The sequence below is a fragment of the Mesoplodon densirostris genome, chromosome 6 (genome assembly GCF_025265405.1).
Source record: "Mesoplodon densirostris isolate mMesDen1 chromosome 6, mMesDen1 primary haplotype, whole genome shotgun sequence".
NCBI lineage: Eukaryota > Metazoa > Chordata > Mammalia > Artiodactyla > Ziphiidae > Mesoplodon > Mesoplodon densirostris.
Genome location: NC_082666.1, coordinates 38,037,612 through 38,181,790, shown reverse-complemented (window position 1 = coordinate 38,181,790; position 144,179 = coordinate 38,037,612). Strand labels below are relative to the sequence as shown.

General features: G+C 42.8%; 3 protein-coding genes and 1 pseudogene across 12 annotated transcripts; 1 reads left to right on the top strand and 3 right to left on the bottom strand.

Moving 5' to 3' along the window:
* The first annotated feature begins 48,994 nt into the window (after positions 1-48,994).
* LOC132491620 (3-hydroxyisobutyrate dehydrogenase, mitochondrial-like) lies at positions 48,995-53,275 on the top strand (annotated as a pseudogene).
* A 7,665-nt stretch (positions 53,276-60,940) lies between these two features.
* LOC132492149 (putative spermatogenesis-associated protein 31C1) lies at positions 60,941-118,940 on the bottom strand. Of its 10 annotated transcripts, none has more exons than XM_060101422.1 (6): positions 118,853-118,940; positions 78,910-79,033; positions 71,973-72,180; positions 63,710-63,767; positions 63,294-63,354; positions 60,941-63,067 (listed from the first exon to the last, which is right to left on the bottom strand). In XM_060101422.1, the coding sequence occupies exons 3-6, from the start codon at positions 72,093-72,095 to the stop codon at positions 61,048-61,050; spliced, it is 2,262 nt and encodes a 753-aa protein (XP_059957405.1). In that variant the 5' UTR covers positions 72,096-72,180; positions 78,910-79,033; positions 118,853-118,940; the 3' UTR covers positions 60,941-61,047. The 10 variants fall into 10 exon arrangements, 9 of the variants coding, with proteins under 9 accessions (XP_059957405.1, XP_059957404.1, XP_059957403.1 ...); XM_060101421.1 differs by having other exon boundaries at positions 118,842-118,928; XM_060101420.1 differs by lacking the exon at positions 118,853-118,940 and adding an exon at positions 118,138-118,226.
* LOC132492151 (transcription initiation factor TFIID subunit 7-like) lies at positions 108,965-110,744 on the bottom strand. Its single transcript, XM_060101428.1, has one exon. It carries the CDS (start codon positions 110,538-110,540, stop codon positions 109,491-109,493), a length of 1,050 nt encoding a protein of 349 aa, XP_059957411.1. The 5' UTR covers positions 110,541-110,744; the 3' UTR covers positions 108,965-109,490.
* LOC132491619 (proline-rich protein 36-like) lies at positions 111,015-119,624 on the bottom strand. Its single transcript, XM_060100474.1, has 5 exons — positions 119,431-119,624; positions 118,853-119,185; positions 117,885-118,522; positions 117,092-117,147; positions 111,015-111,227 (listed from the first exon to the last, which is right to left on the bottom strand). Exons 1-5 carry the CDS (start codon positions 119,622-119,624, stop codon positions 111,114-111,116), a joined length of 1,335 nt encoding a protein of 444 aa, XP_059956457.1. The 3' UTR covers positions 111,015-111,113.
* Positions 119,625-144,179: the final 24,555 nt, after the last annotated feature.

The following is a 144,179-nucleotide window of genomic DNA, read 5'->3' as shown; positions in this document are numbered from 1 at the left end:
GATGGTGCTCAGACTGTACTTTCTATCCAAAGGTATCTAAAGGCACTTTAGATGCAAAATGTTTAAAGCTGACCTTTGCTGCTGCCAAAATAGTAGCCACTGTGGGCAGTCTGCAAGATGGCATCTTAGGTTTCTGAGGAAGAAATTAGAATACACAAAGGGGGAAATAAGTGTATAATTACATAATGTAGATTTCATATTTAATTTTATGGGAAAAGCAATAATTAGTTGGCTTTTGGTTTTAAATGGAAATAGCCACTCATTGGGAAATAATTACTCTAATTTCAATTTATTTTACTTTAAATCATTCTGTGATGAAAGCAGTTACCAAAAAAGGTCTCCAGAATGGAAGGAGTGCCAAGTCAGAGGTATATAACATGTTTTAATTCTCTCGGAAGAATTTCTCTTTAATGGCTTGTTTTTCTTTCCTTCTTAAAAGAAAATTATCAAGGTACTTTCTGCCATCTTAAAACTAAGTTTTTAGTCAAATGAAATGGCTTTTCTGTTTTTGAAGATGTTGTGTGATGCTTTAATTTAGCTTCCCAGAAATGCAGATTGAAGACCTTTTATTAACTTAAAATATCTTAATTTCTAATGAAGATCAAACCCTCCTAAATTACCTGTAACTTAAATGGCATATTTATCATTTCTCTCTCAGTACCAGTGGATAACTTCTCCATCGGTGAAGGAACCATCCAAAGCTTCTAGACAGAAAAAGAGAACTATAATTTTGGAAAGTGGTCGAAAAGGAAAAGCTACTATTAGAATTGGTAACTCTTTCTTTTTTTTAATGCTACTAGAACTTATACCCCTTATATTTTCTGGTGTGCTAAAATTAAAACAGCTTTAATGGTTACTCCTTAACAGTTAATTACTTCCTTAACGGTTAGCTGTTAATATTATTTGTGGTTCTTATGGAACATACCTAGGATGTTCCTGACACATAGTGTTTAATATTTATTAGATATTAATTTTAATATGATAAAGCTCTTGAAGTGACAAAATCCATATCCAGATACGAGGTCACCTTTTCTCCCTTTCATGTGGGGTCCAGGCCTTAGGAAAGAGGGAAGCATGTGATGTGTCTGTTGACAACCCCAAAATAAAATAAAGTAGGCAGAGCCCTTGGCACTTTACAGATATGAATACCTTTTATTGTCATCAGAACCCTGTGAACAAACAATGTTTTACAGCAGCGCAGACAGGTTAGGGTCAGGTGCAGCGGGGAAGTGGGATCAGGCAGGATAAGAACATGGGGAGATTGGTGGGGGGGGGGGGGCTGGTTCCAGAGCCTTTAGTAAGGAAACAACAAAAATCACAGATGATAATGACTGTTTTTTCAAAATGCAGGAATCAGTGGAAAAACTAGAAATGATCATGTTCAGAATGTGATCAGTTGTGTCTAAGTATGTAGAAGTCAGTTACTTTCCCATAAGCCAGAAATAACACTGAAAAACAAGGAAAGATCCCATTTGCAATAGTCACAAAAATTAGTAAATATCTAGAAGTCAGTTCAGTGTTCTCCTGAAAAAGTTAGTGCAAAAGGATAGATGAAACATTTTAAACATATATGTTAACATTAATAAAATGTAATGTTAACATACGATCTATTAACATATAAAGCCACTGGCAGAAGGAAACAGAGATCGGAGGAAAAGTCCAGAAACAGGTCCCTGTTTACTTGAGAATTGTATTTTAACTTAGACAATTTTACAGTCTAACTTGACTTTTTGTCTAATTGATTGACTGAAGCATTGATAATTCATTTAAACAGAAATTAGATATTTGCATCACAGCATACACAAATTCTAGTCAGTTGAAAAGATGCAAATGCAACTAAATGCAAGAAGCAAATATAAAATACAGGAGAGAATTTCTGTGTAAGTGTAGGGAGTACAGAAGCCTTCCTAAGTAAGCCATAAAACTCAGAAGCCATAAAGTAAAAGATACTTAATTCCATGAAAATTTAAAACTTTTCTACAGTTCAAGACGTAAACAAAACAAAACGACAGACACAAAAGTTTGGTAGTGTATTAACATATAAAGGTTACTGTTGATGTAGAGAAGAACCCACAAATGAAAAAGAATAACCAAATTTTAAAAAGGCAGTGGGTGGTTTCTACCTGTATGAGCAAACAACTCAGAAGAAACACAGCTGGCTACTAGACAATTGAAGATGGGCCAACTTCTTTAGGAAATGCAGATTAAAACCATGGGATTTTCTTCCCCTCTGATGGACAGAAATTCTAAAGACTGATAACATCTGGTGTAGACGAGGGAGCAAACACACTTTGCCTATGTTAAGTATAATAAATGTGTTCAATTTTGGAGCGAGGTTTGCAGCGTCCATCAAAGTTCAAAACTCTCTTGCTCTTTGACCAAAGACTTTTACTTCTAGGCACCTGCCCTCTGCCAGTACTCTGCCTTGCACAGAAGTGTGCATAAAATCAGGCACCCGCAAGTCCAATGAGGGATATTTACTTACTGGGGAAAATCTAGAGACCACCCGGATGTCCTTCAGGAGGGGTCTGATGAAAGAAATTAGGATCCATCCGTGGTATGGAGGAACGTGTGTGTGGAGAACGGGGAAGGTCTGTGAGCAAACTGGGAAGATGACCTGATACGTCATGAGGTCAAAAGAAAAAAGAGCAGGTGTAGAAAAGAACATTTCTATGATTCCACTTAGAAACCCACAGTGTTTGTATTTGTAAATACTATATATGTATATATGTACATATGGAAACACGCATATATACACGTATACACATTTGTGTATCTGATCCTGAAAATGCACAAAAGACTGTTAATGGCAACCACGTCTATGGAAGGGAATAGATCTTTATATTTTTACTCTAGTTTTCCTAATCGTGTGCAAATTTAGAGTTAATTTTTTATTTAAAAGTTAGGCAGTCAGGAGAGCCCCAGTGACTCTTTCGTGGGCTTCTCTCACCTCAGGATGCACTGTTCGTGCCCTTCTTGTTTCTGGTTTGTCTTTTGGAGCAGACACCACTGAAACGAGCGTCTTGTCATCGCTTGCCAGCTGCTTGCGGTTTTCTGCGGTTTTCTTGCGCCCTACTAACCCTCACCACCTTTGTGAGATGCTGTTTCGCGCTGAGGTGGTGCCTTTCCCCTCACACACACCCCTCTGGTACCTTGGGAAGTCCCGGGGTTTCTCAGCGGGCATTCTAGAATACTCATCCCAGAGATGCAGTGGGTTTTTCAGCCACATGCATTTGGGGAAAACTCTGTTCCTGTATGAATTATCCTCTTGGGAGTTCACGATTCACCGGAGCTCTTGAGACGCTCTAGGAAGTTGACTCAAGAGGCATGGACATATATACACTACCAAACGTAAGGTAGATAGATAGTGGGAAGCAGCCGCAGAGCACAGGGAGATCAGCTCGGTGCTTTGTGAACGCCTGGAGGGGTGGGATGGGGAGGGTGGGAGGGAGGGAGATGCATGAGGGAAGGGATGTGGGAACAGATGTATATGTATGACTGATTCACTTTGTTATAAAGCAGAAACTAATAAAAAATATATATATATAAAAAAAAAGAAACCCATGTAGCCCTGTTAATTCAGGATTTCCAAAATTTCTATGACTGACTGTGTCACTGCTTTTCCAGTCACAACCATCCTTATCAGCTTCCGTCATAGACTCCCTGGGGAGCGCTGCTCAGACTCTGTCCTGGAAGCTTTGTAGTCCCAGGATTACCTGCTGCTTCCACACCCACCCGGCCCCCTGCTAGCGCTCTGTCAGCCTGGCACCTTCTCCCTGTCCCCAACTCATTCAGGCCACAGGCCCTGCCCCCACCGTGGGATTTAGTGATAACTCCTGGGAGTGGTGGCCCAGCACAGCCCACAGGGTTTAAAACACACAATTTGAGCCCATACTGGAACATGGGAAGATGATTTAAATCCAGATGTCTTATTTCATAATCCCCGTGTCTCTGAAAGTGGGAGAAACAGACTGGGAGGGCCCTATGTTTCAAGCAAAAGGGAGACTGTTTCTCTGTGGAAGTAAAGAACGGGCCCTCACAGTTAACAGGTAACGTAGGGGGTTTGTGCTGAGTCTATCATGTTGGGCCTGTTATACTCATTTATATGACCGTTGGGTCCCTATTGGCATTTGCATTTACTGCCCATGCTTGAAACTCCCCAGTGTCCCTGTCTTGGTCACGAGCCCTAATTCTGTTGACCTAGAAAGTTCTGTGTGGGAGCTTTCTAGCAGGCCTCTCCCCCAGTGTCCCCACCCTCCAGCCCCTGTGTCCTAGTGCTTTTTCTACAACGCAGAACTCCTTGTTGTGCAGACCTGATTCCTCCTCGTACTCCAGGATCCGATCGATCCAGTTCCCAGGAGAGCGTGTCTGCAGGGCCCTCTGCGGTCTGCAGTCCTGCCCCCAACCAGGCACCCAGCACCCCAGGTACTGCAGAGAACTTGCTGCGGTCCCCCGTGCCTTGGCAGAGACAGCTCTCTGCCAGATGCCCTTCCTTCGTCTCCCCCTGTCCTGACGCTTCCCACCTCCCTTTCTCTGAAACCTTCAACCTTCCCTTGGGCAGAGGTACTTGCTCAGCTCTGTGCTTCCACAGCGCTTGTCCTGTGGAATTTGAATTCCCTCCACAGCCATCTTGCTAGGTTGGGAGCAGCTGATTCCCCTTCATCTTTTTCTTCCTTCCCTCAGCCCCACAGCAGGGACACTCTCGGGCACCGTGCAAATTTAATCTTCAATTTCTAGTTGTTATGACATTGTTGCTGTCAGGATACCACCTACGGTCACAGTAGGATGAGTAAATGTGTGGGGGACGACTGTAAATACAGATTCTTTGTAAATCCTGGCTCTTAATTCTTCCCCCTTTTAATATTTTTCCCCTTAAATCACGTGTCCTTTTTGCTGCTCCAGCTCTATAATTGGACTGTCACCTGGGGAGCCTGAGGCAGCAGAATATCAAAGAGGGTAGACACTACATTTTTAACGTCAACGTCAACCAGGATACCTACTACCTGTGCAAAGGGGGGCCCAGAATTCAGGCTCAAAGCCTGTTACCAGATACTTGGTTTCCCTGCTTGCGTCTCTTCTGTCTGTCGACGTGCACTTGACTCCTATTTACTTTAACAGAAATTATGTGTGTGCCCTGAGGGGCAAGCATAGCTTTTAATGGGGGCTTCCTCACACTGCTTTTCTTTGCTGTTTACTTTTAATGAATCCCACCCTGTAGAAGTGGAAGAATAAAACAGGATGTGCTTGAGAAAATGGAGAGAGTTATTACATCTTTTCCTTGTAATCCAGAATAGCATGTCAGCTCTTCTTCTGTTTGTCTCCTTTGGTTGTCAGTGGAAGATAATTTTGGCTTGCTCATTTTCCAAATCAGAAACTGAAGTCCAATACTAACGTATACTAGATGAAACTTGACCCATTCGTTTTTGAGAGTCTGTATGAGCCCTGTGCAAGGTGCGGAGAATGAAAAGACAAATTTATTGACTTCAATCGATATTTACATAGCATTGAATGTGTTCCAGACGCTGTTGTAAATTCTATCAGTTATCTACTTTTGCATCACAGAACACTTCAAGACAGTGACTGAAAACCACAGCCATTTCTTTTGCTCAGGATTCTTTTCAGTCAGCAGGTGGGGCTGGGCTCAGTGGGGTGGTTTCTTCTGCTGGTCTCATCTGAGATCACTTATTCAACCAAAGTCATCTGGTGATCCACCTAGAGTCGAAATGGCCCCCCTCATCTGTCTGGCAGCTGGTGCTGGCTGTGGGCTGGGCCTGTTATTTCCAGCAGGCTAGCTTGGGCTTGCTTCCATGGCAGTGATGTTTTAAGAGGGCAGGTATAGAAGCCTCATGCCCCTTGAGGCCTCAGCTTGGAAGTTGCACAGCGTCACTCTTGTTGCAGTCTCTTGGTCAAAGCAAGTCCACAAGGCCAGCCCAGATTCAAAAGGTGTGGAGCACTAGACCCCACCTCTTGCTGGGAGGGCTGCAGAGAATTTGTGGCCATTTAGTCCTCACATCAGAGAGGCACAACAGAGAGATTTAGTAACTTGTTCAAGGTCACACAGCTTGGGACAATACAGTGTTTTAAGTGCTTTGAAAGCTGCTGCTCATTATTTTTAAATCTTACCGCCACTATTCGGACCAAATTATTTTTTTTCTCTGCAGCCTTGTAGAGAAAGGGTCATTCACATTGCTGCATGGCTGCCATGGGTTGGAAGCTTCCTATATGTTGTACCACTGAACTGTCATAACTAGTATGAAATGGAGATATTATTATTATTGCTAATATTCAGATGAGGAAACTGAGGCTCTTGGAAATTAAGTATGAGTCGTATAAGAGAATGTTAACTCACTGTTCCATATGCAAGAGTGGTCTCCCCAAGTAAATTATAAATGTCCTGGCATAGATCTTTTTTTAATCTCTTGTTTGCATCTGGAAAATGGTTTTTAAAACTTTTCTGTTGCTTTGTTAATGGCAGTTGCACATTGCAGAAAAATAGCTGGAAGAAAAAACATGTTTTTCATATGTCCAGTGGAGGCCCAGAATAGAAGCAAGATGAATATTCCATTCCGCATTGGCAACACCAAAGGAGATGATGCTTTAGAAAAAAGATTTCTCGACAAAGCTCTTGAACTCAATATGATCTCCCTGAAAGGGCATAGGTGGTGAGTACGTGTCCCATCCAGAAGCTTGTCAGAGAATTGATTTAGTTTTCAGACACTGAAGGAGACACATCTAGGAGCCTGCCCATCCTGGAGTAGCAGTTATTGTAACTAGTTGGGAAAGACCGTTTGTTACGGGCGTGCTCCTGCTGCTGCTTACAGGCCCCTTAGCACAATTCCACGGCCGAGAGCATGGGGTGGGTGCCACACCTTCTAGGGCTTTGGTCAAAATTTCCTTTGAAAATCTCTGCTCTGACAGCACAAAGGGTGCCATCCCATCTCTGGTGCAGCTGGCACAAGCCTGTTCAGTGTAAGAACAGACACTGTTGCTCCCCCAAACATCAGAGAGAGTAGTTAATTCTGTGAGCTCCATGGAAGATGTATGTTCTCACACATGAGAATAGCTGCCTGCTCCCTGCCCCCTGCACGGCAGGCTCATCGAAGAGTTGAGCTAACCTAGGTTACCTGTGAGCGTGACGGTCCTTCACTGCGTTGGAAAGGAATTTTCTAATGACTGAGATGTGTGACGCTCCTGGCCACCTGCGGGGGCTTTCAGGTGGGAGGTTGGACATGATGGCCTCAGGTGCCATGACTCTCGCAGGAGCTGGTGACGGGAAGGAGGGTCGTCCTGATGCCCAACCAGATGCTCCTGTTCTTAACGGCTGCATCGGTGACTCTTCTGGGTCCGTGGGAGGCATTCAGGCTTCTCTGTATAATGCTGTCACCATCGAAGATGTCAGAAGCTGGCAGCCTTCATGAAGCATTTTTTGGAGATGCACCAGCTATGAGCACATCCTTACCAATATACACTCTGCCCTTGAACAGTGTACAAAATTGAAAGTCACTTGGGCGTGGCTAAAAAAACTAAACAAACACAGTATTTTTTTCAAATGAACATACTTATGATAGATTTTCTTCTTTTTTTCAGAGAACAGCAAAGCATCCACAGCTATCCCAAGCTGTTGAAACTTAACCTTAATTCTGACTTGAACTGGAAGCTTTTAAAAAGTCTTCTTTTGCTTTTCTACCAAATTCCAGGTACTATTATCTTTGCTGCTACTTTTTCTGCCTAGATCTCATATTCAAATCTGCCTATGGGTTTAATTATATGCCAATTGCAGGTTATTATTTTTAGAGAAACACAGACACACAGCATGGAGGGTGGGTGGGGCCCTCTAGGTGCTGAATTTTGATCCTTTGCAAGATGACAGCAGTGGGGTCTTCTGGATTCTTTCTTTATACGGTTATTCTCATAAAGCGATAAAAGTGACTTACTATATGTTTATATAGCAAGGTCTGTTTTTACTGCCAAATAGTTTATATCTCTATGCATTTATATCTCTGTGCCTTTATATTTCTAATAATACGGTTCTTGTTGGTATATGTTGAGACTTTGAGAATTTGTTAGGATCCTTGACCTTGTGCATTAGAGTGTTAGGTTCTCAACAGTCGTGTGCCTCCCCTTCCCCCCACCTCCCTTTTTAAGCTGCTTCACAAGATTTGGAAGCTCCCTGATTCACTTTTACTTTCCTTTCAGTGGGTAGAAGATCGGTTGGTTGGTTGGTTGGTTGGTTGGTTTTGTTTTTCAGTTATGCTGTTAAACTAAAAATCTGTGTTAAATTCCCTTACTGTTTCTTCACGTGACTGTTCTCTTTCTGGTGTTTGACCAGTGATGCCGTGAGTTCGGGAAGATCTTTGCTGAAGAGTCTTTTCCCCTATTGTTCATCCATTGTCAGTGTTTTATGTTGACCGTGTGAAGGACATTAAAGTCCTAAAACATCTAAACCTTTGTCAATGAATTTCTTTACATGCTTTTTAGACAGACTGTTCTTTTAAAAACTTTATGCTGGGAAAACTTGAGTCTAAAAATAGCATCTGTGAAGGGTATTTTGTTCAAAAAGGTGTAAGACTTGACTCCTGTACATCCATGTTTTTAATGATTGAGCATACTGGTAGCTTTCCTTTGGCTTTTGGAATGGACAATATCAACAAACCACGTTACAACACAGCTCACGGTATAAAGTTCTATGAACTTTGTCCCACTTAGGCTGGAAACATGCCACTAGGACAGTTTTGAGCCATCTTTGTGTTTCGCTGGATTGTGTAATGAGGACTCTACTGATCTTTCGTCCCAGCTCTGCACCAATTAGTTGGGTTAGTTGGGTTTCCTGCTTAGGGCTAAGCCTTGCCAGTCTTGGTTGTCTTATCTGTGAAAAGGAGGATTGAAAGAACTCCCCCACTTATCTCAGGGATGTTTGAAGAGCTTAAAACAAGGGCTCAGTGCAGGATGTGACTGTTTAAACACAGTAAATGTTTCAACAGCAAAAGCCGGCCAGTCCATGGACACCATCCAAGTGTTCACATATAATAGTGCTCAGAGTCTATTTTGCCTACTTCCTCATCCATTCATATGATGGTTCCAAGTCCCTGTGGTTTGTACCAGCCCCAAATCTCTTGAATCTCCACTTATTTCCATTCCCATTGCCACAGCCAGCTCTGTCAGCCCTCAGCAGATCATTTCAGCAGCCTCATCTGCCCCCACCTACCCCTACCAGCACAACCAGTTGGACCATCACTTACCCTTCATGCTCCTCCTTGGTTCGTAAAAATCCCAGACTTCTGAGCCCAACGGTCACAGCTTTGTGGTGTCTGGTCTGGCTTCTTCTTTCTTGTGTTTCTGGTTCTTGGAATGTGGCGAGCATATATGCCCATGCTACGTCGGGTAAGCCTGGAGTTTCTGCCCCCACTCAGCAAGACTGACATTCCTTCAAGACACCTGCCAACCTCCTGACCTTGTTTGTGTCTCCTGCATTGGAAGGATGCACTTTTCCTTTGTTCTTATAAGCCTGACCCTTTTATCCCATCACAGCACCTCCATTCTGTGTTTTCCTGTGCTGAGGGTGTCTGCTTATGTGCCTCCCCCATCGGAGCAAGGAACAAGCCCTGTTTCTCCACCTCCATCACCTGGCATCCTGCCTTGCCCTTAGGAGGTGCTCAACGACTATCTGTTTAATGAATGGAAAAGCAGGGCTTCCTGAATTTCGCAAACAGCCTGCAGTAAAGGCAGAGGTACAATCTCACATACGTGGATGTTTTAATTTTTCAAAAGCTTACTATATAATTTCATTTTTAACTAAAATTTAAAATCTTGGAGGGCTCACAGACTCTTCTTTACATATGTGCGAAAGTGTTTGGAAAACGGTGAGCAACTGCATTCATACCAGGACAAAGGGTAGTCACTGTTGTCTGGAGCACAGATCGCTGGAAGATACTCATTGAACGAAAACCTTGACCTTTGAATGTCTCAAGTGAGTGAACGGACGCCAGTCTGCTGACCACGTGGAAAGAGGGGAAGGGGAGGTAAGGATGCAGGCCCCGGGTCTACAGGCTGCGGGAGCCACAACTGGCCAGTCTTTAAGGTTAAAAGCAAAGTGGGCAGACAGGTGTCTTTCAGGCCTTGGGAAATCTGTGTAAGCCTTGGTGGCCTCATGTTCCTTCAGATCCTCCGGAGTGTCCTCCTTCTTCTCACAAACTGTTTTTGTTTATTTTTCTCTTTCAAAATTGGACAACACATAATCATGTTAATACCACCTAAGTGAGAAAAAACAGATTTGCTCCCACGTTGCTTATGTTTACCTGCACACACTGCTTCATCCCCAGCACTGTGGCTCTGTTCTTTGCCTGCACAAGAAACAAAATTGTTCTGTTCTGCACTAGTCTGTTTATCTAAACATCTAATGCTGTCTCGTCACAACTTAGCAGATGCTGGAAGGTTTGGCAAGCCCTTAGGTGAAGTATGTGATGTAACAAATAATGAGTCCCTTTTTTCCCCTTTAGAGCTTAAGGAGCCACTAAGGCCCCGTGAAATGGACAAGACCCATTGATAGATGTCCAGCTCTGCCTAAGGCCCTTGCACGTCTGGCCTTGTATCACTCTGGGATTAATGTTTGTTGTGTCGTGTTCTTTGGATGGAAAATAAAATGAGTAAGAATTTTCTCACATTTGATCCGAATGAACATAATTAAAAAATGAAATGCTACTGCGTCTGCAAAGAAATCAATCACTTTAATTGCAAAGAAGATTCCTGCCTCTGTTAGTAATTGGGCTCTTGGTAATTTAGAATCAGAATCCATGACAGCTTGTGATGCATTGGCTCCTTTTGGGCTAAAGAAGGTAAGAAGTTCTAATTACTCCTGGATTATTCCAGAGTGGGTGGAAAAGCTTGATCCAAGAGATATTGGGAGATCTAGAAAAGCTAGCAGTGAGCAAAGATTCATTGAATTTCTTTTTAAGAATCTAAAGAATAAAACAGCTCATTTGTTGTGACAAAAACAAGAGCCTGTGGTGATTGAAATCCCAGAGCAAATTGGATTTTCTAAGAAAATAGGGAACTGGGCATATGAGAAAACGTTTACGTACCCAGAAGTCCTATAGTTAGGTTATAGAAATTGGCCTTGCTTACTTGTTAGCACATGAGAATACTGACAGCCTTGCGCCTCACTTGGGGAAAAGTATGGAATTCATACTTTGAGTGTTTAAATGTATAAGTAATTGACACTAAGTTGAAGGCAGTCCAAAATGTTTTATTCAAATGAAAGCATAATTTAAGTTAGTAGAAATGTACTCAGGTTCCTAATGAATGAATCTACTGACCCAATCCCTTTTGGTATCCTAGCCTTTGTTTCTCTTCAGATTGCCAACAATACCTGAAGAATAGGCTGGATTTTAGGTTGATGCATTTTATTTTGAATGGTGTGTGTTGATTTTATATATCTATATAGATGTAGATATATAGTTATAGGTATAATTTCAAACTTAAAGAAAAGTTGCAAGATTAGTACAAAGAACTCTTGTATGTGCTTTACCTAGATTCACCAATTATTAATATTTGGCTTTATTTGCTTTGGCATTCACTGTCTCTCCATATATACATGTTTTTTTCTCCTGAACCCCTTAAGGATAAGGAGACATTGTGCCCTTTTCCCTGGAAATAGTGATTACTTCCTAAGTGAAACAACATTTTCTTACCAAACCACAGCACAGTGGTCTAAGTCAGAAATTTAACATTGATACTGTTGACTGATCTACCATCCATATTCAAATTTTGCCACTTATTCCAGTAACATCCTTAATGGCTAATTTTTTCAGGCCAGGAACCAGTCTACAACCATGCATTGCACTTAGTTCTCATGTCACTTTGGTCTAAGTATGAAATAATTCTTCAACCTCTTTGTTCTTCATATTATTGAGAGTTTGTGACGAGTATAGGCTGGTTGTTGTGTAGAATGATCCTCATTCTGGGTTTGTCCTCTGTTTCCTCGTGGTTCTTTCATGTTATGTGCTTTGGCTGGGGTTCCACAGAGGTGACAGTGTGTCTCTCTGTAAATCCTTACAGGAGCCCCCTGATGGTCATCTGTCTCATTAGCATCTTGGTTAAGGTGGTGCCCACGAACTTTCTCCACTGTCAAGTTATTATTTGTCCCTTTGTAGTTAATAAGTAATTTATGGAGAGATATTTTGAGACTCAAAGTATTCTGTTCTTCATCAAACTTTTGAATTACATACTGGTTCATAGAACCAGTAATTCAGGTGGATTTATTTGATGAAGAAGGTGAAGTGATTCTTAATGCTTACTTTCCACTAGTAGTTTTACAAGCCACTCTTCTCTCTCCCAAAGGAAAAAAAATCCTAAAATATAAGCAGCGGAGCTGTGCAGAACAGTTCATTGACAAAAGGCAACTGTTGGAGGATATATATTCCAGGAGCTCTGAGAGTAACACACATATTTTGAGCATGTGAACAGTATGGGCAAGTGTGCTTTCTGGTGAATCAGGGAAGGAGGTAAAGAATCCCCTGATCAGGATATGGGGACCAACTTGCAGACTTTTCCTTCCCTGTCTAGTCAAGGTTGTTTATGTCTCAATAGTTGTAGAAGTACAGCCCTTTGGCCACACAGACCTTTAATCTAATAACCAGATCATGAACCACATAGCCTGATTATGCTTTAAAAGATGTGATATATATAACAACCTGAAGTTAAAGTTGCTTCTAATGACTCTAGCCCAGCAGAATAGCCCCCAAGAGAAAAGTAAAATCTTGGCTTCCATCTAGCCAGGTGAAAAGCTGTAGGCATCCCGAGAAATGAAACTTGAAATTGAAATGTAAGAAATGTAGGAAGTTACAGGTCATTCTGGGGGAAAAAAATTAATGATCTTATCCAGCAGAGTAAAAAGTGGCTAGAGGCTGAATCATTCTTCCCTGTTCCCTTCCCCCAGTTTAAAACCATAGGTTCTTTAGGTTGAAAGTCCAGGATTTGAAACAGAAATCTTTAGGAATTCTTAGGAAATGACAGGTGAGCAGGTTAATAACCTCACGTAGGAACAATTCTGCTGTAAAACACACCAGGGAAAATACTCCTGAATTTCTGATGAATTTAAATCTAGGGCAGTCTAACATATTTTCTAAAGAACTATGTTCAAATTAAGGCTCCAGCTGATGTTACCCAGTCGCCTCCCCCATTAAGCCATCTCCAGTTCTCCCAATGGCATATTGTTCAAGATATGGTGTCTTCCATGAGCAAGGTTCTTGTGGATACAGGGGCAAGATATGTCAGTTAGGATTTTGTTGGTCACAGTGCATAGAAACCTTGGTCCCAACTGGCTAAAGCAAAAAAATATATATATATTGGTTGATGTAACTGAACAGTCCAAACACAAGGGCCAGCCCAGATCTGGTTTACTCCAGAGGCCCATGTTGTGTATCCTTTGGAGCCACCTTTCTGGGACTCTGCATCTTTGTCCTCCTTCGTGTCATGCTTCATGATAACCACATTGGTGACATTGCCTCTTCAGAACAGGTCTGTAGCTCTGCTTTCCTCACCAGAGTGTCCAGCCTCACTCTGCTTGGGCTGCCTTAGGTCAGGTTCTCGTTCCTGTGCCAATGAGTAGGACCTGGAGGAAGGGACATGCTAACTGGCTGGAATACAACAGGACCCATCTTTGGAGCTGGGTAGGTGGCCAATCCCACGTAAACCATGTAGAAGCCTGTGCAGTTTGCCAGATAAGTTCTGCTTTTTGTTGCCCTTATGGAGCTTACAGCTTCATCAGGGAGGCAGACAAGCAAATAAGCAAATGGATACCAGATATGAAGTGAAAGAACAGAGCTGTGAGAGTAAATGTCAGGGAGACACAGTCCAGACGGCGAAATGGGAAGTGACATTTGAGTTGAGATCTGAATGGTTGAGCAGGAGTTAATCAAGAAAAGAGGTTAGGGGCTTCCCTGGTGGCGTAGTGGTTGAGAGTCCGCCTGCCGATGCAGGGGACACGGGTTCGTGCCCCGATCTGGGAAGATCCCACATGCCGCGGAGCGGCTGGGCCCGTGAGCCATGGCTGCTGAGCCTGCGCGTCCGGAGCCTGTGCTCCGCAATGGGAGAGGGCACAACAGTGAGAGGCCCGCGTACCACAAAAAAAAAAAAAAAAAAGAAAAGAAAAGAAAAGAGGTTAGGGAGAGACAAAAGCCACATGAGCATTTGGGGGAACATTTATCACTTTACTTTCTCTTAGGAGAGTTGGTGTGTGATGCTCAAAATATTGAACAACTAGTATGGTACCCAAAAGAGGGCCAAATTACAAGTGGCCAAAGGAGGATGACTCCAGGAAAGCACCACCTTGCCGTAGGTGGCCACAGATGAGTGGCCCACTGCTGGGGTCTGAGGCCCACAGGGCTAGGGCTGGGGCAGAGACTGTTAACCAACTAGGATGGAAGTAGTAGATAAGTATATAAATAACTGGTATGGCAGCAGAGGCGTGTACCTGGTGGATTTCAAGCCTGAGTGTACCCCCTTTTTTTCTGGGCCTCTTTCCACTGTTTACTGACCACCAAACCTCCCCATGCGATAGTCAATAGATGTTGACTAAACATATAGATGACTATATTGATAGCGTGGGAAAATTATCTACATTCATGCCTGATTGATATTGAGAGAAGATTTCGCCCCAAAGCAAATTAGCAAATGCTTCCCTAGATTCCGCAGAGCATCTCAGACATTGATTTTCAACTAGAGGCTTCTGGGATTTGAATCAGCATCTGCCTGAGGTTTGCAAGTTGAGGGGAATCTCAGCCTGGAGACACATGTTGATTCCACGTAAAGTGTGGGAAGCCCGCACGGAGTAATAAACTTACAGTTGTGTTCTTTTTGAACCATTTAATACTTATTGACTTAATGGGCACATTAAAAAAAATCATGAGATGAAGCATTAACGTCTTGATTCCTGTCTTTTCTTGAAGGGGGAGAAAATTTGGGCCTGCATTTCAGCATGGAGGTTTGTCTGCAGCCAGTAGAGGCTGCCTCTTTAGATGGTGTGCTCTAATTTGCCTTTCTTCCACCTTTCTCACTTTTTTCATATTTGTTACGTACTTGCCCTTGGGTACCGGGTCTGAAAATAGCAAGATTTCAGCTTTCTATTAGAAAACCATCGCGAGGTCAAAAGAGTACGATGATCCTTGGCATCACCCTTCTGGCCTTTTCCACTGTTTTAACCCCAGCAGCAGGAGCATAAACTTTCCAGCTGTGTGCAGGACTCAGAACTGAGCCAGAGCAATCCCCAAACCAGCTGAAGTTAGTCTGTTAGCTTTGTGCAGGCTGAAAGCTTTGCATAATCATTTCCAGTCATACCTTCTGGTCATTTCCCTTTAGTGTACAGTTTCCACCTCCAAGTTCTTCTCTTACACCCTGAGAGGCTGGCCCAGAACTAACCTAGGAGCCTCCACTTGGGTGAGTAATTGTCATTAGCCTCCCTTTAGTCTCTTAAGCATCTCTCCTGTTTAGGGCTGAAGTCTAGTTCTATACGATTTCAAGTAAAAACTCCCATCCACAAGTCACTGATCCATTCATCCAACCTTACCTAGTTAGTTAGCAAAATGGGGAATCGTATTGACAAGATCATTATCCTTAAGCGATTTGGAGCCTAGTAGGGAAATTAAAATGTCAACATGCAATTGTCATACTCTGGAACAAGTGCCTATCAGGTACGGTTGCAGATAAAATACAGGACACCCGGTTAAACTTGCATGGTTTATTTGTTAAATCTGATACCCCTACCACTGGGGAAAGTCTTGGGTGCAAGGGAACACAGGTGAGGAGGACCAGGGACGTCTTCCTAGAAGTACTGCCATTGAGGCCAACATGAGAGGGCTTAAGTCAGAAGAGGGTGCAGGATAGGGGAGGGCTCTGTGAAGACAGCGAATAGCACGTGTGAAGGCCCTGACTTGAGAGCCGCCCCAGGAAATTCAGGGGCCTGAGGTTCAGGATGTGGGAATGTGGAGGGTGGAGGAGTATGTCAGGGGAGGTGAGACTGGAGACGCGATGAAGCCCTGCCATGGAATGTGGACTGGATCCTAAGCACAACGGGCCAGCCATTGTAGGACTCGAAGCGGCAGAGTGACGTAAGATAGGCATCTGAGAAAAATCCTTCTGGCTGGAGTGTAGTGACTGATTAGAAGAGGGAGTCTGGAGACAGGAGAAGGCAGAGCGGTGCTTGCTGCAGTAACGATAGTGAGTGATGGCGGTGGCTGTGAGGAAGAGAGAGGAATGGATGAGCTCCTTAGAGGATGGATGGGTGGATGTGGGAGATGAGGGAAGAGAGAGGTCGTGCATGAAGATGGTTCCACTCAGTGGCACAGGAGAGGTAGGGAGCAGTGGGTACTGTGCTGCCATTGGCCTGTTTGCCTCAGACCGGCTCCCTGTCTTTCCACTGCTCTGCTCCGTGTCACAGGGCTGATCCTGCAAACCCCATCGCCCAGATTTCCTCGCCAACTCTTTTCTAGGTAGGTTCAGCCAGTGGAAAACATTGGCCAGAGGTTGGAGGGCCGGGGGATGGGAGAAGCCAACGTGTTTTTCCCTCGCCTTCCACTCTCTGTTCGGGCAGCTGCAGTAGGGTTGGTGGCCGCTTTGCTCTGAGTGGCTGCCCCAGGCACTTCACAGTGCTTAGTATGATAATCTCTAGGTCCATCCATGACGTTGCTGCAAATAGCATTATTTCATTCTTTTTATGGCTGAATAATATTCCATTGTATATATGTACCACATCTTCTTTATCCATTCATCCATCAGTCAACATTTAGGTAGCTTCCACATCTTGGCTATTGTAAATAGTACTACAATGAACATAAGGGTGCATGTATCTTTTCTTTCTTTCTTTTTCTTTCTTGCTTTTTTTTTTTTTTGTCACACAGCATGTGGGATCTTAGTTCCCTGGCCAGAGATGGAACCCATGCTCCCTGCACTGGAAGCACAGAGTCTTAACCACTGGACCACCAGGGAAATCCCAGGGGTGTACGTATATTTTTGAATTAGAGTTTTCTCTGGATCTATGCCCAGGAGTGGAATTGCGGGACCCTATGGCAGCTGTATCTGTTGTCTGCACGTCTCACATCAACCACCTGCACTCCAATCCTTGCTCTCAACGTCATCTTTGGGGAACCCAACCTGCGACAGGGACCTTGACAAGAAGAAATGGCTCAGGGAAAAGCTACCTGCACAGGGAGGAGATAGAGGCCATCGACCCTGGGGTGCGGCGGGGAGAGTGGGCACAGAGATTTGTCATTTCACCCCCGATACTCAGCCCTCCTGGCTGCCCCACTCTAGGTCACCTCGTGATACAGAGATGACCCAGTTAGAGTCCCTGCCTGTGCAGGAATCTAGGGGCACCAGCGGGTCTGAATAATATTAGTGCAGGGTCTCCCCCACAGCACTGGGGTTATTTGGGGCAGGTCACCCTCTGCTGGGGGCCCCTCCTGGGCACTGTGTGGGGTTCAGCAGCATCCCTGGCCCCACCTATTTGATTCCAGGGGCCCCTCCCCCCCCCGTTGTGACAACCACAGATTTTCCCCAGACATCACCGAAGAACTGGGTGAGGCGGGGGCAGGATGGCCCTGGGTGAGGACAGCTGTGTTGAAGCAACCAGCCTGTCCCAGGGCAAGGTCTGCCCCAATCCCGTCAGAGCCTGCATTTAGAACTGCCCCTTCCCTTTCCCAGCCCCCCTGCCCTGCAGTGGTCTCCGAGACATCATCCCTATGTAATAAATCACACCTTCTCAGTTTACTGTCCCCAGCACCTAGAAGAGTGTCTGATGTGTAGTAGATGCTTCATAAATACTTGCTGAATAAAGGAGCTGAATAAAGGGATGAGTGGATGAATGAATGAAGGTTACAATGGAAGGAGGGGGGAGATTCCCTTTCTGGCTCTCGGGGGTTGGGAGATCAAGTGAGAGATCCGTCCTAAATAGGCTGACTAGCCTTCTGGGGTTCCCCGGGAATGAGGGTTTCCCCACAGTTCCAGCGCTCAAACCTGAGCGGTCCTGGGCAAACTGGGGGCGGGTGTTGGTCACCCTATGTAAACACAGTAACAATTCCAACTGCAATAGCAATGGCCAAGGACCTCTAGGGTCTTATTGACCAGTCACAGTTCTTTACCTGGCAGGGAAAGTGGCACAGGAGGGAGGGAGGAGTTTAAGGAAGAACATCCCACACGACAACGTGTGCCAATGGCCCTGGGCCCAAGGTCACACCTGACCAGGGCTTGCTTTTTTTTTTTCTAATTTACTTTTTCCCACATGGATATGCAATTGTCCTAATGCCATTTATTGAAAACTCCTTAATTTCCCCGCTTTCTATCATATCAAGTTCTCATATATCTGTTTCTGGACCTTTATTCTATACCATAGAGCTATATGTCCCATCCTAGCACCACTAGGGCTGTTTCATCACTATAACTTTATTTTTTATTCATTTATTTTTTTGGCCGTGCCGTGCGGCATGTGGGATTTTATTTCCCTGACCAGGGATCGAACCCGCGCCCCCTGCAGTGGAAACTCGGAGTCTTAATCGCTGGACCTCCAGGGAAGTCCCCAGGGCTTGCTTTGACATCCATCGAATGGTGGTGGGTGGACACAGGGAGCAGCTGTCTGTGAGCCATCCTGTGTAGAAATGCAGGGTGGAGGGCAGGACAGCTGGAGCGGGAGGGGAAGAGGCGGAGAGAGGGAGGGCGGGCGAGAGACAGAGAGTTTCCGGAGACAACAGCTCTGGCCCTGTCCTAGGGCATGAAAGCTGAAAATAGCTCCTAGTGCCTGGAGTCTTGGAGCCACAGCCTGTGAGCCAGGGTGACTGGCTCTCCTCCCTGGTGTGTGTGTGTGGGGGGGCGGCTCTAGGCTTCTCAGGCTGGGAATGGGGTGCACGGAGCAGGGACGGAGTAGGGACCCTTCTATCTGGGACCTCGCGGGCCATCCTTAGCTCACAAAGCTGAGCCACTCCTGGCCCTATGAGTGGGGGGCTTATCCTCCCTGTCCTCTGGACTGCACCCTCTCACACACAACTTCCCCGTGTGTGCTCCCAGCAGCCAAGAGAATCTGTTTTTAAAAGATTTGGGGGAAGGGGGTAAACATACAAACAAGAGCAGAATGGATTCTTTTTCAGAATAGGAATGGCTCTATGTAACTCCACCCCCAGGGTAACCACAGTCCTGACCTCTAACACCCTTCACGAGTCAGCCTTGGTCTGGGCTTGCGGACCCATGGAAGCTTCCTCATCCCCTCCTTCAGACCCAGTCTCTCCCTCGGCGTCTTTGTGAGAAGCACCCAGGGAAGTGGGACTGCTAGGCTGTACTGCTGCTAGAACTCCACCTGGGCTCCACCAGGCTCCAGCCCCCCGTGCTGTGCACCTCTCTGACCCTGAGGCACCTCAACTGGTAGGAGCGGCATCACCTTCCCTCCCGGGACTTGTGATACTTAAGGCAGATACCGAAAAGACAAGCGTTTGGCTCCCTGGCTGGCAAAGGGCAGGTGCTCAATCGTCATAAGTGTCCGTATCAGTGAGGGTTCTGCAGACAAACAGAATCCATAGGGTTTATGTGTGTATATATACACACACACACGTACATATGTACATGCATACAAAAATATACAGCTGTGTATATATGCAGTATGCATACAGACATATACACATATAGTATATACAATACACACATACATATATACACACATATAAATTGCACAGTTTGTATATATACAGTATGTATACACACATATACAATACACACATACATATACACTATACATACACATAAAATGCATAGTTTATATATATACAGTATGTACACATACGTATAACATGCAATAGACACACCTAGGTACATATATATCATACATATATACACACATACAAAGATATTTAGGTGTGTATATATATATATATAGTATGCATACATATATAATATATGCAATATATACACGTACATATAGACACACATTTACACCTGCATATAAAAGCATGTAGCATAAAAATATATATGTACTGTATATATAAATTCATCATCTATATACATACATATATCATATATATAAGATATATACACATACATATACAAAATGTATACACACATACACACCTATATGTAAGTATGTGCATGTAAATACACATATAAATACATACACAAGTGTGTCTATACATAGTATATACATATATACATATAATACCTATACAACGTATACACATACAGGTATACAACATATATACACACCTATATATAAATATACACTGTATACATACATACATATAGTGTACATAGACTGTATATATACACACACCCATATATCAATATATGGTATGTGTATATATACAGCATGTTCACATTTATAATATGTATACTATATATATACACATACATACATGTATACAATATATACACACACATATATAGGCTTGTATGTATACTGTATATAGTACTTACACATATACTACAAACGCACACACATATAAACATATGTGTGTACATATATAATATGTATACACACATATACAAATTAATAGGCTTGTATATATTCAGTATTTTTACATATATAGTTTTGTTTTAAGGAGTTGACTTGTGACCGTGAGGCAGGCAAGTCAGGGCAGGACTCTGGGCTGGAGACACAGGGAAGAGCTGATGTCCCAAGGCCATTGGAGGAACAGTTCCCTCTTTCTAGGGAACCTCATTTTTCTCTCCAGTCCTTCAACTGATGGACGAGGCCCACCCACGCCACGGCATTGACAATCTCCTTTACGCAAAATGGACCAATTTCAGTGTTAATCTCTGCTGAAAAATACCTTCCTGGCCACATCTGGAATAATGTTTGTGGTTGCCAGGGCCCCACGCAGTGCGCACATGAGATTAACCATCCCCGTGGCGATGATGACACTTTATTTTCTCCCTTGAACATTGTCCCTACTATTCCAATTAAAATGGCAGTGCCATGAGGGCAGGGCATTTCCTTTTTTGCCAGTACTGAGCGTCCGCGGTCTGGTGCCTAGCATAGGCTAAATACACGGCATTTTTGTGAACAGAAGCCGGGATTCCGGCTGTCATATTTAATGAGTAATTATAGTCTTCTTATTGGGGGAGGGGGGGTGTCACGGTACGTCAAGGGCGGGAGTCGAACCCGCCACCCCAGGCCCCGAGAGCTCTCCTCGGGTCCCCACTTCGGGCCGGTGGGGGTGGCCGGGGGCAGCCGAAGACGTACGTGCGTGCGTGCGTGCGTGCGTGCGTGAGAGCGGGCGAGTCCACGGGGTGGGCCGCGCGCGCCGTGAGTGGTTCGCCCCGGGCCCCGGCTCACTGTGCTCGCCTCACGCCGGCCCGAGTTCGCAGCAGCGCTGGAGGCCCCGGACCTGTGACCACAAAGAGGGAGCCGGGGGCCGGACGGGAGCGCGGCGGCGGCGGCTGAGGCCCAGGCCAGGCCCCCTCCCCTCAGCCGCCCGCCTGCCCGTTTGCCCCGCCCCCGCTGGCGGCGCCGCGCCCCTTCCCCAACCGCCAGACTAGCACGGTGCGGGGGCGGCGCGCGAAGACGTGGGGGAGAAGCTGGAGCTGAGGCTGGAGTCGCTCGTGGGGGCCGAGCCCGCCGTCTGCCTGTGGCCGCTGCAGGTTTACGTAAGTGCCACCCGTCCCCTCCTCCCGGACCCCCGCCCCTCTTCCCCCACGGCGCGCGCTGAGCCCACCGAGAAACGGAGCGACTCGAGTCGCCAGAGCTTCTTTGGAGCCCCCCTTCCCGCCCCGCCGTGGTTCTCCGCGGCCATTTCCAGCCCCCGCGCGCAGGGTGGGCAGAGGGGAGCCGGCGCCGGCCGGGGGCGCAGACTCGGCCGCGGGGACCCCGCGCTTCCGAGGGGCGCCCGAGCCGGTCTGCGGTTGGCTCTGCAGGGCTGGGGACCCCGGTCCCCCCGGGCCTGGACTGCCGGCGGGCTTGCACTTCTGTACTTTAGGATCTGACATGTAGGGTTCTTTTTCCTGGTAGTTTATTCTTAGCGCTGTCAACGTGCTTAGGTTTTTTTTATTTTTGAAGGCACCCTTTCCTCCCTCTCCCCAGTTTTTTGTGTTTCTGTTTTGTTTTGTTTTGTTTTAGTTAGGCATTTTGTCCCTCTGATCTTGAGTGGGTGGGCTGGCAGGACACTTGGAGAGGAGGCGTTCTGTCCCCGATCTTGAGTGGCCTTTGGAAAATGACACGCCAAAGGGAAATTTACACAGAAGTCCGGTGATTCCAGAAATGCAGGGTGTCCGGCCAGGTGGGTGCCCGGCCTTTCGTCCCCCTGTGGGGGCGTGGTGCGCGTGTAGCTTGTCTCAGGGTTTATGCTTGGGCCCAGCAGCCCACCTTACGGAGGGAAAGCGGAGCGGGCGCCTTGGGCCGGCGCCTTTGGGGCGCCCTTTCGTGCGCTCAGCTTGCGGGGGACCGGCCTCCAGGCGACCCGGCGGGGAAGCCCGCGCGACCCGCCCCTCGCGCGGGCTCCGTGTGTGTCAATTTTGTGGAAACTGTGTCGCGGCCGGGGTCGGGGTCGGGACGCTGGGACCGCCTGGGAGCCGATGTTGACTCCGAGCCCCGGTTCTCCGCAGTTATCTGAGGTCCGAGGGTTTCCAGCCCTTCACTGCGCACTGGCGCTTTCTATTTTTGCCCTTCCTGTGCCTGGAGGCGCGGCTGAGCCTGGGCTCTGGTTTTTCCGGTTGGGTAACTCTGGGTGGCCCGGGTGGGCGGCCTGAGCAGCAGTGGGCAGGGCGGGGAGACATGCCAGGGGAGGGAAACTGAAAGTGGGGAGAACCTTCAGAACTCCAGCTGATCCACTTGCTTCGCCTCCCCACCCCTCTTACTGCACTTCTCATGCAGGGGATGGCTGGCCGGCACATTTTTCAAAATGTAGTAATTTGTGTGTCCTTAGTAGCCGTGAAGCATAGTTCACTTGTAGTGCACAGTTGTAGGAGTTTTGATCGCCATCAGGCGGCAGAGCAATCCTGTCATCCCATTTGCTGCCCTTTGGCGCCAGGGTGCCTCTAGCCTCTTGGCCACTTATCTCCTCTCTGTCCCTAAGGTTTTGGCTTTTCCAGAAAGTCAGATAAACGGAACAACAGCATGTAGCTTTTTGATTCTGGCTGCTTTGGCTCAGCAAAACCTATGCGAGATTCCTCCCGGGTTTGTTTTTTTGTTGTTGTTGTTTTAAATATTTATTTAGTTAGTTATTTACTTGGTTGTGCCGGGTCTTAGTTGCGGCACATGGGATCTTCATTGCCGCGTGCAGTATGTTTTTTTTTTTTTTTTTTTTTTTTTTCTGTACGCGGGCCTCTCACTGCTGTGGCCTCTCCCGTTGCGGAGCACAGGCTCCGGACACACAGGCTCCGCGGCCATGGCTCGCGGGCCCAGCCGCTCCGCGGCATGTGGGATCTTCCGGGATCGGGGCACGAACCCGTGTCCCCTGCATCGGCAGGCGAACTCTCAACCACTGCGCCACCAGGGAAGCCCCGCAGTATGTTTTAGTTGCGGCGTGGGGGATCTAGTTCCCTGAGCAGGGATGGACTCCGGGCCCCCTGCATTGGGAGTGTGGAGTCTTAGCCACTGAACCACCAGGGAAGTCCGTCATCCCTGTTGTTGCGGGTATGAGAAGCCACTCCTTTTTCTGGCTGTGTTGTATTCCATTTTCCGTTTGTCCATTCGTCTGCGGGTGGCAGGACTTGTGGGATGTTTCCACTTTTGAGGGGATCAGGAATAAAGCTGCTGTAAACATCCCAGGGCAGGTTTCCATGTGAACTTGGGTTTTTACCTCACTTGAGAAAATACTCAGGAGTGGGACTGGGGTCTGTGCTAAGTGTATGTTTAACAACTCTTCTGCATCTTAGAAATTGGTATTTTTGAATATTGGAGGAGTTTAGAAATCCACTGTGACCCAGCACCCAGGCACTTGAAACGAAGTTGGAAGTTCATCTGGAGATGGTCACGTTGTCCCCGTCACTGTCTTTTACTCGAGGCAGAGCAAGGCCACAGATGTGTAACCCTTGTAAGGAAGGCCTTGTGTGTCCAGGCTGTGGCAGGACCTGGCTTTCTGGTGGTGGGCGGTTCTGCAGTGGAGAGCGTCTTTCCCTTGCTGGCCGGACCTCGCTTGGCAGGGTGCGGGGTGTGCTGCCTGCCTGGCCGGGCGCTCTTTCTGCCGGTCAGCAGCCGTTCCTGGTGTGTCTGTCCTACTACCAGGCAGGCGGTCAGGGGCCCTAGTGACGTGCTCAGCGAGCCGCAGCCTTCCTAAAGTTTGCGGGTAATGTCTGCTACCCTCCCATTTCCCTGCTGAGGAATTTTGCTCTCTCATGGGAAGTGAGGGGGCAGTACTTTATAAGAGTTCATATTTTGTGATGACTCGATGCTGAATACATTAAGAAAATGGGCTCCTTCCAGAAGCTTAACTTCTCAGAAGGTCAGATTACGCATGTGACCTCACGTTTGAAATGAGTGAGCTTGTTTGTTCATTGATTCATTCATTCTGCAAGCACCTCCTGGATATTTACAGTGAGTGTTCCAGGGGGCGTGGAGGACAGTAGACAGTATTCTTTTCTTTTTTTTTTTATTTTTGAATTTTACTTTATTTTTTTATACAGCATGTTCTTATTAGTCATCAATTTTATACACATCAGTGTATACATGTCAATCCGACTCGCCCAGTTCAGCACACCACCATCCCCACCCCCCGGTGGCTTTCCTCCCTTGGTGTCCATACGTTTGTTCTCTACATCTGTGTCTCAACTTCTGCCCTGCAAACTGGTTCATCTGTTTGAGACAGCTTTGTACTTCCCGCTTCCAGGGGCTCTCGTGTGGGCGCTGCGAAGCGGGGTTTTAGATGGTGCAAGGTGGAGGGTGGGCACTAGAACCGGTGCCCATTGCCCGGGTATGCGTGCGCTAGATGGGGCGTGCGGCCTAGGACTCCTGCCGGCTCGGTGACCCCGGCCGAGTGCCTTAAAGCTCCTAGGTCTCAGTGTTCTCATCTGTAGCATGGGCTGAACAGGACTCACTCTCTCTGGAGGTTACAAGGTCGCACTGTGTTAATGCTTGTAGACCCTACAATGTAGAACACTTAGGACAGTTTGGAGCATCGTTAATTGTTCCACAGATGTTACCTGGTCTGTTGAACGACTTTGCCTGGTACTCGCCAAAGCGATTAGGAAATTGGTATATCCCAGCTTCATTTCCTTTCCATTAAAACAGGGCTCAGGAAAAAAAATTCTGTTTTTCAGTACTCGTATCATATAGTGGAAAGGGCACTGGTGTGAAGACAGCTTAGGATTTGAATTCCAGGGCTTATGCTGTCTGTGGCCTGGGCAGGTTACTTTTGAACTGCAATCCCCACACTTGTAAAATGACATTAAAAACCACTCTTTCTGTGGGTTCTTAGAATTAATTAAGCAGGTTATGTGTGTAAAGTATCCTGGCACTTGAATGAGTTGTCAGAACCAAGGGCTGCTGGAGACGATGCTTCTGCCCTAGGTAATCTCCCCTTCTACTGGGCGGCAGGTAGACACAAGCACAGTAGTCAGTGCTCTGGAAGAAGTGAGTTCTGGTGCTACAGAGCACAGAATCTTTTTTTAAAGTTAATTATTATTTTATATTGGAGGTTAGTTGATGTACAATGTTGTGTTAGTTTCAGGTGTACAGCAAAGTGGTTTAGTTATTCATATATCCATTCCTTTTCAGATTCTTTTCCCGTACAGTTTGTTACAGGATATGGAGTAGAGTTCCCTGTGCTATGCAGTAGGTCCTTGTTGATTATCTGTTTGATATAGAGTCGTGTGTCTATGTTAATCCCAAACTCCTAATGTATCCCTCCCCCCCATCTTTCCCCTTTGCAGAGCACAGAATCTTGGAAGGGAAAGTTCAGGGTAGGCTTCTTGGAGGAGGTGCCATCCTTTCTAAGGATATGTAGAAGCTCCTGGGGTGGCAGGAGAGAGCAGTGTGTGTTGAAGTTTGAGAAATATAGGAAAATATGGCAAAACTAATGTACAGGACTGGAACTCAGGGTTTGGGAAAGAAATGAGAGTTGATCCTGGAAACTTAGTGGGGCCCAAGAGATGGGGGCCTTGTTTGTCCTGTCAGAAGTTTGGATGTTTATCCTGAAGGCTGTGGGAAACCCTAAAGAACGGTGAGATGGACTTCTGGTTTAGAGACTCACTTGGACCTCCATGTGCAAGGCACTTGATTGGGTGCAGGGTGAATTGTAATCTAAGGTTTCCACTTAAGTTATAAAAGGTTGGACTGAATTTTGCAGATCTGAGAGAGAATGGGTGGGGCCTGGTGACCAGTTAGAAAAGGGAGGGCAGCAAGCGTGGGTGACAGTTTACAGCTGCATCTTTTTGAGAGATACAGAGCACAGTAGGAAGGTATTGGGGGTGGGGAGAGGATCTTACTTCATCTTCAGTGCTTTAGAGGGGCCTGGTAGACAGGTCTGGGCCCAAGGTTCAGATCTGGGCTTTTGGGGAGGAGAGGTGTTTGAAGGCATGGGAGAGACTTAGGTTACCCACAAGAAGATCCAAAGAATCATAGGTCTGAGGGCTTTTTAAGTGGGTATACTGAGGAAGTTTATAAACTGAAAGAAAGCAGCCAGCAGAGAAAGGGTGTGAAGATCTAGGAGAGGAAATGATTGTTCATTTGTTTTCAAAAAGCTGAATACTTATCATGTGCCTGGCCCTTTTCTAGGATCTGGGGTTCTCACCATGTGTTACCTCTTCTGCAAGGACAGTTCAACTCATTCCCTGGTGAAGAGAAGTCAGATTATTCTTTGCATCCCATTCAGGTGTAGGAACTGTTCTGTACCTCTGAAGGGACTTTACTTAACGAGAGTAATAAGTTAGAAATCAAAAGAAATTAGAGCTGGAAGGGACCTTAAAAGCCACTGTACTTAATTTTGCCTAATATTTTACATTGATTGTAAGAAAAATGCAGAGCCCATTCTCTTCAGAATTCCTTCACTGAACTTTCTTTATGACTTTCATCCAGTGGGTCTAGCTTGTAAATTTTGGCCTCCTCCTAAATTTGCTTCTTCATCCACATTACATTTTGCCCCGACTATGGTAGAAACTCCTGGGTGGTTTCGCGGCCCCTGGTCTCAGTTCCTCTAAGTTCATCTGCCTACTCGGGTTGAGTGATCTTCTGACATGACAAGATATGCCTAAAATAATGCTCCTAATGGCTTGCCCACACAGAGTTAGTGCATACTAGCCGCCCAGCGTGTGCTCTGCACAGAGGCCTGTAGTCTGAACTGTGCTTTGCCAAGCCTCCTGGGGCTCTTTGGCCCTGAGGAAGGGGAGCTTTTTGTGATCACTCTCTTTATCTAATTGGTCCTTCAGCTGCGGGGCGCCTTTTTCTAATCAGCGGAGGCACCCTTACTCAGCCAGTGGTAGCCCCAGGCCTCATCACTTGTGGGATACAAGCCATGCTCTCTCCCAGGCTTGCTTGGGCCAACATCTCTATTTTTATTTCTGTCTCTTCTCACACTTGGACCGCTGGTCTTTAGTCATCCCCACCTGCAGTATTTACAGAGCCCAGCAGGTGTCAGGCTTGAGTGTATTTGCACAGGTGCTCCCTGTGCAGTTAATGCACCTCCTACTCCAACTCTGCATAGCCTCATCTTTCTAGACTGTACTCCAGGGTTATCATGAAGCCGTCACTTAGATATAACTTTTGGCCTCCATAGGCACTTCTGTGCTTTATGTCATGTGATTGAAATTTTGACTTTATAGATCTTCCTCCTTAATAAGGCTTTAAGGACAGGAGTCATTTCTAATCCTTAGCACAGAGCAGATGCTTTTTAAAGGTGATAAAATGTATGGTTTAAATGACTCATTTTACAATAATTTTGCTTTAGCTTCTGATAGAAATAAAGTTTCCAGATGTTGTGTTCCTGCAATAAGAAATAAAGATGTGACCTTCCAGTTGTGTAAAGCTCATCAATGCTGTGTAAGTGCGTCAGGTGCGCTAAGGAACGTGGAGCCAAGTGGTCTAGTTGTGAGAGAGAGAGACTTAACTATGTTAACAAAGGTAAGCCTTCATTGTGTCCTGCCAACATTTGACAGTTGCTTTTGGGCAAACTAAATTTATAAAATTTTAAACTGTTCCTCCCCTTTAAAGGGATTGAATATTTGGCCACTTTGGTGCACCTGTGTCTTGTGAATTGTCCAATTGGAGATGGAGGTTTAGAAAGTGAATTTCAGTCTTGTTTAAGTCTCTTCCCATCAGACTGGTCTCGTGATTTCCTACACACCATGTTACTTCCTGTCTACCTTTCCTTAGTGTTGCTCATGCCTGGATTGTCTCCTGTACCTGCTCAAACCTTGGTCCATTCTCATTTGTACCATGGAAGTTTGTCATGCCAGATACTGTCAGAACTAATTTTACTTAAGTTTGTGTTAAGGTGCAAAGCACACGTTTTGTATATTATCTGTTTTTTGTGTTTGTTTATATTTTTATGGTTTCTCTTCAAGAAATATTATGAGTAGGGAAATAACAAGATGTAAAGAGAAAAAAGTCATCATTCTCTTTTAAGTTGTTAGAACATCTACCTGCAATCATAATGCACTGTGGTATGTGTTAAAATAGGAAATATGTGTCATGTCCCATAGGAGCAGGAAAGTCAGTGGTGTTAGTGGGGGTGTGTCATGGAAGTAATCACAAAGCAGGTGACTGCTGGTTGGGGTCCTGAAACATTAGTGTGTGTTCCCTGTGTCCAGTAGTGGTCTGGAGGGGTCAGGAAGCGTGCCTTTCAATTTGAGGGAACAGAGGGTTTGAGGTCCTTTCTGTTCTATTGCTCTAGTATAGTATACTGCATAGCAGCTCATAAAATACTGGGTTTATAGTTGATATTTAAATCGCTGATTGATCATCAAGATTGGGATATATCATTGGAAATGAAAATAGGAAGAGTCTTACGCTTTTTAGGTTTTTCCTTTTTTTCTGATGTCTCAGAAGGCTCTTTGACGGGGGACTTTTTATTCTCCCATACAATTCCATGAATACTTATACCCTGGCATTTATTTTAATGGCATTTTCAATTTATAAATGTCTCTGAAACACATACTGTAAACTATTTGAGGGTAATGACCATGGCCATTGATGGCACATCTTAAATGTGCATCGTGTTAATGTTTGAGTGTCAAGTGGTCTACCATCAGTGCTTCCTTCTTTCACCCAGTTTTCTTCCTCATTTCCTTCTCCAAATTTGTCTAATTTTTCTACTCTCCCTTTTGCTTCTCTATTCTTGCTTTCTCTTTCCCATTGCATGTGTCATTCTTCTTCTTCTTCTTCTTCTCCTTCTGACTTCATTATTATGGCCAACCAAAACCTTTTCTAGGATTGTCTCTATCTTCCTTTCCTCTTCTTTGCCATCCACAAACTCTTACAGAATATTCTTGCTTGACTCCGTTACTTCCTAGCATACCCATGTACTTCCTGGTCACTTTAGAACATTGAAAAGTGTTGGAATTTTTAAAAATAGGTAATTATAATCAGTCTTCTTTCACCTCTGGCATAAGACTCTTCTTCCTCAATCTGACCATTCTTAAATCTAGAAGTACTCCAGCTCATTGGTCTCCCTTACCCCCATGTTTAGGCCAAAGAACTTGTGAAACCTTAGCCCTGTTTAATACTTGAATTTATCAAAACATAAGAGGGCTAATTCTGCCTAAGGGCACCAAAGAAGAATAAAGATGCCACAAATAAACGTTTAGTCCAGATTTATAATGGACTCTTAAGTGCCTAGTTGAGTGCTAACCGTTAACTCACTTGAACACCAGGGAGGTCATGACACACACTAACATGTTAGTTGTAAAGACACTTCACTTCACCATTCCTCAGTGTAGCTGGTAAACTGCATCCAGTTAGCTTAAATAACATGAATGATGAATTTCCCTGCGTATATAAATTGGGAGTTTCTCAAGTTTTCTTTTTCCCTTTGTACAACTACTGACTGCCACCTTGCTTGGTCAGTGCAATAGAAAATGATGACTAAGAAACACATTGTCTCAATATCAGTGGACATTATGTCCTAGTAGTCTATAAAAATCTCAAAATTCTTAATCTAAAAGGTAGTTCTGCCAATCTTATATCCTTTTCCTTTGTTAATATAAATATCCAATCTATGAAGGTCTCAGTTTCCTTACTTAGAATATGAGGTGGATAGATTTGCTAATATCTAGGGACCTTTCCAATTTTAATATTCCCTAGTTATAAGGGCTGAGCCGAATACAATGGCTCCCTTAATCATTAACCTTGCTCATGATGAAAGTTATCAGCAAGTTCTACTTGTAAGAGATCAAACATTCATATCCATGTATATTGTAGCACATTGACTTTTACAGAACTCAAAGTAACACAACATAGTTACATTCATAGACTTAAGGTCACTGTGGTATACTTTACAATTTTTCTTTTCCCTAGGAAGGAAATGTAGATCCCTAGGAAGGGATTTCTTTCTCTGCCTTTCAGTAATGTAAGCCTTTTATTATCTCTTGGATCCTAAAAATGGGTAGGGTTTTGGCACGTGGAGCTTAGGACAGACATTCCAGGTGACAGGGACAACACGAGAAAGGGCAGAAGGAAGAATGGATTTTCAGAAAGACTTGATAGCTTACATGATGAGAGCAGCGTTTCACAATCTCTGTCCTGCAGAACACTGGTTTTAGATGATGTTAATGTAGTTACAAGACAGAAGCATTTGGGAAGAGCTGTACTCTACATCCTGACATGAAATTCAAGTTTCACTTTGTTACATTACATACTCTGAAAAGTTTTGGAGGAAGGAATTGATTTATTTTTGTTTAATTCAGTCTTACTCACAGTTACTTGACAAACCTATATTCAGCTGATGGGACTGTATTTTGTGAAAGGCCAATCGGAGAAATGGTGAGATGGAGCTTAGGATATTTCTCTGTTGGGACAGGCATGTGATTATTTTTCTTATAATTCTTTACTGTTTGTCGTAACAATTGTTACTTTGCAGGAGTCAGGGTTTTTTTTTACATCTTTATTGGAGTTTAATTGCTTTACAGTGTTGTGTTAGTTTCTGCTGTATAACAAAGTGAATCAGCTACATGCATACATATATCCCCAGGATTCAGTTTTAAGCCCTCTGTTTTTACCTGAGTTATTGGGACTCTTAGAAAGCTCAACAGTCCTGGAGTCTTCATCTCTGATGTAGTTTCCAGACGCTCCTGGCACTTACCACTATTTTCTCTTGATTCTTTTCCTCCGACTTCAGACTTCTTACGATTATGAGCTGATGGTTTTCTCAGCCTCTAGTGTCAAAACCAGCTACCTCACTCATCTTCATTGTCTCAGTTACAAGGTGTAATATTTCCCATGTTTATATGTGTCAAAATATAAGTCAGGGATTGATACATAGCATATGCATAATAAAAATTGTATTTCTTTTTTTTCTTTGTTCAGAGGTATCCAAACACTGGCCAAGTTCTTAAATTGAAAGTAGAGTGATCTAACTTATTCAGCTCATCCAACCATCAATGTTGAATATTTGTCTTTTTTCTTACACATATTTCTTGTATTCCAATTGTGACATTCTAGAGCACAGTGAGTACATTTATAACTTATTACTGCATTACTACCTTGGCTATTCCTTGACCAAAATTTACTTCATACAACTGACAGCCTAATTAACCTACTAGATTTTTTTTTAATGTACGCATACATTAAAAAAAAACTCTAGTAGGTTAACTGCATTGCTAATAACTGAATTTTTACATCTCAATGCACCCATGTATGCAACACCAGATCAAGATATTATGAAATATTTCTAACACCCTACACGGTTCTCTGTTACTTCTTTCTGTTCCATACTCTCCCAGGGCAACACCTAAGCTGACCTCTATCACCATATATGACATACATGGAAAGACACAGTGTGTATTCTTTGGTATCTGGCCTCTGGTTACATATCATTATATCAGTAGTTTTATTGTTGTATTGTGTTTTCCTGATTTTTTAAACCTAGACATTCATACAGTGTCAAAGTACCACTGAGTTCTTCATATTATTATGCTGACCTCCATCTTCAGGGGCTTTCCACAATCTTCCATGTGTCTTTCCACCTACTTTTCTCTTCCGTCTAATTATGTTTCATTTAACCAACCTCAGCCAGCCTTCCCCCATATTCCCCAACACGTAGCACTCCTATGTTCAGCCAGTTTTGTCCCCTATTCCATAAGCCCTTTGTGCCATTCCTGACACTGTGCCTGTTCCCTGCCCGGAAGGCCTGTTCCCTGCCCTCTATATACTTGTTCAAGACTCAGTTTAAATGCTACCTGTTCTGAGAAGTCTTCTCAGAAGAAGCCAGTACTTTTTGGAATCCTTCTTTAATGAAATCCCATAGCAAGTGTAATCTGTCCTCCCTGATCTGGTATTTAATTATCCATTGTTCCTATCATATAGTGTTTGTTTTCCTTGTGTGCTGTTATTATTTATTGAAGCAGATTACAGTGACTTGAACCAGGAACTGGGTCATTTTCCTCTTCATTTTAGCGCAAGTTTCTGTGATATGAAGTTAAACTCTTTTTCCCTCACTTCCCATTCACCCTCAGCAGTTGTTAAACATGAAGTACAAGTGAAACTTATTGGTTAACAGGTTTTTGTGGTCCTTGTTTCTGGTCCCTAGGTCTAAGCTGCACTTCTGTAGTGCTAATTTGACTGATTTCTTATTGTCACATAACTCAGGAATTAATTAATCATTACAAATTTAGCTACATATAAGATAGTATAAGAAAAACCCAGTGGATATCAAAAGTTTTGGCCTGGAGGAGAGTGTTGTATGAGTCCTAGTTTGGTGGGACTCACACTTAATGATCGAGCCTTCCAATATTCCACTGTAAGTAAGAAAGAGGTATGCAAATATATGGTTAATATTTAACAGTGTTGATAGAAAAGAGAAGAGAGAAAGGGACGACAGATACTTTGAGGGCCTTTTGGAATTCATGAACAATTACGATTGGATGGGGAAAAAGAAGAACCGAGGGCTAACCTCCCACAAGTGAGGTCAGGAAAGAGAGAAGGGCTCATCTGGTATGCAGGTAGAGAGGTTTGACCTACAGAATCTTAGAAAACTTCAACAATCTGAGCAGCATTGGCAAGAGGCAAACTAAAGGGCTAACAAAAGTCTGCAAAAGTCTTACACAAAGAACTCTGGCATGGTGTTCATCATCTAGCTAATCCTAACATGCAGACATTTATGAGAGTAAAGTCAGGTCTTTACCAGAGTGGGTTTCTTATTTGGGCAGCTGGGTCAAATGAAGAAAGGCAGGTGTAGGCTGCCAGAGTAATAAATAAGGAGAGGAAAAACAAAAAGAATGAGACATATCATTCATCAGTGATTTCCCCCCAGTATTCTTAGCCTCCACCTTATCTCCATCTTACTGCTAACACAGGAACTAGACCGAACAGTGAGGTAAAAGGTCTCTACAGAAACTGAGGTAATATAGAAAATAAAAAATAAAACATAAAATTGTAAATTTTCTTCCTAGGGGTAATTGAGATGATAGTTCAATAATAACATAAGATCAGGTGAAGTCTACAGAAATTTTAGAAAAGCTGGACAAAGTAAGAAAACATCTGTTCGCCAGCATCCAAATGTTAGAGAGACACCAAGACATGTGGGCCAAGTTGTGGAGAGAAGGGAAACACAGACGCAAGCTTGACATTTGGTGCAGCTTTTCTCCTTTGGGCATTTGCTGATTCAAATCTTACAGCCTAGGAACTGAAAAGCCAAGGAGTTCAAAAGACTCTAACCACAGAAGCCAAAGGGCAACAGCTCAAGCTAAAGGCAACAACTAATGGAATGACAAGCTAAGTGTATCTTTAGTCTCACAGGGCTGAGGGAACCATTACATTTAAAGCGTAACAAATACAAGGGTAGTTGGGAATAGGGAGAATCCAAACTTTCACATGGTAATCCCAAAGGGCAACACCCGTAGGGAAGGACAAGACAGAAATAGACCAACCTTCACACAGACTGAAAAATGGCTTTGAATGAGCTCAAACTGAGAATGGACTAAGGTTACCAGTCCCTATAGTAACTGTCTGCCATGGGCCAAAGTAAATCTTTTCAAGAGAAAGATGATAACAACATCCAGAATGTGGAGGTATCTTTATAGTTTCCTAAAATAAGTTAAGCCCAATTTTAGTATAAAAAATAATTGGACATAACCAGGAAAAAGGCTAAATGATCAAAAGTTCAAAAAAAGAAGAAAGAAAGAAAACAGACAACATAAATAGACACAGGAGGACAAGAGTTAGCAGGCCTTGGTTAAAAAAAAAACAACAAAACTACTATGGTTAAACAAAGAAAATAGACACATGGCAAATAAGCATATGAAAAGATGCTACACATTCCGTGTCATCAGTGAATTTTGAATTAGAACAATAATGAGATACCACTACACACCGATTTAAATGGCTAAAATCCCAAAACTGAAATACCAAAGTTGGTGATGATGCAGAACAATTGGAATTCTCATTTGTGGCTAGCGGGATACTTGGCAGTTTCTTACAAAATAAACGTACTTTTACCATACAGTGATCTAGTAATCCTTCTCTTTGGTATTTACCCATAGGAACGGAAAAGTTCTGAAAAGTTATGAAAGTAAGAGCCTTTACAGTGAGAAAATTCTATGATTCTATGGTTTTTCAACTCATTAATTTGTGTAGTGCATCCATTTTACTCATTGTATACACTTAAGTATATTGTTCCTTGAAATGGCCATTCAAAGTTGTTTCCTGTGCCACACACTATTATTGTTAGGGTTGGTCCTGTGTAAATCTTACTCCCACTGAATTAGTATTAACCCTAAACAAGCAGCTTTCTTCCATAAGGAAACAAAAAAAGAGGTTCAGAAATGTCCAAACTAAGGTATTATAAAACTGTGTTATCAAATCTTATTTATCAAAAAACTTCAAACATAGCAGTATGAGTTCCCATATACCCTTTACTCAGCTTCCCCAAATGTTAACATTTTATATTACTAGAGTATAATTATTGAAAGCAGAAAGTTTACATTGTCACAATGCTACTAACGATTTATAGACTCGTATTCAAATATTGCCTATTGTCTTGTGGTCCAGATTCAAATCTAGGATCCCTTATTGCATTTGCTTGTCATATCTCCCCATTCTTCTCTAATCTAGGATAGTTCCTCAGTCTTTTTTTGTCTGTTACGACCTTGAACTAATGGAAAATCCTAGCCAGTCATTTTGTAGAATTTTTCTCAAATAGGGTTTGTTTGATATTTTCTCATGGTTAGACTGAGGATATGTATTTCTTGACAAGAACACTTCAGGAGAGATATGCCATTTTCAGTACATATTAGAGGTGCAAACAAATCTGTGTGTCTCACTACTGGGGATGCTAACGTTGATGACTTAGTTATAATGATAGCTGCAAAATCACTATTTTTCCCTTTGTAATTATTTGAGATTGTTCAAATATTCTGCTTCTTGTTTAATTTTCCCATACTAATTTTAGCATCCATCAATAATTTTTGACTCCACCCATTACTGTGGTGTTTGATGATTGTTCATTTTCTATTCCCATCATTCCCTCTACATTTATTAACTATAATTTGAGTATAAGAAAGAGCTGTTCTTCTTCTTCATTTATGTATTTATCTGGTTATTTGTTTATATATATACATACATCAGTGTGAACTTGTGGATATTTATTTTATTCTACGGGTTAAAATTTATTACTATCATTAATAGTTTTGTTTCTCAAAGTGTTCCATATTTGGTCACTGGTACTCCTTCCAGCTGTCTCCTATATTTTTCCTACATGGCCATACAATTTTTGGAGTAATATCTTACTTTCTGACACCACAAAATGCTCCAGACCCATCTTTTACTTTCCTCTGTCTCAGCCTTGAATCAGTCATTTCTCCATGGAGTTCTTGTTTCTTGCATTAATAATGGTATTCAGAAACCAGAATCTTGGTATGAGGTGGATTTATCGCTATCCAAGCTACCTCAGTGTGTTTTCAGCAGAGAGAGCTAAATATATATATATGAATACATAAAAATATACAAGTATCTCTATTTTCATATTATCTATCTGGGTGTGTGTGAATACACACACATTATCTATCATCTGTCTATCTACATATATATATAACTTCAAATTGATATATGAATTCAAATTGATACCTTGATTCCAATCCAACACCACAGGGTTTATTCTACCCTCCCTTACCCTTTCCTTATTTGTAGCTCTTTTCTTTAACAATTAGAAACCTGATTCTCATTATTTGCAGTCTATTTATTCATTTGCTCAATTCTGGAATACACATAAAATATTTAAAAATCATTAACCTGTACACGTGTGAAAAATAAATTTACTAACAAGTTCAATATTTGTGTACATTTCTTTTTGTCTTTAGCTTTTCAGTATATATTGTGCATGGTTAATTACAGTATATTAAAATACTATTTTCCTAAGTTACTTAGGTTAGCTCTTTCCCACCTCCTTCAGTGTGTTTTTTTTTCTTCTGCAGTGTGAGAAAATCCAGTACTTTGTGTTCAACTCAGACTACCAAACCAGAAGTTCTAGCAGAAAAGGTGATAATCCATATGTGCAATAAGATCCCCAGGTGATTCTTTTCATTGGAGAAATATGAGGAACACTGCTTGACGTCTCTACAGCTAAGATGTCTAAAATGAAACTTCAATTATTCCTTCTTCCAAACTGTCCCATCCTGCAAATCTTTTCTTCCTCAGTGAATGGTGCCATGATTCACACAAAAAGTAACTCAATGCAAAAACCTGGGAATGGTCCTCAATTCCTTCCTTTTCTTCACTTTCTGCATAGACTGCATCATTAGGTCCTCTGGAATCTCATCTCTCTCTCTCTCATCACATATATAATGTTTCTCTTCATCTTCATTGCCACCATCTTAGCCACTACCATTTCTCCTTTGCTCTACTTGAACAGCCTAGTATCTACACAACTATCTTTTCATTTAATTGTTTTCTCTTGCATCTAAGATAAAGTCAAAATCCTTAGCCTTATAGATTCTGGCCTTGCCTTTTCTTGTAAGTTGTATTTTCATACTTATAAGTACAGGCACACTCACACACACACGTATAGTTGGTATTGTTAGTTTAGGTTTTGTTTGCCCTCCCATCCTAGCATGAGAAAATTAAGAAACAAAGTCAAACCCCCCCCCAAAAAAACTTTAAAAATAAATTTGAATAATATCCTTTCCCTCCAGAACAATTCTCTAAAGCAGTATTACCATTAATGGCAGTACAGACCAGAATTTTTTCCCTTAGACATAAAGGCATGGTGAAGAAGTCTCATTAAAAACTGGAATCTAAGCTTTCAATGTCAAATTCTGTCTCTAATCTTCTGCAGTAAGCCATAATGATTAAAGTATAGGAATCTGAAGCAGAGGTCTGGTTTAGTATAATCTTTTTTGTAATAAGCTTTGTACCTTAGACAAGTCATTTATCTCTCCATTCCTTAATTTCTTCATTTATAAACAGAGATGTTAAGAGTATTGATATTCAAGGCTAATGAAAAAAGAATGCATCTAAGTACTGTATCAAACACTTTAAAAAGTAACCAGTTCAGGTTCTCTGCCCATTTTTAAATTGGAATATCTGGGGGTTTTTGATATTAAATTGTATGATTTCTTTAGATAATTTGGATATTAACTCCTTATCAGATATATCATTTGAAAAAATCTTCCATTCAGTAAGTTACCTTTTCATTTTGTGATGGTTTTCTCCTCTCTGCAAAAGCTTTTCAGTTTGATATAATGACACTTGTTTAATTTTACTTCTGTTGGCCATGCCTGAGGAGATAGACCCCCAAAAAATATTGCTAAGATCGATGTCAATGTATTTTTCCTAGGGGTTTTATGGTTTCAGGTCTTAAATGTGAGTCTTTAATCCATTTAAAATTTATTTTTATGTATGGTATAAGGAAATAATTCAGTTTCACTCTTTTACAAGTAGTTGTCCAATTTTCCTAACACCATTTATTGTCTTTATTTCATTGTATGTACTTGCCTCCTTTGTTGTAGATTAATTGATCACATAACTGTGGGTTCATTTCTGGGCTCCCTATTCTATTCCACTGACCTATGTGTCTGTTGTTATGCTAATACCATAACGTTTTGATTACTATAGCTTTGTAGTATAGTCTGAGATCAGTGCATGTCATACCACCAGCTTTGTTTTCCTTTCTCAATATAGCTTTGGTTATTGGAGGTTGTTGGTTTGTTTGTTTGGATGATTCTATACAAATTTTAGGATTATTTGTTCTAATTCTGTGAAAAATGCCATTGGTATTTTGATAGGGGTTACATTGCTTTGGGAATACATACAAATGACCAAAAGACACATGGAAAGATGCTCAATATCACTAATCATCTGGGAAATGCAAATCAAAACCACAGTGAGATATCACCTTAAACCTGTCAGAATGGCCATCATCAAAAAGGGAACCCTTGTGCACTGTTAGTGGGAATGTCAATTGGTGCAGCCACTATGGAAAACAGTACAGAGGTTCCCCCAAATGTTAAAAATAGAATTACCATATGATCCAACAATTCAACTTCTGAGTATCTATCCAAAGAAAACAAAAACACTAATAAGAAAGGATGTATGCACCCCTCTGTTCATTTGAGCGTTACTTATAATAGCCAAGATATGGAAGAAAGAAACTAGTGTCCATAAATAGATGAATGGATAAAGAAGATGTGGTGTATATATACACATATATATAATGAAATATTACTTAGTCCTAAAAAAGAATGAAATATCTTCACTTGCAACAACATGGATTGACCTAGAGTACTAGGTGTGCTAAGTGAAATAAGTCAGACAGATAAGAACAAATACTGTATGATTTCACTTACATGTGAAATCTAAAAAATAAAACAAAGAAAACAAAAGAGAAACAAACTTGTAGATACAGAGAACAAACTGGTGATTACTAGAGGGGAAGGGGGATAGGGGACTGAGAGAAATAGGTGAAGGGGATTAAGTGGTACAAATTTCCAGTTATAAAATAAATGTCTTGGGGATGCAATCTACCGCATAAGGAATATAGTCAGTAATACTGAAATAATTTTGTATGGTGATATATGGTTACTAGACTTATCATGGTGACCAATTCAAATGTATTTAGATGTTGGATCACTATGTTGAACACTTGAAACTAACATAATATTGTATGTCAACTATACTTCAATAAAAAAGTGACCAGTTAACATTAATTGGTATTATAATTACATTTTCTCTGCATAAAGGCACATTTTATTGATTTTTTCATTATAAAGTATAAAAGTACCTTTTACTTTCAAGATGAGTTCTAAGATTACTTGCTAATGTTAATGTGTTAATTTAAAATACGTCTAGATATAATTTAATTTTAATTGCCTAACACAAATATGTCTGATATTCACCATTATGAATTCAAACCTATTAGTAAAGATGTCAAATGAGTCACCAAAACATTTTTGTGTATTGCCTCTCATTGAACCCTAAATGCTAACAAGACTTTTTGTTGGAATGAGGGATCAAAGTTTTATACTCTTTAAGAACTAATGCCATAGCTGTTTTATTTTTATAAATAAAGCTCTTTCCGTTTACTTTTTAGTGTACAATTTTTGAATGGCCTGGAAAGAGAAAAATTATTCTTTGGGCTGACAAAAATGGTAAAGAGGCTCATTGCTGATGAAGGGAAGAAGACAAGAACAGAGAAAGAAGGATTCGTTCCTCTTCCAAAAGGGGGGCAAGATACTACAGCTTTCTGCAGGGAAGCTGAAGCACACCTTTCTTTCTGAGATTTGAAAGGAAGAGATCCCTTACATTTAAATATCTAGAGTATACCTTCCATTTAAAAATGAACCTAACTAATCATCCAGTGAGGAAGAAAAGAGTAAAATAGCCTTTGACCAAGTCCTTTCTGTGGTGTTAAATGCAACTAATTATAATGAATATCACATATCTAATGAGTTCAAGAATTCCCCTTGGAAGAATTGGTCTGTCCTTTACAAAAAAGAGTTTAAGTGAGTTATTTGCATTTGGTAGGGAAGCTCTACTGTCTAAATCATACTCATTTTTTTTTTTTTTTTCTTTTTGCGGTATGTGGGCCTCTCACTGTTGTGGCCTCTCCCGTTGCGGAGCACAGGCTCCGGATGCGCAGGCCCAGCGGCCATGGCTCACGGGCCCAGCCGCTCCGCGGCATATGGGATCCTCCCAGACCGGGGCACGAACCCGTATCCCCTGCATCGGCAGGCGGACTCAACCACTGCGCCACCAGGGAGGCCCTAAATCATACTCATTTAAAGGTGAAGTTCAGGGCTTCCCTGGTGGTGCAGTGGCTGAGAGTCCACCTGCCGATGCAGAGGACACAGGTTCGTGCCCTGGTTTGGGAAGATCCCACATGCTGCGGAGCGGCTAGGCCCGTGAGCCATGGCCGCTGAGCCTGCGCGTCCGGAGCCTGTGCTCCGCAACAGGAGAGGCCACAACAGTGAGAGGCCCGCGTACCGAAAAAAAAAAAAAAGGTCCAGTTCAAAGTCTGCCATAATTTGTTATTATATATGTAATTTTTGAATGTAATATACAGTTACATATGTATATAACATCAACAAGAAAGTGACCCACTTTAGAGTCAAGAAAATATATAGGTGAAGTGTAAAAGGGTTGGAATAGATATACCATAACAGTAACAACAAAACAAACCAAGACAACAACAACAAAACTGGAGTGGCTAAGAAAATATCAGAAAAAAATATATTTTAAGACGAAAATTTTTACTAGAGACAAAGATATTTTAAACTCATAAAATGATTATACCATCTAGAATGTATAATAATTATAAACTTATATGCACCTAACAACAGAACTTCAAAATACAATGAAGCAAAATCGACACAATGGAAAAGAGAAACAGACAGTTCTACAATAATAGTTGGATACTTTAATACCTTTCTTTCAATAGCAGAACAGACAGAAAATCAACAAGAAAATAAAAAAACTTGCACAACATTATCAGTCAACTAGACCTAACAGCCATCTATAAAACATTCCACCCAACAGCATCAGAATATACATTCTTTTCAAATGCACATGGATATACTATATGCTAGGCCATAAAACAAATTTCAGTACATTTTAAAGGATATAAACAATACAAAGAGTGCTCTCAGATGACAACAGAATGCAATAAGGAATCGTTAACAGAAAGAAATTTGTTGAAAATCACAAATGGAAATTAAACAATATATTCCTAAATAATTCATGGGTCAAGTAAGAACTCATAAGGGGAATTAGAAATAATTTGAGATGAATTAAAATGAAAGTATAACATATTAATACTTGGTTGGTCACACATAGTCTTTTGAAAAGCAGAGGTGTTAGACAAAGAGATCTAAATTAATTAAAAAATCATTTATTGGGCCTCCCTGGTGGCGCAGTGGTTAAGAGTCCGCCTGCCGATGCAGGGGATACGGGTTCGTGCCCCGGTCTGGGAGGATCCCATATGCCGCGGAGCGGCTGGGCCCGTGAGCCATGGCCGCTGGGCCTGCGCATCCGGAGCCTGTGCTCCGCAACGGGAGAGGCCACAACAGTGAGAGGCCCTCATACCGCAAAAAGAAAAAAAAAAAAAAATCATTTATTATTCTGGGAATAAAAAGAACTGGGCTTAGTCTCAGTTTTGCCTTTCTTTATCTTTGTGTCTGTTGATCATCTTGGAATAGTCATTACATAGTCAGAATACAGTTGCCATCTCAGGAATCAAATACTGTTATCTCTAGGGCTACCATAACAAGATACCACAAACTTGTTAGCTTAAAAGAACAGAAATGTATTTTATCACAGCTCTAGAGGCCAGAAGATCAAACTCAGAGTGTTGAGAGGGCCATGTTCTTTCTGACGCCTCAAGGGGAGGATCCTTCTTTGTCTTAACCAGATTCTGGTGGTGGCCATCAATCCCTGGTGTTGGCATTTTTTGATTTGCAGCTGCATCACTCTGGTCTCTTCCACTGTTGTCACATGGAATTGTCTCTGTGTGTTCCTGTCTCTGGAAACAATTTAAATAGAAATTTCTATTTTTAAAAAACAAACTGTTGATTACTATGCTCTATTTAGATAGTTCCTCTAACCCACACCCACCTCCATTTCCCCATATGTATTTGAGAAGGAAAGAGGAACTCCTGTGAGCTATCCTATTGGAAAAAATCAATGATACATTGTTTTACTAGAGATGCCTCTTACCTAAAATATTTGAATTAAATATAAAATCTGGGGAAATTATCACCCAGTTTCCCTCTTCTAGAGGCGTGATCTAAATGATAGGCAGCAGAATATTTTATACCCATGAGGTTTGCTAACATTACTGATTTGATCCAGAATCTGTATTTTCTCTCTAAAGAAAACAGTATTCTCTCTTTCCTTTCTTTAATTTATAATGTTGATGTCTTAAGATTATTGTCAGAGACGATGCTTGTAGTTCAAATGATTTGGCTGTATTTCACCAGTATTATTACAAGATAGTCAAACAATGGCTGGGCTCCAGTATAGACCTCAGTCCCTTTGTTCCACTGGGATACGGATGTGAAAGCCACTGTTTCCTTATATTCCAAAGACCAAATAAATAAAACAAATAAATAAACACACAAAAAAACCAAGTAAATGAAACTATCTTAAAACCAGCTCTCTTTTCTTCCTCATCCATGTTAATTCTCTTCTACCTAAAATTACTTCCTGGAAGTGATTTTTATGTTTCTTAGAGCCTCTTTATGTATATATCCACACTAATGCATATAAAACTGTTCCTTGTAGATCTTTTACTTCTTCCATTTGAAGAATTATTTTCACATGTCATATAGAGTTTATCCATTGTCCTAGATATGCATTTTTCCTGTGTATTTGAGCATCATAGGAAGATAAATTCTACTCTTGAAAATGTTAACTGGTGACTGAGACACAGAAAGCTATTCTTCTTACCATTTTTCAATAGTGAGTAGTAGATTCTGTAGGGGTGGAATTTTAAGATGTAAGTATACTGTTTTTCTACACTCCAATTACGTTCCCCTTATCATAGAAATTGACCGGTGAAGTGTGCTGCTGACTTTTCAGAATCCATGTACATACAATCCATTACGTTATTAGATATAACGTTGGTCAGAAAAGCATACTGTGAAATGTTGCTTTTATTTAAACTCCCACTATTTTCACTCCATGGTTTCAAGATTTGACTTCTTTATTGCCCTCTGGTGGTGGGCTCTGTGAACTGCATATTTACGGGTCTGGAGCACATATCTTCCCGGAGGTATTCAACTCCTCAGGTACAAGCTAAAGAGTAGATGATAAGAAGCATTCAGATTTATTAAAACTAATTAAGAATATCAGTAGCCTGACTGTTATTTCTAAAAATATAAAATATCCTTCTGTTGTCAAACAACCATATTTTATGAAAAGAAGTATAAATCCTTTTTTGCTTGCAATAAAAGAACAATAATTGAAGGTATTCTCATTTGGACCAAATACCTTCTCTGAAAATATAAGTTAAAATAGGAGTTGAACTTTGCAAAATATTCTTTAGTAAATAAAACTCCACATATAATTTCAAATTATCATTTAATTTTACCTTAAATTTAAATATCTATATTGACTTAAATGGTGTACTCTGTAATTTTGGATGATTCCCTCCTTTATATCTTCTTCCTCTCTTCAACAAATAAAATACATATGAATGCCTAACATGAGGTAGGGTATTCTCTGTGAAATAATGATGTTAGTATACTTGATTTTGACTTAGCAGAGGGATTGAGCCTCTGTGTTGGTGAATTCTCCCCAGATGGTACGTGGGGAGAGGGTCAGGCATGTCTCTGTGCTCCTGAAGTTTTCTCTGTGAAACTGTCAACCTCCAATATCAGAAATAACTTCCTTCGACAGAAGGGATTTTCAGACATTAAAAGTTTTCTATTAAAGTGCAAGTATTTTTAAAATCTATAAAATATAGGGCATTATAAATTTTCTTTAGTTACTACAAGCTGAATTTTAACTGAGAAGACTGGGGACTCCATGTATGTGTACATGCATGCATGCGTGCATGTTTGTGTGCTACACACGTGTCTCTGTGTGTGTGTGTGTGTGTAGGTCTACTGAGGATACAGAACATATTCTGGACATGAACGAGCAGTGGTGTATCAGAAGGGAAAAGAATATAAAGGACCAGCTTCACCTGCTTAATTTGTCCCCTGACCTGGTGTCATCTTATTTTCCACCATCCTTTGCTGATCTGTATACTAAATACCCAGGGTTCCTGGGTACCCCCAGGTACCTCTGTAAGTTTTACAAGCCTATCAATATCCCATGTACAGTGGATGGAACCTGGACTTTTTGCCCATATAGTTTTCCTTTCCCTCAGAGTTTTCGTCTGAGTTATGTCATGGGGTAGGTACTGTTGTGAAAATTTGTGCTCACTTGTTAAATAGAAACTACTTATTTAACTGTTTAAACAAATAAACAGTATCTTAAGTCAGTTGCACGGCACCTCCAGTCTCCGCAAAGCAGAGTTACTTTGGGACAGGAAGTTCTTTTAGTTTCCCCTTAAATCAAAATACAAAGTTATTGAGCAATTCTAGGACCAACCCTATAGTTGCAAACTTGGGAAGAGATCACAGGGTTCTGTAATCATCTGCTTATCCCTTTCCTGGGACAGCAAATAGCTCAATAGTTCTTATACTGAAGTTAAAAGGAAGAATAATACCGGAACAAAGTCTGCATTTAAAGTCTGTGTCTTATTTTTATTTTCTCTTGGCACATAGTAGCTAACCATTAAATGTTCTCTTGATAAATATTAAAAACACACAAGATACTTCATATACTAGGGGTCATAAAATTTCAACTTTTCTTTTGGTGTAGGGGTTGATGATGAAAAGTTTGGAAACTTCTGATCCATGTTAATGTTCCTGCTTTGAGAACTGCAGGGCGCAGCTTTTAGATGGAAAAAGTTGCCAAGAGGACCAGAAGTAGAATAAAGACATTTATGTAATTCTTCCTTATAATTTCATTTATTGGTTTTCAGCATCTAACTTTGAAAAGTTACCTGAGGCTGCCTAGGGTCTGCAATAAGGATCACAGCTGTGCTGTCCTACCCCCTCCCCACACGTGGGAACAGAGCCTCCCCAGCAGTGCTAATAGAGCCCCATGGCTTTCCGCCCACCTCGGTACTGCTCAAGGCAGTGGCTTTTTTCTACCAGCCTCACCCTTCTCCATGTGAATCTTTTTCTTCTTTCCAGTTTTATTGAGATGTAATTGACATATAACACTGTATAAGTTTAAGGTGTACAGCATCATAATTTGATACATGTATATATTGCAAAATGATTACCACAATAAGGTTAGTTAACACATCCATGACCTTACACAATTAATTACGTTGTGTGTGTGTGTGTGTGTGTGTGATGAGAACATGTAAGATCTACTATCTCAGAAACTTTTGAGTATGCAATAGAGTGTTGTTAACTATAGTCACCATGCTGTACATCAGACTCCCAGGATTTATTCATCTTATAACTGGAAGGTTATACCCTTTGACCAACAACTCCCCATTTCCTCCACTCCCCAGCCCTTGACGGCCACCATTCTACTCGGTTTCTGTGAGAGCAGCGTTTTTAGATTACACGTAAAAGTGAGATTATGCAGTGTTTGTCTTTCTCTCTCTGACGTATTTCACTTAGCATAATGCCCTCAAGGTTCATCCAAGTTGTTGCAAATGGCAAGATTCCCTTATTTTTTAAGGCTGAATAACATTCCATTCTACATATATGCCATATTTTCTTTATTCATTTGTCTGTCAATGGACACTATAGAAACAGAAACCCACTGAGTTCCTACAAGTGTCCAAGGTAACAGTAGACAAAATATGGATGTTGGTGGGTGTAGATCCAGGCAGTACGTTAGACTACATCCCACAGACAGGAAGGCCACTATTTTAGGAGGAGCTGCTTTGAATATGAATCAAATAATAATTGATTTATATGTCACCAGTTCAGAACTAACTCATCTGTTTTAGACACCTCACCATAGATATGAAATGAGAATGAGTGGAAAAGGAGGCTTCTGAAGGCAAACAGTCATAAAACCCATTATTATTCTGTAAAAAGGAGACTATACAGTCTTACCTTTAGAACCTCAAATCAAACAAAGACATGTAGCAGCCTCAGTAGGATATAATCACAACAGAAAAAATACAAGCAGAAGGCAGAGGAAAAAGAAGTGCCATTTGGTATGGGAATAAATAGCTCTGTATGTCTCAAAAGCCTCCTATAAACATGTCTGGGTGTCAATATAGTGTAATAATTAATATCCATAAACCCTGAGTCTTAAGAAAAAAGAACTGTATCTTTTGCTTTCTTTTAGAAAGGGACAGAAAGGTAACTATATTTGCTTTAAGAAATACAGAGACTTAGTGCACTTAAATATTTGATCAAATAATTTTAAAAATGTTTCTTACAGTATACATCATTTTCTGATGAAACAGGGGTAAAATAAGGTTCTAGGGTGTGAGGCAGGCATGAGGCATTATACACATTTTCTTTTCTGTCCTTTTGTAGCTGAATATCCTTTGCCAGGCCTAAAGAAGTAGTAAAATTATGCATCTAAGATTGAATAAAAGGTTTCATAGACATATTTTACATATATGCCATTAGATTTCCACAGAGTTATTTCAGGCTGCTGACAGGCTGCTTGCTTGAGCTGAGACCCCTCTAAACAAAGCCCAGGAAGAAACTAACAACTGTGAAAGCCAACTTATTTATTCTGTGAGTAACTTGGCTGCAGAGCAGACTAATTACCCCTTTAACCACACTGTTTGAACTCATTGTACTTATCTGGGAATCACTATTCTGAAAGTAGAGAAGGGGACTAGGGAAGTTAAAAGAGACAAAAGATGTAAATATGGTCTCTTTGCGAATCTCAAAGGTCAGGCAACAGGCTTATTTCTGATGGTTTTAAAAAGAGAAGATGAGCTGTGGTTTAAAGGTCCACTTGGGAATTCAAGTTCTACCTCAGGTGCAGCCTGAATGCTAGTCTCCACCTGGAGTGAATCACTGAAGGATCATTTCTCAGCACATAGTCAGTGTTTGTTAAATTTTCATATTATTTTATCCCAGTGAATAATATTGATGAGGGATTTTGAAACTATTAAATTCCGCCAAAGGACTTGATTCTGTAATGATACCAAACCTTGGAAAATAAAGGAAGTAGAGATTGGTGAATCCTTGACAAGTTATTAGAGTTATAACTGATTGTTTCATAAGGAAAGATAGGGAATGGATCACTTAGGAACCTGAATGAATACTTTGAATCTCATCTATTTCTGTTAAAACTACAGGTTAGTTGAGCTCAAAAATTGTAGGTATAGAAATTGTGTTTTTTGGTAATAAAATTTGTTTTAACCCTTCTCTCAATTATGCATTTAAATGTTGACCAATTCACAAGTAACTGTTTACAGTCGATGGATTGGCCAGTGGCTTTGGGATCATTCATTTTATAGTCTGGGATTTCCAGTGTTATCTTTATTTTCCCATGTATACTCTATTTCATACATTTTATTAGCAGTAGTAGTAGAAATAGTAGTAGTAGTATCATTATTATTTAGTTAGAGTAAAATTGTTTCTATAACTTCTTACGGTCAGACATATAGTAAGCAACACACATTTTGAAAGCACTGGTGTTGGAGTAAATTCGATGTTGATGAGACTAGTCACTGCCCTTAAAGGAGCTTGTCTTCTAGTTGGAAAGATGTGACATATACAGTAATCTGAGGCATTAAGTAAATACATGGGTCTGAGGGCAGAAGATCCTGAAGGAAGCAAGCTACAAAGAACTCATTTTGAATCCTGGCATTAATATTGGCAGATCTCCTCACACCTTTTTAGGACAGTTATAGACAAAGCAAGTAGGACGGGAGAATACACTACAATGGCCAAAATAAGATTTAATGTCATTTCAGCCTAGGGGATTCTTTCTAGGCTTTGAGTATATGATAATTTAAATGCTACCTAAATAGTAAACTTACTTTAATGCTGACAATGTAGAAAAGATATTTTGCTGCAAGAGTATACACAGTAGTAACAAGTGGATTTTGGAAGAAACTAGTATTTTGTCTTATACTGATACTACACTATTGCCCCAGACCTAGCAGCAGCCTTTACTCTTTGTTGTTTTCTTCTAAGACTAAAGAGCCTCTTTATTTTTTTCCACCAACAGATCTCAGAGCAATCTGAGTGCACTGGCCAGTTGGGACACAATTATCATTAGAATTCTTGGCTAGAGAAGAAAGCTCCTAATTTAAGAATGGCTTTTTGCTTTCTGAGAGCTCAGAAGAGCAAATTGCAAGCCATCTACATTTATAAAACATGTTTTAGTATGGAAAATTTCAAACATCTACAGAAGTAAAAAGAAAGAAGTAGAAACTTTCATCAATTGTTCTCATCAAATGTCCATTTCAGGCCAATAGATTTTCTCTGTCCCCTCTCTTACTACTACCGCCATCATCCCCAGCAAGTTTAAAGCAAATCCCAGGTTTCTTTTTCTCAGTGAAAACGTCAGTATACATATTTCTAAAATGCAAGAAGTGCCCTTTTTAAGCTCAACTATGTCATTATCACACATCCGCAAATAATAATAATTCCTTAATATCAACAAATAGCCAGTCAGTTCGTGTTTCCTTGATTGTCCTATAAATGTATTTTTATTTTAATAACCATTATTTATTTGATTGCTGATCCAAACACAATTTCTTTTAAAGTATAGGTTTAAAAGAACTCAATTTGCTCATTTTTCTTGCAAGTATTTGTCCTTGAATTCAAAGCATTCATCCAGTAGGGTTCCCAACTGTCTGGCTTATGCTGATTGCATCCCCTTTATGCTTATATATTTATCATGCTCCTTTGACCCATGTATTTACTGTCAGTTGGTAGATAGATCTAGAGCACCGACATGAGCACTGACATAATTCAGGTGTGATTTTTTTTGTCAAGTTTACTTCATAGATAATATTGATGAATTCCAAAAGGAACTATAAAGTGTCTGTCTTACTGTGACGTTGCAGCCATTAATGATCAATGTCTAGATCCATTAATTTATTAAGGGTACCAAATGGTGATAGTCTACTAATTAGATTATTATTCATTTACTAGCTAGAACATTATTTCATCAACTACTTGGTTGCCCTGAGTTACAGTTTAATTAGGAAAGGAAGAATAAATGTTTCTTTTATTTTATTTACCAGTTTTACAAAAGAAAAAACAAGAGAGAGAAAGGTTGACTCCAAAGTAGCTTCCAAAGATGACTAATGAGGTATTTTCTTTCTTTCTTGTTGTTTTCAGTGAGGTTGTTATAAATATCGATGCAGAGATTGTCCCCTCTTAGGTTCACGGATCCTGTTCAAGTTGGCTCCTGAGTCCTTTCCACACAACCACAGTAGTCTTTGAAGTCTTCCCAGCTCTCTTGTATGACAAGATGTAACAGGAACATCTTGTTCGTTTCTTATGCTGGATTTGAAATCAGCTGTTTCTCCAAGGAGACTATCCACTGTGTTTATTCAAACTTGTGTTCCTTCTAGTTTAACCTTCTCTCGAGACATGATTTTTTTAAACAAATTACTTACTGAATTTTTTCACCTTTTCAAATCTTGCTATTCTCCAATCACTTCATTTCTGAATTTTTCTAATTTCTTTTATGTTTTTCTTAAAACCAGTTTCTATTCCTTTTAAAATTTCTTTTACTTTTTCCGCAATATCAGGCAATAAATTTCATTTGTTCTGTGGACGTGTCTTTCTGTCACGTTTTCAGGATTTGCTGGAACTTTCTTTTCACCCTTCTTTTTTCTTTTTTTTTCTCACTGATTTTCTACAGGATGTGAATGGAATACTCTTCTGTCACTCATTTTTAAATGAAATAAGTTTCCACTTTAGGAGGGAAACATAGATCAGAATATAATTTCTAGCTTCAGAACTCCAGGGCTCACTATCTTCTATTATTTTCACAACATAATTTTAAAAAATGACCTTAAAATTTCTAAAATCTTCCTCCTCGGCCCTCCTATGCCCATTTACCCAGGCCTCCTCTTTCCTGTCCTTGTTGAGTATGGGGATTTGTTCTGGAATGGTGCTTTGGTTTGATAGGTGTCAAGGTTTCACAGATCCCAGAACACTTGGCATCCTCAGAACATTTCAAAGTTCTTGCACTCAGCTGCAAAGTGGAGCCTGCAACGTTCACTCCCGGTTTCTGCCGCTGTTCTCAGTAAGTTTTTCAATCTCAGTGAGTTCTTGAACCATAGTAACCTTTGGCTCTCCTGAAAGAGAGAGAGAGTCCTTCCCTCATCTTCCTCCCATACACCTTGGGATACACATATGTAGGTCTTTTTCCTGTTGTTGATTTGTTCCTACCTGGCTGTATGTCGCAGTTCATGTGGACACCTTGTTGTAGATGTTGTCTGTGGGTTTTTGATCTTGCTATCCTAGATGCTTTTCTTTCTTCTTTGTGGGGGTGGGGGCTTGTGTATTTAGGGGAGGGGTGGCATATTCAGGGATAAAAATCTTCCCTGTAGCCACCATCATTTCCCCAGAATCCTCTGCCATTAATATTTAAAACAAAATCATAGGAATCATTATCCGGATCCTTAGGATAATCATTACATTGTATCTGTCTTTTTTCCAGGCTTCAAGCTGCCTGTGGCTCCCCACGTTAGTATACTGACATGACTGGGCAATGCCTAATTTGATGGGCTCTTTCTGTACTACCTTCCTCCTAATCATGACAGTCTTGTACGCTATACGTAGTCTTCGTTACTGATAGGGAATTTAGAAAATACAGGAAGCCATGGGTTTAATAGCTGAAAGTGGAATTAATATATTATTGTTCTCAGGTAAAATATCATAAGACTCCTTAGGCCAAAGTTGTAAAATGAAATCGCAGCTTTCCTGGAATCATTTTGCAAACGTGAATGCCCACATAAAGTACACTAGGACTTGAATCCAAGGAATAACACATTTTTAGAGCCTCCAAATGTATAAACTTAGTACAATTCTGCATTACTTCTTAAGGCAACTGAAGAAAATAATTTTGTGATCAAATAAATATTGATTTTATTAACATAGTTATTTTAAAAGTTTACAAAACTTATAAAAAATGTTAAGGCTCTATCAGCCTCATCAGTTGTTATTTCTTTTCTAGAATCTTGGATAAAGGAACAGTCGTTTGAGGGGAAACATGGTATAAAATGGGAAGATAATCTAACAGTGAAGATAGTTATATCTCTTCCTGTGTGATGAACTACTCCTAAGCTTGGTGGTTTAAAACAGCAGGCACTTTATCTCCTCACAATTTGTGAATCAGTAGAATGGGCTGGGATGTCCTGGGTGGATCTATCTTGCTTTCACCTGAGGTGACTACTGAGGCTGCCATCATCTGGTTGCTGGACTGGGGCTGGTTGCATTCACATGTCTGGCCATTGGTGCTGGCTGTGGCCTGTGCCTAGTCTCCACTAGGTTAGCCAGGCTTCCTAACATGTCAGGTTTCCATGAGGACAAGCCCTAAAGCACGAGTACTCTCCAAGCTTCAGCTCTTGATATGCCATTGGGCCAAAGCAAGTCATGTGATCAAGCCCAGGTCAAGGTGGAACAAAACTACACAGGGTGAGAAAACGGGGGGGAGGGGCATTTGCACTGGGGGTCAGTAGTCTAACAAACTGCTGCGATAACTATATAAAAAAAACACCCCGGAGGACAACTGGTAAAAAATAAATGTGTGCAGGGTGGGGTGGGGTTTGGCATGGGGGGGCAAAGGCAGTAAACAGGGGCTACCAAAATCTGAAGATTCTGGAATTTTTGGAAAATCCACTGGGATTAAAGGAGTTACACAACCATGTTCTGACACCAGAAGAAAGGTGCCAGTTGAGCATCAGGGAAGTCTAGCGCTCTTCCTCCATCACATCAATTTTCACGTTTGTTTGACTCAGCATATTTGTAGAATGAATCATGACTTTCTATAAATTTTTAATTCAGTTTTTCAAAGAAATAGTGACCTCACTTCTATCTGCTGTGCCACAAAAATGCCGTAGAAAAAAATTCCTTCTGTTAAATCGCTCACTAGGTGAAATTGTATGTGTAACCTAGTACCAAAGAGGTATTAAGAATCGCCACAGCCGAGTCGGCCCTCCGCACCACACACCCTATAGCAGCCAGTGGGTGAGCCGGGAGTCGAGGAGGTCACCGTCGGAAGGAGGGAGCGCAGGCAGCGTGGCAGCCTCCTTCCGTCTCCGTGGAGCCACCTCCGGCCTCTGGTACAGGGAGTCATCCGCAGCAGCCGTCGGTGGCCAGCCTTGCAGCGCTGTGTTCTAGGTCAGTAGCTTCCAAGACTCCAGTTGGATTCATTGGAGTAGGCAACGTGGGGAGTCCAGTGGCAAAAGAGCTCATGAAACATGGCTAGCCACTCACTGTTGTTGATGTGTTCCCTGATTCATGCAAAGAGCTTCTAGATGCAGGTGAACCCGGTAGTGTCTTCCGCAGGGGATGTAGCTGAAAAAGGTGACAGAATTATTACAATGCATCAATGCACTAGAAGCTTATTGTGGCGCAAATGGAATTCAAAAAAAAGTGAAGAAAGACTCACTATTAATAGATTCCAGAACTGTTGATCCTATGGTTTTCAGAGAATTGGCCAAAGAAGTTGAGAAAATTGGAGCAGTTTTCACGGATGCCCCTGTTTCTGGTAGTGTGGGAATGGCTCGATCTGGCAACCTCACACTTAGGATGGGAGGGGTTGAGCTGCTGTGGTGCATGGGCTCCCATGTGGTGCATCGTGGAGCTGTTGGGACTGGCCAGGCTTCGAAGATCTGCAAAAACTTGCTGTTAGCTATTAGTAGGATTGGAACTGCTGAAGCTATGAATCTGGGACTCAGGTTAGGGCTTGACCCAAAACTCTTGGCTAAAATCCTAAATACGAGCTCAGGACAATGTTGGTCAAGTGACACTTATAATCCTGTACCTGGGGTGATGGATGGAGTTCCCTCGGCTAATTACTATCAGGGCGGATTCGGAGCAACACTCATGGCTAAGGATCTGGGATTAGCATGAGGCTCTGCTACCAGCACGAAGAGCCCAGTCCTTCTGGGCAGTCAAGCCCATCAGATCTGCAGGGATGTTGTGCGTGAAGGGCTACTCAAAAAAAGACTTCTCATCCGTGGTCCAGTTTTTGCAAGAGGAGGAGACACTCTGAGTTTGCCCTCTGGCTGTGAACACTGAAACATTGAAACCAAACTGTGTCTTGGAGCCCCTTATGGCTCACTCCACAGGAAAATGGGCTTAATCAAAGGTCACCTGTCTGCTTTTGAGTGTCTAGGTCAGGGGTTCCCAACCCCTTGGCCTTGGACGGGTACCAGTCCGCAGCCTCTTAGGAACTGGTCTGCGCACAGCAGGAGGTGAGTCGCAAGCAAGCCAACTAAGCTTCATCTGCCGCTCCCTATGGCTCACACTACCTACCGCCTGAACCTCACACACCCCGCCCCGCCTCCCTGAAAAAATTTGCTTCCAGGAAACCGGTCCCTGGTTCCAAAAAGGTTAGGAACCTCTGGTCTAGGTCACAATAGATCCTGGGATTTTTCACCCATTTTAAACTGCTTATTCTTTTTATCTATTTAGCAAACATATCATCTGTAATTTTTTTTTTTCTGCAAGCCACTGATGGTAACTGCTAGCTAGCTAGCTGATTGGCCTTTTTCAAAAGTTTGATTCCTGAGCATCTTCAGCTAAAACGCTGCCTACTTCACTCAGGATATTATTTACTCCACTTTACAAATAAAACTAAAGTTGTTTTCAACAGGATAAAATCTATCCTCGAGGAAAGAAAAGAAATTGGTGTGAGAAAAGGTATTAGAGAAAGGGGAAGTATAGTGAATTACTACCTGTGTCCCTCAGAAAATTTGTCCTGTTAACCCAGTGGTGATATTCTTGCACTGAGATTACTGGTTTATTTTCTAGGAGTTGTTAAAGCAAGAGAACTCCTTGCTGCATGTTACGTAATTTGGACTCTGTTACATTATCTTGTTGTGCCCCTCTTGTAACAACTTCCCATACACAGCAAACCTGTTTCTTTCATATTTTTGCTTCCTTGTCCATTTTTACTGCATATTTTTTGACTTCAAAAGAATGACATCTTTAGAACTGTTTCAGAGCCAACAATGATATGTGCTTTAGATAATTATTACACTATGCTAAATATAACCATATTCTTTTGAATTCAAATAAATTTCTATGCTGATAAAAAAAGAGAGGCACATTTCATCAATGTTTAAATAGTATCCTTCCTCCTCTAAAACTTAAAATAGGATTCAGTCTGATTCCTAAAGGGTTATTTTCTTCAACAACAAGAGCTTAGGCCATTTCTTGGCAGTGGAATCTGAGCACAGAGATCCCTGTCTGACTGCCCTTTGATTCTCACTCACAGTATCCTGGGTGAGTGTAATGGATGGGCGTGCCCTTATGACTTAGCCCACTGCTACTCCTCCTGATGAGGTTAACGGTGTGGTCCACTTTAAATCTTGCCCAGCAAAGTGCTGACACCTGGGGTTTCCTATCAAGTTTACCAGATATTCCACAGTAATTTCATAATTTACACAACATAAAAACACTGATCTTGAGCTTAGGAAAGCATTTCATTTAAACAGATACAGAACACTACTCTACAAAATGGTTTAAAATTTGTGAGCAATTGCATTAAATAAACTCTAATATAAATTAATCTAATACAAGTAAACTAATAGTTGCAAAGCTACTGGTCGCTTCAGAAGCGGTGGCTACGGATAACTTCAAAGTTGTTTCCGCAATTCATTAAGAGGAGAAACTATTTGCTGTCAACTTCTTCTTGGGGAAGCTTACTCCTTAGTTTGATGCTGATTCACGTTATGAATGTATAGGAACCATTACTGGTTCTTCCTTTCCATATTCAGTGCACCATTTTACTTCTATCCTCTTAAGATCTGGATATCTGTTACTGCTACTGTTGGCTGGAGCCTGGGAGGAGTAAAGCTATCAAGAAAAAAGGTCAACAAGTGTTAAAGATTTTTAGCATACCACTGAGACTTTTTATCAACCATAATCATAAGAAATAATAATTAAAATTACTTATAGCCTGGTCAGTGAGACCTTGAGTAAATTGTGGAAGCATCCATGTTTCATACAGTTTCAGGGGATGGATATTTCCTGTTATTAACTCTATATCCTCTTCAACTGGAACAGAGAGACCTTTCTCTGTTGAAGCAGTTTTGTCTTTTTCCTGGGCATTTTCAGTTTTCTCTTATGAGAGACTTGTAAAGCTTACATATACAAACTTACACATACACGTATAAAGCAAAGAAGGGATAGAGCAGTCTTGAGAGGACACTGTTTTGTAGCAGGCACACAAGACAGAGGTAATACTCCCTGATTGCATTTGCCTCCCTAGCCCCATCTCCTTTGTGGAAAGCACCAGCATTCTGACTGGTCTCTGCACCCCACTAACTGGACGGAACACTGCATTGGCATTCTTAGGGAGCACTGGTGGTCCCTCCGGAAACTGTGGTTAGAGCTTGTGCAGCCAAAGTGCACAGGAAAGAATCAAATATACTTCATATAACATGCTTACTCTGTTTTGCTTAATTAGCACTTATTCCCTGTAAGAGGCTGATTTCTGCTTTGACAGGGAGTAATCGAACTCTGTATTCACCCAAACCATAAAATTAAAGTTAACATACCTCAGCTTTTCATCCTACTGGAAGAAATGTATGAAATCTAAAGTTATTTTTTAATTGCTGCTGTTTAGAATGCCTGAAGCCCATTTGCTGAACTTGTTAAAGAGCAGTGTTAATGAGGGTATTTTTCATTTCTTTCTTTTCCGACCACAGCATGAATTCTCAGCCCAAAGTGTGCCCTGTTCCCCACAATAGAGACAGGGGAAAAAGTGCGAGTCTCTCACCACAAAGCATGAGACAACTACAAATACTTCTCTCCCAGAGTTAACATTGATGAGAGTCTTTGTGGAAAAGAACTTCCTCTTTTTGCGGGAATACAGTAGAAATGCAAGTTGTATTCTCCACAATTTCACTACTGGAAAAATAATTTCATAGTCCATATATATGTGTGTGTGTATATATATATATATATATATATATTTTTTTTTTTTTTTTTTTTCGCGGTACGCGGGCCTCTCACTGCTGTGGCCTCTCCCATTGTGGAGCACAGGCTCCGCACACGCAGTCTCAGCGGCCCTGGCTCACGGGCCCAGCCACTCCGTGGCATGTGGGACCTTCCCGGACCGGGGCACGAACCCATGTCCCCTGCATCAGCAGGCGGACTCTCAACCACTGCGCCACCAGGGAAGCCCCATAGTCCATATTTTTCATTGGTCTTCTTTTTTTTTTTTTTTTTTTTTTTTTTATTTTTCTTTTTTGCGGTATGTGGGCCTCTCACTGTTGTGGCCTCTCCCATTGCGGAGCACAGGCTCCGGATGCGCAGGCCCAGCGGCCATGGCTTACGGGCCCAGCCGCTCCGCGGCATATGGGATCCTCCCAGACCGGGGCACGAACCCGTATCCCCTGCATCGGCAGGCGGACTCTCAACCACTGCGCCACCAGGGAGGCCCTTCATTGGTCTTCTTAAAAACATATACAGTGTTTACAATAAGGAGTAAAAGAGAAGATTTTCAATGTAATATTTCAAGGAGCATTTTGTAAAGTCAGGATCCAGTCCCAATTTTGGAAAATTAACACACACCTATGAGATCAAAGAGTCACCTGCAAAAAATTTTATTATGTTTTTCTTTCATACTAGTTTCCTAAAGGTGCGTTGTTACTTCTTGGTAATGTAATAGTCAGAAATGACTATATGGTGGCCATTTGAGGAAGAAGTAGCTCTTACATAAGTGTATAGTGACCTTATCTCTTTTGATACAATACCTCTTGGTTTCAGAGGCTTGCACAGATTTCCTCTAAATGAATAAACTTAGTAAGATTTTTCTAACTATCAATCTAAAAGTAGATTTAGAAATCTACTTCTGAAGCAGTTTTGTTAAGTAATTATTGATCAGTTCTCTTTCTGATTGGTACTTCTTTCTGCAAAACAAATCCCTGTACTTAGAACAATTAATACCACCATCCCTGGCTCCTTGATTATTACACAGTGATGTTTCTTGAGAAAAAAGCTTACCCTTTTTTGGGGGGAAACTTCAGTCCATGAAGTAAAACTTCATTAAAACTAGATCTGCTTCTAATGCCAGTGTGATGCAGATCAGTATCCCCTTTCTTTTGACTTTCCAGGATGTGTGAAGAGAATGGTATGGTTTGGTTTAGGAAGGGTTGTAGCTTAAGAGGATTGCATTATGTTTCTGTGTCACTGTGGGGGATTTTATTTCAATATTATATCCTGTTCTGTAAAAACACCATAGTCATTCTCTTACTTATTATTAAATAATTAAACGCTGCCCTTTGTTTACTTTCCCCTTCTGATCAGAAGACTCCTCTCCACTCTAGGCCTTGATCTGAGTTCCAATTCATCAGCTTGTAGTAGCTACACTTCTGGTTTCTGAAGTCAGACAGATATGGGTCCCATTTCTGTCTTCATCAGTTATAATTTAGCCTCTGATATATGCATTCCAGAGCTGGCAGTGACAAACATTTTACTTCTCCTTATTTTCCCAGGGTTCTGTGCATTTTAATAGAGGATCACAATATTTTAAGTAGAGCTGGGATGGGGTGGAACGAAAGAACAAGAAAACATGCTTTTAGGAAGGTCTGATACACAAATCACATGGAGGTAACTGCTTGAGAGAAAACCACCCCTACCTGAGTATTGTCAATAAAGTAGCACAGGGAGGCAAACGAATCAATGGTTCCCTAAAAATATTCTTCTTTAGAAGAATAAAATTCACAAGAAAGCCTCATTGCAAATAAAATATATTTGTTTTCCTAAAGGAAGATATTTGAAAAGTCGTAGTAAATACCTACTTTGACCTTCTGTGTCCCTAGTGTTCTATCTCCACTAAGTTTTATGAACACTACATAGAGGAGGAGCCTGAGTCTCAAAGACCATAAGTAAGAGATGGATTCCAGAGCCTTTGCAAGGTCCATTATGCCCCATGACTTCCCATTGCGGGTGCTGTTCATCCAGATAGGTGCTTAGGATACCAGAATGAATACATCTCTTTCGAGAGGTTTTTAACAGACATTAGATAATAAACAAGTACAACACCTAACAAATAGAACAGAATGCTTTATTTAAAGCAGAAACAGAATAAATGCTCACCTAGTATCATTTAAATCCCCTTTAAATTATTTTTTGAATCAACATGTTTATATTTGAGGGTATTTTCTTATTTTCTCCTAGTTCCCTTTACTTGCACCTCCTTTCTTTTTCACTTTTCCCAACTGAAATGTTTATGGTTTCAAAAGTAATTACTTCTTGAAGAAAGTTTTCGTGTATACTAAGTGCTACCTAATGGAAGCCATAAGCATAGAGTCTGCTAGCATTTAGAGTGGTATAATACATAGCCAGGTTGAATCAAGTGGGAGAGAAGGTTAATCATTCTTTTAAACTGGCAGTGTTGCCGGAGGTGGATTAATATGCTTTTTGAATCTCTTATGTGCTGTAAGTTAAATCTGTGCTAGGTTTCTGTCTGAGGGTCTGCGAAGCAACATGAGGTCCCTGTGTGAGGTCTCAGTATGTGATCTCTGAGAAAGGTGTTTGTGTGAGAAGTCTCTCTTGAGAGGTGTGTCTGCGAAGTCTTTGTGTATTGTCTCTGGGTCTCCATTTCTTTTTTTCTTTTGGTCTCTCAATTTCTTGTCTTACTGTACCTTATGGAAGACAGAGCAGCAAGAGAAGGGCAAAGGGACTTGCTTCTTTCTGTTTTCTTGCTGTTCCATCAGCATCACCTGTCTGTGGCACTCTCCCAGCAGGAGCCAGGGGGGTCCAAGTCCAGCTTCCCCATATTCCCAGAACTCACTTCTGGGTGCCCCTGAGAGGACCCAGCAGCAGCCAGGCTCAGGTCCCAGCCCTGTCAACTCTTTCCTCTGGGTACCGACCCCTCCCACAAGTCCTGGCTCCACTCTCACTGCTCTGCCCATTCTGGAGGCTGCCTTGGGAGTTGGGGCCCAGAGGTAGGGCCTGGCTCCAGGGAGAAACCAGGGGTGTGAGCAGTCCTGTGCTCACTCTGCCCCCTCCACCCCAGGTCACAGCATTTCCACGTGTTGAGGGGCCTGACAGGGATGGGGGATGGGGTCCATTTCTGTTGTCATCTGGATCAGGGGCATCAGCTGGAACAGAAATCTCCACAATGAGAAAGACACCACCTGGAGCTGTGTCCACCATGCGCCCTGCACATGGCAGAAAGCACCAAATCACTCTAGAGAAATTCTTCCTCATCTCCCTGCTTTTCCATATGGATGGGGGTCAGGAGACAAGAAAAGCTGTGCCAGAAGCAGATCAGTGGAACACCCTTGGATTGCACCATGCCCCATCCACTTTGCACAGGTCACCTCCACACCACCACAAATCCTGTCTGATTGCTTCTTCACCTACCAGGCTCTGGGGTGATCAAGGACTGGGAGACAGGCAAGGCTTACTACACAATCACAGGCCAGTCCCCACCTCTCCCCTGGAGCAGTCCTTGGGCCATGTGTTTATGTGAAGGTCACCAGACTAGGAGTCACATCCCAAGTTCCCTAGTCCTGGCTTTTACACCTATTGTTAAGTTATCCTTTCTAAAAGTCAAGAGGTGATGACGTGTAAGCTTCTTAAATATAGTATTAAGAGATTAACCTTCCCTGATTTGCTTTACTTCTATAAGTTTGACCTTCTGTTTTGACCTAAAGGTGGTTTCTCTAGGTCTGTGATCTTAGAGTTGGAATAGGGTAGAGACCCTGGGGTGGGGCCATGATGAGCTACTGGACCCTTAACTTTTCCTCCCCTTTAGGCCTTTAGATGGTAGTTGTATGTCAGGGGGCTGCTCTTTCAGAACTGCACATTTATGGGAATCTGGTACCACTTTGCCTCCTTCCTTGGATCCAGTGATTTTTCTACACCTACATCCCACCCTAAATTCACAGTGTTTGACCATCAGATAGTTACTACCCACAGTCACACCCCTATTCCATTCATCCAAAACTCCTTCTCTGGGGTTAACATAGAGTGGAAGGTAGGTGACCCATGAACATAGCCATTCACTTATATGGGACTGGACTCAACACAGCCATCAGCAGCCTCCCTGATACTCCCCCCACCTACACACACAGAGCTGGAAATGCCATCCTTGCTGCTGCTCTAAAGTCTAGGAAAAACAGAGGTGGGGGAGGGTGATGCTGTACATTTTATTATGCCTAAGCTAAAAGGGGTTCATAGGGCATATCTCAATCCCAGCCCTCATCAGAGAGAGAAGGAACTCTTAAGAGCAGATGTTATATATTCCCTACCAAGAGATCCAGGGGCAAGATTTCTCCTGTTTCTGAACTCAGAGCCCATACTCTATTCCCCCCAAACTTCCATCCACTTGGCTCTGATACTTCCTGGAGCCTGAATTGCAATGTCTGGCCCTATCGTGTAAACCTATCCACTACAGTTGCATAAAGTTCAAAGTAGCATAGAAGAAGGAGAAAGACTGGTTGAACCAGATCCTTGGGTGTGGGTTTCATAGGTTTTTCCCATCTCATTGTTAGAGTAATTTTGGTTTGTGTAATGACAGTATCATAAGGTGCAATGAAGGGACACGAGACAAGGAGCAAGCTTGTGATGCTACTGTCAACCTCCCTCCATGCCCCTCCCTTCTAGAAGACAAAGTGCACAGCACAGATAGCAGCCATTACACTATGCTTTTATTAGAAAAAAAAATATATATATATATATATATATGTATTGGGGAACATTAAATATCTTGGATGTGCTAATGAGAAAATCATTTTCTCTACATGGACTGAATTTTTACTTGGAGACATGTCTTCCTACTAAAGGGAAGACTAAAGAAGGATTTTACTGTCGACCAGGCAAGACACCTCCCCAAAGATGACAATGCCTTGGACAGTGTTGATGGCGGGCTGGGGCACCTGGAATCCTTGGCCCATACTGGCAGGTACTAACTGGAAACAAACCCTTCTTGGGGGGCAAGGATGGGAGGCACCTTAGGCCCAGCTGCTCATCGTCGAACCTTACACTTTTCAAACTATGTTGGTGTCTGACTTCCCTTTCCCTGATAGGACAACTCTGGCCCTTGGAGGTGGCTTCATGACTGCAGGCTGTAGAACCCATCATTCTCCCTTGCTCTGGGTAGGAGGTAAGCCTATGGCAGCCGAAACCCCCACATACTGGGACTTGGAACTCCAGTCTGTGTCCATTTAACTTTGTGGCGTGAAGTCCATGGTGAATCGCTCTTGTTTCTTCTAGGATCTGTCCAACAGCTGCCATACGTGCCTGACCCTCAGCAGTCTCACTCTTCAAGGTTGATCTGCTTTTGACGGATCCGTGACTCCGGGCAGTGGCTGATGTGGGCTTGAATTTTTGCAGAGCATCTCGACCATTGACTTTTTTCTTGGGGAAAATCCACTTTAAAAATAGCCTCATCCTTTTTCTGAAGAGGCTTTCTGGAGAGCTATGTTTCTTCTCTGGCATGAGCTGGAGACATCTGCTCCCAATAGAGTCTGTTATTCCCCTGACCTGGGCAGGGCGGCTCATACTTCCAGCTTGAGAGGTCCCTAATTCTTTAAACCTTTCTTCATGCTCTCCTGGTTTATGCCTCCTACAGTCCTCTCTTTTGTAAGTAGGGGCAATCATCTTGCTCTGGCTCTTCCATGAGTCTTGGAGTTTTGAAGTTTTGGGCTCCTGCTGCCCTAGGTGGCTCCTTTGGGCTTCCATAAGGCCACTTGGCTCCTGGGAAGCTAACCTGTCTCTGGTGGGGACTCTCTGGGGATGGCACTGAGGCACCTGAGAAGCCAAGTTGTCTGCAGCAAGGAACCTGTGTTTGGGAAAGTCCTGAAGCTGGTTGTCTGACTGTACCTTTACTTTGGAGTTAAACTCACTAGCAACCTCCATGTTAAGGCATGGTTCACCTGGATGTTGGAAAACAGACAGTCTAGGTAGTAGGAAACTTCTACTGGCCCCTGGCACCTCTAAACTCCTCATATGTACATTTGTGGTTTGGGATTTTGTCAACACTTTGGTTTCCAAGATAACACTAGACTGTGGTTGAAGAGCAGGAGACTCCTTGGCCTCCACAGCCTCCCTGGCCTCTTCACCTCTCAAAGATTGGGATCCTAAGTTCACCTCCATCACTGTTACCCTATGGCAGGGGTCTCGTGAGGCCTGACCACCACTCTCCTCTCTTGGCTCATTCCTGACCATTGCTGAACTTGGACCTGGCTCTAGGCTGTCCCTCTTGACCCATTCCACAGTCTCACTCTTCCAGGTTCTGCCCACAAGGCTGAGTGTGAGGGACTGAGAAGGTGGCCTGCCCTCCTGTCCAGTCAGAGAAGCCTTTGAGGGCCCATGGTAGTCACCAGATGGAATCGCTCCCAGGGCACTCTGGATTTCCTTACACACAGTTGAGGGGACAAGGAGAGGCCTCTTCAGGGTAGGAACTGACTCTTCTGTTATCACCTTCTCTCCTGAATGAGCCTGAGGAGGTTTCTCCAGGAACTCAGCAAACTGGACTGTTGAGTGGGACCCAGACACACAGGTGGCTGAAGGGGAAGAGGCAAACTGCAGAACGGTGGAGGGTTGGAGCTTTTTCAGCTTCAAGAGATTTATGGGCTTGAGGACCTTGAGGGGGAGGGTCCACCTGTGCTTTACCCAAAACCTTATAATATGTGCTTCCAGCACCTCTCGAGTGTCTGGATCAAGGAAGGAAACCCTACAGGAGGTGTTCATGCAGGGTTCCCAACCCTTCAAGCAGTATCTTCCACAGGCTCCAGCAGGCACTGCTTTGCACGTCTCACCAGGAGGGTCTTGACATGAGAGCTGATGAAAGTTGCCCTTGCCAGGAAGCCTCCCCAGGCAGCTGTAGGAGAGCAGATGGGGCCAGGATGGCTGGACAGGACAGGCAGGGGTGGGCACCTGCCGCCCAAGAACCCTCCTCTGCCCCCACAGACTTCATAAAGCTCCTGCTCTCCCTCACCCTAGGGCCTTAGCCACGCCCTCCCATGGCTCCCCCTCCCAGGGCTGGGGTCACATTACAGGCTCTGGGAGGAAGGACAACCCAGGAGAGAAGGGGAAAGATTCTTTACCTTTGCAGAAGTGAAACCAGGTTGTGAGTCCCCTCCAGTTCTTCCAGGCAATCTCTGCAGGCTGGAAATCAGGAGACTGGGTCATGGTGGTGAAGGCAAAGGCCTAAGAGTCTTTCAGGAGGCTGAGTGCAATGGCCCTTTAAGGGAAATCTTTGGAGGATTAGACTCTGGAGCCCAAGTATCAGTGTCCAAGGCCACATGTCCCTGACAGTGATGGTAAGTCTCACTTGAAAAGGGTTTGTCCTTTGCAAAGTGCTTCCACGTTAATTAGGCTCTGTTAATTAGGCTCAGGCTCTGTTTCCTGAGGAATAAGCTCTGCCACTGGCATCCTCAGAGACCGTGAAGCTGGGCCCTCAGGATTAGGAGAGATGGAAGCTAACTCACGGGTCGCGCAGGGCTGAATGGCAAAGGCTTACCTTTCAAAGATCCACTTTTCTTCCTACTCCTGCTCCTCCCCTTCAGCTTTACTTGATGCTGAGATAAGAAAAAGTGAGGGGCGAACACCCAACTCTCACTGTCCTCTATCTAGGCAAGCTGTGTTCATGAACAACATGACTTTCTACATTTAACTAAAACTCTGTGGGGTTTTTTCCCCTTTTACTTATTTTTAAAGTGGATAACAGTATTTTCAGTTTTTCTTCTTTGAAGAGTGCAAAGAAGGTTTGTTTTTTTGTTTGTTTGTTTTGGTTTTTTTTTTGCGGTACGCAGGCCTCTCACTGTTGTGGCCTCTCCCGTTGCGGAGCACAGGCTCTGGACGCACAGGCCCAGCGGCCATGGCTCACAGGCCCAGCCGCTCCGTGGCACGTGGGATCTTCCCGGACCGGGGCACGAACCCGCGTCCCCTGCATTGGCAGGGGGACTCTCAACCACTGCACCACCAGGGAAGCCCAAGAAGGACTTTTTAAGTTTTAATCACCATAGATTTCTTCTGTCACTGTTCCTCTAATCAAGAAACACACACGTTCTCAGACCTAAATGCCCACGTGAGCTTTGTCAGATAGGATTCTGCTTCCCAAGGCCAGACCTCCACTCCAGCCTCTTCTCTCAGGCTCTCAGGGGCTCAGCCCCAACACAGAGGAAGGTCTCACTTGTGACACCCACTGTGGGTAGGTGGCTGGTGAACCAGGGCTCAGGGGTCAGCCTTCCTGCAGAGATTGAACTTTTAGTAATCCAGTCCTTGACCATTATTAGTCACTGCATTTGGGACTTGCCCTGGAGCCCTCTACCATACCTGAACTCCTGGTCTATGATCTTAGGCTAGAAATCCTCATGCCCACTCTAACCCCTCTCTGGCCTGGCTTTTCCCTAGAAGGATGATGTTCTATACTTTTCTGAGAGTTCCCATCTCAGGAGTCTCTCTAGGTGGTTTAGAAAAGTGGAAATAAGAATAAGAAAAAAAGAGATAATCTCTGCTGGGATTAAGCCAAAGGTTTCTTACCTTCCTGCTGTTTCTGTGTTTCCTAGGTGGTGCTAAGAATGGATTACTCTGGAAGCAGGGGAGTAACATTAGGTAGAGCCCCAGTCCACACAGGAACCCAAGGATGATATCAATCACCCAGGAAGTTGGGCTGGATCTCAGCCAGATAGCAACAATGTTTTTCAAAGAAAAGAGATTCTCCATCTTCTGAACTGCATTGCTGCCCTCAGGCAACAGAGCACTGGGAGTTCACTTGATGGCAGAACCCCAGGCCTGCATCACAGAGCTGTGGCCTTGTCACAAAGGGCTCCTGAGTGTGGGGGAGGGGCAATAAGAGAAATAGGCTGAATCACTGCCCCTCCTTCCCATCCAGACCCACAGACACCTGCACCCTCCTGGGGCTTCCAGATCCCTCCTTCCAACTACTCTCATCCTGTCAGAGAGACCTTAGCCAATTTTCTGTTCATTCCATCTGGAACCTGGTTCCTTCATCCATTAGAGACCTTTACTTGAGGCCCACCAATTTGATAACTCTTGAACATCTTAAGCTGACCCTGGAAGACTGGCTGTTTCACAGACATTTTTACTCAGGATTTCCTTTGTCCTCAGCTCCAACTTTCCCACATCATGTTTGTGTCTTGTGTAAACCCAGGGATAGAACTTGAATTTCTTTTACACTTATTTAGTTTTGTGAATTTTGAATAGTGTATGTTTTACCTCATTTTCTATCAGAGGGAACTACACACAAAAAATAATTTATTTTTCAAAATTCATAAGTATGAAAGAATTATAAATAGTTATGTAATAGGGAAGAACAAATCTGACTCCACATTAGATCTTTTTTACTTTAATCTTTATGCTTTGTTGCTCGAGCTAACTCTGTCCATCCCTGTGACCCAGGCTGGCTCTGCACTTTTTGTAAAACAATGTTGCCTAGAGCCTGAAATATACAGGATAGACTATTTCTAAGGCTCTGCCTTTTAAGAGCCCATTCATGGAGATAAAAAGTTGCAGAACAGAGAATAATAATTGTTTTGTTGGAGGTTTACAGGAACACGTGACCTGACCAGGCTCTGACCCATCTGGCCAGCTGCTAGAACAAAGGATCCAACACCAAGATATTTGCAGCAATTAGCCATGCCCCTCCCTCACCTTGCCTTTAAAAAGGCTTTGCTGAAAGCCTTCAGGGAGTTTGGGGTTTTTCCTGGGCATGAGCCACATGTCTTCTTGCATGGCACTGTGTAAACCTTTCTCTGCTCCAAACTCTGATGTTTCAGTATTTACCCTCACTGTGCATCAGGCACACAGACTTGCATCTGGTAACAGTTAAACCTTCAAATGATGTTTCTGTAAGTTTGTAGTGTTTATAATTCTGGAGTTAGTAAATCTTTAAACTGCACAAAAACTTTTGGGACACACTGCAAACACGCACACACACACGTACTCATGTTCCTCAACCAATCTAGTACTTTCAAATCCAATAATCCATAATTTTCTACTTAAAAAAAATCTTTCATATGTTGTCTCAACCCAGCTTCTTAGTTTGCAATGATAAGACAGTCCCCACGCTCCAGATAAATTTTGCAGTATGTGGTCTTAGTCCATTAGGGCTGCTATAACAATATACCATAGACTGGGTAGAGTAAAGACAACAGACATTTATTCTCACAGTTCTGGAGGCTGGGAAGCCCAAGATCGAGTCACCAGTGTGGCCACCCCGTAGTGAGAGCTCTCTTCCTGGTTCACAGCTGGAGCCTCCTCTCTGTATCCTCATATGATGGGAGGAGGCTGGAGATATCTCTGGAGTCTCTTTTATAAGGCACTAATCCCATGCTCATAAGCACTTTTGCACGGCCCCGCCTCCTATCTTTAAGAGGTAGGATTTCAACATGTAAATTTTGAGAGAACATTAACGTTCAGACATGTGCACTCATTCTATACCCGGAAGCTAAGAATGGGTTAGGGTGAGCCAAGGTCCTGACCCTAAAGGGCTGTAGGGTGAAGAGTAGGACTAGGGGTCAAACCCTTGGGCTGAGCCAGGTCTTGAGCAGCCTCTTCAGATATCCCTAGTGTGTTATGTATGTATTCTCTTTTCTGAGTGTGCCTTGCCTTTCCTGCCCCATCCTCCCAGGCCCCTGAAGCTTCAAGTCCAGCCTGAACCACATAGAAAGGGAGCTTTGAGTCTTACACAAAATTCCCTTATGACACCGCTTTCTATCGCTTAGCAGTAACACAAGATTCACTGAAGGATTCACATGGTAAATATGTCTTAATGCCCCATGAGGGCTTTAAAATAATGGGTATTCTCTGCTTGTTGGTCATAATTTTATACAGTTTTAGTGGGAACGTGGGCATGTGAGTTTATTTGGCTATATTGCCATGAATGTGCACTTTCACAAACATATCTCCTACATCTACTATTTTTCCTACAGTCTTTTCCTCCCATATGATATTCTCACCTTAATTCAACCTTTTATCAAAATTTAGACTTAGGTCTGTCACCATGTGGACATGCTTTGTAAGAAAATAGCTTCAACCGAGGAGGTCAGTGGAAGGCCTGGACCAGCTATCTTGGTTCCATGATAGTAAGCAAAGGATCGCAAACTACCATGTTAAGCTTAAGCACAAAGCAAAGTTTATTTAAGCATAGGTACACTCTCAGAGAGGGAGAGAGAGAAGGAGAGAATGAGCAGGCTGTTTCTGAGAACAAGCTATTTCAGTGAAGTGAAGCAAACCCAAAGCAAAATATATCGAAGCAAAGGTACACTCTCGGTGGGGGGGGGGGGGGGTGGATGGGATGGGTGTACTCCTTCTGCAAATTGAAAGCAGCATTCCTATAAAGGCTTAAGAGCGCTTTTAAGGAGCATTTTGCAGAGAGGTGGGGGTGAGTGACAAGGATCATTATTTGATTAACAGTCCTGAGCTATGTAACAAGTTTTCTGCTGTGCATGCTCTCATCCTTGAATCCCCAAAAATGCCTACTGGGTGGGGGGAGGGGCAAAACCACATGTAATTTATTGTAATTAATGTATAATGAGTTTGGATTTACTGTAGGTTATACGCCTGTCTGGTCTGGGCATCTGGGCATGCACAGCCTGGAGAAGTCCCCTTGTGTTACTGTGCCTCTCTTTATCAGGATAAGCTGCCCACCACCCGACCATAGTTTCTCCCGTTCTGGGTGGAGTCAAGGGAGAGTCCCCAGATGGCTGCGTGTGACTCAATTTCTTCTTCTTGTCTTTCTCACCACTGTCACCTCCTTGCTGTTAATGTCTGACTAACTACCTAACAGGTCTTCTTTGCGTTCATATTTGCTCTCTAAATTTTCTCTATTACTTTATTTTCAATATGTTTTGTTTGATGGGGTTTTTTTTTTGAAATTTAAAAATCTTATGATAACATTTACCTTGATTTATTTAATTATTCTACTGTTATTGATTTCTGCCATCTTATTTTATGCTTTATTTTCTACATTTTCTTTATTGTTTCTTTTTTTCCCTTCTTTGGCATCTTCCATTTTACAGGTCAAGGGTACTTATGTTTGTTTGACATTTGGGAATTTTTAATATTGTAATGGTTTTATATCTTGAATTATGTTAATTTTCTCCTCAATTTCTTACCCGTGCATGAAAAATGTTCCCTGCCATATCAGTAGACAAAGGATGTTGCAGTCATCAAGTCAGATGTCAAAGCAGGAACCCTCAACTGTGCACCATGAGGGGATTCGGGATGGAGAAAAACAGGGTACTGATTCTAGAGTTAAGGTGCATATCAAAGGAATAATTTCACGGAGCCCAGATTCTTTCATCTTCTCATACATAGAAAAGTGCTAAAGTCCTTAACTTGAGATGTCTAGTTTTCTTTAATTAATAGTAATCTTTCGATGTTCCGACTACCTGGTTTTTGTTGACTCCTCCCTTAGGTCTTCTGAGCAGTTCCTCAGAGTGATCTGACAGGCTGTGTTCTGGGCTTAAGTCCTCAGAAAATCTGCCAAATAAAACATAATTCTCCTTTTGGGTTGTGCATAGTTTTCAGTCAGCAGTCTTGGCAACCAATGAAGGGGCCCAGAGCAGACTTTTCTTCTTTGCCTGAACTCTATGAGGATCCAGAGTCCTGGCACCAGCAGAGGCTTCTTGGGCCTGTCCGCTTTCTCAGAGAGTCCAGACGAATTTGGGTGAGTATCTCCTGGTTCTTGGATCTCCAGTTTTGGTTGATGATCCTAAGTTTTATTCAGTGGTGTTAAACTCTTCTCTTGAGTAGTAGGTTATCCTTGAAACTTGGTTTCAAGAAGAAGTACCTGGGTCATCCTCAGTGAAAGACACTGGGAAGATTTTTACTCAGTTTAAACACTGAGAGCTTATCCTCAGTAGAAAAACACTGGGAAGACTTTTGCTCAAGTGGGTTAGCCTCACTTAAAAGACACTGGAAAGATCTTGCTCAGTTTAGACACTGTGGTTTATCCTCAGCTGAAAGACTGGGGAGACTTTGCTCAGGTGAAAGACACTGAGTAAAAGTTGGACTGGGTAATTAGGTGGAAGACTAACCTGTCTTCCTTGAATTGGCTACTTTAATAGAGTTTGTCAAAATAAAAGTGATCTTCACAAATTGAACTCAGAATGGGGAACTTAGCTTTCAATACAAAAGAAAAAGGAACAACAGATTTCCAGCCTCCAATGGATATCCTGGCCAGGTTTATGTCCATACAAAATTTACATTTACAAGTGCTTACTTACTTGGGACTTAAAGAAAATCTTGCCCTAAAAATGACTAAGATAGGACTCTTTTATTGCATATGCAGTTAAGTTAGAAAAAGCTGGCTTGATAAAAACATCTTTTCAGAATTCTGACTTCAAAAAAACAAAAGGCTTTCTAGGGGAAACTTGCATTTCTCTTCCTGTGTCTTTGAAATGTAAGTGTTCTGATATTCTTCAGTGTGTGTGTGTGTGTGTGTGTGTGTGTGTGTGTGTGTTTTGAGAACTTCTATGAAACATTTGAAGAAGGATTAATTTTATACAGTCTCTTACAGAAAACAGAAGAGGGAACATTTCCTAATTTATTTTATGAGGCCATTGTACCTTGATGCCAAAAGCAGAAGTACAAAACTGTAAAACTATATACCAGTATCTCTCATGAAGATACAAGCAAGAATTCTCAAACAAATTGGCAAATTAAATCAAACCATGTATAAATAGCATGATACCTTATGACCGAGTAGAATTAATTCCACATATGCAAAGCTGGTTCAATATTAGGAACTCAGCAATGAAAAAGAGTGAACTATTGATAAAAGCAACAACCTGGACGAATTTCCAGAAAATTACGTTGAGTGAAAAAAGCCAATCCCAGTAGGTTACATACTATATGATTCCACTTCTATAATATTTTTTAAAGTGACAAAATTATGAAGAAAATAGTAATGGTTAACATGGGTTAAAGGTGAGTTTAGGGGGACAGGAGAGAGGTGGGTGTGACTAAAAGGGCAACATGAGGGATCTCTGTGGTAGTGAAACTCTCTTGTGTATTTAGTGGTAAATATATGGACACATGCATGTGGTAAAATTTCATGAGGTAAATATACACATGCACACACACAAATTCATATATATGAAACTTGGAAACCTGAATATGATTGATGGATTGTATAAATATGAATATTTTTGTTAAATACTTGTACTATAGCTTTGCAACATGTTGCCACTGGAGAACACCATGAAGGGTACACAGGATCTCTATTTTATTTCTTACAATTGTATGTGAATGTACAATTATCTCAAAATTAAAAGTTTATTTTTAAAAGAGAACCAAAGTAAATTTTTTTTTTTTATTTTGCGGTACGCGGGCCTCTCACTGTTGTGGCCTCTCCCATTGCGGAACACAGGCTCCAGGCGCGAAGGCCCAGCGGCCATGGCTCACGGGCCCAGCCGCTCCGCGGCATGTGGGATCTTCCCGGACCGGGGCACGAACCCATGTCCCCTGCATCGACAGGCGGACTCTCAACCACTGCGCCACCAGGGAAGCCCTAGAACCAAGGTAAATTTTAAGCCATAAAACTCTGTAGAGACTCCTGCTCTAGTCTTGGATATACTCCATCCCATTAGGGTTAGAGAAGAATTTTTAGGACACATTTTAGGCCTTTTTTCTTTTACGAATTTTACAGTATTTGAGTTAGTTGGAACTCATGTATTCCTGCTACGTTGTAGGAATGCACAATGGAATAGAGTAATCAGAAACAAAAGATTCTTCCTGTTTCCCAATGCACAGGCCTTTCTCCTCACTGCTAATGGTTAATTTTACATGTCACTTAGGCTGGGGCACAGTGCCCAGGTATGTGATTAAACACTCTGGATTTTTCTGTGAAGGTATGTTTTGTAGGAGATTAACGTTTCAATTGTTGGACTTTGAGTAAAGCAGTTTACCCTCTAGGATATGGGTGGGCTTCATCAAATCAGTTGAAGGCGTAATAGAACAAAGACTGATCCTCCCCGAGCAACAAGGAATTTTGCCTTTGGACTCAAACCACAACTCTTTCCTGAGTTTCCAGGCTTGCTGGCCTCTCCCGTCAGATTTTGGATTCACAGTGCCTCCAAAATCGAGTGAAGTTCCTTAAAATGAATCAATTCTTCTCTATATACACATTCTGTTGGTTGCATTTCTCTGGAGAATACTGACTAATACACTTTATATTTCTATCCTTTCCCTCTTTTTCCCCTCCTTTCTCTTATGGAAACCCTCATTACTTTATCTCCCTCTGCATATGGATGCACTATGGCCGGCTTTGGCTTCAAGGTAATATTCTAGGGCCTTATGAGTTTGCTGCTTCTCTCTCTCTCTCTCTCTCTCTCCCTCTCCCTCTCCCTGTCCCTCTCCTCCCTTACCTTCTTTAGTCCCATATTCGTTTATTTGTGGGAAAGAGCAGAAAAGGAAATGGGTGGTGGTGGTGAGATTTTTGTTAGGTTTATGAATTATCCTAAAGGGAAATTTCAAGGATGTAGATAGATGATAGCAAATGAAATTCTCTCTCCACAAATGAGCTGTCTCCACAATCTATGGGCTACTGATTGTAATCTTATAGCTGGTATGCTTGTGCAAATCTAAGGAGTGTTTGAAGCTAGGATAGGAGCATATAGAATTCAGCTAGCAGGAAGCAGAGAGGTCATCACCCTGAGAGATTCTGAAGACACATGGAGACCCTTTGTAACTAAACAGTTGTGTGCCAGAATGTTCTGACCATTGCCCCCTGCCCCAACAAGTGGGGGCTTACTTACCATTTCACGATAACATACATCAGTTGCCTTTCTTGAACATGGGTATGATGAGAGGACCCTCCAATAAACTTCAGTTAATTTGATGTTTTCCATCATTTTGACATTATGTCTCCTGTTCTTCATCCTACAAACCCAATAGTAGTATATCGCTGAAATTGTACTTCATAGTTTGGGAGCACAGCCGTTACAAAGTATAATATAATAAAACCTAAAAAAAAAAGAAAAAGCCTGAGGAGTATGGTTATAGGAAGAAACAAAGCACAAAAGCACTCGTGGAAATTAAAAGTATTCTTGTGAGACAAAATTAAGCTTGTTTTTTTCCTGAGTATACAAAAGCCAACAATATTTATTTATTCTTCATATGTTGAACAGCTAGTGTACATAAAGTCATAGTTTTCATGTCCTCCCTTTTTTCATATTTAACCTTTTTTCTTCTCAGCATCATCATTCCAGTGTATGTATGTATGTAGACGTTCTATAATCATGCATAACGTAAGATAGTTAAAGCTTTAATTTTCAATCATGAATAAAATTACACTTATATTAAGATAATGTAAATTCTACAGTGATAATGTAAATTTCAGAATTTAAGCTTTTAAAGATCAAAGATTATGCATATAGGGGTTGGCATGTGCCTGCCTGTGGGTCCAGTCTGGCCCACTACCTGTTCTTGTAAATACACTTTTGTTGTTACATGGTCTCTCCTGTTTGTTTGTTTGTTGTCTATGGTTGCTTTCATCCTACAACAGCAGAGTTGATTATCTGCAGCAGAAACGGTATAGTCCTTAAAGGCTAAAATATTTACTGTGTGGTCTTCTACAGAACAAGTTTGCTGACCCCTGATATTTGTAGGAAAGAACAGAAGTAAAATTATTGCATGGTAAATAAGTATGTTTGTTTACTCAATGTTAAAATTCTGATTTCCATAGGAAACTTTAGCCAAAACATGTTCATTAGTGATTTTCAAGGTTTCAGTAAAAGATCTTGGATGTTAAATTCAAAAAATTTGAAAGACCAATGTGCCAATCTTGATGTTAAAATCTTCAAGGAACACCTTTTTAAAATTTACATAGACTTTCTGTAAAGTAGCTCTATAGGTTCCGATGATATGTTGCACTGTGTACAAATCACTAAACCACTGGTTTTCTGACTAGTTTGAATTCATGTTTATATTTTTATCTTACACTTATTTTTTTGTTTTATTTGACCAGAACAACATACATAGGAAATTGAAGATATTTCGATTAATTAGGCTTTTTGTGAGAAACTATGCCAGATTTATATAAAGTACATTATGCTAACATTACTTGTATATTGTGATAAAAACATGGAGACAATATATTATGAAAGTTTTCTAATATAAAAAATGTCTTCCCTTTTACATTTATGGACCAAGTCTTAAAATTCTTTAAATTGTTTTAAAGCAGTGAAGGCATAGCATTCTTTCTTCTGTTGTAATCCACTGTCTATGGTCATTCATTTAACTCACTGCTCTACTTTTATTCCTCAGAACTGCAGATGCAGAAGGAAAAATCTCTTTAAGGAGCCATTAGACATGGATTTTTTTCTTTTTCCTTTGAAACATTTGAGTTCATGTACAATTACTGAAGTACTTATTGGTCTGAAAAATCAATTGGCACAAGAGCAGCTGTAGATTATAAAAGAATTTACCAACTGATTAATTCTACTCTATGTCCTGAAAATTTTTATGATTAACTGAAAAGCATTACTATGGTAACATTTTATTTTTTATTTTTCCTTTTATTGAGGAATTCTGGGTGTTCAAAACCATGTTAAGGTTTAGGGTTTCCCAAAGTGGACTTTGTAATTCTTAGTCACTTTTATTTATTTACTTATTTTTAAATTATTTTTTATATAGCAACAGCATGGTTTTATTTTTTATTTATTTTAAAATTTATTTATTTATTTTTGGCTGTGTTGGGTGTTTGTTCCTGTGCACGGGCTTTCTCTAGTTGCGGCGAGGGGGGGCTGTTCTTCGTTGTGGTGCACAGGTGTCTCATTGCAGTGGCTTGTCTTGCTGAGGAGCACGGTCTCTAGGTGCACAGGCTTCGGCAGTTGTAGCATGCGGGCTCAGTAGTTGTGGCACATGGGCTTAGTTGCTCCACAGCATGTGGGATCTTCCTGGACCAGGGATCGAACCCGTGTCCCCTGCATTGGCAGGTGGATTCTTCACCAGTGCATCACCAGGTAAGTCCCCTTAACCACGCTTAGTTAAAATTTGCCACATTACTAGATAGGCACAAAAATTAGGATGAATGAATAGTCTTATTAGAGGCTATGGCTCCCATAAGGGCAGCGTTAACTGTATTTAAATCATTCACCATATTTTATACAGAAGATACTGAACAGCACACATGTAATGATGTGTCGTTTACCACTGGCCTTAGACTTTATGCCTAGCCGGGAGTATAAACAGGCCAAGAAGAAGGCAGTGGCTGCTTTTCTCTCCCCGTCACAGACAAATCACAGACAAGTAGACAGTAGTGCAATACTGAAAGCTCAGCTGTCAGAACTTTAGAATTACAACAAAGTATTTCTTGGAAACTGCAGGCCAGAAATGTACATACCTGCCACAAGTTTTGAAAACGTGGACAGCCTAGCGTAACAAAATAAACTGACGGATAGTTCAATGAGTTGAACTAGAGACCAACCATGGTGGGACCCCTGACTGAAAGGATGTAAACTTTCACAGTGAAAGTCCAGCAGGGTAAGCACTTGTGAGTGATTATCAAGGCCATTTCACAGGAGCTTCTAGGTCTAGCAACACACACACATGCACACACACACGCACACACAGAACAAACTAAATTTAGTGAATAGTTTGCTGAGGGGTTTTTAAGTGTTAGGAAGGGGTTTCATGGTAGCTCTTCTTGTTAGTATTGAAAGCTAGCCTCTTAGACCAGATGGAATGAGTAGTTTTCTGTAAAAGGGTTAGGTAGTAAATATTTTAGTCTTTGTAGCCTTTATGTTCTGTGTTGCAACTACTCACCTTTGTTGTTGTATGTGAAAGCTTCCACAGACACAACATGAAGACAGAGTGTGGCTGTGGTCTAATAGACCTTTATTTACAAAACACCTGGTTGGCTGTAGTTTGCTGCCCAGTGTTATAGACGATTCATAAAATACATCTCATTTTTGATTGATGAAGAAAGAATCATGTAGGTCTGCAAAGGCCTGGTATACTGAGTTTATTTAAGGTTCATGGTATTTTCCATCAGCTTCAGGTGGACAGAAGCAAGGAAATGGAAGAAGGCATACAAATTTGATATCTGTTAGAACTATTTTAGGTGGAAATTTTTCCATTTACAACAGTTAAAAAAACTGTGAAAAGCAGGTCTTGGATTGATTGGGGTCACCGAGAACCAAAATCCTTGAAGGGGTTGCAGGCTTAGACTATGTCTTTGTGTTTTACTGCCAAGTGCACACATCGTGATAGAGAACCCACACATAATCTTCTAGGAAATACTTGTCTAGGATGGGGGAAACACCTTCCAGTTCATTTCCCACATGGTTCTCTCTCCACTTCTTTCAACAGCTATACCTCATTCACTCAAATGTTGAGAACCCCATGGTATTCAGCCTCTTGGGAGACGTGGGAGGAGTCAGTGTGTGTTTGTTCTGGACTCTGGTTCTGTGGGAAGGGAGAGCAATATTACAATGGCCTTCATTCTCAAGCCTTCCTAAGTCCTCCAACAGCTGAATGAGAGCCCCGAGCCACACACTCAGCTTTCCAGAATGCCAGTGAAGGGCACCCACCCACACCCCCAAGCCCTGCAACCCTTGGCCCCATCCTGTTCGCTATGCTTATGTGCCAGTGATCCAGCCCCAGGATTCAGGACCTTCAGCCACACCCTCCCTAGTCCTCTAATCATGGACTGAAGATCTGGAGCACCCAGCTTTATACCCAGTCCAGGGCACTGTCTCTTTAGCCCTGCTCCCTCACTCTAATCCCCAGTGCCCCAATGTCCCAAATCTTGACAAGGCTCTGCCCAGGACTGGCCATATCCCTTTGCCTCAGGCACTGAGTGATCATGCAGGGTCAATCTCCCTAGGCCCGAAGGCTTTGTTGGCTCAGGGGGATTTCCATGGAAAAAAGGAAAGAGTTTTCAATTTTAGGAAATTAGAAAATCTTGAGTGGATAGATGGAAGAAGAATAGACGGTCACTGGCTCCAACAGCTCGATTGGCAGTGTCTAGACCTTGAGTGGACCCTGAGTCAGCTCTGGTGGGGATAGCTTTGGACCACCTGGAGATGGAGACCAGGGCCTTAAAAGCACCATGGTTCCAATACAGTCTCTTGGCCTTAGCTGCATCTCCCAGAGCCAGAGCTAAAGCCACAGGGAAGTTGTGTGTGTATGTGCACACGTGCATGTGTGTACTAGTGTGTGTGGGGTGTGCTGTGTTCTGGGGTCAAAACAGAGAAAATGGCACCTGCTTATTCTAAGTAACTATGGTGCTGATTCTCTTCTGTATGGAAACAAATGAACTAAAATCCAGTCAACTTATTTTTTCAAATGGTGGAAAGAGAGGAAGAAATTGTTTTCTATTAAGTATACATAATCTCTTAGAGGCACTGTAAGGCCTGGCCTATGGTTGGGCCCAGCCAAGCACAGGATAAAGGGTCTGTCTTTTCAGCCTACTTAGGAAGCTTCTGGGTTTCCTCACTAAGCCACTCTTTATTCCTTCCTGGGTCTCCCAGAAGGGTGGCGGTTTGGAATCAGCACCCACCCTGCCCTTCATCCTTGTTCCATCCCAGAAGGAACCAGACTGAAGTATGCAAAGCCCTCTCAGAAGAAATGGTCCAGGAGGAGAAGAGGTGGCACAAAGGGACAGGTGGCTCCAGGATATAGGGTTTCCCACATAGGGTGTTATATGAGCCTTTGGAAAGAGAATTGGATACTCATTTATGCTTTTAGACCATGAATCTCTTACTTGCAATGGCTGCAGGGCCTGAACCTTTCCTGTTCATGAGAGGCCCAGGTCCACAGTGGGGACTGAGAATGGGGAGCTCAGGCTAACTTTGAGATAGTGCTTGCCCCTTGGCCCTACCTCTAAAGTTCTTTGAGCTCCACTGGTTTTCGTCCTTCCTTTTAAATCTCTGTAGTGGAGGCGCTTGGAGGCGCATAGGTGCCTTCACCGGGGTGGGGCACCTCTTCCCTGGTGGCTGTGAGTGTTGGTACTAATGGTCCACAGCTGCTGCCTTCTCAGGGAATTGCCCCTAACTAGGCACATACTGCCTTACTCAGTAACTCACACATCTATGGTATCAGGCAGAAACTAGTGACTGGTGGTGTGGGTGGGGGTGTCAAATACAGCCCTCTTGTCTCCAGGGGGACCAACTCTGTTTGCCATTCATGTTCCACAGGTCCCTTGGGGACCAAGCTGATGTTACTTTCCAGATCACATCTTTGCTTTGTTTTTTCCCCATGCCCTATCCTGTCTTCCCTGCTCCCCTGTTTATGAGAGCATTCTCTCAATCATTGTCCCATGTGTCCACATCTAACTTTTGCTTCTGGTAAGCCTAATGCAGTTGGTACTGGCAGTAGTCCTAAGAAACAGATGAGATTCTAGAGGTGAATCACCTTTTAGCTAGAGGCAAGGATGACCCCACGTGTAGTGTTAGATGGAGTATTCCTAATCCCTGGTATGCTTCAGCAGTGACTGCTGATGAGGAAGTGGAGGCACTGGGCAGTGCAACCTCTAGCATTGGAGAAGTCCTGAAAAAAGAGTAACCAAGAGCTATGGCATTAGGTAGCTGTAGCTTACTGCCACTGCTGTTGTAGAGGAGATGATGAACCCCAATCTCCCTTACAGGAGAATTCAGAGTGTTTGGTCTCTGTAGGAGCATGGGGTAAACTTTTCTCCCTCACAAGGCTCTCAGCATCCTCACATCAAGCCAGATGTGACCCGAGTTAAACTCATGTGCCAGATCCCAGTTTGTATTCCTGGTGCATCCCACATGTAACAGTCATCAACTGCTTTTTTGTAAACATTTTTAAGCCTGTTAAGATTTTGCATTTATCAGCTGGCCTCTATGATTCATCCCCTATTCCCTTAACTGAATTGCCTTGAGGTAATTATGAACAGTCCCAGGTGTTCTCTTAAGAATGGGTGGGCATTCTCATCTTATATCCTGTAAATACGGGTTGTAGCCACACTTTAAGCTTTTCAGTTTGGGGAAGAGAAGTGCTATAGGGTAGGTGTGGCGATCATGGAATTTGCAGCCTGATAACCAGGGTTCAAATCCTAGTTCATATGTGTGACCTTAGGGGCAAGGTAGTTAACCTCTCTGGGCCTCCATTTAGAAATCTGTAAATAGGGGAAGGATGTTGCAGATAATGGCACCCATCTCACAGGGCTGTTGTGAGGATTAAATATGTTAATAAATGTAAAGTGGCTAGAATAGTGTTTAGCATGTAGGAAGTATCATATAAATATTAGCTGTTATTATTTCAACTCACAGAACTCCAAATCATGACTCTTTGAGTCAATATGGATTACAGCCTGCAGTTAGAGAATGTTCTCTTAGCAAAGCTATACTTCATTCTCCCATGTCTTAGACAGACTGATTGGCTGGAGTCTGAAATCATCCCTGCCTTTGAGGACTGCATAGAAAGTAGCAAAATATAACAAACCCAAGTTAAAATTCTAGACTTTTTGTTTTTTTCTCCTTATCCTATATTTTGTGTCCCAGGATATGTAGGTATCTGCTTGATCACACATTTTCATCACCTTGTAATAAAGATCTCCAATTTTCTTGCCTGGAATAACTGAATATTCTCTTCTACCCCATACAGCCAATTTTAAATATTAGGGTCTGCACCTTGAAATGCCATTTCCAGGTGGGTCATTCTTTATCAAGAATAGAGGAAATTATATGGCAGTGGCTTAAATATATTGGAGTTTATTCTTCTCACCTAATAAGAAATCCAGGGTTGGAGAGACAGCTCAGTGATGTGATGAAGGACCCAGGTAACTTTTATCGCCCTGCCACATCACCTTTGGAAACTCTTCTTTTGCTTTCAAGTGTACACGACCGACCTGTAAAGGACAACAAAAGTTGGAAGTAGCCGTGCTGGATCAGGAAAACAAGTACTTTCTCAGAAACTCTCAGGTGGTATTTCATTGGCAAGCATTGTGTCAAACTGTAACTATTTAGTGGCCAGTGTTCAGAACAGAAACAAAGGGGGGTCGATGTCAAACTCTTAAGTAATTGAAGGGAAACACCTGTTATTCTGTCTCTTTGCATTGTAGCTTAAAGAGAAAGAAGAGACACGTGCACCACAATGTTCACCGCAGCCCTATTCACAATAACCAGGACATAAAAACAACCTAAATATCCCATCAGCAGAGGAATGGATAAAGAAGATGTGCTACATATACAGAGTGGAATATTAGCCATAAAAAGCACAAAATTGGGTCATTTGTAGAGATGTGGATGGACCTAGAGACTGTCATACATAGTGAAGTAAGAGAAAAACGAGTATCGTATATTAATGCATATATGTGGAATCTGAAAAACATAGGTATAGACGATTTACAAAGCAGAAATAGAGCCACAGACGTAGAGAACAAACGTATGGATACCAAGGGAGAAAGGGGGTGTGGGCTGAGTTGAGAGACTGGGATTGATATATATACACTATTGATACTATGTATAAAATACATAACGAATGAGAGCCTACTTTATAGCACAGGGAACTCTACTCAGTGCTCTGTGGTGACCTAAATGGGAAGGAAATCCAATAAAGAGGGGATATATGTATATGTATAGGTGATTCACTTTGCTGTACAACAGAAACTAACACAACATTGTAAAGCAACTATACTCCAAAAAAAACAAAAAACAAAAAAAACACTCCGCATTCTCAATGCAGGGGGCCTGGGTTTGATCCCTGATCAGGGAACTACACATGCCGCAACAAAGATCCCACATGCCGCAACTAAGACCTGGCACAGCCAAATAAATAAATATTTTTAAAAAAGAACAGAAACAAAAGGGTGGGAGTGTCAAATTCTAAGTAATTCAAGGGAAACACCTGTCATTCTGTCTCTTTGCATTGTAGCTTAAAGAAAAAGTATGCCTGGAGGAAATACCATTTATAGCTTCACTGTGCACCAGTATGGAGTCAATGAGAAATCCCTGATATGAATTTGTGAGGTGTCACAAGAACATTTTTAATAATGGATAGAACACACAGACATAAAATCAATAAATAAACAGCTAACTTTCAATAACATTATAAACCAAATGGACCTAATAGACATATATAGAAAATTCCACCTAATAGTTACACATTATTCTCAACTATACATGGAACTTTCTCCTAGATCACATATTAGGTCACAAAACAAGTCTTAATAAAATTAGCAAGACTGAAGTATACTAAGTATATTTTCTATCCACCATGGAATGTAACTAAAAACCAACATAAGAAAAGCTGGAAAATTCACAAATCTGTGGAAATTAAATAATATAATCTTGAGAAAGATTATTTTGTTTTCAAAAATGAAAACAAAAGAGAAATTAGAAAATATCTTAAGAAAAATTAAAATGAAAACAGCATACCAAAACATATGGGATACATCAAAAGCAGTTCTACAAGGGAAGTTTATAGTCATAAATCCCTAGATTAAGATAAAAGAAAAATCTCAAATAACCTGACATCACACCTCAAGAATCTAGAAGAAGACCAAAGTAGCCCAAAGTTAGCAGACGGAAGGAAATAAAGAGCAGAGCAGAAATAAATGAAATAGAGACTAGAAAAACAATAGAAAAGATTAATGAAACTAAGAGCTGAGTTTTTTAAAAAGAAAAAAATTGACAAATCTTTAGCTAGTCTAACAGAGAGAAGATCCAAATAAAATCCAACACGTATGAAAGGAAACATAAAATGGATTCCACAGAGATAAAAAGGATTATAAGGGACTGTTATGATTAATTGTATGCCATGAAATTGGATAACCTAGAAGAAATAGATAATCCCTAGAAAGACACAACCTGCAAAGACTAAGTAAAAAAGAAAGAGAAAACCTAAAGAGATCTATAACTAGTAAGGAAATTGAATCAATAATCAAAAATCTCTCAGCAGAGGAAAGCCCAAGATCAGATGTCTTCACAGATGAATTCTAGATCAGATGTCTTCACAGAAGAATTCTATCATCATTTGAAGAAGATTAATGCCAATCTTTCTAAAACTCTTGCTTAGTCCATTTGGGATACTATAACAAAATACACTGACTGAGTAGCTTATAAATAATAGCTCACCATTCTGGAGACTGGAAGTCTAACATCATGGCATCATCACCGTTGGATAAGAGTATTCTTTCTGATTCATAGTCGGTAACTTCTCCCTGTGTTCTCACATCATGGAAGGCACTAGAGGTATTTTTGGAGTCTTTTATTAAAAAAAAAAAAAGCACTAATCCCCTTTATGAGTGTTCTGCCCTCATGACCTAAGCACCTCCCAAAGGCCCCACCAACTATTACTATCACATCAGGCATTAGGGTTTCCACATATGAATTTTGGAAGGACATATTCAAACCAGAGCAAACTGTTGCTAAATACTGAAAAACTGGGAACTCTTCCAAACTAATTTTACAAGGTCAGCATTACCCTGATACCAAAACCAGACAAAGACACTACAGGAAAAGATAAAGTATCCCTGATGCACACAGATGTTAAAAACCTCATCAAAATACTAGCAAACCAAATTAAACACATTAAATGGATTATACACATGACCAAGTGGGATTACACATATGACCAAGTGGATTATACATATGACCCTGGGATTCAAGGATGGTTCAATATCCATAAATCAATCAATATGATACATGAAATTAACAGGATGAAAAAACAATAGCCCCACATGATCATCTCAACAGATGCAGAAAAAGGATTTGGAAAAAACATTCTTTCAGATAAAAATCCTCAATAAACTAGGAATAGAAGGAAATTAACATAAAGAAGGCCAAATACGAAAAGTCCACAGCTAATATCAAACTCAATAATGAAAAAGTGAAAGCTTTCCTTTATGAACAGGAAGGCAAGGATGTCCAATCTTGCCACTTTTCAGCATAGTTCTGGAAGTCCTAGACAGATAAGTAAGGAGAAGAAATAAAAGACATTCAAAATAGAAAGGAAGAAATAAAATTATCTTTGTAGATGACACAATTTCATTGGTAGCAAGTCCTACAAACTCCACAAGAATTCAGTAAAGTGAAAATACATAAAAACCAACATACAGAAATCAATTACATTTCTACTCACTAACAATGAAAAATCTGCAAAGTAAATTAAGAACACAATCCCAATATCAACTTCAATACAAAGAATAAAATACTTAGAAATAAACTTAACCAGAGGTAAAAGATCTGTACAGTGAAAAGTATAAAAAAATGATGAGGAAAATTAAAGAAGACATAATATGGAAAGACAACCCATGTTCATGATTACTATTGTTAGAATGTACATACTACCAAAGTGGTCCACAGATTCAATGAAGTCCCTATTAAAATCCCAATGGTGTTCAATACAGAAATAGAAAAAGCAATCCAAAAATTCATACAGAACCACAAAAGACTCCAAATAGCCAAAACAATCTTTAGAAGAATAAAGCTCAAGGGATCACGCTTCCTGTTTTCAAAACATATTACCAAGCTACAGTAACTAAAACAGAATAGTACTGGGTTAAATACAAACATATAGACCAATGGAACAAAATAGCCCAGGAAGAGACCCATGTATATACAATAAACACAGTATCACCACTGAATACTCTCAATCAAATACTTATGAAAAGTCCTTAATACACTTTTGTCAGATGTTTGAAACTTAAACGTTAGTAGCATGAAACATAAAAATGCATCCAAAAAAAGCAACACCAGTTTATATTAATATAAAATAAAGTCACAAAAAATGGTATAGGCTTCTCATAAACGTTACTCCCAACCTGTAGTAACCATTACATCTTCCCAAATGCAAGCTAGATTCAAACAAAGAGGAGCAATACCACCACCACCACCACCAAGAACAGCAACAAACAGCTGTAAGAGAAAATCTTGATGGGAAGGGAGAATCTGATTTCCAGATTTCTACTTTATCTTATTTAACATATAAGTTTTCAACAAAGAGTCATGAGGTATGAAAATAAAGTACGATCCATGCATGAGGAAGAAAATGTGTGTGTGTGTGTGTGTGTATATATATATGTGTGTGTGTGTGTGTATATATATATGTGTGAATGTGTGTGTATATATATATATATATATGTGTGTATATATATATATATATATATACATTGTCCACACAACATGGACATACACATATACACACTGTCCAGGCATTAAAAAGACTTTAACACTCTCTCTTAAATATTCCCATAGAACTAAATGAAATTTTGGACAAAGAAAGGAAATCAGGAAAATAGTGCCTCATCAAGTGACGAATACTAATAAAGAGAAAAATTACAAAAAGGAATCAAATATATATTCTAGAGTTGAAAAGTGCCACAACTGAAATAAGGAAGTCATTAGGGGGATTCATTAGCAGATTTAAGCAGGCAGAATAAAGAATTGGCACATTTGAAGAAGAACTGATTGAGACAGTCCACTCTGAGGGGTGGAAAGAGGAAAGACTGAAGAATAATGAGCAGAATGTAAGAGACCTACAAGACATCATCAAGTATGACAACATATCCATAATAGGAATCCTGCATGGAGAGAAAGGGATAGAAAGGGAAAATATTTGAAGAGATAATTGCCCCAAACTCCTCATATATGATAAAATAAATGAAAGTACATATCCAAGAAACTCAATGAACTCCAACATGAGATCTACACAAAAACACTATATTAAAATTGCAAAAACTAACAACAACAGAGAATTTCGAAAGTGTCAAGGGAAAAGGCTGGTGGATTTCATATTTAAGTGTTGAAAGAAAAAAACTGTTAACTAAGAATTCTCTATCTGGTAAAACCATCTTCCAACTTGATTGCAATGTGTGGCATGCCAGGCAATGTCTGAGAGCGTCATTTCTGTCTCACATGACTCAGAGCTGGGAAAGGAATAGCGGAATAGTTTGTATATCAGATTGGTGGCTGTGAAAGCAATGATGGATTCAATGGCCCATGAAAATTTCATGGCAACTGTACACCTGCACACACCTGGAGGGCAGAGATTACTGACGGGAATACAACAGAACATTTAAGGGCCAAGAAGCCAGGGGTGAGGCTCTTAGGGAAATGAAACATTTTAAACCAGCTGTGTGTGTGGCAGAATTAGGGGGCTTGCAGCTGGGCTTCACACACAGGCCCAGTGAAGGCACATCCTCAGAAAAGATGTGAGCAGACCTTAAGTCTTTAAACTAGGCTGATGAGTGAAGGTCTTCCTCTGCAAGTATCCAGTCTACAAGGCTGGGAGAGGTGGCTGTTTTTTTCAATATGCAATTTTTGACAAAAGCTCACAAAACACAGAAAACAACAGGGAAATGTGGCCCATTCAAAGGAACATAATAAATCTCTAGAAAATGACCCTAAAGAAACATAGGCTTCAGAGTTGCTAGATGAACTCTTGAAAACAACTGCCTAGGAAATCAGGAAGATGATATATCAACAAAGAATATCAACAAAGAGACTATTTATTTTAAAAAAGCAAGTGTGGAGCTAAAAATAGAACTAAATTGAAAATTTCACAACAGAGGTTCAAAAGCAGACTGAAACAGGCAGAGGAAGGCATCAGCAAACTTGAAGACAAATCATTTGAAATTATTCTCAGAGCAAAAAGAAAAATGAATGAAGAAATGTGAACAGAACCTAATGGAATTATAGGAATCCATAAAGACATTATGGGAATCCAGGAAGAAAAAAGAGTGAGAAAACAGCAGAAACCCCATCTGAAGGAATAATGGACAAAAACTTCCCAAACTGTGAAATACTTGGACATAAAAAACAAAGAATCTTGAAAGAATCAATAGACAAGCGACTCATCATGTATCAATGATCCCAAATAAAATTTTTAGCAGATTTTTCAGCAGAAACCTTGCAGTCCAGAAGGCACTGGGATGTGTATTTAAAGTACTGAATGGAAGAAAACCTTATAAATTGAAAATCTTATATCGGCAAAACTGTACTTCAAAATAAAGGAGAAATTAAGGCATTCCAAGATAAACAAAACTTGGAGAGAATTATTATCATTAGAACTTCCCTACCAGATATACTAAAGGGAGTCCTTCAAGCTGAAATGAAAAAATGCTAGACAAGTAGCTCAAAGCTAGAAGAAAATATAAAGTTCTCTGGTTAAGGTAAATACATGGGGAAATATAAAAAACATGAGTACTGAAACTTGGGTTTGGAATCGCACTGTTTATATATTATAGGATTAAAAATTAAAAATTAACAATTTCTATGTTAATGTTTCACAATATATAAGGATGTATTTTTTAACATCAATAATAAACTGGAGGAGTGCTGTGAAGGAGGAGAATTTTTATAAGATATTGAAGTTATTGACAGTTTAAAACAGAATGTTATGACTTCAGGATATTGTATGTAATCCCTGTGATAACTGAAAAGAAAAGATTTACAAAGTATACAGAAAAGGAAGTGAGAAAGGATTCAAAATGTGTCACTACAAAAAAAAACCTCAAACACAAGACAATAAGGAAGGGCCCCAAATTTTATGAAACATACAGAAAACAAATATCACAAATGGCAAAAAAGTCCTTCCCTATCATTAATTATTTTAAGTATAATGGATTAAACTCACCAATTAAAATGTAAAAGCTGGCAGAATGGATATAAAACAGAATCCAACTATAAGCCGTCTATGATGTCTGCAAGAGATTCAGTTTCAATTTATGGACATACAGAGCTTGAAAATGAAGAATGGAAAAATATCGCATGCAAATAGTAGCCAAAAGGGAACAAGGTGCCTATAATATCAGACTAACTAGACTTTAAGTCAAACCTCTTACAATGGACAAAGAACGAATTTATATAATGAGAAAATGATCAATTCTCTAAGAAAATATAAAAATTATAAACATTTGTACCAGAGCTCCTTAATAGATGAAGCAAACAGTAACAGAAGGGAGATCCAGTGAGAGTTGGAGACTTTGATAGCCTTCATTCAGAAATGGCAGAGAACAACCACACAGATCAGTAAGTTAACAGAAGACTTAAACAACAGTATAAACCAGATGGAGCTAACAGACACATATATACACAGCTCTCTACCCAATGATAGTAAATTACACATTTTTCTCAAGTGTACATGTAACATTTCCAGAATAGACCATATGTTAGGCCACAAAACAATTCTTAATAAACATTAAAACTACTGAAATCACAGGGCTTTCCTGGTGGCGCAGTGGTTGAGAGTCGGCCTGCCGATGCAGGGAACACAGGTTTGTGCCCTGGTCCGGGAAGATCCTGCGGAGCGGCTAGGCCCGTGAGCCATGGCCACTGAATCTGTGAGTCCAGAGCCTGTGCTCTGCAATGGGAGAGGCCACAACAGTGAGAGGCCCACGTACTGCAAGAAACAAAAAACAAAAAACTACTGAAATCACACAATGAATCTTTTGCTGTCACAATGGAATAAAACTAGAACTCAGTAACAAAAGGGAAACGAGAATTCACAAATATGCGGAAATTAAACAGCACGCTTTTAAACAACCAATGGGTCGAGGAAGAAATTACAAGAGAAACTACAAAATACCTTGAGACCAATGAAAACAAATACGGGATGCAGCACAAGCAGTGATGAGAAGGAAATTTATAGCTGTAAAGACTTACATTAAAAAAGAATAAAGATCTCATATCAACAATTAACTTTTTGCCTTAAGGAAGTAGAAAAACCTTAACCCAAGGCCAGCAGATGGGAAAAATAATAAATATTACACCATATATAAATAAAACAGGAAAAACAATATGGAAAGTTGATGAAACCAAGAGCTTGTTACTAGAAAAGATCAACAGGCGCAAAAAAAAAAAAAAAAAAAAGGGGGGGCCTCCCTGGTGGCACAGTGGTTGAGAGTCCGCCTGCTGATGCAGGGGATACGGGTTCGTGCCCCGGTCCGGGAGGATCCCATATGCCGCGGAGCGGCTGGGCCCGTGAGCCATGGCCGCTGAGCCTGTGCGTCCGGAGCCTGTGCTCCGCAACGGGAGAGGCCACAACAGTGAGAGGCCCGCGTACCACAAAAAAAAAAAAAAAAAAAAAAAAAGATCAACAGGTACCTCAAGATGGTCACACAAGAGACTCCTGAATTTCCCTCCTTCCATGGATGCACTGAATATACACCTACACACAGATCAATTCCCTCTGAAAGATATCAAGAAACTACTTTAGTGACTCCTACACGTTGGGAAACTGAGAAAATACCCACTCAGAAATGTATAGGAAAGGATGAGACACACTCTTACTATAAACCCCACCCAAGAACACTGCCTTACAATCTTTTTGAAACCACCAACTCCAGCCTCTTCCCAATTAGTGCAGTGTTTGGACCATATTTCTAATGCCCCAACTTCTAAGGCTGCCGCCTGAGGGATAGGCCCCCAAATCATCTAGCTCTGAGAGCCAAAAGGGCTTCCCTTCACAAGTCCCATAGTATTATAGCAAACAAGCAGTTTTTACAAGGTGCTTGAGCACTCCCTCTGGCTATCTCCCCAAGCCCAGAGCAGAGGGAACACATACAAACGCCTATCTCCCAATTTCTTCCTGGAGGGTGTTGGACTACATACTTTCCCAGCTACTGTCTGAGGGTCCAGTTTCTAATCAGCTTGCATTTCAGCTGACTGGAATCCTGCCCAGAGCCCAAAAGAGCCAGTGGGTACTTACTCTGCACTCTCCCTCCAAACTGCTTCAACAATAAAGCCAAGTCTCCTGCATGGCCCTGGAGGGAGCTTGTCTACACATTTAGAACCCTGACTTTAAAAACTGCCACCTGAGGGATGGACACCAAAATAACCTACCACTGAAAGTCAATTGGGCTTGCATTCATGAGTCCCACAGTACTATAGCAAACAAAGAAGGAGTTTTTAAATGGGTGAGGACTACCCATATCTATACACCCAGACCCAGCATGGAGGGAGAGGACAAAAAAATGCCCGTCTCCCAATTTCTGCCTGGAAGGAAGCTGTATATTTTCCTAGCTGCTGCCTGTGGTTCTGGCTTCCAGTTAGTCTGCATGTGGAAGCTCACTGGGATCCTAAAAAAAAAAAAAAGTAATTCTTAGGCTGACCCTGGGCACATACGTGACTTTGCCATTTTTTCCATGGACTATTTTCTTACCTGTTCTACTGTGTCACATTTGTTCTACCTTCTCAAAAAGAAGCATTTAAAATTTCATCTACACACTCATGCATTCGTACATTTATTAAATAAATCTATTGAGCACCTACATACGGCACAGAAAAAAAGGCAGAAAGCTAATCTGGGCTGCACAGAAAGTAATGAACTCAGTTAAAATTTTTGGTGAAAACAAGTGTTACTCAATCTACTGGAAATTACATTTCATCATGGGGACTCACAGACTCAAGGAAAACCAAGACCTAAATAATAATAAAGTAATAAAAGCACTAGCCATTTACTGAGTGCCTGCTTGTACCTGACTCTGAAACTCTAAAATCATTACGGATGTTTTGAGGATTGTCTGATATAATTGTAATCTCCATTTTACAGATGAAAATAACAAGGTTCAGAGACATTAGGTTACTTGCCTAAAGTGAGGTGGCCAAGAATCTACAGAACTGGAAATTGAACCTTAGATTTCATAATGCCAAAGTCTGTGCTTTTAATCACAATGTGTGTGTGTGTGTGTGTGTGTGTGTATGATGGGGGGGGGAGAGAATGTGTTTAATAGAGAACTTCTGAGAAATGGCAAGAAAACTGCCAGGTATCCATAAAACAATAATTTAGGAGCTTCCTACTATACAAGTAATTGTTAATCATATGGCTGAACTAAGGATCTCTCACTTTTGAACTAAGAAATCAAAAGTTTCCAGAAGTTGACTCTAAATTTTACACTTACATAAGATACTTCATACAGAGTGCTAAAGTATAACTAAAGAGCTCTGAAAATACTGGAAGCATTCATATTAGTATGGTTTCATATTGTGGATAATAGAGGATTTAAGAAATTGGCAGATGCAACTGCAGACTCATTATCATTTCTGTGAAGGGCAAGATAAATGAATAAAATGAGAAAAATGAAAAAAGAATGGCTAGCAATTTTAGGTAGTTTGCTTAATCTCCATACTAGGAAAGACTAAGCAAAAAAAAAAAAAAATTCTCAAAATTTTATTTTGAAAGCACCTACAAGTGTATATGGTCTTTTTATACCAAATAACTTGGAATTATGAACTGTCAAATAAGTCTAATCTTCTCTGATAAAACTGCTGACTTTATTTGAAACTATGAAATGAAAAATGAGGTAATAATAAATTCTTAAGAAAAGGAGTAGAAAAAACAAAATTATAAGAGTTATGTTAAAAAATATTTTGAAACAAACATAAAATCCCCATTACTGGTACAGAGCTTTTAAAACCTTATTTTGGTTTTAAGTTTTAATAAATATTTATATGTTTACATAATTACTGTCATAAGGAAGACACAAATTTAGGTCAGCTTTCTTCATTCTTTCTTTATTAAGCATTATTCTATTTTGCTCCATCATCTTGTAATTATAATATAGTAACTGTGTAATTTTCTACTAAGTGGATATAATTTCCTAAACTGTTTTCCTACTGTTAACAATTAAAGGTGTTTCTAAATTTTTGTTATTGCAAATGACATGACAGTGAGCATCTTTATATAATAATTTTCTGGATTGTACTTATTTATTGGCGTAAACTTCCAGAATTAGAATTAATGTGTAAAAAGCTATTAACATTTTTATCTTGCTAGACATCGCCAAATTACTTGTCAAAAGATGGAACCAAATTATATTGCAAAAATCTTTGCCAACAGAAGACATTATATATAATTTTTGATTTTGCTAAATTAATAAGTTGGAAACCTATGTTCCATTTCTTTGAATTCTTTGATAACAGAGTGCTGCTGGAGGCTGGGAGGGCAGCCATGTCCGTGAAGGCTTCCCAGAGTTGGAGCGGGGAAGTGGAAAAAGGTAAAAAAAATACTAATTGTATTTTCCCTCGATAGTTATCTCTCACTCTTTTCTGCCTCTGTGTAACTTATATCCAGGTAGCTGGAGAAAAATCATGTGGCAGGGCAAATTGGTATTCCAATAAATTAATAATCACCAACTTCAAATGGATTTTCAAGACTGGAAATATTGCTCTGACATACAGTACGTTCTTTCTAATTCTCCTTAAGGACTATTTTCTGAGAAGCTTTACCTACTACCCCTCTCAAATGTTCCTCCATCCTCTTTACTTCCTTCACTCTGAGCTGGTGAGGTGCTTCATAACTCATTAAGAACACAGAAGTCAGTAAATAGTCCACTGCCAAATCCATTAATTCATTAGCATTTGCATTGATCTTTGTATTCCCTTTTACTACAGGAGTTAAAGTTAAAAGGCCACGTGCACTACAGAGAGCATTTCATTTTCTCTCATCTTCTCAAGTACGTCACAGCACTGCATTTTCTACAACCCATCTACTCCTTATGGATGATTCTTGCCAAAATTCAACCTCATTCTAGACTAGTAACTCCAACTTAAAATGTTAAAAACTATACGTGTAACATGAAAGCCTCCCTCCTCCCCTAATCCCTGCATATCTTCTTTAGCCAATTCATGTCTGAACTTTTCAAAATTGTTATCTTCATATATTGTTTCCATGTCCTCACGTCCCACTTACTCTATAATTTACATCCATCTGACTTCTCTCACCGTAATCTCTCTTTGCTCACTGTCCTGAAATTTTACTTATGAAGGTCACCAGCGATCCCCATGTCAGTATAGCCAATGAATAGTTTTTGTCCTATTTCTAGGCTCTTTCCTTCTTTAAAAAAGAAAAACAAAAATAAAAACCGTTTTTTTTCTTCTATGCTTTTACACTCTCATCATCTTCTGTCTTGGTATATTTTACTGGCTTTCTGTGTTTAATCTGATTTCTAATATTCTATTAGTTTCCTTTGTCTTCAGTGGAATAAACCACTAGATGAAGGGTTATTCTCAACAGTTAGTTCTCATAATAACAGTACTAGTAGCAGCAGTCAATACTCTATAATGCTTATCATGTGCCAGACACTATTCTAAGACACTGTTTAAATACATATATATAGAAACACACACACACACACACATATATATGAGGTTTTCCTCCTCATAGGCCTATGAAATAAGCCTATTATTATACCCATGTTACAAATGAGAAAACTGAGGCAATGAGAGACCAAGGTCACATGATCAGTACTTGGTGAAGCCCCGTCTGAGTTAATGCTGGAACTTTACAGTAGACAAGTTAATAATGTCTCACAGATTGGCCTTAAAAGTGAGCAACATTTAATTAATGACTTGTGAAGTATCAGAAAAAAATGGAACATTTTAAATTGAATGGGAACTACTAAGTCACGTATCAGTAACTAACAATGACTCTTATTGAATGAAATTATTTTTCATTATTCTTTTGAAAGAAAAATATTCTTGTGTTAGTGTTTCACAGTTTTCTTTCATTCACATATTTATTCATTTATTAGACGCACATTTCCTACACACCTTCTATGTGCCAGTGTCTGCTGCAAGCCTTGGAAGATTCAGTGGTGAGCAAATAATTACAAAGTCCTTGCTCTTAAGCAAACGTCCAGTGGTGGAGGAAGACAGAGCAAACATGTAAATAAATTTTGTACAGCGACAGAAATACGACTGGACAATGGGATGGAGAGGCAGTGAGGAGGCAGGTCTCTTTGGTCAAGATAGTAGTGGTGGCGTTTGAACCAAGGCCTTAATGATCAGAGGGAAATTGGTCTGGGTAGAAGGATTAGCCAATCTAAAGCTGGGAGAGCAAGAAGTAGAGCTTGTTGCATCTGAGGGACTGAAAAAGACAACTGTGCCTCAAACCCCATGAAGGTCAGGCAAACATGTGGTAAGTGACCAGAGCACATGGTCCCTGTGAACCTGGCTAAGTAGTTGAAAATTTAATCTCTTTACAATAGATAGCCTTTAGAGGTTAGAAGCAGTGCAATAATAGCATCTGATTTGTGCTTTTTGAAAGACTACTTTCACTGTTGAGTGTCCTACAAAAGCAAAATACTTGTGTCTCTATGAAGTGCAGATAGTAAATTTTAAAAAGCCCAATGAGCTCATAAGCAGTTGGTTTACTAACTGTAATCATTTATCTTAACTACACTTCATTAATATAAGCTTGGTGACCTTGAGGTCCTGGGACATATTAGATTAGGGAAACCCAACTATTTTCAAATAGTGTGATTTGAAAAATTCTCGAAATTGTTGGGGTTCAGGAAGATTATTTTATTGCTGGGGCTGGATGGGAAGTTTAGAATAAGAAAAGAAAGTGTGATGGCTGGCTTCCATCTATTCTCCCTTTCTGTTGGAGAAATATTGGTGGGGTGACTACTTTGCTGTTGACCCAATGCTTAAATTTCAGAGCTAGTTCAATCCAGTAAATATTTGCTGAACAACTATTATATGTTAGGCACCTAGCTGAAACTGGGAATATAAAGAGAATAATTAATAATAAAAGCAGGTATTACTAACAAGAGACAGGCACTGTGCTAATGCTTAACATGCACCATCTCAAGTTACATTAATTTACACACTAACCATATGGGGTAGATGCATTTATTATACCATTTTCCGGGTGAGAAATCTAATCCCTTTAAGGGGCTTAAGTTACTTCTCCAAGGTTACACAGCTAGTTAGGGGCATAGGCAGTATTTGGACTCAGGTCTGGTATTAGCACCAATTCTCTTAGCCATTATGCTCTATAAGGACCTTACTTGAGAAGTTCAGGATTATACATATATGGGTACAACCAACCCTAAGACCATCTGGCAAAACTGGCTGCTTGAGAAGTCCTGGATTTATGTAAGATGCTCTTGGAACGGAGAAGATCGTGAAGGAGGGTCCCCAAAACACACTATACGAAGGGGCAACAGAAGAGAAAAAGAATTAGCCTACAGCAGTATGATATTGAGGACCAAGAAACAGTGTTTCTCTCTTTTGTGAATAGTTATTATTTCTACTTCAAAATATCAGAAAGAAATCACAGTACTATGGACAGTTTGTGGAGCCACCCTATCTTAGGGTGAATCCCGGCAGGTGTAGAGTTCATAGTATGACCCTGGCACCTAAGTGTAGTTAAGTAAGCTTTCATTTTTCTTTAGCCTTAAAGCGAAGTAGCTTTCTGATAGGTATAATTTAGGAAAGTCTTCAAAGAAAATATTTAAAGTCCACTATCTCAGAGAAAAGCAATTTTGCAAAAGATCTATCAGCAAAAGCAAGGCCAAACACACCAATTATTTAGTGAGACTTGTATTGTTATATCATTGCTCATGTTGTTTCTTTATGCATTTACCTGGAAGAAGGCTTTTAATGTTCAACAATTCTCAAAGAGATAAAGACCCACACTGATGTGTCAGAAAGAGCTTTGCCCTGGAATTAGATCAGTTTAGGTTTGGTTACTTACTAGAATTAGGTAACATTCTTAATCTTTCTGAACCTGTTTCCTATCTGCAAATAGGGATAACACTATCTATTACAGAGGGATGTGGTTAAATTAAATGACACATGTAAATGAAATATATCCTTCCAGACTGAGAACATACCTAGTAAATGTCAAGTGATCTGCAAATATTCTGCCTTCTTGAAATGGATGAAACCCGTTATCATGTTCTTAACCAATGATCTAAATATCAAGACAATATTTAGTTAAAAGTTATATTTGTTCTTTCACTGTCCATCTGCATTTTAACATATTCTAACATACTCTCCTTGATCAATTGTGTCAATATTAGTAACATTTGTCATTTAAGCTATTACTGTTCATATGTTTAAAATATTTCAATGTGATATAAGTCATTACTCAAAGGGATGCCTAGCTGGCTTTGTCAGACTTATTTTAAGTAAAAATAAAAGACACATTTTTCATTTCCACCAAGTTTTACTGAACAGTGTATTCATTAACTGTATGAACTTTGTGGCCAACCCAATACAGTAGCCAAGACATGGAAACAACCTCAGTGATTTTTGTGGATGAATGGATGAAGAAAATGGGGTGCATACAACCTACTATTATTCAGCCATGATAAAGAAGGAAATCTGGCTATTTGTGACCACACGGGTGGATTTGGGGGGCATTATGCTAAATGAAATGTCAGACAGAGAAAGATAAATACTTTATGATCTCATATGTGAAATCTAAAATACTGAACTCATGATAGAAAGAATGGAATGATGGTTGCCAGAGCTGGGGGTTGGAGGTGAGGAAAATGAGTGAAGATGATCAAAAGATAAAAACTTCTACTTATAAGATAAGTGAGTAATGGTGATGTCATGTACAGCTTGGTCACTACAGTTAACAATACCGTATTTTATGTTTGAAAGTTGCTAAGAGAGTAGATCTTGAAAGTTCTCATCACAGAAATACAATTTGTAATTATGTGAATTAAGGTTAACTAAACATTGTGGTAATCATTTCACACTATATATATATATATCAATCATCACATTGTACACCTTGGACAGATACAATATTATATATCAATTAAATCTCAGTAAAACTGGAAAAATTTCATTTATATTTTAGCATAAATATATCAGATTGGGTTTCTTGACAAGATTAATAATAACTATAGATAAAAGGAAATAAGATATTGTTGTTGCTGTTGTTTGCTTTTCCAGAGTGCAAAACACTAAAAAGGGGGGAGGTGAGTATGGGCTTGCAAATGCTGCTCCATGGGCCCTAATGCTGTGATACAGACATTTAGTCCAGATCTGAAAGAGAACTTGAGTCATTTCAACAAATCTGCAAAACAGTCGTGTTCAAACGTGAAGAGATGAATAGATATCAGTAAATTCTTTTTCACACTGCAAGAAATGTGCCTTCAGCAAAACCTCAGTTTTCGGGTTATGAGGGTAACAGTTCTTAAGCAAGCAGTACAATGCTTCCACCAGTGCTTTCTCCCTACGATGAATAAGTTTTCAGTCTCCCCACCAGTGCTCATCCCTTCTCCCCTTAACGTCTTGGCCAAAATTCAACCATCAGCCCAGAAAACTCTTTCCTAGTTTCATTGCCTGTACATGACCACGTTATTTCAATCACCTTGGCACATTTATATTACCTACTTCCTAAGTTAGGTATTATATATATGAGATTTTAAATAAAAGAATGCCTGTAAAGTACTTAATGCTCAACTCCTAGAACAATATGAATATTCCGTAACTGCTGACTAGCATTATTATTATATCATTTACATTAAAACTAATCTGTACTTTCTTTCACACACCCATGTTCTTTGTCCCCAACTGGGGTAAAGGAAATAAATGAACATTTATTGATTATCTACAGTGAGAGTATAGAATGCAGTATAGGCTATAGAATTAGTGGTGTTTGTGAGGTCGGATCTTAACAAAGGGCATCGCGACAGAGGAAAGCTTCAAGTTAGCTTTATTAGGGGGCGCTACCGGGCGAGGTTCACCGGTCCGAGAGAAAGGGACCAGAGAAGTCGCACCCGGGCGAGGGTTGGGCAAGGTTTTATAGGGGAAGAAGGGAAAGGGGTGTGGTGAATCTGGGAGGGCGCAGGGTATTCCTTATTTGGTGGTCTCTTCGGGTATCGTGGCAATATCTGGTGCCGGTTACATCAGTCTTGGGACCGCTAGTCCCGCTCCTCGAAAGGCAGGAAGGCTGGGCCGGGTGGAAAGCCCCCAGGTCAGTTCCTGGAACTGGGTGGTCCGGAATGCCTCCAGATCAGTTTCTGGAACTGGGTGGTCTGGAGAGTTTCGCTCTGATTCAACCTGTGAATCTGATTGCGTTCCCCTGCCTGGGGCCAGTTGGCCTTACAGTGTTCAAGACTGAAACTGACCTGCATTTGAATTCCAGACCTCTCACTTACTTAGACTTTACTAAGTCTCAGTTCCCTTACTAATAATTAGAGATAATAGACATTTCAGGGACCACGGTAAGGATTAAAAATATTATAATGTTTGGATCCAGAAAGGGCATTCATTACCTCATTTAATGTAAACTCTTAGATAATCTGATTGAGTTTTGAGAATCTGGTAACGGCTCTGCATCCTTTTGCTAAAAATAATTAGATAGTATTTTATAGTAATAATATATTATAATAATATATAGTAAATAGATAACTATTCGTAGCATTTTGCATATAATTCCAGGGATTTGCTGATATGAAAAACAATCAAAGGCTTTAGTTGGCACAAAGAACTCAGAGAAATTGTTATGGGGCAAGAATTAGAATTCTTCTTGAAATACAGACTATCATCCTGGAGAAGAAAGAACAACATTTTAATGTGGTCAAATTTGGGTCAAAACTATGCACTTCCATAATGGTGTTTCTACCAGGTCTTGATTTGACTGGGATTGAAATTTCTGACATTACTGTCCCCATCACAGACTTGAAAACCTGGCAGACAATCAAGTGCAACCTACAGTTAAAGGTCGCTCATCTAAAAAAATGGGTATGTTACTACCATTCTGACAAGAGCGTTATGAAGATTAAGAAAAAGCACAAATAAACTCTCCTAACACCTGACAGCCAAGTAGTACATCTTTCAGCTCTTTCATTTCTTTTTCCTTCTTACCTTACTTATTTCCTTCCCTGCTCTGAGTTCTCACTGTGTTTCATGTCCCATAATGCTGAAGTCATTGTAATGCTTTTACTCAGAAATCGCATTTAACATTTAGCATAGTAAATAAGAAAGCCTAAGAAGTGATTGAGGTAAACTGCCATTATTGCATCATTCTGATAACCTGATTTGTCCAGAAATGTAATTATGTGATTCTCCTTTACTTCTATTTGCTCACCATTCATGGGCACAAATTGAGTGTATATCAGATATATTAAATTCCTGCAAAATTATCTGTGGTGTGATTTGGGGTTCTATTTGTGTACTACAGCTTTCCTAAAACTAAACTATTATCATTTCTACCCCTCTTCTGTCTGAAAATCCTCAAAACATAAGTTCTAATTAATAGTTATACTAGTTGGCATTACAGTCATTCTTTTTTTGCTTTTTCTCTGATTATAAGTATCTTCTGACTCTTAAGTCAATCAAATGGGTTCTCTACATTGAGGAAGCTCAAAGAGGAAAATAGGATGAGTAGGGTAAGAAGACATTCACACATAGAATTAGTGGAAGCCTTAGTAATAACAAAGCTAATGAAATTAGAGCTAATTAATTAGCAGTCAGGAAAATTTCATTATGTGGTGTCATTAACTGGTCAACTAGGGTAACTAGGCTTACAAACAATAGAAAGCAAAGAGTAGAAAATCTATTGTTTCTGCCAGCTTCTCCTGCTTGTTACCAGCGCAATTTTCTCCTAGTTTATGAAACAATAACAGTTTGGTATTAGAATTTAAATGCCATCAATATAAGATATGGAGATATGTGAAGCCTACTACACTTTCTTCGTAAACTAGTACCATAGCATCATAAATTCCACAGTAGAATGATTCAGTTGAAAGACAAAATTCATGCAGAGTACACTATTTGTTTAAACTTCAAAAAAATCAAAAAAGATTGCTATATCTTGTTAGATATGTTATGAGCCCAAAGATATGTTATGAATCCCAAAGCCAGCCAGGCTATCCCTCTGCATTTCTTTGTCCTAACACAGGCTTTTGTCCACCAGCATGCCCCGTCGGCCCCTATACAGAAGAGAACACCGTCTGTTAATCAAGAGCCCCACGCCGCAGACACACGGCGCGTAGTTAGAGCTCAACGATGAAGCTGGAGGAGAGGCAGGGATCTCCCAGTTGTGTCCGGCCTGGCGGGATTCTAGAGAAGCTATTTCTTTAGAAAGCGTCCCTTTCTTTAGACAGACTGGGGCATTTCCAGTAGCTGGCCACAGTGCCCCGAAAAGGTGGACTCAGATGGACTTGGGCATCAAGGAAGGTTCTGTGGGGGGCTCACGGGCTGTTCTTCCGTGTTTCGAACATACAAATCAAGTTGGGGGCAGGCCACCACTAGTGCAGGGCCGACCAGAAGGCACGTTCAACAAAGTGTCCCCTCCCTAACCCCTGCAGCCCCTTCTACAAAAGGAAGACCAAAAGGAAGATGTCCAGGGAAGCCTCATCTAAAAGGTGGAGGAGAAACATTCCTCGGTGCAAGTGTCCTGGCCGTGGCTGCAGCGGGAGGACCACACCATGCCACCCCTTGGCTGGGTGTCATGATGAAATTTGGACATTATACCAGAAGCCAAAGGGTCACTCCATTAAACCCTTAAGAAAAGGATGAGGGACGAAGCGTGTGTGCCCTCGAAACCCCAATCTTCTGGTGCTCCAGTCTTCAAAACTTACACAAGCTGCCTCTTACATGTCTCCTTTAGTTGTCGCCTTGGGACAAGGACCTCTGAGTACCTGACTGAGGAAACAGGCCGCTGCCACAATCATCCTACTGAGCCCTCTCCCCTCCCCTCAAAAAGGGCCAGCAGCCCCCTTCCCTTGAAAGGGCTTTTCTTTAGAAAGGGCGGCCTGGACTTAGCATGAGAGGGGAATGCAGTTTAGAGACACCTGGGACCACAGGGTGCTTTCAAAGCCTCTCCCCGCCCTTCCAGGTCTTGTCTGGTGGGGTTTTCAATATTAACGCCGCACAGATAAATAACACCCAGTGTCAGGATGAAGTGTTCTTACGTGCACAGGGTCAGATGGAGGGTTGAGGCCCCGAGCGTGGTCCGGTGTCACGGGAGTGGGGGCGGGGCGGGGCAGGGGGCTGGCCGTGAAGAAACAAGAGGAGGAGGGGCAAGGCTCAGTACTGGATCCTGCTGACTACACCCACACCCACACCCACACCCACTTATAATCTTTAGCTGCCCCATGAACGTTTTGTGAACTGTTTAAAAGTGGTCTGTTGAACAAACAGCGGCGCCACTGCCAGCCATAATTTCATTGCAACGAGTTAAGACTATTAACTCTTCAGGTTCCGGGCCAAAGTTGGACCTGAGCGGAAAGGGCCAAGGAGCTGGGGGCCCTGCCTGGCGTGAGGCCCTTCTCCAGAGTGACAGCCCAAATCCTGGGCAGGAACACCCTCATCCTGGGCAAAGGCCATACTGCGTACACCCCACCATCACTGAAAAACGGGCCCACCCCCCATCTCTCTGGGATGTAGAACTAACTAAGGGGATCTTGGGCGCAAGGGACACAGAGATAGGGTCAGAGACACCGCCACGCTCACCCCATTCCTCTTCTAGAAGCGGCTATTGAAATAGTTGGGGGTCTTTCTTACTTTCTTCTTTTTTTTAACCTCCAAGGAAAAGTTCTTCAAAAGTGACTTCCCTGACCCTTGGCTGTGGGTCATGCTGCAGGGGGCAAATGACGTGATTTAGATGACAGACAGAGCAGGCGCTTTGCTGCTGTATATAAGAGGCTCATCTGCCCTTATTTCTCAACGACCCCCCCCCCGCTTTTCTTCCACAGGTGGGTGATGCTTCTGGAAGTGCCAAGATGTGTGAAGTAAGTCATGAAAAGCACTTTACAAGCATCAACCTGTTTCCAGTGGGAGCTGCTAAGCTACACCTTGGCTCTGGGTTTTAACCCTTTTTTCCAGCAGTGGAGAGAAGGGGGCAAGGATGTGGGATAGGGATGAAGAGGGAAGGTGGCCAAGAGAAGGGGTCAGCCGGGGAGACGGAGGAGCATCTGGTTTCTGAAGAACAGACCAGGAATTGTGGTGGCTGCCCGCTGAACACCCAGGTCTGAGAGAGACCCGGCTTGCAAAACGCAGACTCGCCGCGTGGTCTCCGGCTTTCGGTCTGGCCCTAGGGGCAAGCACAGGAGAGCTTGAGTCTCCCTCGACAGACTTGGGCAGTCATCTGGTCCGGGAGCCAAGAGTTATGATTAGCATCCGAGCTTGGCCTGGATGCTGGGGAGAAGAGCCTGATTGGCAGAAAGAGGTCAGAGGGACCAAGATTAGGAGCTGTCACCCCAACCTTGGCATCCCTGAGCGAGGGCACCTTGGCCCTCTGTGAAAAGACACGAGGGGAAACACGGGTCCCCAGCTGCACCCACCACCGTTCTGCCGATTCCTGCCATGAAAACACCATTATGGAATGAGGAGAAGGAGAGAACGTTTGTTTTGTTTTGTTTTCTTTAAAGGCGACTTCCCTTGGCAGGCAACAAACAGGTTGCAAAAGAAGGAGCAGTGGCCGTGAGAGGCTGGCTTGAGCGCAGGGAGGAAGGCAGCACCAGGCCACTCCTGGCACCTCTCCTTTCTCTCCACCCCAGCTCCTCCTGGCACCGGGCCACTTTCCACTGCCTCCGCCCTTGAGGCGCTGATAGATTGGTTCAAGTCTGCACAGCATGCTTGTCAAGTGACAGCGACGGAATGGGAAGCAGCGCCACCAAACCATCCCAACTCCACTCCAATACTAACGGTGCCCCTTCCTAGGGCCTCACTCTCTAGGCACTCCATGCCGCATCAGGCACTTATCCAGTTAGTGACCAAGAAGACCTGGACGGGTTTTGGGGAGCTTCCGGCTCAGAAGGCCGGGCAGACGGCAGGGCTCCCAGCCAGCATGCCATGTGCCACGGTCCTCCGTAGGCTGGGGACCTCTTCGGGGAAGGGGTGTCTCTCACTGCACGGGCATGGCTGGTTCTCTGTGGAGGACACGTGCGCGCCCGCTTAGTCACCACAGCCTCCCAGCTCCCACTCTCATCCACGGCGTGTCTCTGGGCAGGTGGCCGGACCTCTTCAACTTTGGCCCCCTCATCTGTAAATATTTGGCACCGTGTTTTCCAGAGGATTAAACTGCACTATGGACTTGAGTTCTGCCTGGCGATAGCTGGTGCAGGCCACATCTAACCCATTAAACAGCATCTGACTCCACTGAACATTCTACGTAACAAACCCCAGAATGGCTACATAGTTTCCTTGCGGCAGAGGGAAGGCTGAGGCAGGGACACAGAGGGGGCCAGGGAGGGGTGACCTTCTGCAGAGTGTGTGGCTTTCATGGAAGCCCAAAGCTCATGGCGCGGGAGCCCTTCCTGGGACTGCTCCAAGCGCAGACTGGGTCACACACAGGTACTTCTCTACTGGCGTCAAGGAAGGGAGGGATGAAGAAGTTCCTATTTTAGCACTGGGGGCCGCGAGGAGGTGGGAGATGAGAAAAAGCGGTCCAGGGTGTGCAGCGTTGGGGCAAGTCCTCCTGGGATGTTTTCCGCAGTATGTGTAGCAGTGGGGAGAGGGGAACCCCAAGGATGCCCCCAGGTTGGGGGGAGGGTCGCAGGCTTCCTGGGGTGTGGCTGAAGGAGGTCGCCCGACTGGGTCCTGCAGCCGGGCATGGGTGCTGGGGGGGAGTGGGGGGTGGGAAGAGTGATCCAGCCTGCCCAGGCGCTGTCTCTTGGCACACTCCAAGTCATGGCTGTCGCCGCCTCCAGAGGCGTCCCCACTCACGACCCAAGTTTTGCATTAGTAACAGAGCTGCGCAGCAGGAGTGCGGGTGTGACGGGGTGGGGGACGGGAAACTCACGCGGCTGGCCCTGACCTTTTGAGCAACCAGAACCTTCCCTGCCTCCTCCCAGGGCACCAGGATAGCGCCGCGAGCCACTCGGGTCAGTCGGGAGTGAACTTGGCCCGTGGCGGCGGCGGCGGCGGCGGCGAGTGGGGTAGGGCGCCCCCTCCCCCGCCTCAGCCCCGAGCACGGATCGGTCAGCAACAAAGGGATTTTCTCTCCCACCACACACACCCGCGCTGCCGCAGGCTCCTCGCCCCTCCTCCGCCAGGTCCCCACGCGGGGCCGCCCCCCCACACGCACCCCCCGCCCGACCTTCCAGGACCCCCGGCTCTCTCGGCCAGCCCCCGACCCCAGCTCACCCCGCCCGCGCGCTCCTCTGGGCTCCCCCTTCCCAGGCGCCTGCCGCTTAATCTCTGACAAAAAGCAACTTTGGGTGGGCGCACGGAGAACCCAGGATGTGCGGCGGCGCGCCCCAGGGGAGTGGGCACTGACTGGAGACCGCTCCGGCCCATCGTCCTGCGCTCCCTTCGGCCAGTCTGGAGTGTTCTCTCCGTGGACGTCTCCCCCACCTTCCCCGATTCAAAGATGCAAGCCTGGTGTAGCCAACTGTAAAAGGGGGCTCGGGGGCTTGGGGAGGGGGGCACCAGCAAGGATCGATCGGGAGAGCCGCTGCCAAACCGGGGCTGCCCGCCACACATCCCCTTTCCCCAAAAACAGAGCCGTGGCCCACCGTCAGCTCTTGGACCAACCTCAGACACTTCCCCTACCCCAGCCAACCCCCACCCCCGACGCCAGGCCTCGGCTTTTTGTTCCTTTCACTTTCTTTCACGGTTGTGCCACACACAACCACGCGTGTATGCAAGAGGGGGCCCCACTTGGAAGCTGGTGTCCCTCAACAGGAGGCAGCAGCCCAGGACAGGAAACCGAGGTTGAAAGCAATTAACCAACCTGACTCCTCTCCTCCCCGCCCACCCACCCTCCACACCCCCTCGGGTCTGGTCCCTACAGGCTGGGTTCCCACTTGGAGTCTACACAACCTGGAGGCAAATCCAAAATAAACGATCCATAGACCACGACTCTAGAGGGGGTGTCACTGCACTGCAGCCTCCATCGGGGCTTTGTAGAAATAAAGTGAACTCACTGCAAACTCCTCCCCCCACAAGGAACAAGCTATACCAGAAAGCTATTAACGACAGCTATCATTAGCACACACAGGAAGCACAAAGGAACTTTTTACGAATAAAAGATGCATAAAACACAGGGTCCTGTGATCTGCACCCGGCTTCCCTGCTGATTGTGTGCAGCCTGGGAGTCCTGGGAAGGCTGGGGATGATGGTCAGAGGAGGACAGGGGCTCCCACTTTCTTTACGAGGAACAATAGGAACCCCACGTCTGTTCATCTTGGAACCCGGAACACCCCAAACAAAGCTGTGGGAAAACTGCGGTAGACGTGGGGGCCCATGAATTTTTCTAGCTCTTCAGAGCTTAATTACTCCTCCTTGATCCGTGGGACCAGACACGACACCACCAAGGTTAAAATGCCCCAAACAGCGCCGAGCAGGTGTGAGAGAGCTGGCAGACGCGCAAATGAGGCCTGCCTCGGAGCACGATAACAAGTGACTAATACGTTGCATATCGTTGAAAGAAAATTATTTTTCTCCGATTTGCATTTGCTTCGGGGGAAAAAAAAGCCAACCAGAGTCCCTCTTCACAAGCACGAGTCTAATCCTGGAAATGCAGCCCGGCTGCTTTAAGAGAGCTGGAAGGAGGCAAAGACTGCCAGCGCTTTGGCGTTGCAGGCTTGTTTATCTTTCCGCCTTTCCTCCAAGGCGGAACTCGTTTTGCAAGCAACATTCCTACAGAAAATGGCACACGTCATAAAAAAAGACCAATTTATAGAACTGGCACCGAAGTTCATGTATCATTCTAGAAGCATCTCCCAGCTCCCCACTAGGGAACCCAACTAGATGTAGAAGTCCACATTATAACTCAGAGAGTAGACCTGGGGGCAGCGGGGGGCGGAGGTGGACCCATAATTTGCAGATATCCTGCAAGCTGTACACTCAGGGGCCGAAGTCACACAGAAGGGCAGGATATAGAATTAAGTCAGCTCTAAATGATCCTCCAAAGCCCGGGGGCCAGGGCTGCGGAAGCCTTCAACCTTGAGGTTGGGGGGAGTGGTGTTTACACCCAGCTTGCCCCAGGACAGCCCAGGGGCAGGCCCATCTTCTGGACCATCCTGAGGACCATCCTGAGCCCGCCAGCTTGGACCGGCCCAGCGGGGTATTGCTGCCACCCACCAACTGTTCTCCCTCCCACCCTGGCGCCTCCCCGCAGTGCCTGGCAGAGGACCAGGAACTCAGAGAAGGCCGGGCTGTGGGCATTTAGTTGATTAAGTCACAGAGTGGGTGGCGCTGTGGGCAGAGCTCAAGACAGCACCGCTGGTCCTGCAGCTGAAAGGCAAGCGCGCTCTTAAAAACCGGCAAGGCAGGAGGGAGGGAGACGCAGGAGGGAGGGGATGTGGGAACAGATGTGTATGTATGACTGATTCACTTTGTTGTAAAGCAGAGACTAATAAAATAAAATAAAATAAAATAAAAGCTCTTAGAGCTGATGAACCGAAAAAAAAACAAACAAACAAAAACGGGAAGGCAAAGGGAGGCGGGTGATCAAAAGCCGACTTGCACCCCTCCCCACCCCCATTCACCCCCCCTTCGGGTCCTGAACCTACACACTTGTGTTTCCAATTCAGGAAACAGGGCCGAGGGCATAGAACACAGCGGCCGCCCGTCTCTTGAACTTGTCTGAACAACAGGGCCATTTCAGAGGAAGAACAACTGCCTTCAGAGCCTCTGCAACTTCCAGAAAGCCTTCAGTTAATAATACATTCTTTCCAACAGGCTTGCTTTAGGGCGGAAAGTTATTTTCCCAAATCTTAACAACCCGGTCACAAGCCACTGAGGCCCCAGGTCAACAGATCCCGGCCAAACCCCTCCAGACAGTTGACACTCATGACCCCGCAGGCCTTCTCCTGCCACCTCTGCCTAACAAGTTCCCTAAACCACAACACACCAACCAGCGCGCACGTCCACCACGATCCCAGGAGCCAGAAAGATGCGTGTCGCGGGGTGCGGGGGTGCGGGTGCCGCCGCCGAGGGCTCTCTCGCAGCGCATCAGAGGACTCCCGGGCCAGCAAGGGGCGGCCACCTCTGCAGCTCTCCGCGGGCCTGCATAGTGCGCGCTTTGTGTGAGCGCCCAGGAGGCACAGCGCTGCTCGCGCACCAACAGCTGTCACATTATTTGCACTCGCTGTAAACAGCCTTCACATTCCCCCCTCACCACATAGTTAAAGCCAGACTACCAATCCAGTTAGAGATCAAACCAACAACAGCAGCATTGTGTCTGCCTTCGCACCAAGCCCAGCAGCTGGCAGGTTTCTCCGGAACAAGAGACCCCCCTCCCCCCACCCCTCCAGGCTCCAGCCAAGGCTAGCCGAGGCAGCAGTGCGTGTGTCGCTGCTGATTGTTAAAGCAAGAGAACACAGCCATTTCGCGCAGAGTTCTGTGCGGTTCATCAGCTCTCCCAGAGTTTCCTCCTCCCAGGCCCCCTCCCCCATTTCCTCAGCTGGGAATAAAGGTTGTTCAGACTCCCAGGGTCGGTTTCTCTGCTCAGCAAAGTGTGGGTCGGCCTGCCCCGGCCAGGCCTGGGGTCCTGCAGCCCTCTCTACCGTGGTCCCAGAGGCTAGGCAGCTCGGCACTTTCTGCAGCCCAAAGCCTCGTGTGTTTCGGAAAACCGTCCAACTCCCTGAATCCTTCCTGGTCGCCCCACTGATCAAAATGTCTCCTTTTATGATTTTTGGTTAAGTCGAACATTTCCATAATCGTCATTATTAGCGCAAATTACATGCCTAATCGGTCCTTAGATTTTAATTAAATAATCATACAAGGCTCATTTTATGACTTAAGAAAGGCATTAGTTTTCGTTATAAACTTTCCACCAGGATATAGAATAATGATAGCAAATACTTATTCTTTGAAAAGCACCAATAACTGATGGGCAGAGTGTTGGGAAAGCAGACCCTGCTTCACACCTTCTGGAATCCAAGTGGAGACTAGACAGACCACATCTGCACAACTTTCCTCCGGAGAAGGGAGAGGGGATTTCTTCCTCCAAAGCATTACTTTTGTCTTCTCTTTGGGGCCAGGAGAAAGGAACCCCAAATGTTCCTTTTCCTTGCCCATCTGAAGAGATTTCTCCAGCTTAGAAGTCTCTTCTAGAGACCACTCCTCGCCACCCCCATCTGTTTTCCACCCCTCAGTCTGCTGAGAGCCGTGGTGGAAAGCAGGCAGGCTGTGCTTGTTAAATGCTGTGTAAAATGCTGTTGATAAAATAATAAATACAAAAGGATGGAGGCTGCTGGTTCCATGGGTGTTTTGACTGGAAATGCCTTGGCACTTGTCATGTGTTTATGGGAGGGCAGACAACTCTAGGATTTACATAGTTTGGACATCTCTGTACTTCATTTATTCTTTCCTAATTGACGTAGGCCTAGAGCTATTTCAAGTTTGCATTTGTACAAAACTGTTAAATGCCTAAGAGTTTCTCCAATTAAACCAAGTTTTAAATCAAACCCAAGGCTGGACCGTACTCTCGGCCTCGCCCCACTCCACCCCTCTGCCTCTGTGGCTGGAGAAAACAAACAGACCCTCAACAACGATCCCCTGTCCTTGCTCTCCCCACCTTCACCACCCCCACCCCCGGGGGGGCACCTAGGGCAAAGGTTAAGGTGTCTTCAGATTACAGGCAAGGCCCTGGCTACACACACTGGAAAGCACTGCAGTTGGGCGCATCCTGGGCATACTCGAACCTCTAAAATAGTGAGCTAAGGTGGGGGGAAAACTGTTGGCCTGGTACAACCCACTGTTCACAAAACAATGTCAGCAAAGGCTGGAAGGCATTCTTTAGAGAGGTACCAGGGACTCATGCCTACTGAAGCTCTTTCAGCACAAAGCCTTTTAGGGGAAGAAGGGAAAAGGGGGGTGGGGGGGAGGCGAGAAAGGGAGGGCTCCTGTTTCAGAGCAGGCATCCCCAGAGAGTCAAGAACCAAGTGTAGCTTCAATCAAACGCTGACTTCCCCTCTGGGAGTCTAGTAGGAAACCTGATCACAGTAGCTTACTACCGGCCTGGATCCATACAGGTCTGGTTTTCTTCTCATGCTAGTAATTTTAAAAAATACATATCGATAGAAAAGCAGCAATCCCTGACAGACTTTTATTGAAAACCACACTGAGACCTCGTAACATCCGGACTTAATCCCTATCAGACAAACCACAGCACCTCTGGCCTCTGCAGCGGGCCAGACCCTTTCACCTCTTCCCACCAGGTCTCTCCCCTCCAGCTGCTGCTGTTCCCTCCCCCCGAAAGAATGACGGGAGGACTTGCCAAAGAGCACCTAGATACCGGTTCTGAAATCAATTCCTAACCATATAAATGATCCCACTTAGGGGGAGAAAACAAAAGGTCCCAGCCTTTCCATATGGATTCCTTTAAAGCCCAAAATGCAAAGAACTGTAACAAAGGGAAAGAGGAACCCACGGAGGCAGGCCTGGAGGAATAGCCTCAGGAATACCCTTGGAGGGGAGCTTAACCTGCAGGTTGGTCCCCAGACGCTGGCCTACGCAGGTCTTGGGGGGGAGGGGGCGGCGGGCATCTCAGGGGCAGCAGGGAACGGAGAAGCAACCTATAGGAATCTGACCAGTCATTCAAAGCAATTACTAATCCTCCAGGCCTACTATGTGCCAAGTATTCTTTGATCCTAAAGGTGGAAAATTATACCCAGTCTTACAAATGAAGAAACTTACTGAGGCTCAGAGGCCATAAATAACCTGCCCCCAAGGTCACACAGCTAGTAAAAATGGGCCACGGTCAAACTCAGTCCTGGAGTTGCGGAGAGGAGCCAATTATTGGTCAAATTGTGCCATCCAGAATCCCCAAGAAGTTCGGAAGGCTTCCTTAGCCCTTGTACTCCAATACAGAGTAAAAGGACAGCACTTAACACCTATGAAATTCGGTCCACAAGGAGCCCGCACCCTAGTTTCTCCTACATCCAGAAATCTCTTGGTCCATGTGAAGTCTTTCGAAATTTCTGCCAACATCCTACCCATCTCCCTACACTGGAACACCCTGCTGTGAGGCCAGGGATTCCCAACAAGGCTCCACTTTCCCCTCCTCCAGGAGCCCAGAACAGGCAGTGGGAGGTAGGTGCTACTCTTAGGTCTCTGTAAAAAGTGCTGACACCTGGAACTACAAGAAGGCTTGCCACACTAGTTTTGCCACATAAAGCAATAAATCAAATTATCTAGACAGAGCAAAAGCCCTTTGGAAAGACTGCCTACATCTACCTTTCCTAGGACTTTAATGAAAAACCCAGGGACCAAAGTGGGCTGGGGAGGCAACTGAGGGGGAAGCGGCTTGCAAGATGCTGGACCCTCCTGGACTCCTGGGGGTCCCCACAAAAAGCCAAGTCCCGAGACAAGCCGGAGGTTGGGGTTCTCTCTCCTCTCCCCAACTTCTCATCCCAGCAGCGCAGGGTCAGCGCTCCACATGCCCTCCCCACCCCATCCTCAATTTCCTGCTCTGCCCCGGCCTTTCAGAAGCTCCGGGAACCATCCGCACCCGAGGCCACAGACGCCACAGGCTCCACGACCGAGGGCCGTCTCCAGCTCAGCTCGGTGGGAAGGGGAACGGGCAGGAGCGCCGGACACTCAGCCGCCCCTGCGGCTTCCCGGCCCCGGGCGGGTGGCTCCTCCAGTGGCCGAGGCTCCGGATGCGTGAAATGGCTCCAGGAGCGCCTGGGGCAGGCCCGCAGCGGGAGGGACGAGGCGATGGCGGAGCCGGGTCCTCACCCCTCTAGTCAGCCAAACACGCCCCGGCGGCCCGGAAGCCCCTGGCTCGCAGCCAGTGGCTTTCTCTTTTTTAAACTTTCCGGCCTTGGCGATCACCGCCGATTGGGACAGGAGTTCCAGCCCCCGCCTTCCCTCCTCCACCCGCTCCGTGCAGGCCCTTCCAACCTCCAGGGAGGTGACCCCCGCCCCCGGGCACCGTGAGTCCCTGGCCCCGGCAGACCCTCCCCCGCCCCCGCCACTTGGGCCACCTGGAGCGAGCCGCTTCCCAAAGCGATTGGCGTCCGGCCGAGTCTGGGGCTGCTGCTGCGTCCGGGGAGGAACTCCCGCAGCCTCCAAAGGTCCAGGCCTGCCCGCAGCGGCAAGCAGAACCGCCCCCTACTTTCGCTCTCTTCGAAAGACCAGACGCGGGGGCGGGGGGGGGGCGGGCGGGGGAAGTTTAAGGCCTTTTTTTTTTTAAGGTGAAAATTACTTGCTTTTATTTATTGTTAAAACAACTTTATGAAATGATTTGCAATGCAAAATGTGGAAAACTGCTTTGAATAACTGGGAAAATAGCTACAGCATGGGAAAACGTATGTAAACAAACTTCACTGCCACCAAACTAGAATCTACTAATTTATCTCAGATGGCATCACAGAGTAGCAATGGCAGCTTCTGGTAAACGGAGAAACAGCAGCAAAGTCCTGCAGTGAAGCTGTGATTAATTACCAAACTGAACTGTTCACTCCACTAATCCTACAACTTCCCTACGTTTATCTGTCTATACATTCCTACTTACTACAGGACAAACACCCACCAAAGTGGTTCCAAAAAACAAATGAGATAGAAATTCACAATTATAAAACAAATCCAATAGAAGGCAGTGGAGAAAACTGGGAACTACTGCAAAGTTTGACTATCTAGTCCAGGTGATGAAAACAAAGTTTTTCTTTCAAGGCTGACCACTGTCAGGAATGAAATTAAGTATCAAAACTCTCCTCACTTCGCTAGGAGTGATTCTAGCTCTTCTTGCAAAGAGCTGAGCTGCTCCTTTTCTCGGTCTTCCTTTTGTTTCAGTTCATCCAGCACAGCCTGAAATCTGTTCTTGAGAGCCAGATTTTCCACTTTCATGATGAGATCCTCCTGTCGCTTTGCCCTGTCCTGGGTCTCTTGGAGCTTGCCTTTCATGTTATCAATCTGTTTCTGAATTCCCATAACCAGCTGATTAGTTCCCTCGTTTTCTTGGTGGTGTTCATCTGACTCATTTAGCTTGTCCTGTAGCTGCCTTTCCAGATCTTCCTCAGTGTCAATGATGTTTATATCTTCTTCATCTTGATGCTGTGTCTCATCTTCATCTTCACTGCTGCTGCTGAGATCGTTGAATATCTCCCGAAGCTCATCATGTTCTAATGAGTCATGGCCCTGCCTGTGGCCAGACATTCCTGGGGAAGAGATATCAAGGCCTTGATTTTCTGCTTCTTTTGTTTCATCTTCGGCAATTATTTCCCAACGGGTACTGACAGCCTCAGCATCTGTGCTCAGCAACCGCTTTACTTCTTTTTCCACATCTGGAGACTCAATATATTTCTTCTTTGCTGTCTTACGGAACCTTCTCTTTCTGACATTTTTTAGAGGCGGAGTAATTCCATGGTTCCATATAAACTTTTTCTCTTTGTCCTTATCCTTTTTCTTGCTTGCTTTGGGATCAGCAGTGGCAACTGGTTCCTCAACAGGAGGATAGAGATCACCATCAACTGTACAGACAAGCATCTGAGAGATATCAGCTGTCTTGTAAAAGGTTTTTTTATCGATGGTTTTCAAACTTTCCATAACACATGGCAGATCTACCAATTTTGATGCCAATGGGACCTGGTCCACTCTGACAATTCCATGACGCCCATCAGGGTGTGACTCAATTGTCAGTCTGTCCTTCAGGTTGACATGACCAGACTGTACCGCCCGCCTCACAGTAGAGGCATACTCCGGAGGTAGGCGTAAGATAAACTGGCTCTCTAGTTCATGAGGAGCATCATCTTTGCTCTTACTCATCTTTATTTCTTCGTGACTCACTTTTTCTCTAATAACCACTTCTTGCACTAAAAAATTTCAGCTATTTCAACAGAAAGACCAATTCTTTATAAATTGAAGTCTTTAATTACAAAGAGTTCTAGGTAGAACAGCAACTAAGCGTCTATTCCGAATTAAGCCCCAAGTCTTTCTAAATATGCTGTGACAATACCAGTCGTTAATGACGCATTGCCTTACTCAGGTCCATTTAAATCTGTTAGCTGCAATGCCAAGTTCCAACCTCTAGATGCCGCTGTAGGACAACGCAGGGAAAGCAAATGGCGGCTCCTACGGAATGATTTTCGGCACAGAAAGTTAAGGCTCAGCAGATACTCCCAATCCACAAACTCTCTCGGAACAAAGATACGCAAAAAGTGGGGGCGTAGTGAGCTCTCTTCGCCTCGGGTACTTACAATCCAGTAACGGTTGTAAGTCCAGTTTCTCCGGACAGGCGCGAGCGGGAAACGAAGCCACTCAGAGAAAGGCGGCCGGGAGCCGAGAGTCTCCTTCCGAATTCCTTTGCTCTTCCCGGCACTTGGCAAAGCGATCCGCTGATTATCGGTGAAATGGCTGAGGACGGGCAACGCGAAATCTCGCCAGGAACCGCAGCTCCGAACGCCAGATTCTGCAACTCCGCAGCTCAGGCGGCCTCCGTCCGTTACAGCAGACCTAGCCGAGAAAAAACAGCTGCGTCACCACACGAGACCGGCAGCTGCTGTGAGTCGCAACACGCCTCAGGCGGAAGTGCGAGCTGCCCCAGCGCGCGCAGGCGCAACGTGCGATTACGCTATCCGGCGTCTCGTCGTCTCGCGAGAACTTGGCCTCGCTCTCTTCGAAAGACCAGACGCGGGGCGGGGGGGAAGTTTAAGGCCTGTCTTTAAAAAAAAAATTTAACTCTTCAGATGCAAGAATTTGGGTGCCCTTGGCACGGTTATGAGCACTCGGGTAGAACAATAGAAATGGGGGGTGCCGGAAATGGTACAGGAAGACCCCTATAACCCTATAAACCTCTCCTCCCCCCTCGCAGTTACTATTAGCATTAAAAGATCCCAGTGCCTTCAATGCAATAGTGCCTGTTTATAACTTTTCCCTGCTGGGTCCCCATACCCTAAACAAACCCCCTCCTCACGTTTTGCAATCACCAGCGCAAAGATCGCTCCCAAATCTGTGACCTCCCGGAGCTCTTGGGCTTCTCACCTGCTCTGCCCCTGGCTCCCTGACCTGACTAACCCTCTTCCCCCCAGTAGTTCCTCTGGTTTGCACCTAGACAGTAAATTTAGTTTAATTTAGCTTCCGGTCTTTAATTTTAGCAGGTCTCCTTTTTGCATGCAAATCAATATGGCAATTACCATCTAAAAGCTCGCCCAGCCCCGGGTCAATGTAAATTGATCATTGTCCGCCTTCCACAAAATAACACCGGGAGTCTGTGATGCATAATGAGATTATACTGGAAACTGTCTTTTAGATCAAATTCTATCTTATGCTGTCAGGATCTTCTCCTAGCGGACTTCCCCGCTAGTCTAATCACGGGGCGCCGGAGCCCATGGGTGCTGAGGGGCGATGGCTGGCCGGGGAGACATGGTTCTAAGAAATAACAAAGTGCGGGGACGCCCCCCCCCCATTTCCAACACCCTCGACTAGGGGCCGGCGGAAATGAGCCTGCGCTGGGAAAGGGGGCCTTCTACAGAAACGTTGCGGGGGGAAAAGTTCGTTGGTTAATTCCCATCCAACAGAAAGTGAGCTATCCCTTCCGGAGGAACACATGGGGGGCAACCAGCGAAAGCCGTCGGGCCGGGCTGGAGGTTGGGAGACGTCCCCGGCCAAGTGCTCGGGGCACAGGCGGCTTGGCTGCCACAGGGGTGGCCTGAGAAGACCTTCCACTCCTGCCCCGGCTGCTTCTCAAGCCAGCGCCACCATCTCGAACCCGGCAGCGCAGCCAGCCTTGCAAACAGACGGAATCCTGTCGGCCGTACACTCGGGCGAAGCAGCCCGGTCGGGCCAGGCCGGCTTCGGCCTCCCCTCCCCTGACTGGGCGAGGCCACTCCAGGCCCGAACCGTGTGAGCCGAGGGCTGGAGGCCTCCAGCCAGGAGAAGGTCCTCCCGCCCCTGCGCGGCCCCCGGGGCACGGGTGTGACCCTGGAGCTTAACAAAGGGCCTTCAGTGCTCCTTTCGGCCTCGGGCTGGCGGGGGAGCGGTGGGGCCGGCGGGGGAGCGGTGGGGCCAGCGGGGAGAGGGGCGGTACGGCGGCCCAAGTGGACCCGTGAGGCCCCCCGCCCCGCCGGGCTGGGTCTGCCGGGCCCGCCGCCCTCGAGGAGACCACCGAGGTGGCATTGCCGGGGCCGCTGGGCACTCCCGAGGACCGTCCTGGGGTTCGGGCGGCTCGGAGGCCGGCGAGCCTCCTGCCCAGCCCCACGGGCCCGGCTGTCGTGCCCGACCCAGCGGGGGCTCCACCCGAGTGCGGTCTTCCCAATAAAAGCTGGAATTCCCGGCGGGGCTCAGACAAAGAGGGACCGCGGCAAATCGACGCCGCGGGCAAATCAAACCCAAGCCGAGTTTACGCGCGCGTCTGGGGTCACAGAGGCGCCTGCTAATCCTCCCTACGCTGGCCGTCCCCGCACGGTCTCCTCAAGAGGGGAAAAAAAAGGGAAAGAAAGCATACCTCCCCTTGATTCTGCCCAGAGGCCAAGCTTCGCACTTCTTTCGGTTCAGTCTCTCTCAGTTCACTAGGCCCTGCGCCACCTTAGCAAACAGGGCTTAGAGGAGCGCAACATCCCTTGCTTCCGACCCAGAATGCAAAGCTACTCCTCTTTTTCCTCCACCATCCATCCTCTCAGGGTCCAGAACTCAAAAATCTTTCAGAAATCCTCCTACCTGCTCAAGACATACTCTCTTCCCCACTCTAGATGGGAAGAAACTATAACCAGAAGCAATCTTAGTAACCAAGGGCCATCCACCCTTAGCTAGGCACCGTCGCCCTCAGTTTCCCTCTAGCCGAAGACACAGTATTTCCCAGTGAATGAGTGTGCGAATGTGGTTGTGTGGCCCACACTTCCGTGCCCTGCTCTGTCTCACCGGGCAGGAAAATCTTCATCAGGCAATGAGGGGTTTTTGTCATTCAGCCTGTGTATCTAAGCATGGATGTATGCATGTGAATGCTTTTTGTGTTTCCAAGTGACCCTCTTCACACCTTTAAATGGGCTTTTGTCTCTCGAACGAACTTACAGAAATTCTGCTCCAGTGTCCAGCTCAACAAAGTCTGGGATTTTCTCCTAGAATCTCGCTCTAGGTCTCAGTATTTGCATACCCATGTTTACATTCCTCGCGGCCAGTTCTTCCTCTCTTCTGTATCTCTTGTTCCATGTGGGCACCAGAGCCCAAGTGTCTTGATTTGTCTCAGCACATGTCATTCAGGCGCACATCTTAACCTGTTCATTCCTGTCTAACACGTACACCTCGCCACGACTTACATTCTTGCTTTGCCTATAATGGGGCTCGTTCCCAGACCAATATGGGTTTGCAGTTTAATGTAACTAGAGGATCCCCTAAGACTACAAATCCTAAAAGGAAGAGGAGAGGGAAGGAGAGAGGAGTGTGACTAATGATTCATTTCTCTATAGGGTAACCCACCCACCAATTTCTACCTCAGGGAAAGAACGAGACCAATGCCTGCAGAGTTGTATTAAATTTTTAGACCAATTCAATGTTGACCCCATGGATGTGTATACAAATGATCGACCTTGTACACATCACTGTCCAACTCCTGTTTGGAGGCTGCCTCCCTGCACATATCTTATTTGAACTCTCCACAAGTTCATGGTTAAAAGTGTTTTTATTTACATAGACAACTCAAGGACCCCTTTGCTCTCTCCGACGCATGCAGTGCTCTGTACGCACTGGCCAGGCATTTCAGGCTTGGGTCTTTGGTAGGCAACACTCTCGGTCAGAGGCCCCACTGACTAAAGCTCTGAGCAGACCTTCACATACTGGGCCGCTGGGAACGGTAAGGTCTAACCTCTGCATCTCCCCAACTCAGTTCCTTAAGTGAGGGTGCCCACTGTGTGTGTTCACACCTTCCCCAGTGAGAAGTATCGGGTCAAATTAGATCACCTAGCAGCTGCGTTTGGTTCGTCGAAGAATCTCGAGCCCAATGTACCAGGATGTGAGACTGCATACACAGAAGAGAAAGGAAAACCCTAAGCCCAGACTCCCGCCTCCTCTCCCCAGGGGGCTACTTTGCCTCCAGGAATTTCTACTACACTCCCCACCCCCACTCTCCCTATCGTCTTTAAAGGGTTAAGAGAAACCCTCGCAGCCTTCCCTCCACCTTGGTCGCTGGGCCCGAAGGCTCGCTCGCTCACGGGAGTCTGCCGCCGCCTCCGCGGCCCGCCTCCCCTTCCCGTCCTTCAGCCGGGAGGGAGCCTGCATGCCTGTCTAGACCCATCTATCACAGGCACACCAACAACACCTGCGAGAGCGCGGAGACCCTACCCAGGTTCCCCCTGCCCGCACGGTTCCCGGCGGACAGAACGCTGGAGCGTGACCGCGCCTGCAGGGTCGGGGTGGGACTCTACGGGCTCGGGCTGCCCCGAGCGCACAGCGCTCCCGCCAGCCCGGCTGCCGGGACACAGTCACAGCTCTGCGCGCTGGGCAGTCCTAGTTTTATCTTGTCTAATTCCCAAACTGGGCGGGGAGCACAGGGGTCGTGCTTAGAGAACAAGAGAGAGGCGGGAAGGAGCAGCCAGGCAGCGACGCGAGCGGGAGCGAGTTAAAGACACAGTCGAGGCGACCGAGAGCAGGAACAAAGAGCGGGCTGCGCGGGCCTCGAGGCGCCGCACGCAAAGCGCCGCCCGGCCAAATTACACTCGCCTCCCGGTCGCCCCTCGCCGCCCATCCCTCCCCACTTCCCAGAGGCGCTCTCCGCAGCCCGGGCCGCGGGGCCCCGGCCTGTGTGGGAGGCACAGGCCCGGCCGGCCCTGCAAAGGGCTGGAGAGAATCGCTAATGAGCTGTGCGGCCCATTGATCCGGAGAACACTTCCTAATTAACTCTCAGTCACCTACTGGTGACAGCGCCTCAAAGGACAGCCCCAACCCCGACCTGCCCGCGGAGCGCCTGGCGCCCGAACCCCGCGCGCCCCCACCACCACTACCCCAGGCAATCCCGGTGAGTGGCGGCGTAAACCCGCACACTAAAGGCCAGCCTCGGATTAAACCTGGACGGCATATTAATCACCGCCATCTCCCCGCTTCCTCCTCGCGGTGAAATCATGCCCAAAATAAACACGGGAACCAACACTGCAAAGCACAGACCAGATAACAGGTCGGGGGTGGAGTGGGAAGTGTCGAGAAGCAAATGTATTTTCCAAGTGTCCACGTACAGGAGTCTCGGAGGCCGACAATTAAAATGCCTTCCACACAAGCAATTCTGTTGGCCAAACGGAATCCAACACCTCGTAAGGATTGATTTCGGCCCGCGGTGTCCGTTTCCAGTGCCACAGGAAGTGTCAGATGGCTACAAATACCCAAGTCTGTCTGCGTTCACCACCCACCACCTTCTGGGGTGGGCCATTTCCTCCTCGTTTTTATTCCCAAGTCATTTTAAGGATTTGTCTCCAGAGACTACCCCTAGAATCAAATACCACTACCCCTCCTCTGGCCTTCTCTCAAAAAAGAAAAAAACAAACAAAAAAAACCAGCTAAAACCCTGAGCTGTCTACTCTAGACACAAGAGGCTGTAAGAATACCTATTTGAAGCGCGCTGGTTTCTTTTTTTAAGGTTTGTTTTTAAATACACATAACCCTCCCCCCTCCTTCGCTCTCCCATCCCCGCAACCCCCAACCCTTTAGACGCCGGCGGCGCGCGCCCTCGCGCGCGGGCACTCACAGCCTCTAGCTGGAGATCGCGGACTTTCTGGAAAAGATTCATTAACTGCAAATTAAGCCTCGCCCCGGCTTCGGCCTACACGCGGCCAGGCTCAGCCGTCTCAGGGACCCGGGGACGTGCCCACCCGAGAGTGCAGGCGGCGGGAAGCCCGCCTGGACCACGCGTGCCTCGAGCCGCCCTACTCCGCACACGGCGCCCCGGGGCTTGCTTGGTCAACAGCAGGAGCACTTCGCCGCCGCCCCGAGCCCCCTAGTTGGCGGAGGCTCTGCAGCGCAGCCGCCCGCCTGCTCCGAGCGCGGGTCCCGCGGCGCAGCGGCGCCTCGCCCTCCCCGCCTCGGCCGAGGATCGCGCCCGGGTGCGCAAGTTCCTCTTCGCCCTCAGCCTCTGCGCCGCACGCCCTCCGAGTGGGACCAACTTCCTCCGGCCGCAGACTCGCACACGCCCTACAGGGCTTTCCACCAGACTCCACGCTACCCAGAGGACCCAGGTCTCGCCCCCCCGCCCGCCGCCGCCCCCGCCCCCGCACGATCTACCCCCACCCCTGGGGTCTCACAACTTAAAACCAACCCCACGACGTCGCGGGGAAGGTGGGGGTGGACCAGGGTGGCAGATTAAAATTTTAAAAGAACATTTACAAAACAAAGCGTCTGACCTGACTGGCTGGCTGGCGGGCGGGCCGAGTCGGAACCCCTCGCTCTGCTCGATTTCCTAGTATTTTTTTTTTAATCCACGTGATTCACGCTTTGGAGCAAGCCAAAAAAACCCAAAAAAACAAAAAAACGGGACTCCCCTCCCGAGTCGCGCGGCAGCGGCGGCAGGTCGAGCTCGGCTCGGCCCGGGGCGCCCGCCACACACACCCTCGCGCACGCACACGCCGTCGTTCCACGAGCAAGAACGAGCTGCCCCCGGAGAGGCGAGACGAGGCAGCGGCGGCTGGGGGTTTTTACAGTTCTTTCCCGAGTCGAAAAAGAAAGCAGACGGGAACCCGCCGCCCTCCCCTTCCTGCTACTGAGCTAACGCCGAGCCGAGCTTCCCAGCTTCCAGCCCAGCTCACACCCCCCGCCCCACCCCGCCCGACTCGCGGCACTCAGCGACGACCGCGCTCCCGCGCACACAGGCACACACTGCCTGCAAACTTCCACTCCGCGAACTCCCTGCTCTCCTCCCAGCCCCCAACCCCGCCGCGCCCCTCCCTCCCCGAAGCCCACGCCGGGGCGCTTAGGTTGGCTGCATTTTTAATAACTTACAGCTAGGAAATAAAAACGAAAGCGAACAAAGCAGACAAAGTGAAGCGCGAGGCACAAGCTTCGAGGGGTACGCGAGAGAGTCAGAGGAGCCACCCGCCGCTAGTCTGGGCCCCAAGGGAGGGGGCCGACTGCAGCCCGCCGCACGCACGCACGCCAGCCCGCGCGGCCTCCGCGGGGAAAGGTGTTCCGGGCACTGACCTGAAATCCCCAGCCGGGGAGTAAGCAGGGAGCCTGCGATCCGGCGCTTTGAAGTTTTCCCCGGAGCAGAGTCAAGGCAGCGAGGAGGAGCGACGGGAGGTGGGGTGGGTGGGGAGAGGTGTGCGGGGTTGGAGGAAAGTGGGGTGGCGACGTTGGCGATGGGAGAAGGGGCCGGGCCGGGGAAGCGCGGCGAACAGCAAAGTTTGCCGTCCCCCGCTGCCCGCAATCCGCTCGCGGCGCCGCGCTCGCTCACCTCCCTCGCCGTCTGCTGCCAGCCGGCTGCCCTCGGGGTCGGCCCCGCCGAGGGGTGGGCTCTGGGCCGGGTGGGGGCGGGGGCGGGCTCAAAGCCACCGGACAGGTGGCGACAGCCCCGCGCGATCCTCCGGGCTCCGGCGGCTGGGCCGGGCTCGGCCGGGCTCAGCAGCTCTCGCGTCGCCGCTGCTGCCGCCCGCGCTCGGGCAGGAGCCCCAGCGCCATGTTGACGATTAGCCGCGAGCGCCCGCTCGGGCTGGGTGTGTGAATGTGTGTGTGTGAGTGTGTTGGCCAAGTCTTCCCTGCGCGGCGACAGCGTGGCTTGGGCTCCCCGCCCGGCAGCTCGCGGGCTCCCCCTCCGCCGCCGCTGCCGCTTCGCTCCCGCTCTCGGTCACGGTCTGGGCTCCGGCACGTCTTCCCCGCTGCCGCCGAGCTCGGTCCGCGTTCAGCAAGGAGCATAGCTCCGCCTCACCTCGCCGCTGGGAGCCCAGGTTCCGTCTGCCGCCGCACGCCGCGATCCCAACGCGTCCCCCCTCCCTAGTTCCCTCCTCTTCCTCCTCCCCCTCCCTCCGCCCTCTCGCCCGCCCTCCCTCCCTCCCAGCAGCCGCCTCCCCTCCCCCCGCAGGCGCAGCGCTCGGGCGACAGCCGCCCGCCCGCCGCCGCCTCCAGCTCTCGCAAGTTTGAGCTCCCCCAGCCTCCGCTCACCTTCCGCTTACCCTCCGTTGCAGCGCCTGGGCGGTGGGGTGTCGGAGGGGTGATTCCCCAAGAAAGGTTTGCCCGAGTTTCCCCAGCCGTCATCGATTCCCGGCGCGTTTCGCCTATCTGGGTCCGAACCCCAGACCACTTGGGTGGCGTCCCCCTCGCCCCTTGTCCTCCCCTCCCCGGCTTGGACCGAGTTGGCTGCGCACACCCCGCCCGGGCGCGCGTCCTGGGCAAGCGAGAGACCGACTTGGGCGGCGGCGGCGGCGCGGGCGGCCTGTTGATCCTGAGCCGAGGGGATGGGGGGCGGTGGGGGCGGCTCTCCTAGCCGCGCGCCGAGACTCCCCTCGCTACCCAGAAGGCCAGTGGAGGACCGCAATTACCGTAAAGCGCCTAGCACTCTGCTCAGCCAAAGCTGTCAAACCCCAGCGGCAGCCGCCGCTGCCTCCTCTCGCCACCAGCGCTGCGCTCTCCCGGTCGTGCGTCCCCTCCGAAACCAAGGAGAGCCTGGCGAGTGCGCGTCGGTGCGCATCCCCGCCCTGGGTCCCCCCTTCCTCCCGGAGAAGCCCTTTACCATTTCGGTGTCAAGAGCTACCTGAAAACACTATCTTGGGCAACGGTGGCCGTTCCGCCCGAACTCCGCGCCCGAGTTCCCCGGACGTTTCGATTGTGTGGGAATTGTTTGGAGAGGCGGGGGATGGAGGAGGCAGCCCGTGGGGCACAAGGAGGCGGGAGTGGGGGCGGTAGGGGAGTGGAGATCCACCAGAATTTCTCCCCGTTCTCGGGCATTTCACAGTCTGCATCTCAGATGATTAGAGGGTCTGTCCTGACCCCTCACCCCTGCCTTGGGAGATTATCTCCCGCGTTTTATTTTCCTTGGCAGGGAGCAACTTTTGGCTTACACCGTTCGCTCCATAAATTTCCACTCGGTAACGTCGTGCTGATCTGGGCTCGGCGGCGGCGTACAGCCTGCGCCCGCAGCAGTTCAATTCAATTGATACGTGTTGAGCTTCTCCGGCGCACCCGGCGCGGCGCTGGGCGCGGGGGGAGGGCAGGGGCAGGCAGGCGAGAGGGGGAAGCGGAGAGGCGAGGTTCCGGCCTCCCCAGAGCGCAGAGCCTCTAGGGCGAGCCGAGAAGCCCCAGTTCGTGAAGCGGGCGGGAAGGGGTGGGAGCGGGGGAGGGGTGTTCCGGCCTAACCGGGCCCGGACACCGCCGCAAAAGGTGACCCCACTCCGTTGCTGGATAGGCTCTTTTTATGCTGAACGTGTGCCGGAGTCCAGCTCCAGCGAGTCCAGGGACACCCGAGGGATGGATAGCGTCGGCGAAGGAAATAATTCTATTACACTTCTTAAAGTATCAGCATTGCATGTTTCTCTTATGTCTTTATTCTTCACAATCACAGGTTTATATATTGTAGTTGATTACATTACCAGGTACGTGGCCAAACAATCTTAGCACAATCAAACCTCAAAATATTCTATAAAGATTTTTTTTAAAAAATATCCCCTAGTTTCTAGATGTCCTATTAAAATATTTCCCCAAGTTCCCATTAATCACAGGTTATTTCTTAGTAACCAAGCCAAGTAGTTATATGATTATTTCAATTGTAAAAGTTTGAGCTACTTGTTCCTATTTCTCTTCTTGCATGGTCAACCTATTACAATGGTTCCATGAAAATATTTTCAATGTACCTGCATGCTCTTTCTCCTTGTTTCTTTCAACTGAGACAGCGTTTTCTCCCTACCCTAGCAACCAATTCTGCTCTAGTCATTTGCTTTTCTAATTAATCTTCCTTTATAATAGAACCATAAATTTCCTATGTCATCAGGAACTCCGGCCCATGGCCATAACTCCATACTAGAGGGTGTTTTTCATAAAAACATCCCCTTAGTTCCAGGCTCTTAATTCTTTACCTATTTCTCCGGGGCTTTAGTGGGTACTTCCCATTCTGTGGTAGTTTCAGGAGGGGGAGTCCTAGAGGAATTTTTCTTTCACGTGGAGCAACATCCCCCCAAAATTGACCCTGTATGTAAATTTATTATCATAAAGCATAACAACGGAGCTGTAGTCCACCTTCCTGGCATGGCGCTGCCTTGCAGTTTCGCCTTCCGTTGCTCATGACTTTGTCATGGTGCAATGGCTCCAGGATGGCTTCCAACAGGGAAGTAGGACCAGCTAGCAAAAGCACTTGAGGAAAGAGAGAGGGGTTGCCCCAAGATTTTGTTGCTGTTTAGTGGTGTCCTTAGTGGACAGATGTTCCCCCTCTAACCCCCTGGCCTCGCCCCAAGTGGAATGGCTGGTCTGGTGACAGCTGTAACATTTGGAAACAAAGAAGCTGAAGCCACATTAACAGATGGCTGCATCTCTTTCTTTCCCGAAGGATTTATCAGAATTGGCTTAAGAATAATATTAGCATATACGTATATAATAAGCCCTTTCCTTCTCTCTTTAAATTGGTACCAGCTATTAACAGGTTTCTCTCTCTCTCTCATCTTCCTCCCTCCCTCCTTCCCTCCCTCCCTCTCCTAAGCTGACCAGATCATCAGTTTCCGGACTTAAGGGGGAAAAAAGGCCAAGGATGTGCTCTCTTTACAGCTGAACCAGGGTTTATTTTCCCAGTGTTGAGCCATTCCCAAGTAGAGAGGCTCTTTGACACTAGGGTTCTCTGTGAGTGAACTTCTCACATTCAGCTTGCTTTTGGAATTGCCCATCACTAGGTCCAGGCCAGTTTTATCCTTGGATTTGTCCAGCAACCTAAACAGTATAATTGCACAAGGCCAAGGCAGCACTTTTAATCTAGGAAGAGTTCCCAACTCTCTGTTTAGCAGTTCCAAAATTAGGAGGTAGTGTAGCAAACAGTTTCAACAAGGCTCAGTAAGAATTCTTGACCCTAGAATGCGGGCTTTTTAAAAGCTGGAACAACCTAATTCATCTCTCTGAGTTTCACTTTCATAAAATTAGACCTCACAAAAGAGCAGGGGATTCTTAATATGTATCAAAGTGTATGTGGAATCTGGATGGGAATATTACATCTTTAATTTCACTAACCTCTAACTGGAATTTAGTATTTAGAATTTCCTTTAAATCTAAATGCAGACAACAAACCACAATAATATTAGGAGTACCTGTGACTATATCACCAGCAGATGTCACAGACAATTTCCTAAGGCACTTTTTATAGATATCTCAAAGTATCACTACTCTGATGTTACAATCAAATCATCATTACCTTTTTTGTTTTATCTAATAGACTATATCTATTTTAGAATGTTTTTAGATATACAGAAAAATTAAGGGGATAATACAGAGTTCTTATATATCTCATTCCCAATTTCCTCTATTATTGACACTGTACACTAGTGTGGTACCTTTTTTACAATTAATGAGCCAATATTAATACAATAATATTAACCAGAGTCTGTACTTTATTCAGATTTCCTTGGCTTTTGCCTAGTGACCTTAATTCCATTTCAGGCCTCCATCCAGGACACCACATTACATTTAGTTATCAAGCCCCCTTAGGCTCCTCTGGGCTGTGGTAGTTTCTCAGGCTTTTCTTGTTTTTGATAACCTTGACAGTTTTTTTTTTAATTTATTTTATTTATTTATTTATTTTTGGCTGTGTTGGGTGTTCGTTCCTGCGTGCGGGCTTTCTCTAGTTGCAGAGAGCGGGGGCTACTCTTCGTTGCAGTGTGTGGGCCTCTCATTTCAGTGGTCTCTCTCGTTGTGGAGCACGGGCTGTAGGCGCGTGGGCCTCCGTAGTTGCAGCACATGGGCTCAGTAGTTGTGGCTCACGGGCTCTAGAGTGCAGGCTCAGTAGTTGTGGTGCACGGGCTTAGTTGCTCCCTGGCATGTGGGATCTTCCCAGGCCAGGGCTCGAACCCGTGTCCCCTGCATTGGCAGGCAGACTCTCAACAACTGCGCCACCAGTGAAGCCCAACCTTGACGGTTTTGAGGCACAGTGATCAAGTGTTTTGTAGAATACCTCACTAATGTAAACTGTCCAATGCTTTTCTCACGGTAAGACTGGGATTATGGTTTATTGGGAGGACAACCAGATAAAGTGCCTTTTTTATAACATCATATCAAGGGTACATGCTATCAACGTGATTTGACTGTTGATGTTGACCTTGATAACCTGGCTGAGGTCGTGTCTCAGATTTCTCCACTGTAAAGTCACTCCTCCACCCCTTCCACACTACACTTGTTGGAAGGAAGTCACTATGTGAAGCACAAACCCAAAGAGTGGAGAGTTATGATCCACCTCCTTGAGGACAGAGTATATATATAAAGTATTTGGAATTCTTCCACACAGAATTGTCTATTTTCCCCTAAATATTAATTTATTCAATTATTGATATTTATTTATATCAGTATAGACTCGTGGATGTCTATTTTATCCTTTGGGTTATAATCCAATACTACTTAATTTTGTTGTTTGAACTATTCCAGCTTTGGCCATTGGGAGCGTTTGCTTTTGGCGACTGTGCTCCTATGACATACTCCCTTTGGTGTGTGTGAGTTTGTGTGTGTGTGTTTATCTGTGTGTATATGTGTTTAGCATGCATGTTTGTGTGTGTGTTTAACACTTCCTGACTTTCTGGTACCACAAGTTGCTCCAGGCTCATTTTGTGTTTCCTGCCCCAGTCCTAGAATCAGTCATTTCTCTGAGGAGCCCTGATTCCTTTTATTGGAGAGTAGTAATAGAAACCAAGATCTGGGCTCTAGATGTGCTGTTGCTAATGGGCTATTATTTGATTAGGCTCTCTTAACTGAGAGAACAAAGAAATATATATGTATACTAACCCATGTATATACACATATCAGTAAATATTTCTATATATAACTATCTATATCTATATTGAGCTGAGTGTATACTGATGTCTGCAACTATAATCCATTAACGCTGAGATTAGTTTAGCTGTCTCCTTGTTTATCTGTAAATTCATACTTCAATATTGAGAAATGTGGCTACCACCATCCACCATCTATTTATTTAATTGTTCAATTTCAGTACACATGTATCAGAATGGTTAACCCATCACCCCAACATCACTATTTTTAAGTATAGTAGTTAATAGAGTCTCTGTTATATCTTGTTATTTAATGAGTTTAAATACCCATTCGTTTCTATATCACAAATTTGGTTTTTAAAATATTCTAATGACTGCATTTAAAACATAGTAACTAGTTTCTTTTTAGATTCTATGTATTATATTTTATGAATTTTAAAGTGTTATTTTAAGACTATTTAAATGGGCTACTCCATATTGTCAAAGGATCCACAGTAAAAAGAAGGTTAGGATCTCAACCTCACAAAGATTATTGTCAGTTTATAATGAGATGATGTGAAATTGTCTGGTGCAAATGTTGGGAGCTCATGCTTGATAAGTGTTAGCTTTGTCCACTTGGGCAGGCTTCTTTCTCCTCTGAAGTTCTAAATACCTTGGAAGAGAGAACATGCTAAACCTTATGGTTAATAATTTATAATGTAGTGGAAGGATTTTCTAGGTATCAGTGTTGGAGGTAAAGGCCCATATAAGGTTGATGGAGGATGAGAAGAAGACAAGGATGACCCTGAAGGTCAGGGGTTTTGTAGTTGAACAGACTGGGGATTGGATCCTTCCATTCATAGCCTGACTTTGTCTCATTTTTGAAATAAGGAAAACAATGGCTATTACATAGGCTTGTCCTTAAGAGTGAAAGTAGATGTTTAATCTTTTCTTTCAATTTGTTTGAGACAGTGGGGATTAAGTGTGGCGATTTGGGACAGTTACATAACATATTGGATTGTCCTTCCTTGTATAGTTTTCACTCTGTGAAGCCAGACTCACTGGAGGTATAGATAGTTTCTCATGATAATTCAGTCTGCTTCATCCATGAAAGTACTCTTGCCAGGTGCTTTTTACTCATAGAAGACAATCAGTGTTGATGGTGCTTGGGAAAAACAAAAATTAAAGATATTAAATGGCAGGAATTAACTGCTTCAGATACTATACCATGGCGAGAGACATAGGGGAAAGAGAAAGAAAAAAAATGAAACGAGAAATGTCTTACATCAACATGTATGGTTTGAATCTATCTGCTTGGAACTTGACATACACCAGTATGCCAGATAATTTAATTTAATGAATAGTGGCTAGGGTGAGGTGAAATAGAGCAGTTTTTTAATCTATGAATTTTCATTGAACAACCCTTTTTTAAAAAACAATCTTTGGATCATGACTTTAAGGTCTGCAGTAATTCCTTTCTGATATTCTGGAATTAGAGATCAAATGGCCTCATGATATCATGGGTCTCCACAAAGGACAATATGAAAACCTGAGCCAGAGGCCCTGGGTGCCTGAAGCTGTCAGCATTAGAACCACTCCTTTGGGTTAAGGAGTCCTTACAGAAAGGACTCATTTAAATGCAAATATACTATCAAGAGGGCTAACCATGTATCCAGTACCTGATTAGCAGCCATTAACAATTTAGCAGAGATTAGCTTCTCCAATTCATTATGGAGAGGAGTTGTCAGGGTGATTTGGCCCAGGCATCTGTCATCCACTGACAGCCAGGTCTCCTGCCCTCTTCACTACATAGGGGTCTGCCTAAAGCTGGGAACTTAGTTTACTAGGAAAGAATTGGGCACTCATTGCATGACAATCAATATTGTTTTACATAATTTTGACTTATGAGAAAGGGTAGGAGGAGAATTTCTATAATAATAGTACCTTCGTGTGTGTGTGTGTGTGTGTGTGTGTGTGTGTGTGTGGTAGCTGCTCAGCTTAGGTTGATTAATCGTACTCTACAGAAATCTTAAAATTTTATGATAAACATCTACCCTTTCAATGAGGCCAGAAAGTATATTATGTAAAATATGCACAAATGTAGTCCAGGGATGGCAAAGCTATAGTAACAGAAATAGAATTGCGTTCAAGTAATTATAGCTGGACTAAAAATTTCCTGCATTAATATGAAAGCACGGATACAAGAGTACAAGAAAATGATCATTCATATGAAGATTGATATTTCATATTGAATATCTGTAACAGAAATAGGAAAATGGAAGAAGGGAAATGACAACAAACAGAACAGTAACTGTTTCTTTAGACATCGCTAAGAATTCACCTTGTTTTTACTGGTAAGGAGTTGACATATAATACCAGATCTGTATAATACAGGTAGTATTCTATAATTGGAAGTCTAGATTTAATTGCAAAATGTATGTGTACTTAAGTGAGATGCTTGGTAAATGGCACATGATACATTCAATAGTGTGGTGTAAGTAATTCTCAAATAAACCCGTTTTTAAAAAAATCATCATGTAAAAGTCATGAAATAAAACAATGTACTTAGGCATTGCTCTTTAAATTTTTTAACCTTAAGTTTTTAAAGAATCTAAGAAAACTAAAAAATCCATTCTGGAGAAAGGTATACTTTGAATAAAACTTTTGTGTTGTAATGAATAGATTATTAAATAGTATTTATAAAGAATTATGTCTCTATAGTTATTCATTTTTTATAAAAATGAATATTCAACTTTTCAAATCAAATTTAAGCTAATAAGAAGAGGAAATTGAAATTTGATTAAAAAGTAAGTTTCAATGAACTGTGTTTGGTCATCAGGCAAGTTGATGTTCATCCATTCAGCAGATATTGATGGAGTGTCTAATATGTGCTGCTGTTCTAGGCACTAGAGCACTAGGCTCTAGGAGTGAACAAATAAATCTCTTCTTTATGGATCTTATGTTCCAGTGGAAGGAGACCACCATAAATACATAAATATAGCATGTTAGGTAGTGGAAGGACCATGAAGGAGCAGAGTAATGATGCAAGGTTTAGGGCAAGTATACAGGGTGGTCAGGGAACATTTAAGCAGAGATTTGAAAGAAGTATGGGAGCAAACCGTATGAATACACTGAAAAAGAGGCTTGGTGTATGCAGGTGCGTGGGCTTATACTTTATGTGTTCCAGAGACTAGGAGGTTAGTTTGTTTGTAGTGAAATGATCAAAGGGGAAATTGTTAGAAGATAAGGTTTGAAAGCTAGGTTAGTGAAAAATCACTTAGGGTCTTTTAGGCGATGGTCAAGAGAGAACTTTAGAGGATTAAGAATTTGTTTTTGGACATACTAAATTTGTGATGGCATGTGTGGACATGTGAAGTAGACAACTGGATATACTAGTCTGAAATTCAGCAGCAAGAGATTATCATGGCTGTAGATGAAAATCGGTAAATCATCATGGTATTTAAAGTCTTTAGATTTAAAGATGAAATCACTTTATAAGTAGGTGTAGGCAGAGAATACATGACGTTGAAGGACTGAGCCAGGAGACACTCCATCATCTAGAGGATTTGGCAAAGGATATAAGAAGTGAGCAGGGAGATAAGAGGAACTGTCTCATGAGCCAAGTGGTAGGTGTTAGAAGGAAGAGGGAGTTATTATTAATCCTACTGGTAGATTAAGATGAGAACTGATCATTTAATATAGGACTTGGCAACATATAATAGATATCACTAATAACCTTAAGAAGAATAGTTTCTGTGTAGTGGAGAGGACAAAAATAGGTAAGTGGGAGATAAGGAAATGAAACATTAAGTAGAGCTATATTGTTTGAGTAGTTTTGCTCTAAAGAGGAGCAGGGCAATGGGGCAATGATTCGAATTGGATATGGGAAGAAAGAAAGAATTTTTCCCTTTAAGATGGGAGGTATTAGATCTTTGCATGCTAATGAAAGCATCTGGTAGAGAGCAAATAATGGAAGATACAGGGAAGAGGAGACACAGCAGAAGAGAAATCCCTGATTAGGCCAGAAGGGAGGTATCCAGTGCAGAGTAGAGGGTTCGGCCTTAGAACAGAGGACAAACATTTCTTCTGCCAAAGGAAGAAGGAAGGCAGAACACGTGGTTTCAGATAGATCCAGGTAGGATGGTAGACTTGGTGTTTGGAGTTCACGGATATTCAATTTTGATCCCTCCTGTATTCTCAGTGAATTAGGAAGCAGCTGAGAATTTAGAGGAAGACATGTTATAGATGTAAAGAAAGGGGAGTTATGGAATTGTTCTCTAGGACAGAAGAAAAGAGAATTGATTAAGCAATCAGTTTTCTAGTAAGTACTAAGAGTTCACATGGGGTAAAATGATTATGAATTTAACTGAGGCAAATTACAAAGGTTGCTCGTTTTTTTCTCCAGCCATGTTTAGTTGTTTGGCCCAGATGCTGAATTGGCATACGTTCTATTTCACTAGGGCTGGCATTTTGCACTGCCAATATGACTGAGAGTGAGGGCCAAGGGACTTCACAGTGTCTCTGCAAAAGAGTGATTCTAATGACAGACCATGGGCTCTAATCAGGGTAAGCAGAGAACTGAGGAATTATGCTTTGAGTACTACACTTGATTTTAACTGCATGTTGGAACACAGAACTGAAAATCTTGACTGATAATGGTATGGTAAGGGCAAATACAGCTAGATCCTCCACATTTCACTCTGTTACACAGGAATTCTCCATGTTTCTTTCAGCTGAATTCCTGTCTGTAATTTCTTGATCCTTAATTCAGTGACATTATCTGAGGTGAGGTATGCATTTTTGGTAAAGTCTTTCAGAAATGCATTTTACAAGACTACTTTTAATTTTAAAGTTGTTAGACTAGAAATAAGTTTAACAGAGCTTGCAATGTTTTCAAGTGCTTTTCTTTTCTCTAAAGAGACATCTGTTTGACTATTACACCGAGCACCATCCTTCAGGTGTTCTTCCTCTGGCATTGAAAATAGGAGTAAAATGTAAAAATTAAACAAACATATTATCTTCAAACAGATATGTATCACTGTTTTCTTTCTAATATGGGCCAAATCTTGCTATTGACACCATGTCTATTTTTTTCCCAGTGTAACTAGTTTATTACTAGTTTTCCCTTCATTGTGTGTATGAGACATGTTTGCCCCCTCACGGATGAATCTGGAACTGTCACCACAAATCTTTTCTTGTTTTTATTAGGGAAAAATAGACTGAAAGTATAGATATTGTGGTCAATGGGAATTATTTTTGAAGGAAAGGTTGAGGCTGACCAAAAGAGGTTGAAATCACTAGATGTTTAACCTTCTTCAATTAGTTTCAGAACTTGGGATTATGTTAAGAACCACACTTTAAGTGAATCTGGAAGAAGATGATAGAGAAAAAAGTTTAAATTTTGATATCCTTTTAAACTATGAGAACACAGAATTGTGAAGAAAGCTAGTCTCACTCTTATTTAAATATTAAAATGCTTAATGTTTGTAACTTAACTCAGAAGGATGAGATGGCTTTTCTTAAATTAGTTTAAGATTATATAAATATAAATAAAGGAAAACCTGCCATTGATTAGTCTTTACTTGCTACATATAGAATTATACAAGTTATGAGAAAGTCCATTCTTAGGACTGTGTGAACAACAATGAATCTGACTTTCCCTTAAGTGTTTTCCCTAACATTCTAGAAAACTTAACTTCAATGTGCTGAATTAGACATTTATGACTTATTTGATTGTCACTGTTTTAGTTTCTAGGAATAAGACCCAGTTTCTTTCCTCAAAAGAGGTGCAAGTTGATATAGAGACAAAAATTGCAATAAAGTGTAATAAATTCCACTGCAGAAGTCTGTACTTGATATCAATTAATATAAGTGCAAGCAATGTATTTTAAGTCCATTCTAGAGGAGTAGTTCAGAATAACTTCATAGAGGAGAAGACCTGAGCTATCTTGGGAGATGTTTAAACAGATGAGGAGTGGAGCCGGAGTTGGGAAGGCAAAGGCAGTGTAGCCTTAGAATGCAAATGTTCACAGACATGATCTTGTGGCTTACTCACCATTCTTACCAACCTAATAAGGACACCTGCTGGTAGCTTCATCATCATCATCATCATTATCAACATCATCATCACCATCATGTTAATAAAGAATGGATATTTTTGCCAGGTAGTCAAACAAGCTCTTTACATGTAGCACCTAGATGTTTTCTACGATCCGCCTTATGAGTTCAATCATTGTAATTATTCTCATTTTTCACATACAAAAATGAAGACTTAGAGAGATTAAGTAATTTGTTCCAATCTTGGTGTGTGCCCTTTCAACTCCATGCTCTGTACCACTGTGCTTAACAGGCTAGGATGATTTGCCCATATTAAGGGCTCAAATATTGGTTGATAAGTATAATAATCTCATAAAAGGTAAAGTGAAGTAATCTGCTTTGATGTTTCTGATGCAGTTTGGTGAATGCACTTAAGTGCCAATAGATGAATAATAAAAGTTAGAAACACACAAAAAATAGAGAATAAAACTTCATATATGTATGTCTGTTGGGAACAAAAAATCCCCTTGAATGTCTAACTTCTTAGTAAATATCAGGATATCACATACACATCATTGGGCAACATCAATGGAGGATCCTCTGTACCCTGCAAGAGGGCAATGTTATAGATGCACAGAAAGAAAATTCATATTTCATGCACATTATAAATAAGGACATACTATGATCACTCTTTAAGAATGAAGTAATTTGAATTTTTAAATTTTCCTTATCAATTGGTGTATATGAATCATGTTAGGTGAAGAATTATTGGTTGATTGGACATTTTATGTTTTAATTCTTTACAGAAAACAGTAAACAAATCCTTTTAGGCTTAAAATATCACATTCAGCAAATGAGTTATTATACTGAAGAAAGTGATGAATTCAGTTAAGTGTCTGGAATCTAAAATATTATTATATAAGAAGTAATTGAAGGAACTGAGAATAGATGACATGAAGCAAGACCAGGAGATAAGTAGGGGGTCGCTCTAAACTATTTTAGGAGCTGTCCTATGAAAAAGGGTTTAGACTGCCCCACACTGAAGATTTTAGACCAAGTAGACAGGTTTAGGTTCATAAAAGGATGAATATTTTGACAAGTAGAACCTTTCAACTATAAAATGGTCCGACTGCATTTTAAACTCAAGAACTCCCTGTTACTGAAGTGCTTTAACAGAGGTTGAAGTTAAGCAGTTGGAAAAGTAAGAGCCTTTACAGTGAGAAAATTCTATGATTCTATGGTTTTCAACTCATAAATCTGTGTAGTTCATTCATGTTACTCATTGTATACACTTAAGTATATTGTTCCTTGAAATGGCCATTCAAAGTTGTTTCCTGTGCCACACACTATGAATGTTAGGGCTGGTCCTGTGTAAATCTTACCCCTATTGAATTAGTATTAACCCTAAACAAGAAGCTTTCTTCCATAAGGAAACAAAAAAAGAGGTTCAGAAATGTCCAAACTAAGTTTTTATAAAACTGTGTTATCAAATCTTATTTATCAAAGAACTTCAAACAGGGGCTTCCCTGGTGGCGCAGTGGTTGAGAGTCCACCTGCCGATGCAGGGGACACGGGTTCGTGCCCCGGTCCGGGAAGATCCCACATGCCGCAGAGCGGCTAGGCCCGTGAGCCATGGCCGCTGAGCCTGCGCGTCCGGAGCCTGTGCTCCGCAACGGGAGAGGCCACAACAGTGAGAGGCCTGCGTACCGCAAAAAAAAAAAAAAAAAAGGAAGATGCAGACCTGTATGCTTCAGGATTTTCTCAGCAAAACCCCACACAATTTCTTTACTATTCCAGCCAAGTATGGCCTAGCCCTACCCTCATCCCTGTTTTTCTTGGTTTAGTAATAAAGAAACATAGATGGAAATAAAGAAGAGATATCAGGTAGAAAGATATAAAATAGTGGGGAAAATAATATAAGTGAAGTCAAGTACCACCACCATTTACTAGAAGTGAACTTTCAGCACCAACATTAATATTTTTTCCTCTTATATCTGTAAATGATATTAACTAATATGTACATAACAATTTTCAATTTAATCAAATCTCATTTTTATAACTAACTACTTCACAACAAGTAACATGCTAAGGCAACATCAATAGATGAAAAAAGGTAGTCCCTGGCCCCAAGGAATGTTGCCCAGGAGAACACAGATAATATGTAAAAAATACAATTACAATACAGTGTAGCGAGTGCAACAATCAGGCATGCAGAAGTGCAAGGGTAGCAAAAAGGAGCGTGTGATCACAACACTGAAAAGAAGACTGCACAAAAGACATAATATGTAAACTGAGGTTTGAAAACTGAAGTGGGTTGCCCAGGTACCCCATAGGGAGAAAGGAATTTTGAAGGAGGGAAAAGCATAAATGAAGACAGTGAATTGTTCATATAATCCAGAAGTGAAGTAGGCAATGGCAGGAGAAATGATTGGACACAGGCATCATGAATACTTGAGTGTCTGCATTTTAGCAAGTCCATTCTAAAGGAAACTTTGAGGATCAACTCAGGGGTGGGGGGCCGTGGGGGGACAGAACTAGTTATTCCTGCAAGAAACACTGGAACCAGTTTCTACCAACCCACCAAAATAACGACTTCAAAGGCAACATGGTATCACAGAAAGGGCTTGTTTGTTTGTTTGTTTTTAGTTCATTAGGCCTCACTTAAAATTTTGATTCCACAATGCACTTGCTTTGGGATCTTGAACAACACTCATAACCTCTGCAAGTTTCAGTGTAGTAAGTTTATGTGATTACCTTCATCTGTAATATCCCTGCGATGCAATCTTAATGGAAACTCAAGTTCAGGTCAAAGACAAGTTTCTCTGTGACTTCTCTAAATTGATTCAAAAGCCATCTCTCCCATCCTCATTTGGCTTCTCTTATGAAATCTCATAAAAACTTCTATGACCTCTCGGTTTTTTTTGTTGTTGTTATTGTCTGTTTGTTCGTTTGTTTTTTAATGGAAGTATAGTTGATTTACAATGTTGTGTTACTTTCAGGTGTACAGCACAGTGATTCTTTTTTCACATTCTTTTCCCTTATAAGTTATTACAAAATAGTGAGTAGAGTTCCCTGTGCCATAGAGGAGATCCTTGTTGTATCAATTCTATGCCTTCTTTGAATGACCGTAGCACTTGTTGTCTGTATCAATTTTATGTCTCTGGTTGCTTTGTGACTGAAAATGAAAAATTTCTATTTGTTCATGTCCTGGCCCTTCCTTAAAAATGTGTTCATTTATGTATTTCATATTTATTGACTACATCTTAGACACCGTGTTAACTGCTGGTTCTAGATGTTAGTAAAATATAGACCTTCCTGCTCAAAAGGTCACAGTATTTGTGGGAAAACAAAAAAATGAACAACCTATGTCTCAAAGAGCTTTGTACTTCCCAAAGAGAAGACACCTAGTAGGTACAATAAATACATGTATCATACATAAATGTATAAATAGTTAATGGGATTAAAAACTAGAGATAACTGCTTTTCGATTCTGAGGAAATGATGATTATATTTCACCAGGAGCTCAATACCACTCTGAGAATGAGGGCTTAACCCCCATCCTGACTCACTGCATCGCTTTTCTGTATAAAAATACACAAGCCTGTACATACGCTCTAGAAAAGGCTTATCTGGCATGAATTTTAGACAGCAAGAAGAAAACTTCAAGAGGTTCAGAGAAGCATCCGGAAGCTCACATGATTTTCTGGCACTAATACAACTTGCTTGACAGGAAAATAGAGCTGTAAATCTCACAAAATTATATGATCTTTGAAGAACTTCAAAGCCTCCTGCTATTAATTGGAAATCCTAGAAGAACCGTTTCTTTTAAAGCATACTGATAATATGCTTTCCAGCTTAATATTCAGAAGCCTATGTTTTGGCTAAGTAGCTTCAGGAAAGAAGGAAACTTGTGGTTCAGTTCCATCTACTCTGGAACCTCTGGTCAAAACATCTACTTCTGTGCTCAGCCATCTTATCATCTGTAAAATGGAGGCAACTCTAAGAAAACATAGTTACACAGATGTTGCACAGTTTCATGTGTCATTGTCTTCGTTTGTTTCAGAAAACCAATAACATCTAAGCTACTACTGCAATGAGTGCAATGTTACTTGGAGTCATCTAGTGCAGCTCTGTCAAAGTAAAGAAAAGGAAAGGGGCCTAGAATAACTACAATTTTCCCAAGAGGACACTGTTATTTTATGGTAAATCTGAGTCAAGAACCCTGATCTCTTTGATGCCATTCCATTGTTCTTTTGTTGGGTTGTGAACAACCCAGAGAAAGAAAGAGAAATAAAACTCCTATGTGCTGTGTCACTGGTACAGGACGTGACAAGATTGGAATTGGAGAACTACATATTAACAGGTATTTGGGAAATTCTTCAAACTAATTAAGATATATACCAGGTACATAAAAAACAGTATGTTTTCTCAAGATGATTCTGTGGAATGAACGGAACTGGTAACTGAAGGTGTCTGTGTGCTGCAGTTCCAAACAGGATGGGTGAATGCTTGTTTTCTGGCACCTTGAAGACTCCATCCCAACATACACATTAAAATAAAATTAACATTTCAACTGGGTCATATTTAATTCTGCATGCTCTTGTAAGTCAGCAAAATATTCCATATATCATTTAAGTTGTCACTCACTTTTTTTTTTTTTTTTTTTTTTTTTGCGGTACGCGGGCCTCTCACTGTTGTGGCCTCTCCCGTTGCGGAGCACAGGCTCCGGACGTGCAGGCTCAGCGGCCATGGCTCACGGGCCCAGCCACTCCGTGGCATGTAGGAACTTCCCGGACCGGGGCAAGAACCCGTGTCCCCTGCATCGGCAGGCGGACTCTCAACCGCTGTGCCACCAGGGAAGCCCCATATCTGATTTTTGTATTAGGACTCTTCTAATTTTTTATATACATTGGAAAATAACTCATGTCTTTCTAAGGTGTATATCTTTGATTATATTTTCTATTTTCATAAAGCTTCTTGTATTCACTACACAAAACAGGTGTAAATAATGGCTGCATATAACTAATCAATAATCAGCCATTTTGTCTAGATTTTCAAATGTGTTGGTATAAAGCTACCATAGTATTCTTTTGTAATTAAAAAAAATTCTGTTTTATAGCTAGTCCCATGTCTATCATATTTGCCAAATATTGCTTATTTTTTTGGTCTTTGTAAAGAACAAGCTTTTGGTTTTTTTTCTCAAGTTTACCGCTTTTCTTCTCTATTTTTGACTTTTCTCTTGATTGATTTTGTCCTTCCACTCTTCGGGATTTACCTTGTTCCTTTCCTATGTCTACTGTCCATTTCCTGTAGCTTCAAGAGCCATTTTCAACAACTCAGCGAGCTCTGCCGGCTGTGTCACGGCCACTTCATCATACGCCAGTAAAACTTAACCTCATACACGGGGTGAAGACTCAGCAGTCTTATTTTGCTTTCAAAATTGTTCTATGGCCTTGGATCCTTCTTCTTCTCCTAAATTAGCACTATCATCAGAGAAAATTCTAGTGGGCCTAGAATTCTAGGCTTGCCTTTCCTGCAGTTTCATAATCAAAGAAAACACATTTCCACCCTTTTTTTGATGTTGATCGAAAATTTAGCAACACTTCTTTGCACTGTATCCAAATCCCAAAATAGAAGCAAGCCTTCATGCACACAGGCTCACTGAAATGTCATAATTTTAAACTATATATGACCTGGAACAATGAGCTTTCCAAATACTCCACACTCTTCCTAGGTGTTCAGACTTTTTCATTCCTACAACATCTTTTACACATGGTCGATTTGTGTCATAAGTTCTTCCTCACTCCCACGTCTGAGTATATATCCAAAGGAAACATCATCATGATTTGAAGAGATATCTGTACTCCCATGTTCATTGTAGCATTATGCAGAAGAGCCAAGGTATGGAAACAACCTAAATGTCCATAGTAGATTAATGGATAAAGGAAATATGGTATATATATATACAATAGAATATTATTCAACCTTAAAAAAGAAGAAAATCCTATCATTTAAGTCAACGTGGATAAAGCTGGAGGACACTATGCTAAGTGAAGTAAGACAAAGACAAATAGTGCATGATGTCACTTATATGTGGACTCTAAAAAAATAATGAAATAAATCAACTATTCCCTCCCTGGACATTTTCCTCAGCAGAATCTAGCAGCCTCTACTATGAGTCTTATCTTTTTTTTATTGTTTGTAACAGATCACAACCCCAGGGAACCTATGTATTTACCGATGTATATCTAGATTATAGTTTACCATTGGTCTTTTCCTTTGTAATTCATTCCTTCCACTTCTGGCATCAGAACCTCATTTTTACTTTGGAGAAGTCCTTGTGATTCAGGTAGGCTGTGTGTCTCCTCCCTAGGCTGTGTGACTTGGGGCTGGCTAGACACAGTGTTTTACATATACTCTATATGTCTTAAGTACTTATTTCCCTGTTTTCCATCATTTTCCCTCCAAATTTTTGTGTAGTTTTTTTTTTTTTTTTTCTTTTTGCGGTATGTGGGCCTCTCACTGTTGTGGCCTCTCCCGTTGCGGAGCACAGGCTCCGGATGCGCAGGCCCAGCGGCCATGGCTCACGGGCCCAGCCGCTCCGCGGCATATGGGATCCTCCCAGACCGGGGCACGAACCCGTATCCCCTGCATCGGCAGGCGGACTCTTAACCACTTGCGCCACCAGGGAGGCCCGTGTAGTTATTTTTTAATTGACATTTGTAATCCTTTCTTTTGTTTGACTAAGGTACTGTTCAACCTATCTTCTGAGTGCTTAACTTCAGCTTTTTTAATTCTAGAAGTTTCTTTTGGTTGCATTTCACAGATAATTTTTGCTTAAATTGTACATGTTGTCCTTTTGTAATACATTAATCATAATTTAAAATAATAGTTTCATTGAGGTATAATTTACTTTCCATATTATTTAAAGTGTACAATTTAATGTGTTATGCATCTACCACCACAATCAATTTTAGAACTTTCATCCACCCCCCAAAAGAAAAAGAATCTATTATAGGTCACTCACTCCCCCATTTCTCCAAACCCTAGGCAGCCACTAATATACTTTGTCTCTACAGAATTGTCTAGACTGGACATTGCATACAAATGGAATCATACAATTACTTAGCATGTTTTCAAGGTTAATCCATGTTGTAGCATGCATCAGTACTTGATTTCTTTTTATGGCTGAATAATATTCCATGGTGTGGATATTACTATGTTTCATTTATCCATTCCCAGTAAATGGCCATTTGGGTTATTTCCACTTTGGGGCTCTTACGAATAATGCTGCTGTGGTTGGATTTACATGAAAGTTTTGTATGCAGGTCTAGATTTGTTTTTTAAATTAACAGACTATTTCAGAGAAGTTTCTGGTTTACAGAAAAATTAAGCAGAAAGGACAGAGTTCTCATACCTCCTTACCTCTCTACCCAGTTTCCCCTATTATTAACATCTTACATTAGCGTAATACATTTGTTATAGTTAATGAACCAATACTGATACATTATTACTAACTAATGTCCATGGTTTACTTTAGACTTCACTCTTGTGCATTATATGATTATATGATTTGTACATTATATGATTTTTGACAAATGTGCAATAACCTGTATCCACCATTACAGAAACATACACAGGAGTTTTTTGCCTTTAAAATTCCGTGCTTCACCCATCCTTTTCTCCCTCCCCACAACCTCTGGCAACCACTGATCTTTTGACTGTCTCCACACTTTTGAGTTTTCCTAAATTTCATATAGCTGCAATCATATAATATGCATGTAGCCTTTGCAGATTGGCCTTTTTTTCACTTAGTAATATGCATTTAAGCTTCTTCCATGTCTTTTCATGGCTTCATAGCCTTTTCTCTTTATTGCTCAATGCTATTCCTTTGTACCGATATACCATAGTTTTTTTATCCATTCACCTATTGAAGAACATCTTGGTTGATTTCAAGTTTTGGCAATTATGAAAGAAACTGTTATAAACTGTGCAGGTTTTTATGCGGACATAACTTTTCAGTTCCTATGGGTAAATACCAAAGAGCATGATTACTAGATCACTGTATGGTAAAAGTATGTTTAGTTTTGTAAGAAACTGCCAAGTATCCTGCTAGCAGCAAATGAGAATTTCAGTTGTTCTGCATCGTCAACAAATTTGGTATTTCAGTGTTTGGATTTTAGCCATTTGAATAGGTGTGTAGTGGTATCTCGTTATTGTTCTAATTTAAAATTCCCTGATGACATGGAATGTGTAGCATCTTTTCATATGCTTATTTGCCATGTGTCTATTTTCTTTGTTTAATCATAGTTGTTTTGTTTTGTTTTTTAACCAACACCTACTAACTCTTGTCCTCCTGTGTCTATTTATATTGTCTTTTTTCTTTCTTTCTTTCTTTTTGAGCTTTTGATCATTTAGCCTTTTTCATGGTATGTCCAATTACTTTTTATATTAAAATTGGGCTTAACTTATTTTAGGAAACTATAAAGATACCTCCACATTCTGGATGTTGTTATCGTTCTCTTGAAGATTTCCTTTTGCTCATGGAAGACAGTTACTATAGGGACTGGAAACCTTAGTCCATTCTCAGTTTGAGCTCATTCAAAGCTGTTTTGCAGTCTGTGTGAAGGGTGCTCTATTTCTGTCTTGTCCTTCCTCTATGGGTGTTGGTTGCCCTTTGGGATTACCATGTGAAAGTTTGGATTCTCCCTATTCCCAACTACCCTTGTATTCGTTAGGCTTTAAATGTAATGGTTCCCCCAGCCCTGTGAGACTAAGGATACATGTAGCTTGTCATTCCATTAGTTGTTGCTTTTATCTTGAGCTCTTGCCGTTTGGCTTCTGTGGTTACAGTCTTTTGAACTCCTTGGCTTTTCAGCTCCTAGGCTGTATGAGTTGAATCAGCAAATGCCCCAAGGAGAAAAGCTGCACCAAATGTCAAGCTTGCGTCTGTGTTTCCCTTCTCTCCAGAACTTGGCCCACATGTCTTGGTGTCTCTCTAACATTTGGATGCTGGCGAACAGATGTTTTCTTACTTTATCCAGGTTTTCTAAAATTTCTGTAGACTTCACCTGATCTTATGTTATTATTGAAGTATCATCTCAATTATCCCTAGGAAGAAAATTTACAATTTTATGTTTTATTTTTTTTATTTTCTATATTACCTCAGCTTCTGTAGAGACCTTTTATCTGATTGTTCAGTCTAGTTCCTGTGTTACCAGTAAGATGGAGATAGATAAGGGATATTACAGATGAAGGAGATAGATAAGAATATTGGGGGGAAAATCACTGATGAATGATATGTCTCGTTCTTTTTGTTTTTCCTCTCCTTATTTATTCTGGCAGCCTACATTTGCCCTTCTTGATTTGACCCAGTTGCCCAAATAAGCAACCCACTCTGGCAAAGACCTGACTTTACTCTCATAAATGTCTGCATGTTAGGATAAGCTAGATGATGAACACCATGCCAAAGGTCTTTGTGTGACCAGTCAGAATGGCCATCATCAAAAAATCTACAAACAATAAATGCTGGAGAGGGTGTGGAGAAAACGGAACCCTCTTGCACTTTTGGTGGGAATGTAAGTTGATAGAGCTACTATGGAGTACAGTATGGAGGTTCCCTAAAAAACTAAAAATAGAAGTACTGTAAGACCCAGCAATCCCACTACTGGGCATATACCCTAAAAAAACCATAATTCGAAAAGAGACATGTACCACCATGTTCATTGAGGCAGTATTTACAATCACCAGGACATGGAAACAACCTAAGTGTCCATCAACAGATGAATGATAAAGATGTGGCACATATATACAATGGAATATTACTCAGCCATGAAAAGAAATGAAATTGAGTTATTTGCAGTGAGGTGGATGGACCTAGAGACTGTCATACAGAGTGAAGTAAGTCAGAAAGAGAAAAACAAATATCGTATGCTAACACAGATATATGGAATCTAAAAAAAAAAATTTGTTCTGAAGAACCTAGGGGCAGGACAGGAATAAAGATGCAGACATAGAGAATGGACTTGAGGACACGGGGAGGGGAAGGGTAAGCTGGGATGAAGTGACAGAGTGGCTTGGACATATATACACTACCAAATGTAAAATAGATACTAGTAGGAAGAAGCCACATAGCACAGGGAGATCAGCTCGGTGCTTTGTGACCCTCTAGAGGGGTGGGGTAGGGAGGATGGGAGGGAGACACAAGAGGGAGGAGATATGGGGATATATGTATATGTATAGCTGACTCACTTTGTTATAAAGCAGAAACTAACGCAGCATTGTAAAGCAATTATACTCCAATAAAGATGTTAAAAAGACAAAAAGTGAGAGAGTAAAAAATTTCAAAAGAATTGGCCACACTTCTCCAACAGATTCTCTAACATTTAGCAAAACAAAATTCACACTGAATCTGGTTTATGAGTAAAAGACAAGTCAACTTTAAAGTGGATCATAGATGACATTTCTTTTCCATGTGCCCGCTTTGGAGCCATATTTCTGCTGACCACTCAAAACCTTCCTCTTGAGTATTCTGTGATATATTAGAACCAGGAATAAGGGATGTTAGTGCTGGAAGGGTCAGCCAGTGGTCTGCGATTTAATTTACATATCCTTTCTGCATCAGACTCTTTAAGATCATTGAGTTAGCCTAAGAATTTTGAAGCTGTAGAATTCAAGACAGTACATTACAATATGCCAATATTACTATTCTCCTGCTCTGACATTCTCCACTGATGGACAGGTGAAGGAGAAGGAAGGACAGTCAGCAGTAACTGAGAGTAAATGAAACTGGAATATTATAATTCAGTATAATTTGAGTGACTGAATTGGCTGGCAGAGTGTTCTCCAGTTAAGGGTGAGGGAAGATTAATTCTGCACACGACACCACTACTGTGTTTATACAAGTCTACTGGGACAGTTGTTTGCCTTGAATTGTTTTCTTCATTCATTTCAGTCAGACAGTTGTGTTGACTGATTTTCCTTTTTGATGTATGAAATGACTGTTTGACTGAATTTACCATTTAATTTCCACTAATGTACTGTAAAAACGATACATTAGTCAAATTGGATTGGCAGGTATGAAAATGTTTACCCCAGAACTAGACAGAAATATAATATTGCCTTCTACAGAAATGTAAGTCATATGACCTGGATTTTGGGGAAATGTTCCAATTTTAACTATTTTACCACGTTTCAAAAATGTAGGGTCACTGATCCCATAGTAAAAATAAGAAGATCTGTGAAGTCCAGAAAAACATAGTTTTGTGTGACTCTGACAATCACATAACACAAGAGAAAAAACTATTATGAGATAAACTTTACTGAGTTTCATACTTATCAAGAGGTGTTTCTATGTTAAACTTTTGAGTCTTATTCTAGAAGTTCTTTAGGAACAAACACTTCAAATATATTCATAGGAAACCCTCTTTATTTATAATTTCATTCTTCCAATATTTATAGTTACTATGACAGGCCATTTCTCCATGTCCCATCCCATGATTCTCTGCTCCTATTGAACATTTGGAAATTGGTGGCATGAGCAGGAAAGTGAAGCAGTTTTTGAGATTATTGAATAATGCTGATTTTATAAAGACTGCTTTATTCCATAGTTAACAAACTTATAATGGTATCGATGGTTGGATACTACTCTTAGAGATGAAAAAGGTCTTAAAGAAACTTCCATATTCCATTCACCAATCTGTGTTCTTGTTCAAAGAAAAATTAATTCCATTCAAATTTAACATATTAGCTTAATAATAATTTTTAATCTTAAAATAATCTATCTGTGAGAATGGGATTTTTGGGTAGGAAAAAGTGACAGAAGATGGGACATAAAGAGAATTCATAGAAAGACAAAACAGAATTTTTTAAATGGTGGGTACGAACCTCTGTTTCCAACTATATCAGTTTACCTTAGGAAAACATACTAGAAAGGCCAGATAAATCATAAGCAACATTTGACTGTGAACGTTAGAAAGCTACTGAGGTAGCCATGACCTAGAAAAATAAAATAGAGAAAGAAACTCACTGAAGTGAGAACAATATTCTGCACATGCTTTTCTAGCCCAGTCATTTAGAAACTACTGATGAAGAGCAAAAGTCTGAGAAACCAAAGGTGGTTCCTAAGAGGTAGAAAAGCCAGTAGATCTTAGGACAATGTCATAGGACTAAGGAAACCAGAGTTGGAATTGAGAAATAAAAAGGCAGCTAGAATTTTAAGGACCAAAATCACAGAGAGAGTAAAGATTCAGAGAACGGAGCTGGATTCAGCAACAGTGTTCCTTTGCAGTATTTTCCATGTATAATAGGTAGACAAGGCAAGATTCTAAGATGTCAAACAAAAGCTAACTGAAGACAAAGCAAAGACTTAGTTGGCTCATAATGCTGAAGAGACAAAATTAGGGTTCAGAACCTATGAAAGATTTGTGGCCCAATGGAAAACTAATGATATGAATTAGGACATTGAAAGTTTCTACATATGTGTGTGTGTGTGTGTGTGTGTGTGTGTGTGTGTGTCTGTGTGTTAGGAAGGTTGATGCAACGTCTACACTGAACCTTATAAAGAAGGAAAATGAGTATGAAGTTGGTCCAGTGACTGAGGTGATCTTCCCCTCTGCTCCCTACCTAAGAATAGGAAATTCTCTTCTCAAGAAAATACAGTTGACCCTTGAACAAGGTAGGGGTAAGAGACGCTGACTCCCTGTACAGTCAAAAATCCACATATAACATTATGGTCAGCCCTTCTTATCTGTGGTTCTGAATCTGAGGATTCAACCAACCACAGATCATGTAGTACTGTATTACTTGTTGAAAAAAAATCCATGTATAAGTGGATCTGTGCAGTTCAAACCCAGGTTGTTCAAAGGGCAACTGTAATGTCATTCAGATTCTCTACAACTTGTCATATCCCAAGTCTGGTATTCACTGAAGAACCACCAAGACTACCAAGAAAAGGAGAATTAGGATAAAAAACAAAACAGAATCAGAATCATAGATAACCTAAACATTAAAGTTCATACATATTTTGGTAAATATTATCAAGTTCAAGAAAATAGATGACAAGGTGGAGAACTTAACTTGACAACTAGAAACTACAAACTGATTGAAGTTGAACTGATAGAATTAAAAATTATATGAAATTTAAAACTTGGTAGTGGATTGGACACAGGTAAAGAGAGGTAAGTGAACTGGAAGATAGAGTAGTAACAATATTAAGACTAAAGCAGGGAAACGAAAAGAATAAAAAGTACACAAAAGTGCATTTGAGACATATGGGCCACAGTAAACATTTTTATCATATGTGTAAACTGGAGTCCAAAGACAAAAGGAGAGAGAGATTGGGATGAAAACAATATTTCAGAAATATTAACAGTTGAGAGTTCTCTAAAACTAAAAAGAATATATGGAGCCACAAATAAGCACTAAAAAATACAACAAGAACAAATACAAAGAAAACCACACCTAAGATCACCACAGTACAATTCATGAATAGTAAAGAAAAACATGATATCCTAAAAGCAGCCCGACGAAAAAGAGAGAGATTACTTTCAAAGGAACAATAGGATTAAGATTACAGCTTTCATCTCAACGAAACTGACTGGATACTAGAAAATAATGGAATAACATTTTTAAGTGCTAAAGAAAAGAACTGCCCATTGGGAATTCTAGAGGCAGAGAAAATGTTGTTTGGAAGGAAAGATGAAATAAGGAAATTTACAGACAAACAAAATTTAGAAAATATGTTCTCATCAGAACTGACTGAATTAAATTATAACGGGAGACCCGCAGGCAGAAGGAAGATTATCACAGACGAAAATAAGGACTTTATAAAGTATTATGTATAACAGAAAGGATAAATAAGTGGATTAACCTAAATAAAATCTAACTGCACAAAAGAGTAATAAAAATATATCAAAAATTAGAATGCGTTAAAACAAATGGAAGAGGAAAAAGTAGTAAAAGAAATTTAAGATCTCAGCATTGCTTGAGAAGCAGTAAAAGAGCTAATAAGTCATGGTACATGTGGAACTGCTACTTATGTAAAAATAACAAGCTAATACAAGGGAAAATGGAATTTGAAGAAATCTAAAAGGAAGAAAGAAGAGCAAAAGGGACATAACAAGGTGGGACAAATAGTAAACGAGGAGTAAACGGTCTATAAGAAAATACATTAAGTGTAAATACTCAAATTAAAGGACAAGGATTATTGAAACAAACAAAAAACCTAATTCTATGCCACCTACAAGAGACAAGAGTCAGACTGAAAATTAAGGGATTCAAAAATGATGTCATAACAACAATAAGTAAAATTGAAGAAGATTTTTTAATGTTAACATAGGTTTGAAAGCAAAAAGTATCACTGGCGATAAGGCAGGATAATAAAACCCACTGTTACTTTACAAGGAATATATTATAAATCTAAACTTCAATGCAATAGATGAAGGGAAATGCCAAAAAACTAAGTAGAAATAGAAAAACCTAAATTACCTAGATCAGTAACATAGAACCACAACAACAAATCAGCAGATTAGAGAAG

Bases quoted from the DNA above. Each gene is read 5' to 3' on its own strand.
- LOC132492149 (XM_060101418.1), bottom strand. From the start codon at position 77,699: ATGCTAGAGGTTGCACTGCCCAGTGCCTCCACTTCCTCATCAGCAGTC. The intron at 72,097-77,574 runs GTGATTCACCTC...TTGGGTTTGTAG, and splicing joins TCCTTGCCTCTAGCTAAAAG to GATGAAGAACAGGAGACATA. The intron at 63,355-63,709 runs GTAAGCCTTTGC...CCTGATTTCCAG, and splicing joins GAAAAGTGGATCTTTGAAAG to CCTGCAGAGATTGCCTGGAA.
- LOC132492151 (XM_060101428.1), bottom strand. From the start codon at position 110,540: ATGAGTAAGAGCAAAGATGATGCTCCTCATGAACTAGAGAGCCAGTTT.
- LOC132491619 (XM_060100474.1), bottom strand. From the start codon at position 119,624: ATGCCCGAGAACGGGGAGAAATTCTGGTGGATCTCCACTCCCCTACCG. The intron at 118,523-118,852 runs GTAAGCGGAAGG...ACCGTGACCGAG, and splicing joins CCCAGGCGCTGCAACGGAGG to AGCGGGAGCGAAGCGGCAGC. The intron at 111,228-117,091 runs GTCAGACGCTTT...TTTCTCGGCTAG, and splicing joins CCCGCCAGCCAGCCAGTCAG to GTCTGCTGTAACGGACGGAG.